Source organism: Grampus griseus (assembly GCF_964374135.1).
Source record: "Grampus griseus genome assembly, chromosome: 11".
Classification (NCBI taxonomy): Eukaryota; Metazoa; Chordata; class Mammalia; order Artiodactyla; family Delphinidae; genus Grampus; species Grampus griseus.
Window position 1 is genome coordinate 83,613,125 of NC_139005.1, and position 144,179 is coordinate 83,757,303.

General features: G+C 40.8%; 1 protein-coding gene across 5 annotated transcripts; it reads right to left on the minus strand.

Moving 5' to 3' along the window:
- Nucleotides 1–32,378: 32,378 nt before the first annotated feature.
- Nucleotides 32,379–102,347, minus strand: IGF1 (insulin like growth factor 1). Of its 5 annotated transcripts, none has more exons than XM_082665647.1 (5): nucleotides 101,623–101,850; nucleotides 96,947–97,103; nucleotides 47,500–47,681; nucleotides 45,962–46,013; nucleotides 32,379–32,583 (listed from the first exon to the last, which is right to left on the minus strand). In XM_082665647.1, exons 1-5 carry the CDS (start codon nucleotides 101,683–101,685, stop codon nucleotides 32,558–32,560), a joined length of 480 nt encoding a protein of 159 aa, XP_082521773.1. In that variant the 5' UTR covers nucleotides 101,686–101,850; the 3' UTR covers nucleotides 32,379–32,557. The 5 variants fall into 5 exon arrangements, with proteins under 5 accessions (XP_082521773.1, XP_082521774.1, XP_082521771.1 ...); XM_082665645.1 differs by lacking the exon at nucleotides 32,379–32,583 and adding an exon at nucleotides 102,174–102,347 and having other exon boundaries at nucleotides 45,530–46,013; nucleotides 101,623–101,704; XM_082665648.1 differs by lacking the exon at nucleotides 45,962–46,013.
- Between the last annotated feature and the right edge of the window lie 41,832 nt (nucleotides 102,348–144,179).

Consider the following 144,179-nt stretch of genomic DNA (forward strand, 5'->3'; position numbering starts at 1 on the left):
CTGAGCTCTGCCCACCAGAGCAACAGCCAGCTCTACCCACCACCAGTCCCTCCCATCAGGAAACTTGCACAAGCCTCTTAGATAGCCTGATCCACCAGAGGGCAGACGGCAGAAGCAAGAAGAACTACAATCCTGCAGCCTGTGGAACAAAAACCACATTCACATAGAGATAGACAAGATGAAAAGGCAGAGGGCTATGCACCAGATGACAGAACAAGATAAAACCCCAGAAAAAACAACTAAGTGAAGTGGAGATAGGAAACCTTCCAGAAAAAGAATTCAGAATAATGACAGTGAAGATGATTCAGGACCTCAGAAAAAGAATGGAGGCAAAGATTGAGAAGATGCAAGAAATGTTTAACAAAGACCTAGAGGAATTAAAGAACAAACACCTAGAAGAATTAAAGAACAAACAAACAGAGATGAAGAACACAATAACTGAAATGAAAAATACACTAGAAGGAATCAATAGCAGAATAACTGAGGCAGAAGAACGGATAAGTGATCTGGAAGACAGAATGGTGGAATTCACTGCCACACAGCAGAATAAAGAAAAAAGAATGAAAAGGAATGAAGACAGTGTAAGAGACCTCTAGGACAACATTAAATGCAGCAAGGTTCGCATTATAGGGGTCCCAGAAGGAGAAGACAGAGAGAAAGGACCTGAAAAAATATTTGAAGAGGTTATAATCGAAAACTTCCCTAACACAGGAAAGGAAATAGCCACCTGAGTCCAGGAAGCAAAAAGAGTCCCAGGCAGGATAAACCCAAGGAGAAACATGCCATGACACATAGTAATCAAACTGACAAAAATTAAAGGCAAAGAAAATTTATTGAAAGCAACAAGGGAAAAACAACAAATAATATGCAAGGGAACTTCCATAAGGTTAACAGCTGATTTCTCAGCAGAAACTCTACAAGCCAGAAGGGAGTAGCATGATATATTTAAAGTGATGGAAGGAAGAACCAAAACCAAGATTACTCTACCCGGCAAGGATCTCATTCAGATTCGATGGAGAAATCAAAAGCTTTACTGACAAGCAAAAGCTAAGAGAATTCAGCATCACCAAACCAGCTCTACAACAAGTACTAAAGGGTCTTCTCTAAGTGGGAAACACAAGAGAAGAAAAGGACCTACAAAAACAAACCCATAACAATTAAGAAAATGGTAATAGGAACACACATATCAATAATTACCTTAAACATGAATGGATTAAATGCTCCAAGCAAAAGACACAGGCTCACTGAATGGATACGAAAACAAGACCCATCTATATGCTGTCTACAAGAGACCCACTTCAGACCTAGGGACACATCCAGACTGAAAGTGAGGGGATGGAAAAAGATATTCCATGCAAATGGAAATCAAAAGGAAGCTGGAGTAACAATACTCATATCAGATAAAACAGACTTTAAAATAAAGAATGTTACAAGAAAAAAAGGAAGGACACTACATAATGATCAAGGAATCAATCCAAGAAGAAGATATAACAATTATAAATATATATGCACCCAACATAGGAGCACCTCAATACATAAGGCAACTGCTAACAGCTATAAAAGAGGAAATCTACAGTAACACAATAATAGTGGGGGACTTTAACACCTCACTTACACCAATGGACAGATCATCCAGACAGAAAATTAATACGGAAACACAAGCTTTAAATGACACAATAGACCAGATAGATTTAATTGATATTTATAGGATATCCCATCCAAAAACAGCAGATTACACTTTCTTCTCATGTGCGCATGGACATTCTCCAGGATAGATCACATCTTGGATCACAAATCAAGCCTCAGGAAATTTAAGAAAACAAATTATATCAAGCATCTTTTCTGACCACAGCACTATGAGATTAGAAATGAATTACAGGGAAAAAACCATAAAAAACACAAACAAATGGAGGCTAAACAATACGTTACTAAATAACCAAGAGATCACTGATGAAATGAAAGAGGAAATCAAAAACTATCTAGAGACAAATTACAATGAAAACACGATGATCCAAAACCTATGGGATGCAGCAAAAGCAGTTCTAAGAGGGAAGTTTATAGCAATACAAGGCTACCTCAAGAAACAAGAAAAATCTCAAATAAACAATCTAACCTTACACCTAAAGGAACTAGAGAAAGAAGAACAAACAAAACCCAAAGTTACTAGAAGTAAAGAAATCATAAAGATCAGATCAGAAATAAATGAAATAGAAACAAAAAAATCAATAGCAAAGATTAATAAATTAAAAGCTGGTCTTTGAGAAGATAAACAAAAGTGATAAACCATTAGCCAGACTCATCAAGAAAAAGAGGGAGAGGACTCAAATCAATAAAATTAGAAATGAAAAAGGAGAAGTTACAACAGACACTGCAGAAACACAAAGCATCCTAAGAGACTACTACAAGCAACTCTATGCCAATAAAATGGACAACCTAGAAGAAATGGACAAATTCTTAGAAAGGTATAACCATCCAAGACTGAACCAGGAAGAAATAGAAAATATGAACAGACTAATCACAAGTAATGAAATGGAAACTGTGATTAAAAATCTTCCAACAAACAAAAGTCCAGGACCAGATGGCTTCACAGGTAAATTCTATCAAACATTTAGAGAAGAGCTAACACCCATCCCTCTCAAACTCTTCCAAAAAATTGCAGAGGAAGGAACACTTCCAAACTCATTCTATGAGGCCACCATCACCCTGATACCAAAACCAGACAAAGATACTATAAAAAAAGAAAATTACCAATATCACTGATGAATATAGATGCAAAAATCCTCAACAAAATATTAGCAAACAGAATCCAACAGCACATTAAAGGATCATACACCATGATCAAGTGGGATTTATCCCAGGGATGCAAGGATTCTTCGATATATGCAAATCAATCAAGGTGATATACCATATTAGACTGAAGACAAAATCCCATATGATCATCTCAATAGATGCAGAAAAAGCTTTTGACAAAATTCAACACCTATTTATGATAAAAACTCTCCAGAAAGTGGGCATAGAGGGAACCTACCTCAACATAATAAAGGCCATATATGACAAACCCACAGCAAACATCATTGTCAATGGTGAAAAACTGAAAGCATCTCCTCTAAGATCAGGAACAAGACAAAGATGTCCACTCTCACCACTATAATTCAACATGGTTTTGGAAGTCCTAGCCACAGCAATCAGAGAAGAAAAAGAAATAAGAGGAATACAAACTGGAAAAGAAGAAATAAAACTGTCACTGTTTGCAAATAACATGATACTATACATAGAGAATCCTAAAGATGCCACCAGAAAACTACTAGAACTAATCAATGAATTTGGTAAAGTTGCAGGTTACAAAATTAATGCACAGAAATCTCTTGCATTCCTATACACTAATGATGAAAAATCTGAAAGAGAAATTAAGGAAACACGCCCATTTACCACTGCAACAAAAGGAATAAAAAACCTAGGAATAAGCTTACCTAGAGAGACAAAACACCTGTATGCAGAAAACTATAAGACACTGATGAAAGAAATTAAAGATGATACAAACAGATGGAGAGATATACCATGTTCTTGGATTGGAAGAATCAATATTGTATAAATGACTGTACTACCCAAAGCAATCTACAGATTCAATGCAATCTCTATCAAATTACCAATGGCATTTTTTACAGAACTAGAACAAAAAATCTTAAAATTTGTATGGAGACACAAAAGACCCTGAATAGCCAAAGTAGTCTTGAGGGGAAAAAACGGAGCTGGAGGAATCAAACTCCCTGACTTGAGACTATACTACAAAGCTACAGTAACCAAGACAGTATGGTACTGGCACAAAAACAGAAATATAGATCAATGGAATAGGATAGAAAGGCCAGAGATAAAGCCACGCACCTATAGTCAACTAATCTGTGACAAAGGAGGCAAGGATATACAATGGAGAAAAGACAGTCTCTTCAGTAATGGTGCTGGGAAAACTGGGCAGCTACATGTAAAAGAATGAAATTAGAACACTCCCTAACACCATACACAAAAGTAAACTCAAAATGGATTAGAGACCTAAATGCAAGACCGGACACTATAAAACTCTTACAGGAAAACATAGGAAGAACACTCTTTGACATAAATCACAGCAAGATCTTTTTTGATCCACCTGCTAGAGTAATGAAAATTAAAACAAAAATAAACAAATGGGACCTAATGAAGCTTAAAAGCTTTTGCACAGCAGAGGAAACTACAAACAAGACGAAAAGACAATCCTCAGTATGGGAGAAAATATTTGCAAACGAAACAACGGACAAAAGATTAATCTCCAAAATATATAAACAGCTCATGCAGCTCAATATTAAAAAAACAAACAACCGAATCCAAAAATGTGCAGAAGACCTAAATAGACTTTTCTCCAAAGAAGACATACAGATGGCCAAGTAGCCCATGAAAAGCTGCTCAACATCACTAATTATTAGAGAAATGCAAATCAAAACTACAATGAGGTATCACCTCACACCAGTTAGAATGGGCATCATCAGAAAATCTACAAACAACAAATGCTGGAGAGGGTGTGGAGAAAAGGGAACGCTCTTGCACTGTTGGTGGGGGTGTAAATTGGTACAGCCACTATGGAGAACAGTATGGAGGTTCCCTAAAAAACTAAAAATAGAATTACCATATGACCCAGCAATCCCACTACTGGGCATATACCCATAGAAAAGCATAATTCAAAATATACATGCACCCCAATATTCATTGCAGCACTATTTACAATATCCAGGTCATGGAAGCAACCTAAATGCCCATCGACAGACGAATGGATAAAGAAGATGTGGTACATGTATACAATGGAATATTACTCAGCCATAAAACGGAACGAAATTGGGTTATTTGTAGAGACATGGTTGGATCTAGAGACTCTCACACAGAGTGAAGTAAGTCAGAAAGAGAGAAACAAATATCGTATATTAGCGCATATATGTGGAACCTAGAAAAATGGTACAGATGAACTGGTTTGCAGGTCAGAAATAGAGACACAGATGTAGAGAACAAATATTTGGACACCAAGGGGGGAAAGTGGCAGGGGTGGGAGGGTGGGATCAATTGGGAGATTGGGATTGACATGTATACACTAATATGTATAAAATGGATAACTAATAAGAACCTGCTGTATAAAAAAATAAATAAAATTTTTTTAAAAAAGGAATTCACCAATGTAGAATATTAGCTATAGCCCAGGAGAAAAGGTGAGAAGACTTGGGTTCTAATCTTATTTTTTACCACTAAGTAGCTATGTGAAAACGTCACTCTGGGACAGTTTTCCTTATCTGTGGATGAAGAAGTTGGACTAAAGCAATTTTTCTAACTGTAAAGTTCAACCAATAGTGTGCTAATCACAGACTCAATAAGCAATTGGAAGAGAGTAACAATCTTATATGTGACAAAGAACTCATATCAAGAATGTATAAGGGACTCCTATAAATCATTAAGCAAAAAAGATATACACTCAGTTAAGAACAGGAAATATGCTTTGCGTGTGTGTGTGTGTGTGTTACTGTTGTTACAATGGAGAAGAAATTTGTTGAGTGGGAAATCTTGGGGTGCTATGACTATGTAAAAAATATATTTAGACACTCAAACATTTGGTCATCTACATGTTGCAGAGGGTGATTTTTCAAAAAAAGTATCTTTTTGTATTGTTTTCTATAAGGGAGTCACCATGTTTAATTTTATGAATGCATGAAATGCACATGAAGGCTTCATGAACTGTAAAGCTTTCTGCAAATGAAAGGCATTATTATTATTCCAGATACAATATGAATGCAGCTGACATCAATCCCATTCTTCCCAGTTGCAGGTGTAACGACCAACACGGGTATTTTCCTTTGTTCCTTTGCCATGGCCATGGGAGAATGTCTGAACCCAACACACAAATAACAGCTGCGATTTTAATTGAGAGTTTTGAGTGGATAAGCAAGGTGTACACTGAATGCATAGCAACAGATAGATTTTCACTTGGGCAGCCACATTATTATTTCCTCAGACTTTGAAAAGAGAAAGTTTTAACAGACCTCTTGGAAGTGACCCTTGTTTTCCCCCCCAACCTGTTCACAGTTACTGTCACAGAATGCGTCATCTCTCTCCCACGCACACAGTGGGAAAACAACTTTGCCATCCAGAGCAAAGACAGTGTTTTGCTGTGTCAGGGATACAAGAGTCTGCATATGGTTCATTGTCCTTTTCCCAATTAGGCTCCCTCCCTAAGCACTGGAGTTTCCTGCCCAGAGAGCCTGCCGGGGATCCTTATCATTTCAGCAGAAATAAGTCAGCATGAGAGGCCACGGCAAACCAGAATTTTGCCAGAATGCTTGTGGTCTTTGCCTTGCCCTTTTTTAAGATTTTGTAACTCTGGTCTTGCCTTAGCAGGGTGAGAAACTGTCCCAACAACATAATCAACATAGGCTGCTCAACCAAAGGGAATTTGCTTGTTCATTCACATTTGATGCCTGTATCTTCTTGGACCAGGATATCCCCATGTCTCTGCCACTTGACTCGGGTGACCAACTATTGGTATTCCCTTTCCAGTATTATGCATAAATGTATTTCAGACTTTGTATTTTCCCATTAACATTTCCTCTGCGATAGACTTAGCAGCTCTGTAGTAACACACACACACACACACACACACACACACAAACACCCCTAATCTAAACTAAAAATAGAACTACCATACGACCCAGCAATCCCACTATTGGGCATATACCCTGAGAAAACCATAATTCAAAAAGAGTCATGTACCACAATGTTCATTGCAGCTCTATTAACAATAGGCAGGGCATGGAAGCAACCTAAGTGTCCATCGACAGATGAATGGATGAAGAAGATGTGCACATACATACAATGGAATATTACTCAGCCGTAAAAAGAAACGAAATTGAGTTATTTGTATTGAGGTGGATGGACTCAGAGTCTGTCATACAGAGTGAAGTAAGTCAGAAAGAGAAAAACAAATACCGTATGCTAACACATATATGTGGATTCTAAAAAAAAAACCAAAAAGGTTCTGAAGAACCTAGGGGCAGAACAGGAATAAAGACGCAGATGTAGAGAATGGACTTGAGGACATGGAGAGGGGGAAGGGTAAGCTAGGACAAAGTGAGAGAGTGGCATGGCCATATATACACTACCAAATGTAAAATAGATCGCTAGTGGGAAGCAGCCACATAGCACAGGGAGATCAGCTTGGTGCTTTGTGACCACCTAGAGGGGTGGGATAAGGAGGGTGGGAGAGAGACGCAAGAGGGAGGAGATATGGGGATGTATGTCTATGTATGGCTGATTTACTTTGTTATAAAGCAGAAACTAACACACCACTGTAGAGCAATTATACTCCAATAAAGATGTTAATAAAATAAAATAAAATAAAATGCTATAGTTGTAGAATGAAAAGGGTTTCAGAGTCCCGAAAACCTGGGTTTGAATCCTGGATTTATCACTATACCTGGATGATAAGCCTCAGCTGCCTTGTCTGTGACATGGGGATAAAAATACCTTCCTTGCTCCCAGGATTCTTGTGAAGTCAAAAGAGGCAATGCATGGACACCTTCCCAGAGAGGTCTTGTCCACAATAATTGCCTCATAAACAGTGGGTGAAATGATTGTTACGTAGTTGGTGCAACTGAGACAGTCACCGAGTGCAGAGAAGTGGCCAGCCCAAGTTTTGCAGTAAATTAATGACAGACTCAGGACAAAAGCTAAGACCCAGAGCTCTTTTCCACTCTGGAGCAAAGGGAGCCATGTCCAAGAATTGCTTCTGCAGGTTTGGGGAGGAGACAAAACAAAACAAAAGAACAAAATGAAATGAAATACAACACTTCAATGAGGTGAGCTCTTAAGCTTTGGTGATTTCTTTTTTTTAAAAAATAAATTTATTTATTTATTTTTTGCTCCATTGGATCTTCGTTCTGCGCACAGGCTCTTTCTAGTTGCAGCAAGTGGGAGCCACTCTTCGTTGTGGTGCGCGGGCTTCTCATTGCAGTGGCTTCTCTTGTTGCAGAGCACAGGCTCTAGGCGCGCGGGTTCAGTAGTTGTGGCTCGCGGGCTCTAGAGCGCAGGCTCAGTAGTTGTGGCACACAGGCTTAGTTGCTCCATGGCATGTGGGACCTTCCTGGACCAGGGCTCGAACCCATGCCCCCGGCATGGGCAATCAGATTCTTAACCACTGCGCCACCAGGGAAGTCCCAAGCTTTGGTGATTTCTTAAACTTAGTTGACTGGCTTGAAAGAAAGGTTTTTGGTTTTGTTTTTGAAATAAAATCTCTCTTTATGTTTCAGTATTTCTTCCCTGTTCAGCCAGAGGCATCTGTATTGATTTGAGGAGAGTTAGGATTGTTAGCTCAGGAAAGCAAAAAGGAAGGAACCAATAAAATAGGTTCTTGCAGCCCACAATAGAAGCATAGATTCCAATGCCAGAACTTTTGATTTGAAGAGCCAGGTTTTGAGAGAGGAGAGAGCCCTTGAGAATCCAAAAGGAAGGTTCTTAAGGAAGCAGGCTACAGAATCTATGACATAAAATTAGGTGACAAAGAGAATAGGGAGGGCTTCCCTGGTGGCTAAGTGGTTAAGAATCCGCCTGCCAATGCAGGGGACACGAGTTCGAGCCCTGGTCCGAGAAGATCCCATATGCCGCAGAGCAACTAAGCCTGTGAGCCACAACTACTGAGCCTGTGCTCTAGAGCCCGTGAGCCACAACTACTGAAGCCCGTGTGCCACAACTACTGAAGCCCACGCGCCTAGAGCCGGTGCTCCGCAACAAGAGAAGCCACCGCAATGAGAAGCCCCTGCACCACAACAAAGAGTAGCCCCCGCTCATGGCAACTAGAGAAAGCCTGCATGCAGCAACGAAGACCCAATGCAGCCAAAAATAAATAAATAAAATTAATAAATTAAAATAAAAGAGAATAGGGAAAGAACCAGGTTACTGAGCCCCCTTTCTGGGCTAGCAGGTGGTGGTCATCTCTTTAGAAGAGGGAGAGGTGAAGTGGGAGGCTGAGGGTTGGGATGAGCAGGCCAGGCCTGAGGGGACCGGGTGAAAGGGAGCTGATGAGCATAGAGGGATGGGGTGCCCTGCAGACTATGCACTGCTATTTAGAGGAGGGCCATGTTGGCTGTTTCTTTCAGCCTTTTCTTTTGAGGACCTTCTGTAAACAGCTGCCTGCATGTTATCCATGGATTGTCATCAGAAGTGATACCCCACAATGTCCCAAGATTTTGCTAAACTCCATAGGAGCTACCTATTTGGATATTTCTCTTTTTAATGGCCAAGGACACTAGTAAATGCCATGAAACACAGACACAGTCCCCAGAAGATGGATGGAAAAGTAGAGGGAAAGCCCCTAGCACTCATACCGAACCATTTTTGTTACTTAGGTTTAATTTCAATTTTGAGGAATTAATAGAGCATAGTTATTAGGATTGTAGTCTCTTCAGTCGGGCTGCCTGCTTTATATCCTGGTTCTATCCCTCGATTAGCTGGGAAACTGAAGAAGTTTATGAAACTCTTGGCTTCCTCATCTGCCAGAGGGCATAATCACAGTATCTGCCACATAGGTTTTCAGTGAGTAAATGAATTAACACACATGGAAGACTTGGTTAGAACAATGCCCGATACATAGTAGAGTTCAATAATTGTCACTTATGGTTGCTCTTACTGTCCATGTTTAGCTTAGCGTGTGTGTGTGTTATAGAGCTGAGAAGCTCTGATAGTTTTTTACAATAACCAAGAGAGAACTTACATCTTCACTCTCTCAGCTTTCTGGGGTTGTTCACTTGAGTTTTCTATTCATTCACTTCAATATGCTTTCCAAGAAATATTTATTAAGCCCCTTCTATATGCCCATCAGGCACTATGCAAGGTACTGAGGATAAAATGACATATCAAACAGACATATCCCCGTCCTCCTGTAGTTTGCCACCCCAGCTGTTCTCTTTCAATAACCCCTTTCCCTTCAACTGATCTGGGGGCCAGGGCCAATCTCCTGAGTGCATTTCCTAGTGCTGGCAATCTGGGGTCCTGCAACAGGCCATAAAATGCATGGTATATGGGTTTAATAATGTCAGGGGAAATTTTCAGTTAATCCCTTAGACTGTGGGTACACTCAGGATTCAAAGACCAGACCAAAACGGCACGAAGAGAAACAGAGAACTGGTAATTATCTGGTGAATTTGGGTCATGTGGAAAGCCAAACCAAATTACTTTAGCCAAGGAAAAAGTGATTTTTTTCTCTTTGCATGGATTAGTAGTTTTGGTAAGATTTTGCTGGGGTCTCCCTTCCCCTTTTTGCTTTATTCCATCAGGTAGTTCCTAGAAACCAACATATTGTGGGAAAGCCACAAAGACAAGGATTTTGAGGGAAATGACCACCATCCATTCATGGGGAATTATTTGGGGAGCCTTGGTTTGTTTGTTTTTTTTAAAGAAGATGTTGGGGGGTATGAGTTTATTAATTAATTAATTTATTTTTGCTGTGTTGGGTCTTTGTTTCTGTGCGAGGGCTTTCTCTAGTTGTGGCAAGCGGAGGCCACTCTTCATCACGGTGCACGGGCCTCTCACTATCGCGGCCTCTCTTGTTGCGGAGCACAGGTTCCAGACGCACAGGCTCAGTAGTTGTGGCTCACGGGCCTAGTTGCTCCGCAGCATGTGGGATCCTCCCAGACCAGGGCCCGAACCCATGTCCCCTGCATTAGCAGGCAGATTCTCAACCACTGCACCACCAGGGAAGCCCTAGGGAGCCCTGATTTTATTTCTAGTACACATGTGGAATATAGAAGCAGGGTTCTAGGTCGTACTAAGTTCTAAGTTGGCAGTACTATCATAAATACAATCAACTCTTAGGTGCTCTAATTTTGAACTAAATCTGACAGCTTCTCTTAATTTTTGAAACAAATGTTTTGAGTTAGATGCTCTCTTATGTCTATATTAGTTCCAAATTATATTATATTATGAATTTGTATTTCTAAGGCAAAAACAAATAAAGAGTACATGTTTTAGTGTTTACAATTTAAGTCATTTTTTATCCTTTTAATAGAAGATATCAATGTAATTCCCATCCAGGAAATGGTAATGGAAATTGCCTACTTCAATGTGTAATCTATAAAATCTCGTTAAGTAGTGTAAAGAGAATTTGTCATTTTGTCACCTAACTGACCTTTTACAACGCTGTGGCCCACAGTGAAGTGATACCCTCCCAACTCGGATGAAATGCCCACATATTTTACTGCATTCTTACCAAGAAAAGCCTTCAGCCAAAATTTTAGCTAGTCCAAGTCAATTTTTAAGCAAAGTACATAACCAGAAATTGGCACAAACATTTGTGTATCATCCTTTCCATATTCAAAAGCTGTCTGAGACTCATTTGATTAAGCATAAAAATAACTCTGTGAATGTCATTAGAAAGGCTGATGAACATTCCATGTCTGGTCCCTTGAATTTGTATTCTGGAGACATATTATTAAGTCACCGCTAAATAGTTTCTCTTGTAAGAACCTGATCATGCTCTCTAGAGTCTGAAGGAATCATTTTCATATTGAGTTTAGAAGGTTTAATTTTTCTATTTCCATTCAACAGAAAGGAAACAGCTGGTAAATTAAGGAAGGCCGGTACAGTTTATTTGGCTGTGTAGCCTCTACTGGCTTCTTTGGTTAATAGAGTATCTCTATTCCAACCAGGATCCCCTCCCTGCCAAATCTCCTCATTAAACTGAGTTGTGATTAGAAAAGAATAAATGACATTTTATTTCATATGTGGCTCCTTCCAAGCTTCGATACTCCTCTTTAAGTTTTCCTCTTACACAACTTTTCCTTGGCCTGGCATTTCTTCTCCCTGGCAGCTCTTCAAAACGGAATGTGCAAAGTTCTTGTCCAGTCTTGTAGACTACTACAAAATGCAGCATCGCCTCACCCCCACCTTGGGTTCAATTGTTATCCAGTCATTTATTCCTTCCACAAACATTAATTCTTACACACAATATGGGCTTGTGTACTTTAGACTCAAGCAGTCATCTCTGAGGATAATTTATTTGTTCAGAAATGGAAATTCCATTTCACTTCCTCAGATTTATTTCTGAGTGGTTACGTGGTGGCGGGTGCTTCTTTTCAAAGTCAGGAAACACCAAAATACACCTTGCATACGGGAGAGTGTGTTCCAAATGTGGGCTGAGGTGGACTGAAAAGGTACCTCATAAGGAACTTGTTAAAAATGGAGATTTTAGGGTCATGATTTCCAGAAGTTCTGAACCAGTTTAGGTAGAGCTCTGAGAATTCTCATGTGTAGCTGGCTTTGGCCACACTACTGTGCAGACTAGAGCGATAGCAGTGGTTATGGAACAAGAGGACACATTGAAGAGGGATGGACCTGGAAGGCCAAATGGGAGGGCTTGACAGCTACAGGTGGCAAAAGGAATGAAGGAGAGAGCAGAGTCAAAGATAACACGTTTATATATATTGTTCTCAGTTCATTTATAAAAACAAAAAGAATACTGCTCATTTAAGTGATGGGGAGGCTTCCAGAACCGTTTTTTTTTTTTTAATTAAAATTTTTTTTTTTTTTTTTGGCTGCATTGGGTCTTCGTTGTTGAGCGCAGACTTTCTCTAGTTGCGGCGAGCAGGGGCTACTCTTTGTTGCGTTGCACGGGCTTCTCATTGCGGCAGCTTCTCTTGTTGCAGAGCACGGGCTCTAGGCGTGTGGGTTTCAGTAGTTGTGGTCTGCGGGCTCAGTAGTTGTGACTCACGGGCTCTAGAGCACAGGCTCAGTAGTTGTGGCGCATGGGCTTAGTTGCTCTGTGGCATGTGGAATCTTTCTACACCAGGGCTTGAACCCATGTCCCCTGCATTGGCAGGCAGATTCTGAACCACTGCGCCACCAGGGAAGTCCCCAGAACTGTTTTAATGAACCAACACTAGAAAATATTCCCCAAATAATTCTTTGATCTTAAAAAAATACCAGATAGAATGCACACTTTTTGACTGACTGTAAGGAGTTTACTGGTGGTTGAAAGAAAGTAAAATTTAATGCTGTATTTAACAAAGACCTTGACCTTTTTTTCTAGTACACGCAACCTATAGCCACAGAGACAAGCGGTCATACTGGCATCACTATGTATTTGTAACCCTCAACCTCAAATAGACATTCTCTGCTAATACATTTCTCTACTGTATGTACTTCTACCCACTGGAACAAATAGATATCCCCCAATTACCAACCACAATGAATATATTTTATACCTTTTATTACCCTCTCAAACTTCCACCTACCCTGTCCCTCTCTCCGCATCCCATGCTGCCCTCAATTTTAATGATGACCTTGAATCCTACTTCATGGAGAATGTAAACATCCTCAAATAGGCACACCCTCCTTTCTTTTTTGCTACCAAGTTTACAAACCTACCTGCACTTCTATCTTTCTTTTTCCCTCCATTGTTACAATTGGGCAAGTACCCTTTCTCTAGTCAAAAACCATTTTTTTTTCCTATTGGGGTCTGGATATTCTCATCTTCTCAGGGACTTTGTTCTTCAAGTTTTCCCTTTTCTCTCTTTTTCATTTTCTTTTTTATAAATTTATTTATTTATTTATTTATTTTTGGCTGCATTGGGTCTTTGTTGCTGCAGGCAGGCTTTCTCTAGTTGCAGCGAGCAGGGGCTACTCTTCATTGCGGTGTGCAGGCTTCTCATTGCAGTGGCTTCTCTTGTGGAGCATGAGCTCAGGCATGCCGGCTTCAGTAGTTGTGGCACGTGGGCTCAGTAGTTGTGGCCCGTGGGCTCTAGAGCGCAGGCTCAGTAGTTGTGGCACACAGGCTTAGTTGCTCCGTGGCATGTGGGATCTTCCCGGACCAGGGCTCGAACCCATGTCCCCTGCGTTGGCAGGGGATTCTTAACCACTGAGCCACCGGGGAAGTCCCCTTCTCTTTTTCATTTTTAATCTTTACCTTTTTACTGGGTCATTTCTATTAGCATACATACCTTCTCCAGTATCTTTCATTAAAAATAACTCTTGGGCCCACATTCCCCTGTGTCTTTGACCTTTTCTTGGTCAAAAGTTTTCTATACCTTTTTCTTCATTTCCTCACTTCTCATTCATTCTTTACTTCAGCCTTAGTGTGGTGTTTGCTCTCTCTAATCCGCCAAAACTACTCAAGAAAAACCACTAATATATGCTATGCCGCAAAAGTAATTTTACTAAACATTTTAACACCTTTCAATATAGTAAAACATCTCCTTTTAACACTGTCATTCTGACTCAGTGGCACCACAGTGTTCTTGCCTTTGTGATTGCAACATCTCAGAATCCCCTTCTTTTACCCAAACTCTGAGTAATGGAGTTCTTTCAGGTTTAGACCTGGGCCCTCCACTCTTTTCTTTCCACACTCTCCCCTTACATGGTATCATCCATTTCCTTGCTCTAAATTATCTTCCTTTTTCCCTCTCTCCCTTCTTCCCTCACTTCTTCCTATCTATCATCTATCTATCTATCTACCGATTTATCAATCATCTATCTATAGCTATTGCTATGGTCTAAATGTTTGTGTCTGCCCCAAATTCATATGATGAAATCTTAATGCCCAATGTGATGGTATTAGGAGGTGGGGAATTTAGTAGGTGCTTAGGTCATGAAGCCCTCATTGGTGGGATTAGTGCTCTTATAAAAGGGACTCCACAGAACTCCCTACTCCCTTCTGCCACGTGAGGACACAATGAGAAGTGTGCAACCTGGAAGAGATCCCTCACCTGACCTTGCTGGCACTCTGATCTCAGACTTCCAGCCTCCATAACCATGAAAAACAAATTTCTGTTGTTTGGAAGCCACTCAGTCTATGGTATTTTCTTATAGCAGCTCAAATGAACTCGGATATCTGTCTGTCTATCTATATGTCTATCTATCTATCATCTATCAATCATTTCCATAGAAAATGTATTGTTTTGCTATTGCATACATGATGTTATTACACATATCATTCTAAATCTTGCTTTTTTATTTAACATTATAAATCTGATCATATAGTTCATAGAGATCTACCCCATTATTTTTAACTGTTTCATAGTGTTCATTACCATGAATACATTCACTGTTATGAAACTGTTCCCCCTACTGTGGACACTGATGTTATTTACAGGTTTCTGCTCTAACAGACAATACTGCAATGAATATCCTTGTTCTTTCTTTCATGTACATATGTGTGAGGACTTTTCTAGGGCAGAAGCAAAATTGATGGATCACAGGATACAGGCATTTAAAATTTTAATTATTATTGCCCCCTTGCCCTCCAATGAACCAGGGTATACATCCATAAGCAGGATATGAGAATACCTGTTTTCCCACACTGTAGTCAATACTTGGTATTACCAAATTTAAAATTTTGCCAATATTATGAGTAAAAATTCTGTTTCATGCTTAATTTTTTATTTTTCTGATTATAAATGGAATTGAGCACTTTTTTTCAAATGACTATCAGCCATTCATATGTTAATTTCCACGAGTTCTCTGTTCATATCTTTGCCCATTTTTCTATTGGGTTATTTGTATTTTTATATTGAATTGTAAGAATTATATATAAAGCTATTTAACCTTTCTAAGCTCAGTTTACTCAGTAGCTAATTATGATTACCTAATAGAATTGTTTTGAGGATTAATTGGGATAAGATATTTAAAACCCTTCATGCAGTGCCTGGCACATAGAAATCCCTCAAGAAATGGTTACTGCTGCTATTGATTATATTTTTATTACCCTGACTTAAAATACTTGGCCCATAAGTCAATCATACTAAATTTTCCTTAGGCTCCAACTCAAGTGTTCATTCATTTATTCGTGCATTACATGAATCTTTAGAGAGCCTTTATGTATCATAGACCATGGTAGGTGCTGGGGATGCATCAGTGAGGCTGATAGACAGTAAGGAAACCAATACAAAAGTACATGTATAATATTGATTCAGTGGGAAGTGCTTTGAGGCAGGGTAAGGGGATCAAAAGGCCAGGACAGGGTATGCTATTTTAGGTAGGTTGGCCGGGGATGGCCTTTCTTTTTAGCAGAAACCTGTATGAAGCAAGGGAAATCCATGAGAAGAGCTGGGGGAAGAGCCTTCCAGACAGAAAACAACAAGTGCAGAGGTAATGATGTGGGAATATACTTTTGCCTTTGAGGAACAGTGAGAGTCCAGAGAGACTGGAGCAGAGTGAGTGGACTTGACAGGAGTAGGTCTACAAGTAGCTAGAGACAGGTTCATATCCGACATGGAAGGCCATGGGCAGGACTTTGGATAGTATTCTGAGTGTGATGAAAAACTACAGAAGGGAGGATTGCAAGCAGGGGGGGCCTTGATCTGATTTTCAGTCAAATGAACGACTCTTGGTCTCTATGTTAAGAATAGACTAAAGAAGATGAAAGGGCAGTATATTAGGGCTGCAATAGCAAATTGCCACAAATTAGGTGGTTTAAAACAACAGAAATTTTATTCTTTCACAGTTCTGGAGGCCAGAAGTCCCAAATCAATGTACTGACAGGGCCATGCTCCCTCTGATGGTTCTAGGGAAGAATCTTTCCTTGTTTCTTCTAGCCTTGGTGGCTCCTGGCATTTCTTAGTTTGTGGCACCGTAACCCCAGTCTCTGGCTCCATCTTCACATGGCCTTTTCTAATCCGTGTCTCTGTGTCCAAATTGCCCTCTCCTTTCTCTTAGAAAGACGTCAGTCATTGGATTTAGGGCACACCCTAGATCCAGGGTGATTTCATTGTGGATCCTTAACTAATCACATCTGCAAAGACTATTTCCAAATAGAGTACCAGCATTCATAGCTACTGGGGGTGGGTGGGTTAGGAATCAAACATATCTTTTTAAGGGACACAATTCAATCCACTACAGCAGTAAGGAACCAAATTAGAATTTTTAAGTGAGCAATGACAGGGCTTATGATAAGGATACATGTATGCAGATAGTGGGAAGGCAAACTTGGGATATATTTTTAATAGAGAGTTAATGGGGTTTGATGATGGATTTGATTGGAATGTGGAGAAAGACATCAAGAATGACTCAGGTTTTTTACTTGAGCCCCTGGGTGAATAATGATATCATTTACTGATCTGGATAGAATAGCAAGTCTTGGGGGACAGGATTATGAAGACTTTTCCCATTCACTCTGATAATATAGCATAGAAGTTAAGAGTAAGGCCTCTGGGGTCAGATAGACGTGAGCTGACAACTGGTGTTGTGCCTTTGGGGCATGTTACTTAATATGCCTGGACCTTGGGATTCCTATCTGCAAAATGAGTATATTAATAATATCTTCCTCATAAGGTTGTTGGGATGATTAAATGTGATTATATATGTGAGATACTTAAGAGTCAGTGGCAAACAGGCAGCACCCCCCCTATAAATCTTATCTATTCATTTCATTGTTTTGAAAAGATTCCACAAGGATACCCAATGTTCCTTCAATTGTACCATTCTTTGATTCTGGTATTGTTGTGTTGGATTAGGAAGACTGATGTAGCAGTAGCATACAGATTAGACTGGAGTGGGGAGATATGAAAGCAGAGATCTTACTAAATTGTTCTTTGAGAGATATCAAGGACAGTGGTATGAGAACAGAAGGGAGGGAGGAAATAGAGATCGTGCTACAGAGGAAACTCTACAAGACTTGGCAAATGATGAACACTGAAAAAAAGATAAAGATGTCTGATTTTGTAACTCTGGAAAGTTGGAACAGAATCATTGACAAAGGTAGGAAAGCCAAAATATAGAGTAGCCTTGGGAGGAGAAAAGACATCTTCAGTTTGAATTGAAGTAATAGCAATCCTAGAAGTTGGGCATCAAGTAGAATCATGCCTGGTATACAGTAAGTGCTCAAAACTTCTGGATCAGCACTGTCTGATAGAAATATAATGAGTGCCACAAATGTAAGCCATGTGTAATTTAAAATTTTTCTAGCAGTCGCATTTAAAAAAGAGAAACAGATGAAACTAATTTTAATTATATATTTTACTTAATGCCAAAATATTATCATCCAACATGTGGTCAATATAAAAATACCAATTATGTTATATCCTTTTTCTTCATGCTAAGTCTTTGAAATCCAGTACATATTTTCCACCTACAGCATATCCCAATTTCGACCAGCTGTCCAGTGGCTGCTGTATTGGACAGTGCAATTCTAGGTGGAGGTGATTGTCAGGTGGTGGATTATAATGACTGAACTTCAGAAGAGAGAGATCAGTTTGGCATCATCTTCATGGAGGAGAAAGCCAGATGACAGGATGGAATTTGTAAGAGAGAGAATGCTAGAGGAAGAGCGAACCCAAGGCAGAATGGGGTAATAATTCATTTTATAAGGGTTTGACTTCCCCATTGGACTGCCTGGCCTCAGAAAAGAGATGAATTAATAATAGTGATTCAATTCATGTTTTCTTATGTTGCCCTTTTGTTTTCTCTACTATTTGCAGGTACCTTGTTTATGTATTTGTCTACTGTCCATCTCCTTCTTACTACAATGTAAGTCTGTTTCATTCATTATTATATTCCCAGAATAGTATCGCTCACACATTAGGGCTCAAAAATACCCATGGGATAAAAGCCAAGTCTCTGCCTTCAGAGAATTTACAATATGATTGTAAAGTGTTACATAGAGCAAAAAATAAAGTAGTGATAGATTATTAGAGAATCAGATTCCTAGTATTGCTAATGTGGGGTCCAGGAGTTCAAAAGAGAAAGATTCAAAGGGTTTGAAGTAGCCTAGAAAAACAGAATTGAAATATGGTCTGTGTCTTAAATGGTGGCTAGTCTTTGGACATCTAGAAAAAAAGGGCTTATGCAAAGGTGGGGATGAATATGAACAGTTTAGTTGTAATAGATTCTGGGAAAATGTAAGATATCAAGTTGGAACAGTAGCCACTGAAGTTTTTGAGAAGATGTGCAAAGCAGAATTTTAAGAATGGTATACAAAATGGATCGGAGAGGCGAAAACTGGTAGGCAGTTATCATAATATCCAGAAGGTGATGAGGTTTGGACTGTGGTGATGCTTTTGGGCATAGGCAGGAGGAGAGATATGAGAGATGTCTGAGTAAAGTCCTCAATGAATTTTGTTTTTGGACTAAATATGCATTGGATTGTCAAATGTGTTGCTAAGGACAACTCCAAGGTTCTGAACTTGGTTGACTGAGTGATGGTGCCATAAACTGAAAGTTCCAAATGGTAAATTCCTTTCAGGGGTGGGGGCTGAGAGAGGAAAATGGCTGAAGCCAAAATGATGGAAGATATCCAAGTGGAAATTTCCAGTAAGCCTTCAGATGACTAAGGGATTCAGAGAATGTAGCCTCTTTCCAAATCTTCTGTTCTTTTTGCCTATATAGAAAGTGTTTACTTTATGTGTTTCCCTGTGGCTCTGTTGATTACATTCTTATGTGTGGTTTGAAGCTCCTCTGGCTTCAAACCTGTATTTGTTTTGGGTATGGTTGGAGTAGAGTGCTAATGAGCCCAGGGTCATGGGTTTGGTCCCCAGAAGGGCCAGTTAGTTTCATGGAGAGGAAAATTGTGTTCCGTGGTTCACAGACTTCACCCTTAATCCTGTCTGCTTGTCTCTAAACTATGTAGTGTTGGTCCCAAGGGGGCCTGGCGAGAAAGTGTGAGTGGTTGTGTGCAATCCATTAAAACTACTGGAAGAATGGCTTCAAGTGGGTTTATCTGGGTTTTTTCTTCAAGAAGTTTGTCTTCCTTCCTCCCTCAGTTCATGAGACAGAGATCACATTTTCAGAGATAATATCCTGACCAAATGCACATGGGACTGTCCTGTTGATGGCGACCCACAACTGTTTCCCACATTCATTTACTTCTTAGGTAAAAAGCAGTGTGCTGATCCAGGAGTATGTGGTTCTTTGGTGCAAGAGTCTACGTACAAGTTTTGGAGTATTATCTGTTTGACTTTTAGAATTGGCTTATTAATACTGTACACATAAACCCTGGAGAGCATGAACATGCCCCAAAGACTCTAAGCAAACCTTTCACTGACTGATTTTCCTTATCTCATCCGGCTGCTTTTAGCTTGAGGCATACTCTTTCTGGGAAATACAAGTCTACGTTCATAATTCTTGTGATGGTCATGCAAGGATACAGCATAGAATGTGCTGTGTTTAAAAGAGTGATGGTCTCCATAGAACAGCAGTTGGACAAACCCACAGAAGCCACCTTCTACACAAGCGTAGAATTGCCAGCATTTGCTGGGATAGCGTCTGAAGAGTGTTTCTGTGGATACTGCATTTTCAAAAATCAGTCCTAGAGGTTCTCAAATTGCTCTTCCAGTGACTGATACACCCCTGGGTCCTGCAGGAGCAACCCCAAAGAGAATTTGGAATAATGTAATGCACACATTGAAAGATTAAAAATAAATCCTCACAGCTTAAGAAGGACTTGAAAATAGGTTCACTTTTCTTTCAGGGACATGTTTGCCTCATCAGGGATACTTCTATTATTTGACATTATGGAAAATTTAAAAGGCTGAGGAGTAAGAGGCCAGACCATCAAATATCATTTAATAGCAATTGCTAAGAATAACAGTGATGACTTAGAAGAATATGGTGTGGAACAAATATGACTAAAAGTAAAAGGTGGAATAACTGAAGTTATGTGCTGAGGAAGCCAGTAAAACTGGTTGAAAAATTATTGGTGTTCAGGTTGTGCATAATGACAAACAACTGACTTATTTGCATTGTTTCCATGAATTAATTAGAATAATTATTTCAGTACTATATAGGGAGGGCCTGAAAATATCATATAAACAGTTCGAAATCATTATATGGAAAATTTGTAGCTCTGCTGGCTGGGCTGGGATGAGGTGAAGAAAGAGGAAGGATTATAGTGACATAGCAAGAAAATGCTGGACTTGAACTTTTACGTTTGCTTTTGTGGTATAAGGATTTTTTAGGCTCAAACAGTACTTTTTCCCTGATTTTGCTAAGTCAGAGTCAAATTAAGGGAAGAGGTGGTCACTTGCTCAGAAAAGTTGGGGCCATGAATCAGAGTGTACGTAGAAAAGAGAAAAGAGTGTACGTAGAAAAGAGTGTGACAAAGCCAATGGAGAGAATTTTGCCTTGGATATCTTAGATCCTTAATGAGTACTCTCATTCCTAATAGTAACAATAGAAGTAGTGACAACAAAAGTATCATAAACAAGAGCTGAGAAGCAGACCAGTGCAGGACTGTGCCCGTGTTTTCATCTAGCCATAGAGAAACTAAAAAGATGAAAGGGATAAATTAAGACAATGTGATGAGTTTTTCATAAAGCTTAATTTATTAAATTTAAGAAACTGCCCTTTATTCTGAGATTATATCCATGCCATGTTATTAAAATGAATTCCCTTTTAATGACATGATGTTATGATAGGTTTTTTAAAATGTCCTTATTTTAGCCCAATAAAGATTTTGCCACCCTATCTCAATTTCTTGAAAATTGTACTTTTATTTTTAGAAATTTTACAATTTTGAGAAATCTAGAAATTTAGGAACCATTACATGATAATGTTTAATCCTCAAATACCAATATGAGGTAGATATTATTGTTGTGGTGGTTGTTGTTATTGTCATTAATATCATTTTACAAAAGAGGAAGCTGAGCCTCACAGAAGTTTTTTGTTTTTTTTTTTCTGCGGTACGTGGGCCTCTCACTGTTGTGGCCTCTCCCGTTGCGGAGCACAGGCTCCGGACGCGCAGGCTCAGCGGCCATGGCTCACGGGCCTAGCAGCTCCGTGGCATGTGGAATCTTCCCGGACCGGGGCACGAACCCGCGTCCCCTGCATCAGCAGGCATACTCTCAACCACTGCACCACCAGGAAGCCCCAGAAGTTGTTTTAATTTGTCTAAAGAACACAGCCAGAAGTGTCAGAGCCACAACACACACCAACATCTGCTTGATTTCAGCACTCACGTTTCTTACCACTATGTTATTCCTGTGGGTATTAGTTAAGGTCCAGAGAGGGCAGCAGAAACTATTCTAGGTATTTTAAACAGAGGGGATTTAGTACAGGTGATGGAAAAGATGAGTAGCCAAATAAAAGATGGGAGTCAACCCAGAGATTAACATCATCAGGAAGTCACTACCATCCCTAGAACTCGAGAGACACAGAGAAGAAGTAGTGTTCCCATCTGAGAAGAACCATCTGGATGGATCTAGGTCCACGGAGGGGACAGGGTGCCGCTTCAAGTGGGGGGGCAGGAACAGCAATTACTGCTGAAGATGCTGCTTGAAGCAGAGAGAAAAGGCAGGAATACCCTGGCTTCTACTTTCTTCCTGCCCTCCATTTTTGTTAGTGTCTCCTACAGCCAAGCCTACCTGGAAATCAGAAAAAAAATAGGGGGGGTGGCTGGAAAATGTAGAATGTTGGGAAATGGATATGAGAGCAAACAGATAAACATCCAGTACATTCTAGCATAAATATGTATTTAATTATTTCACTGTATCTTTTACTACTGCAGTGAGGACTAGAGATACCAGAAGAGACTTTTCAATATTAACTAAGAGAATTTACTTGGCTATAGGAGGGGAATGGAAATGTTTCCATTCCCAAAGCCCTTTGAAGAAGAGAGAGACAGAAAAAATAGGGAGAGAATATTGGTCTTGGAGTAACCTATCTTTGAATATTTTAGGTTCTAGGATGGTGGCTGAATTAGAAGATCTGGGCCAAATAAGGTGGAGAGTACAATACTAGGTATCATTTCTGCCTCTATTACTGCTGTCTCCTTCTCTCTCTAGGGGAGCACTTTCTCCATCTCTGTCTGTCTATCTGTCTGTCTCTCTATCACATCTTTTAGACATTTGGGGTTGGGGAAGAGAGTTCCCTGTTTGTGGGGTGGACTGATGGATTCAACCACAGCACTTATATAGAGAAGTTGCCGTGAATAGAGACTATGAGCCCCCCAGATTTCCATTTGGAGAGACTCCCACTGTTCCCTCTGGAGTAGGTTGGAGGCTAAGGTGGAGCCACTGATTTCAATAAACAAAGTATAGTTAGGAAGTTATGGGACAGTTACTTAATCTTTAACTTTCCTGGTAGTAACCATTAAAATGAGAAACCTCCCTTCTAGGCCACATTTCCAACCTTGCTTGAAATCCAAGGTCAAATTTTACTTTTGATGTACTGATGGTATTGTCTCAAATCCAATTTACATCTGTTTCTGATTTTAGTGATTGCTTTATTCTTTTCAAAATCATCTCATCCCATCACAGGGTGAAGGAAAGAACATTTAGAAACCAGATGTTGTATTAACCATAACCATTATCCTTTATTGGATCCCAAAGAGGTTTAATCTCTATCCATAAACAGGTGAGGAAGATACAAGCTTTCGGCCCAGCTTTACACTTTAAATGCCTCACTGGGAAGAGGGCAAAGGCTCTGCCATCCATCTGGCATTATTACTCAGGCAGGATCATAATTGTTGTGTTCATCCCTATCAGACCCAAAGCTCCCCTTTTCATAGCAAACATGTTATAATATACCCTTTAATATCCCAAAGTGAAATTCATAGATAATACACAATTTCAACAAAAATCAAAATGATGCCTGAACTGTAATATAAAGTATAATGAAAACAGTTCATAGTAAAATAACATGCATTACAAGATAGAAATGCTAAGGCCCAACTCTATTGGAAAGCATAGGGAAGTGGTCAGCTAATTTACCCCTATGTGGAGAATTATGAATGTGACAGCTACTGATACAGGTGGCAAGTAGAGAGATTCAAATAGTACAATTAGCATTGCTATAAGTGATGTTTTTTCTAGAACAGTGGACAATGCTTGGTAAAGTTCCAAACGAAATAAAGTACCACCTTTATACTGTGGTATATATACCGACTACAGTGGTAGTCAGTACTACCACTGACTGACAGTGGTAGCATTCCTGGAAAATTCAGCTTATATAAAAATCATGCAAAAATACTTTGAGTTTATAAACAAAATTGGAGTTATATTCTAGGCTTAGGTAATTAGAAGTAGGTTTATCATCTACATGAAGTGTCTGGAGCTCTAACCTCTGCCCAATAAATACCTTATAACACCCCCCCCCCAGTCATTGTGATTGACAACTGCAAATGTCCCTGCATGTTTCCAAAATGCCATCTAGGGTTAGAACTGTACCCATTGGGAATCCCTAGAGTGGGATAACTAAGGGCTTTTTGAGGGACAGGGATATAGGAACATGGACTCTGTGAGTCCACATTTTTGTCCGTGGAAGCCTTGCTTCAACCACATTCCTTGAGACCACAGTGACTTTGACAAACTGTCAGGAGAACAATAGGTGTAGTGTTGCCAGAGCTCTTGGCAAGATTCTTTATGATCAACTTCTAGTTTTACTTATGCAGAAATGGTTTATTTCTGGACTGTATAAGGGCTTAAGACATACCCTTTCTCACTGAGATTGACTTACCATTGGGTATTACATATGTGATACGAAGGACTATCACGAAATGACATTGCGATGTGAACAGTAGAGGAATGGCAGTAGGTAAGGTTAAAAGCCCAGTTAGATATATTGATTATTGAGCAGAAATTCTAATTTATCTTAATAATACCATATTCAAAAATATTTTATCACTCAAAGTTAGCTATATTTCTGCTTCTAGCATGTATAACCAAATTTGAACAAGAAGGTGACTGTCGGTACCTGGAATTGTCCTTGTGTCTGGATTGAGGCATGAATGGTGAAGTAGTGAAAACACAGGTTTGATGTCTTCAAACCCAGATTGAAGCCTACCCTGCCTGGCTGTGACCTTCAGTACGTTAAATAATGTCTTTGAGCCTCCATTTCTTCATCTGTAAAATAGGGTTCATAGCAGTGCCTGACACATAGGGTTTTCATAAGGACTAATGAGATAACATAGGTGAACCATTTGATATAGTGACTGACCCATGGTAAGTTCTCAGCAAATATTAACCATTGTTGGGGTGGTGGTAATTATCACTCACACCGATCTTACAGGAAGGAAAAATAGCATTTTCAAAAAGAGGCTGTAATGTGGCCTAGATGATCTTAAAGGAAGACAGAATTCCTTAGGGACAGAATTGCTCTTCTGTTTAGGGAAAAACAACTTTCGGCCATATACAATGATAAAAGTTGAGCGGGCCTGCCCCCATCCCCACTACGGGCAAAGCTGTGATGGAGGAAGTAGCAGAATTTTCTTGCCAGTTCTTTCTAAGAGAGAGGATGAAGGGTTGGATAGGAAGTAATTCCTGGGAGAGTATGCAGAAGAGAGGAAGGGAATCTTACTAAGATGAAAGTGATGATTGAGATCTTTCTGCCCTCTTACTTCAACGTCCACAAAACCTTTAGTGAAAAGGCTGTCCCCAGGCTAGCCATGCGCATGCGCAGGCGTGCACGCCCTGCTGTTAGAAGCTTTTGGCCCCGGGAGGTCCGATGCAGAGCACAAACAGAACGAGGAGATTAGTCCTCTTGTTGGGCCTAGGGAGAACCATGGATACTTTGAGTGAGTGAAGTTGGGCGTGATGGTGAGCCCCACGTGGGAAAATGATACAGGAAACTTTAGTAATATTATTAGTTCCTTAAAATCAAGTACAAAATCTCATGAGCCTTTTTTACATTTAGGTAGCTTTCCAAATAACTCATGGACGGTTTAAGAAAAGGGAAATAGAATGAGATGCTTTCAAATAACAAGAGGGAAATCACTAATCTTTCCACTTTGTGCTTCCACAAATGCTACTGTGAGTTTGATATTCACAGTATCTATTCAGTAAAGAATTAGAAAGATTTATTGAAACAGAAATTCAGTGTTGAGAGATCACATTCTTATAACATTTCTCGATATTGGGAGTGTATTAAATGCTACTTGTATATTATGTACCCTACGTGATAGAAAACCTTTTCCCAAACGCTTTGTCATGGATTATAACTCACTGTTGGGTTATGGTAAGTGGGGATGGGTTACTTAAACCTGCTTTATTGTTAATGCATCTACTGTACAATTCATACATCTCTTACATAGTTTGTCCAAGTTCTTTGAAACATTTATTTTTAAATATAATCTGTAAATTCTATAAGATATCTCCATTCTGGTGTATGATTAGTTTTATTTTCTGGGTAAGTTTTCATGTTTATTTGTTGCAATGACCTTAATTAATAAAAATGCTACATGACAATAGAATTCTTAAGGAATGACACATTACACCAACATTGTCCAAAAGAACTAATTAATCAAACATGATTAATTTTAATGTAATTACTAAAGAAAGATATATCATTTTATTATGACGCTCTAGCCATACATTTTCAAAATATGCTTATTAAACAGTAAATGTCAGATAATGATTCAGTTAGTTACATTTTTAGAAGTCGTTAGGATTGATATTCCTCTGCCATAAATGAATTGAATAATAATTTCAAATACAATCAGAGTTAATTTAATAAAAAATATGCTTTTGAACTAAGACAGATAAAATCAATGACCAATGATTATTTTCTGGTTTCAAAGTAGCAGGGAAGATTAATTCAGTGTCTGTAAGTTTATTTATCACACTTGGCCTAAATGTGATAAAAACAAATGAAGCAAAACACATGATGTAATCCCAGTTTTCACACTTCATTAGCTCTCTTAGCAAAAAAGAGATCTGACATAGTATTTGGGACCTTTGTATAAACTGAATACAAGCTACATGATGTTTGAAAGTTTTTGATATTTGAATAGACATTTTAATAATACACAGACACAGATAAGAGATGTGAGTAGGTGGCTTGAGGTTTCAGAGTCCCTCCTGCAGTGTGTTTAGCAGCAGGTACAAGATAAATATCCAAACAAAATCAGATTAAGGGATTAACAGTAGTGACCTTGCTATGGGTAGGTGAGTGGGGCCAATGGGTGGTTTGGAAGGGATTTTCGAGTTCTTTTTTCATTTTTCCTACTTTTACATCAGTGCATTTTGGGCAAAAGAAAATGAGTAATGTTTAATTTTTAGATACAGTAGGGCTGGACAATTAAAAAAGGAATATTCTAAGGATTGTGAAGGTCATTTGGAAGGTGACAGGTGATTCAGCAGGGGTTAAATGGGAGAAACTATCTCTATCTTAACTTACATTTCAATTGGGCAGTAACATTTGAACTTCTGTGTTCTCTTTTTAAGTTGTTTTTTCTTGAAAGACCTTATCAATGACAGCTGAAGAATGGGGAGAAACGGTGACCGTGTTTAAGATCAATGTGGCATCATAAATTAAGAAGGAACATGTGAAATGTATGCTTTAAAGAGGCCCCTTTAATTCTAGGGTTTCAGCTTGGTCAGCTCTCTACAAAATTTTGAGGCAGATACTAAATGAACAAGGACTAAGAGGAAAAAAGACAGTTTCAAAAACTCCCTGGGCCTCTGTCTCATCTGTGAGAGGTTTCCTACAAAAAGTATTGTTCCAGATAGGATTTGGTTATTTAAATTTGTATCTTTATCCTGTACCATATGCACTTAAAGCTCAGACAGTCTTCTCATCTCCTTTTTTTTTTTTAAATAGAAATCACACAAAAAAGATATCTATGTATCAGTTTCTAATACCTAACAGGAAAGTCTTTTAGAATATTAACATAGCAATAAGCAAATATGTACTATAGGATTAAACACTAGCATTGAAAACAAACAAACAAACCAAAAACAAAGAATCAACAAAATTTTCCTCTTGTTTTAGCCCCTTCAGATTCTGGACTTTATGAGCATTGCAGGAGAGGGGCATAAAGAATCGCGCTTAGTTTATTTTAAAATTTCAAAATAAATGATGCCATAATGATGCATAAATCAGATTTATCTTTTGAAAACATTGATGGGAAAGCCCAGGTGATTTGAGTGGGAATGCTCTTTCTTATGAAGAGAACCACATAGGATCTGTCTCTAATAAATTAGTACAATCTTTTAAGATTAAAAATAGCAAAAACGTTTTAAATAGTCTGATTATAGCTTCAACAAGTCAAACATACATTTCTATCTAGCCTATAGTTTTAAAGAGTCTATGTGGGTTTAACTTATCATCCCTCATTCCAATATAAAAAAAGAAGAAAAAGAACAAGTCATTTTTGAACATTAAGATATTCATAAAGACTGTATAAAGTAAAAAACAAAACAAAACAAAAACAAAAAAATCTTCACAGATTGTTAGCCATCTCTTTCAACGGTTTCTCATAAATTCTTCTCTTTCCTTATCAGTAGATAACCCCCATCTCAGAAGGAAATACTTGCCAACACTTCCCAATGAGATCAGTGATTGCTTTTTATGAGAGCTACTGCTCTTTGAGATGTTTAGGTGAAGGGAGAATATCTTCTATAAACCAGTAAACTCCAAAGAATTACTCAAGGGGGATGTGGCAGAAGCTATTTTTAGAAGGTGAATCTATGCATTTTTCTTTTTGTTTTTATTTTCTCCACTTGCTGAATATCTGTTTTAGAGCAGAGAGCGCGCGCACACACATGCACACACACGCGCACACATGCGCACACACACAACCAACGAGTAACTTAATCATCTTTTCAGTTCTGCCATTTGCCTATAAGGTCTTTTTTTTTTTTCTTTCCCATTTATACTCCATGCTCTTGAATCAAGGTGTTCATATTGGATAATATATTGCTAATTTTATTGAGTTTGAGAGCCAACAAAATAATGGAGCCTTCTAACTTAAAAAAATTTCCTTCTTCTGCCCTTGCACCCCCAAACTCACAATTTGGTGAACAGTACACTACTTGTGAGTGATATAAAGTTGAAAGGTGGTGGTGACTAGACCTAATGCTATTTTCTTAAGCCATCTATCTAAAGAATTGTTTTTTTCATACTTTAAAAAAATATGTCTATGCTTTCTTTTTTTTTCTTTTTTCTTTTTTTTTTTTAAGTCAAGTACTTTCTTAAAGAAACAATAGCACCACATTGGCATAGCTGGCCAAACAATAAATGGGAAAGCAAAATGTGCTACATCTTCCATTTTAAGCATTCTCCCAAGTGCATAAACTAATAACAGAAACCCTGAAGTCATAGTGCATGAGATGGTTTCATCTACACAAACACTGACATTCCGAGGAGGGGAAGGATTCTCAAGGGAGGCCAGGCTTTTTTTTTTTTTTTTTTTAAGATTTTTCAAGGAAGTGATTTCTTCTCAGTATTCCATTGGACTCTTAGGATGAGTGTGTGTGTGCACGTGTCTGTGTGTGTGTGTGTGTGTGTGTGTGTGTGTGTGTGTGTGTGTGTAGGGTGGGTATTGGGAGAGTTTTTCTTTATCTCTAGAAGAGTGGATTCTGATGGAAAGATGCTTTAACTTTTTCAGTGGAGCTTCCTCATCTTAAAATGTTCGAATAATACAATTATACTATTTGGGGAAGTGGGAATGGAAATTTGACCTAGGTATTCAGTGTTGTCAATTAAACTGGAAATCAACCCATAAATTAAAAGCTCATTCTTACCAGTATTTATAGCTCTTTCATAAACGTCTTGATATTGCCTCATCTCAAAATTCTAAAGCAAAGCTTATAGAGTTTTGAGTTGTAAGATTTTATGTGCTTCCTTCTGTCAGTACCAGGTCGTTCTGCTGTAGCATATAGTGATCAGCTGACTTCTGGAGTTGACAGCAATTTGTCTTCTAGTTTTAAATCATTTGAAAATAAGATAGTGGGTTAGTATAATTAGTTAATTTTTAATTAGCTAATTTATGATACAGTTGGAAAGGACTATGTACTAGAAAAAGTTAAGAAGGGTAATATGACTTCACATATGTAAGCTTTCCTCACTGGGGTATTTTTTGCTGTGAACGGAATTATTAAGTGAATGAAATAAGTCATAGACACTCTTAGAGTTACCGTATTCAACTATGTCTGGAAACTTACAGGTCTGCAGAAGGTTGCATGTAAAGCGTTGTTTATAGTAATTTTAAAAGGTACACACTAGGAATAAGAAATAAAAATCAGAGTGCCATTTTGGGAAAATGGGTCTAGCATCTCATTCCATAGAACCCATATGTCTAGAAGACAGATGAAGGGCAAAATTACCTATGGTTTCTTTTACATCTGTCCACAGTGATCAGAACATAGCTCTGCATGCCAGGGGTGCTAAATTCAAATAACACTGTGGACTAAGGTTAAAATACTAGTTGGCTGACCAGAGGTGTCCATTAAATAGGCTTTCTTTTTGCATATGTTCGGAGATCCAGGAAATCTTGTTTTTTTCTGGCCTCTGAACCTTGAGGTGAACCAGTGGGATGAAGACTAAAGATGTTATTTTTGTTTTGCATGTACACTCTCCAAGAATAAAAGGGATATAGTTTGCATGGAATAATCAAGCCTGGTTGCTTTTCACCAAAAAGTTCTAAGGCAGATAAAAAGATCTGAATGATGGATGATTCATTGTTTTAATAAGAAAATCTTGATATGTAGACAGGAAATATTTTCTAGGTCAGCATGGACCTGTCCTCATCATTGGATTTTCTTGATACCAGTTTTCAGTTGAATGGATAAGACACATCCACAGAGGACTAGAGGCCACTCTTCTAAGCAGACATGAGGGAAAATTTCTAGCTGTGAAGGAAATGTTTGTCTTTCAACTAGCAATTCTAGTCAAGCATACTTTAACCAAAAATATATGTATATATCAGTATCTCCAAGGATAAGAACAAAATTCATTAAAGAAAGTAAATTTGTGACATTTTATTAGTTATTATTTCAATATTTGAAATCTTGGGACTCTTTTTAGATTACTTGAAAAGTGGAAAGAACTGTTTTTCAAAATGAATAGAGTATCATTTATAATATTAAAAGAAGTATTATTAGGTTATTAGTAACTTCCCGGCAGAGTCAGTAAGTGCTAGCAAATGGAATAATCATCCTTTCGCTGATAGAAATCTTTGTTTTTCTCCTTTTTTCTTTTCCTCTCTTTTCACTTTGTATTCATAAATCCAAATGCAGAATTCAAAATCAAATTGCAGATCAAATATTTCTAGGTTATTTTGAAAAGTGTTTTAAAAGAGATTGAGCTGTTAGCTTTTAACAACTAGTTAGTTGGATAGTTAGTTGGATAGCTTCACTGACAAGAACTGGCATGTCAGGAGCATTCAGCTTATCAATTTTCTAGCTATGCTGTGAATGAGTTGTTCATAGAATTCCTTGCATCCCAGCAACTCAAGGGCTCTGATCTTGACGCCCTCATAGCAACTCAGGATAAAAATCTGGAGCTTTATCTTTTTAATCCTCATACCACCCCTGTGAGGTAGGTAGATGACATATTGCCCCCATTTTGCAGATGAGGAAACTGAGGCACAGAGAGGTGAAGTGACTTGCCCAAGGTCACAGAGTGGTGAGTCCGTGACAGAGTCGGCAGATGTTTGTTTCTTCAGCGAGAATAAGAAACCAGGACTGTTAAAATTCCTAGCCTTCTGCTTCTTCTACTCCTCTCTGGACTCGCCAATCAAATTTGCATCAGTGGACTTTGTGTCTTATTTCTTCTGGAAGGCGTAATTGGGGAACTTTTCTTTCCCAAATGGTTAAATTTTGAGTACCCTTCCCCTCTGTGTCACCTTTGGCTCCAGGCTTCCTCTTTTAATTTGCTTTCACCTTTTACCGTTTTGGCCAGACTCTTTCATATAACAAACTACAAAATAGCACCATTGTACTAAAAAAACAGAGTTTTACATACTGTTTGATACATCCTGTATTATTGACATGCTAAATTTACATAGTGCTTTATATGGAAAAAATAAAAAGAGAGAAGTACTGATTAGGTCGCACACTCACTCATCATTTGAAGGAACCATTCAGAGTTTGAGACTTTCTATGCTTAAAACATATGCCTAAAATGATTGGCCTCAAAGTTGCAACTACTTGCAATTTTTTTTAGCAAGATGTGGAAATAATAAAGCTTTGTGTCTAAAATAAATGCATCCAACTTATGTTTGGTACAAATGCCACAGATGGAATCTCGTGGGTTAAAAATTGGTGTTCTATTTGACTGCTTGCTGCTGCTATTGAGGAGGCCAAATTTGGCAAATAAAAAGGTGATGAAGGGGGGAGGGGGATAGACGAACAAGATTACCAGACACTGTAAAACAAACAGCCTGTGTTGCGTAGAAAGAAGTGCAAATAAAAAAATTAATAAACCACTTAGATAAGGCTGCTGAATGAATGTCTCTAGCAGCCAAGATTCAGAGACAAATGTAGTGCAACTGGATCTATATAACACCCATGCATTTGTGGCTCTTGAGAGGCAGGGACTAAGATCTCTATATATATTTTCTCTATAGAACATTATTGATAAAGGATCAACAGCAATCTACCAACTCCAGGACCATTTTGCAAGGTGCAAAGCTTTTAACAATCACTCCTAAAGACATTGTTGGAATGTTTACTTGCGTATTTCATTGGGGGGAATGCCCATCTTTTAAAATGTTATCAAACTTATTTTTTTGGTAGGTCTTCTGGTGTTTAACAGGTAACTCGTGCAGAGCAAAGGATCCTGCCAGTGGCATGTCATTCTTCACTCTTCAGGAAGGTCTTCCTACATTCTGTAGTTCTTGCTTCCTGCACTCCCTCTACTTGTGTTCTTCAAATGTACTTCCTACAAATAAGGGAGAAAAAGTGACATTACTTTGATGAAGTTTTTTGTATCCTACCTATCTATTTCTAACATTGGGTCTCAACCTTTCATATCTATGCCTCACCACTCAATTTAACAGACAGCTTGGGCCAAGTTTTTCTGAGAAAGACATATAGGTAGATGGGCCTGTAGTTTTTAGTTTAGCCAAACCTCACTCAGGCTTCTCTTTATCCTTGATGGCATGGGAACCACAGATTGCTTTATAATTACACAAAAATGTGTTTTTATTCATCAGCTACTATCACAGATTCCTTGACAGGAAGGAGAGCCTTTAAAATTCTGTCTTCTGGACTGGAACATCTTTTCCTAGTGAGGAAAAAAATCACATTTTGGGACCATCCTCTGTTGTTTTATTGCATTTTGTTCTGTTTTAGTTTTTGTAAAAAGGAGCTATTTCTTTTTCATTTTTTCTTTATCTCCTTTGGAGAGAGGCAGAGCTTTAGAAGATTGGGAATTTTTGTAGTTTATTTAGAATCTATAAAGTCACAGACATTCTAAGCTGTGCTCAAATCCAGCTCTTCCATTTTCTAGCTATGTGAACTTGTGCAAGTGACAATCTCTTGTGTCTCAATTTCATCCATAAACTAGGATAATAATAGTTTCTACATTGTAGGATTAAGGATTAAAGAATTAGAACATAAAAGCACTTATAATAGGCCTGGCACATGGTAAGCACTATGTAAGTATTACCAATTGTTATTTACTCTTATTATTATTATTTCATCTTTATTGGAAAGTAACCATTCTTGGATTAAAAATTCTGGATTCCTTGCTTTGGTGCTACCATTCACCTATCAACAAGCAATTCTGTTATCCAAGGAATATTGAGTTTTGCTTAGAAGCCCTATGACAGTAGGGAGTTGTCTCTGTTCACTGTTACAGCCCCATGTCTAGAGCAGTGCCCAGAACATTTCAGGTGCTCCATAAATAGCTATAGAATGAATTGAATGAATGAATGAATATAATGGACCTCTGATAATGTGAAGAATCAAGTCATTATACTTTTTCTGTAATTATTATTTTATCCTTGAATATACTTAAATAGCAACATTAATTTAGACAAATAAGATGTAACATAAAATCTGGGAGGAAATAACATTTGCATGCATAAACATCAGGTGCTGCTTGTCTTGATTTCACTTCTAGTCAGGAGGCCCTTAGAGAAGGATGTAGTAGATAATTATTGGTACAGAGCGAGGTTCAAGGATTCAGTGTCCTTTTTCCTGGGAACATTTTCCATCCAGACCAAAACCAAGAATTCTCACCATGGTGACTGGAATCTCCAAATTCTTCCTTCTGGCTAAGGAAATGATCAATCACCCAATCGTTGTTAGAAATTTAGAGATCAGTGTAAGGGACCTTGGAGATCACTTAGCCCCGAGAACTGGAGAGGGTAAGAAGGTGGGGCAGTATCAACTACCAGTCCCTGGAAGTTGTACCTGTTGACGAAGACCCGTAGGGATTTGATAATTTTTCTTACACATGTTTTTCGGCTCTACCTGGAACATTAGAGTTATCACCAAGACCTTTATAAAAGCAAGTTAGCACTTTGTGAGTTGACGGTCAAAATATCTTGTACCTACTGAATAGAAGGAAGATCATTGTGTAAAGATGTTTATTCAAATATCTAGCTCAGTGGCCACTGAAAAAAACTTTGTGGGGAGAAATTGGGCACTTGTATAGGATAGCTTGAAATGCTGTGGGGAGAAATTGGGCACTTGTATAGCTTGAAATGCTGTCATTTAACATCCTGCCACTTTTCCCCCAAATATCGTACAACTTCTACGCATTTGTTGCTCCGCTGTTAAGCTAACAGTAAAGTATCTGCTGTTAAGCTAACAGTAAAGTTTGTATTCCTTCCTAATCTTACCTTTTAATCTGCTTCCTTAAAGGAGTTCTCCAGAAAATGGAAGAAAGACATATGGGGCTACAGAGTAGAGACACTGTTGTCCCAAACTCCTTGAAACATTCCTGTTCAGTTCTCAGTAGACCCTGCTGATTTTATATGGCTCATCAAAACCCCACAATCGCTATTATTAAGGACACTATCAGTCTATCAAACTAGTAACCAAATTTACCAACAGGTCTAAAAATACCCTAACTTGGGTTTTACCTCTTTTTCTGTTTAAGAGGCATGCCAGCTTAGAAAAAGAAGATTTTTAAGAATCTGGATAAAGCCCCAACTAGGAAAATGCTCCAGAATGAGATGGTAACAAGTAAAAAGAAAGCACATGAGGTATTTAATCTCCAGTCTTCCTCTCAAGCCAAATTAATCTCAGATTTCCAGAAGAAAAAATTCAGGTATCTTCTGTGCTTCCCTCTTCAAATTCATGAGGGCTGTAGCAAAAAGGATTGGGGTTAGCTTGGCCAACCATATAGATCTTATTCTTCTCCCCAACAGAGACATTCTTCTTCCCTCAAAGCAGAAGTGTAAAGTGCAAAGTCTGAGTGGAGGGATCTTCTGGCCTATTTCTTCTGGGTCTGTTTCGGCATCGCAGCAAAGTCATGGGCAGAAACTCACTCACTTGTTAAAGCTGACACTGCTCCAGGCAGCATGGTTCCCATGCACACAGGCGTACGGTGGAGGCCATTCAAAACCAGCTGGGATGTCGTCTGGTTTGCATTGGCTCTCTTCCCGGGCTCTCACATGTGACTTCTTTGTTGCAGACAATGACAGTGACAAAACAAAGGCACTCAGGGATTTAGTCTCAGTTGCATCTGTTGCTTTGCTCATTGTCTTAATTTAATGACGCGGGCCACCTGACAATGGGTGGCAAGTGGAGGCATGTCAGAAGCAGCCGTCGGGGCTGGCGCCCACCTTCAACGCACTTCTTGAAGGGGTTAGGAAACTGTCCCACATTCAGCCAAGCAAAAACGTTTCACTTCAACAGCTTGTCCAAGACAAACAAACCAGCTGAAACTGTTTCTAGTATGTAACTAGACAGATTTTTGAAAGGAAAACAGTAGTGAGTAAATACTGTTTCCTATTGACACCAGGGAAGGTAAGATTATTTACAAAAAAAATGCTGGTCCTTTAGCTCACTGGGGTTGGTTGAGGAAATATACCCTCTGAAGGAAGGGTTAACCAACTCACGAGGAAATAGGTTTGATAGGGGTTAATTTGTGATATACTTTATTACACAGTGTGTACCGTACACAGGTATTTAGGAAGCTGGAAAATGCCCTGAAGGGGTCATTCATATTCCTCCTTATCTCTTAGCACATCCTAGCTCTTGGTTTTTTCCAAAGGAAAGCTATCCACAAACTTTTGGATTAAGATTGCTGAGAGCTAATGACAATGACAATACTAGTAATCTTGATTAAAATTTGCACACACTTTACAGTTTACACAGTAGTCAGTGAACCCTCCCAACAACCTTGTGAGATGATGTTGTTTGCATCTGTCTCATTCACAATCTGAGGTTCCCTAAGATTTAATGACTTGCTTGAGGTCCCATAGGAACAAATCAATAGACCTAGATCTAATAGTAAAATAATTTATTATTTTAATAAAAGGATAACAATTCTATCACTTGAACATTTGTATGTTCTGGACACTGTGTTATAAGGTGCTAATTGTATACATTCTCTTATTTAATTCTCATAGTTCTCTTGGAGATGGGTACTAGTGCCTTGCCCATTTTACCTTTATGGAATATGAAGCTTATAAAAGCTAAACAACTTTCCTAGTTTCTTACAGTGAAGATGTGACCACGGTTGGAATTTGTATCAGTCCCTTCTGATTCTGGAGCTCACCAGTTAGCCACTCTGCCATACTGCCTCTCTAAGAGGTAAGACAATATCTAGTGCCTCAAAATCCAATTCCGATAACTGATAATGTCATGAGCTGCCCATGATCCCAAATGGTGGTAGATGCTGGTTTGGAGGGTAAGGCAAGACTCTAGGGAAGTGGATGCCCTCCCTTATCACATGTGAGCTGACTCCTGTTTTTATGATTAGTGATAGAGGTCTAGTAGCACAGCATTCATTTAACAAAAGCTAACCCTGCAGATGTTATAAGCCCTTATTTTCTCCCTGCCTATCTTTATGAGATTTTGCCCAAGAGACAGAATCTAAAAGAAGGATGATAATAGGCCCTTTACATTTTAGGGAGGGAGCAGTGATGTTTTCAGTAGACTCTGTTTCCATCTCCACCCACTGCAAACAAGTTAGGTATTGTATGACATAAAGTCTAAGAAAAGACTGGCACCGTATAAAAAAGGCTAGGCAAATACCATCCATCATGGAATGTTAGCAGCCTACTGCACAGCATAAAGTTCTAACTGAGCATTGACCTTCTCCTTAACAGGGCAAAATGGAAAAAAGAAAGAGCAGTGTATGATTGAAGAGATGGCCCAGATGTCAGCTCTTTACCTGTTGAAAAGGATGTGCTCTAGCTATTTTTCTGGCTTGGTCTGGAGACACGTGGAATTGTAGAGGATGATTTAGATGTCTCAACATCAACTTTGATGTCTTGTTATTTTGGGGGATTACAAGTTCAAATTCCAGGAGAGTGAGGTCAGTCTTTCATCTCTGGGAGCCAAGCAGAGTGAGTGTCATGCAATCAACTCAGTGCTTTGGGATGTGACTTTTAAAACCAAAGGACAAAGTGCACTTTTCAAGAGATGTATGCTCCTGGTGGAGTAACTGCCTCTTTAACAAAGTGAGAGATGTATAGTCTGGGCACAGTGTTGGTCTGCTCAGCCTCTTATTTACTTATTTTTTCTGGAAAGACCTCATCCTATCTTTTATGCGGTTATAGTGGGAATGCACATTTTTTCCAATATGATTGTCTCCTCTGGCCATAGTGGATGGGCCTGGCATGCCCCTCCCATAGCTCAAGAAGAGTATGGTGGGGAAACCAAGGCAGACCCAATTTCTGGGAAACACAAGATTCTTTTATTGGCCAGCTTTGGCTCCAGGGCTCCTCAGTGGCTTTGCTGAACTTTGCTTAGACTGTTCAGCAGTCTAGGATGCTTCCACCCAACTGTCTCTCTTCCTCTGCTTCATTGGGGTCAGACTTGCATTGCATTCTGATGGCTTGTTCAGGCTTCCCTGATCCTCTCCTATTGCTTTTCACACGGGCATTTCCCCTAATGAAATCCTTGCTCCTTTAACCTAGTCTCATTTATGTTTCTCGGAGGTCCTGGACTTACATACCTAAGCTCCCAGCTCTCAACACAGAATTGTGTGACCTTTGACAATCACTACATTCTTCTCTCCTTCTGTTTCCTGTTTTGTAAAATGAAAGGGTGGGGTAAGAGCACCCACCTCATAATGTTATGATTGCATGTGATCACCCTTACACATTTACCTGGCAGAGTTGTATGCAAGAGAGCCTACTGTTTCAAGGGCCCTTGGTTTAGATCTATTTTGTGAACTTGATGGCAACACCAGTCTGTTCTGGCTTCTGTGCTGTCAGAATACACTCTGGGTCTACCTTTGTTAGAGCATTGATGTGCTGTGGCATAAATTATGTAAGTGTTCACTTCCCCACTAACAAGTAAGCTCCTTGAGGGCAGGTAGCATTGTTCCTGCACCTCTGTCTCCTCCCTGGATGCATGTTGCTTTGAGCAAAGTGGCAAACCAGGAAATGCTTGTTAAATCGATTTAAATCTCCTGCAGGAGTGGTGGGATAGAGTTCAGGTCATAGCAAGCCTTGCATGGCTTCCTACTTCCTGCTGTGCACAGAGCCCACTCCGGTCTCAGAACTTACAACTGGCGGGTTGCAGTACAGTAATATATCAGTGAAGAAATGCAGAAGAGAGAGCACAATGCATGATTAAAACGCTAGAGTCTGTCTTGAGTTTGGATTCTGGTCTGACCACTTGTTAGGGCAAGATCTTGGCAAGACATTTAGCTGCCCTTAGCCCAAGTTTTCTCATCTGTGCAATGCGGGTAATTATAGCATTTACCTCACAGGCTAACACTGAAGATTGAATGAGGTGATTCGTGATAGTGCTTACCACAGAGCATATGCCTAATAAATAACAGCTATTATTATTGCCTTTTAAAAAATAGTTACTGTTGTCAAAGCACGCCCCATGCTTGGGTGCTGCCCTTTCTCTGGCTGGTGAAAGAGTAGTTATTTACTGGGTGCCCAGGGCTCCCTTGAGTGCTGGGATAGCAGATGTATAGCTCTTTTTTCTAGTGACTGGTACATCCCTAGGAATCCCCAGGTTTAGGGAGTGTATTTATCCCATAATTATTCACAGATTATCCTGTCTTACCAACTTTCTTATTTTTCAAGGGACACCACCTGACTCTGTTTCAAGTATTTCTATCTGTGATGTAAGAAATCACTACCAGCAGAAACTAACACACCATTGTAAAGCAATTATACTCCAATAAAGATGTTTAAAAAATAATAATAATAAATGCAATTCCAAGCGTATAACTTACTCAAAAAAAAAAAAGAAAGAAATAGCTACCAAAATGGTTTAAAAGCCTGAAAAAGAAAAAAAAAAAAAGAAGAAACGAAAGGGAGGGACTTCCCTGGTGGCGCAGTGGTTAAGAATCTGCCTGCCAATGCAGGGGACGTGGGTTTGAGCCCTGGTCCGGGAAGATCCCACATGCCACAGAGAAACTAAGCCCGTGTGCCACAACTACTGAGCCTGCACTCTAGAGCCCACGAACCACAACTACTGAGCCCGCGTGCCACAACTACGGAAGCCCACACACCTAGTGCCCATGCTCCGCAACAAGAGAAGCCACCGCAGTGAGACGCCCACGCACTGCAACAAAGAGTAGCTCCTGCTCACCACAACTAGAGAAAGCCCGCCCGCAGCAACAAAGACCCAATGCAGCCAAAAAAAAAAAAAAAAAAAAAAAGGAAAGGGAAAAAAAAAGCTGAAGGGTATTTTCCCTTGCTGGCAATAGTTATTTATGTTGCCTTTAATAGTCTTGAAGGATGTTGTAAAATACTTCAGGGCTGCTTAGACTGTTGATTATATGGGCAGCCTGTTTAGTTAGCTGTTTGTGTTTGTTTTACATTTTTAAATTAAGAAAAAAAACTTTAAGCACAGTATCTTTCCCAGGGGGAGTTGATTTTGGAATTGCTGAAAGGTTCAAATGTTGTGGTATTTAAAAAAGTGGAACACCAGATTCTAGCAATTTCACTGATATGTACTAAAGATTCAGCACATTTTTACCTAAAAACTGGATTTGATTATTCTTTTTCTCTTAAGCCTCCAAAATGGCATTGTTTCATCTGACATACAACATATGCTGGAGTACTTAAACTCATGTATGTGGTAATTTATATTATAATATTCTGGGGAGATGCAAGGCTCAGGGTTGTTACCTTTTAGTGTCATTTCAACGCAATAGTGATGAGTTCAGAGGATTAGTAGGAAAGGGTGTTGCCCTCTTCCACTCATTCTTTGTGTGTGTGACAAATCTGGGCAGAACATTCAAATACTGTGCTCTGAATTCTCCTCACTGAATTGAGAGAAATTTTGCAAGTTTGGAAGGCTCTTCTGAACTTTTAGGATGAACAAAATAACACAATGACAAGTTAAAGTGATTTGCATCTGTTTGAGGTTGATGGGAGCCTTCAGCATATAAGAGTAAACATGCATGGTGCCAGCCAGTGCTTTTCCAAGACAGAAAATGGTGCAAGAATAATTCATGCGTGTATACAGTTTTAAAAAAATCAGAATCATTGCATTGTGCCAAAAGTACTTTTACTTCCATACAAGCGTTTTTTGAAGAAGGAAACAAATATCATTATTGACAGAGACAAACCGGAGCCATCCAATCGTGGCCTTGGTCAACCAATACTGACAAAATAATGCTATATATTTATTGATTCCTTTATACTTTTCATTTTTTCTAGTCCTCCAATGCCTCATGAATGATTCAAGCTTGCCACACTCATACCATGACATAAATATCACATGTTCCCAAGTCTACAATCGTCAACTGATTAGGAATCTTTACCGAACCCTCAACCTGCCATGGTCTTACTTGTAATCATTTAGAATTTTTGTCTTTCCATAATTGTTACCTACAGCTGTGAAAATAGTGCATCATATTTTCATGGATGGCAGAGCTGGTTGGTCTTTGATTACATGACCTCTTGGAGCTGTCCAGACAGAAAGCTCCACGTGAATGTTTATATATTTTACACAGAATTTTGTAAGAATTTTGGCATGTGAATCCCAGCGTGCACGCACGCACACACACACACACACACACACACACACACGCACAGAGAAAAAGCAAAAAAGGGAAAATAATCTCCTTCCCTTCAAAAGTATTTGCTGTAGTTAACTACAGATTGTAAATTACCACAAGGGTATTTAGAATTAAAATTAGTTGGATGGACTTTTAGCATTCTTATTCCTATCAAACCTCTACTTTTTCAAAAGAGTTAGTTTTCTGACCAATGGGTCTTAAAACTGTAACCACATTAGTGAATAAAATATAGATGGAAATTTTGGAAAATGTTTTCTAGCTCTTGTTACTTATCTAGCAATGGCCCATTGAGCTATGATTGAGTTCCTAGTGCGGTGAGAAGTTTCTTCTCTCTAGAAGTACCAGACATGGACTCATAGACCCGTTGTCCCACATCTCTCATAATTTCCATGCTGTTCTCAATTTCCATTTCTCTCTACTTGAGTTTAAATGTGAGTATATATTTCTAAACCATCTCTTTTGGTTGCTAGATAAAAATGAGGTAGCACTAAGGCTGTTAAAGGAGTCCCATTAAAGAAGGAGTCCCAAATAGATGGGTATCAGGGAAAGGTACTCAGATTTCAGTTAGGCCTCTGAGGATGGAGAAGCTGATTTTGACCTTGCAGGTCTGGAAATTTAGTGGCCACTGAAGAACCTTTGCTAACCTTGCCTGTTCCTTCTTTAAAAGTGAACTTATCTTGCCTAGGTCAATACATATTGTCACTGATTTTCCAAGGATTCAGTAGCTGGGCTTTTAATCACTGAGGAATTCTATAGTGGATATTTCAAACCTCATAAACGGCATTCTGCTTCCTCTAAAATGATTTACCTTTTCCTTGCTACTTTAACTTCCACTTTAACTTCCACTTTAACTTTAACTCCAGACTATCAACTTTGCCCTTGGATTAAAAGTCAGTTCGTTGTTTTCTAGTAAATATTGCCAAAAGCCCTATTCCCTTCACATAGGCAAGCAAAGACAATAGACCTCATCCTCCCCCATGGATGCAAGTGGACTTGAGAAATTGCAAAGTTTACTTAAGAAAACATTGTTTCCTGTTGGTGATCGTGGGAGGGAGACAGGAGTTGGAGGAGAGAGTAGGGGAGGGGCTCTTCGGGAGCTCATTTCTTTTCCACCCTTATATCCTAAGAGCACGCACATTACAAGCTATATGAGGTTTTGTTTGTTTTCAAGAGATGTTTGAAAGAAGATCAAATGTTTGTGAGAGGCACCGGATCGGCAGCCCTAGAAACTGAAATGTCCCGGAAGCTGTGTGAGCCCGGAAATATCCCACATTTTTATTTATTTTGGCAATTTTACTTTAAACTAGTAAGAGCTGGAGTTCATGCTACAATTAAATTTTCCTCAGGCACCATGAAATGAAAACACATATTACATTTGATTTTAGCTGGTTGAGAAAAATAGTGGTTTTCTGAAAGTTCATTCTATGACCTCAAAATAAAAGTTAATGGTTCTTCACGTGGGACAGCCGAGCTTCCACCGAAGCTGGAATAATTCACAGAACTGGGGTTCTCTGGGTTGGAAGGATTCTTAGGTCATCGAGTTCTCTTTTCCTATCATATGCTCGAAACACACTACCATGTCACTAGAAAGTGTTGGTAAGCTTGAGCTTGAAGTTTTTGTTAATAGGAGCCTCGCTCCTACTTGAGGAGACCTATTTCTTTTTCAGATGGCTCTAATTTTAAGAACTAAGTAACATAATATCAACTAAAAATTTAATAGTGCTTACTATGTGCCAGGCACCATTTTAAACACTATAATATATATTTGTATGCACACACACACACAATCTCAATAAATCCTCACAACTCTATGAGGTAGATTCAATGATTACTCCCATTTGGCAGATGAGGAAACTGAGGCACAGGTAAATTACATGATTCTCCCAAGGCCATCCAGCTATTAAGTGAAATAGCCAGAATTTGAACCCAGGCAGTCTGGTTCTAGATTCTGTACTCTTAACCACTATGTTTTATTGTCTCTCCAATCTTTATAATTCTCCTTCCTGCCTTGTACAGAGGTTTGCACATCATAGGTACTAAATAAAAATATTTTCAATAATTTAAGGATCATGATTCCTTACATATTCCTGATAGTTTTACACACAATCATCAATTTGCCCTAAAAGAAACATTTGAAACAGTGGGCTTTTAAATGGTGATTAATACTCTGCTCACTTCAAGAAAGCATTGAGGGGACGAATAGGAACGTAACATTCACTATAAAGTACTCAACCAGTTGCCACCTTTAGCAGTAGGTTCTTGAATGATTTCAATTTTGGCTAGAGTAGGAAATTCCAAATATGCAAGACTTGTGCAAGCACAATTCCTCTGCCTTCCCTTTTTTACGCTGCACTTGCCTCACTGTCTTATGCAAGGACAAAAAGAATTATTTCATCTCAGCAGTGCTACTTACTTTTATGGTCTATGTCTCTAATACTATTCCCCTCCCTATATCACTCACATGTCCATCCATCCTTTCATCCATCATTATATGCCATGTATCACTAGGTGCTTAGTACTGATTCTAGAAGGGGTAAGATGGAAAGACAACAATAGATTCTTCCTGTTTACTTAATTCATATTATTGAGAAATCACATGTAGGCATTCAATATGACTGCTTTAGAGTTGATAAAACCCATTGTAAAAAGAAGTGGGTTTTAACTAATAGTCTGGTAGTTAAGCATTCTTTAACTAGAAAGTTCTATTCCTTTTTTTTCTTTTAAAGTCTTTGCCTTACATTTTCTTGAATAAAGTTCATCATTGGGTATAACTATAGTTTATCCAAAGCCCTGTGTTATAACTGACATTGATTCAGTCATCAAGGAAAAAGGGAAGGGATAATCTTCTAAGAAATCTTTCCATAGGACATGAACTGTTAATTCTTCTACCAAACTGTGGTCCCTTGAAAAGCCATCGCTGTTTGTGGGGTTACTCTCAGGTGGTAGAAACAGTAGGTATTGGCTTATGCCTGAGGCTGGTTCCAAAGCATGTATGTATCAGAAGGAGAACTGGGCATCTCCTGAATAAGGTGGCTGGCCAGATGGGCTCAGGCAGCAGCCTGGCTTTTGTCTGTTCTAATAAGCCAGGACCTACTTTGCAACCATAACAGCAGTGTCTTGGCTCCCATGTGGCGCTTTGACATGCTTGTGATCAGACCTTTTCCTCCTTCCTGGCTTGAGCCTTGGGCATCTCCATATATTATATATCCTGGGTTTTCAGTGACCCATGGAGGAAGGATGATCCTGAAGTAGAAAGCATGGCTGGGGCATGAAGGACAGGTAGAATGAATGTTCCTTTATACCATGACATCTTCAAAGTAGGCTACTTCGATGAAATGCTTCACTTCTTGGTTGTCATCCTCTTACTCCAAGTGTCATCGTTTGCTTGGCTGAGCACTTCTCTCTTGTACCCTCTCTCACCTCTTATAATTCACAATTTGCATGATCTTGAGGCTTTTTGCTTTATTATCTATGAAGACCCTAGCCCTACTGTTTAAATCAAGGAAGCTGAAGGAGAAAATCTCTAAGACTCAAATTCTGTGATTCTACTTGACTTTTCTTTACCCTCAGGAAAATCTACTGCTCTTACTCTCTTTCATCCCCTTCCTTCTGATGGAAAATATTAAATTAGTAGCAGACTTCATGTGGCCATTTCCACCCTATCTTTTCCGTTTGGAATTCTTTCTTAGTCCCTGTTGATTGTATGCTGTTCTCTGTTGGCCAGAGGAGGGTGGCTTAGAACCCAAGCCTGTCTTTACCCATTTCTGGATCTCAGTATCCTTATCTTCAAAATGAAGGGATTGAAGCAAATGATTTTTGCAGCTCTAACATAACATGGCCCTAGTATTTCCATGGAGCAGAAACTCATAGGACTTCAAGTCTAAAAATCTAGATTTGTGTGTGTGTGTGTGTGTGTGTGTGTGCATGCATGAGAGAGAGGGTGGGGGGAGGGAGAGAATTTTATAGGTGATGGAATCACAAGGCAGTAGTCAAACATCAGAAGTCTTTGGTTTGGGGCTGAATTGTGTCCCCCACCAAATTCATATGTTGAAGTCCTAACCCCCAGTACCTCAGAATGTGATTGTATTTGGAGATAGGGTCTTTACACAGATATTTAAGTGAAAATAAGGTCATTATGATGGGTCCTACTCCAATATAACTGGTGTCCTTATGAGAAGAGGAAATCTGGGTACAGAGATTTGTATAGAGGGAAGATGATGTGCAAACACAGAGAAAAGAAGGCCAATTCCAAACCAAGGAAAGAGACTTGAAACAGATCCTTCCCTCCCAGGTCCCTGGAGGAACTGACCCTGACAACACCTTGATCTTGGACTTCCAGCCTCCAGAAATGTGTGAAAATGTCTGTGGCACTTTATTATGGCAGCCCTATCACACTAATACATCTTTTATGTCTGATTCCAAAGTGCACACAGAAAAGTTCAGTGACCTCCTCTCATAGGTAAGCTCTCAGGCCTCATGGGCCTTTAGGCAAATACTGGGTGCCCTTTGGCCCGAGCTTGACTAAGAAATGCAGCCTCCAATGACACTGTAGGAAAGGAAATCTGGGAACTTTTATGACACAATTCACTCTTGCTGAGAATTTGGGGCTAATATTTAACTCTGGATATATATTGACATGGAAATTCTTGTAAAATTCACACAAAATTTTAAAATGCATATAAAAGCCTTGATTTTTATTTTAATTATTTTACTTGTTTTTTTGGTGGGGAGGGGAATTGTTTTATTTGCCTCTTTCATAATTTTTGTTTTTTCATTCTTGCCACTGTCTTTCTTTGCACTTTCTTGGGCATGACATTTTCCTTTTCCATTTCTCCACGTTTATTAGTTTCTCCACATTTCTCCGTTTCTCCTCCTTCTGTCACATGAGCTCTCTAGCTCCAGTGGGCCTACTTTTCTTCATTTCCTCTATAGCATCTCCCACTTGCTTCTCGCTGTCTGCTTTTCTCTCATCCTCCTTGCCTCTGTCTTAGTCCTTCTCTCCTCCGTTTTCCTTTCTTGCCTGTGTTCAGTTTCTAGCTCCAGTCTCCCTCCTCTGCTCTTTCTTCTTTCCTTTCATCTGCTTGCTGACTTGCTTCCGTCCCCTCCTTCTGTTCCCCTCCTGGATGTTTCTTTGGCCCACCTTTCCTTCTCCTCTGAGACTTCTTTTTCTTGTTGGTGGATGGGGGCTGATACTGTAAACATCACAAAAATAATTGCATTGAGAACAGGTGGTCCCCTTGGTGTCCCGGGAGACAGAGCCTTTGAGTCAGCCCAGAATGCCTGGGCTCCATAGATGCAGAAGACATCATTGGTGCTGGAGAGGTGTCTGGACCTCAGTCACTAGACCTGATATTCCAGAACTTTGAGACTCATCTCTGACACCACCCACCCCCTCCCCAACTAGAAACTGAGAGGCACTGTGTCACCTGGAAAGAGAAAGAATTAACCTGCCTTCATCCCCTCAAGCACACCTTCCAGCCACATTCACCTAAACGTTATTTCTGTGGCACTTGTTCCTGACTCATCCTCTGGCTACTGTGTTCTCTGTGAACCAGGTTGTGCCTAGTCCCTTTGCATCACTCAAGGTGGCTCCCTGGGGTCGCATCTCTGCTAAGCCCCCTGTTCCAGCCTCAGCTGCAAATTAGGACCAGGAAGCAGCAAAGGTGTTATTATGTACTTCCAGGTCTCTCATCTTGTGCCTTCTGTCTGATACCAAAGTTTTGACTCCAAAGATTAAAACCTCAAGTTGTTTTCTTTTTTTGTCAACAGAGTCCCCAAGGAGACCTGAGAGCTTTTTACTTTCCTTATTCATCCTTCCTCATTTTCTTCACCTTCTCTTTAGTTCTCATTCTTTCTACTTAAATCACTAAAATGTAGTCACGTATATTCATTTGTTCACTTGTTCATTCACTCATTCAACAAAAATGTATTAAGTTATCAATGTGCATCAGATGATTTATGTACTTTTGATGGCATAGATAGTACCTCTAAGGCTTGTTTAAAGTCTAGCTCTTAGTAAGAGACACCTGCAGATTTTGATCATTAGAAACTTTTTGGTGTTCTTAGAGCCAAACAGAAGTTTCTATTTGTTTTTATGTTCTTTCTATTTTGTTTTTATTTTCTTTTATGTTTGCCACTGGATGTGAATTTCTATTAGTTCCCATTTTAGAGTGTTTTTTTTTTTCTTTGCACCTTTGCAAAATACCAGGACTTGAAAGGTCACATACTTTATTCATGCAGTTATGACAGAAGTTAACACTTGTCCAACAGTTACTTTGTGCAGGCATGTGAAAAGCATTGCATGCACATTAACGACCTGATGAGGTAGATAGTACCGTTATCCCAACATTACTGATGAAACTAGGGCTTGAGAGGTTACATTATTTCGCCAAGGGCTCTCCACTGGTGATTGGCGAACCTAGGATGTCAGTTTTGTCTGATACCAAAGCCCAAGTTTAATCACTCTTCTCCACTGTCTTCTGATGATCAGATGGTCCAGAGCAGTGGAAGGGAGAGTTTACAATGTGGAATAATGTAAGGGATGGACCTCTCAGTTGAGAATGGAGCTTTTTTGACCTGTGAGCCAGGAGACTACGGGACCTAGTTACTGTTTGGCTCACCCACATGGATAGGATACAGATCTTGCAGGGGTGGCCATCCCCCCCCAGGTTGGCTTACCTTCTGAGCCTTGGGCATGTCGGTGTGGCGCTGGGCACGGACAGAGCGGGCTGACTTGGCAGGCTTGAGAGGCGCGCAGTACATCTCCAGCCTCCTCAGATCACAGCTCCGGAAGCAGCATTCATCCACGATTCCTGTCTGAGGCGCCCTCCGACTGCTCGAGCCATACCCCGTGGGCTTGTCTGTTCCAATCAAACGCAGAGAGGCCTGGCTTTAGAGTGGGATAATATGCTATCTCCACAGTTCCACCCAGCCCCTGAAGACTCTCCTCTCCCCACACCTCATCAACCCACACTTTTGTGAGTCAACCTCTTCTTGAAGCTCCTCCAACAATTCCTGACCCCCTAGATCTTTCTGGACTCTAGTATGTCTCCTGGAGTTGGTGCCACACTCGTTGACAATACCTCACTCATCGTGCATTTATTTGTGTTAATTCTCCTCAAGTTCTTAGCCACCTGTAGTCAAGGATCTTGTCTATACCCAATCCTCACCTTTCCTTATATGTTGACTTAATTGGGAGGCTGCTAGGAATATTAATTAAAAGAGCATGTTTTATGTTTTCTTAATCTTGTTAGCAAATCTGCATGGTTTTTGTTTGCAGGATGGCTCAGATGTTTGCTCTTTGGCTTAACTGCTTCTGTTATAACATCAGACTGAGAATTAAAGGGGTTTTAAGTCTGGAAAGTTCTCCTCACTTAACTGATGCAGAAACCGAGACTTGGAAACCGAAACTCAGAGTTGGGAATGACTCACTCAGGGTCATTCATGCAGTGGTGGAGCCAGGATTCAAACTCGGGTCTACTCCTGGCAAAGCCCAAGTGCCTCATAGAGCCTGGGAGACCTGTTGTGTGACTCTGGACAAGTCATTTAAGTCATTCCTGGGCCTCAGTTTACCCATTTGTAAAGTGGGGTTAATAAGATTTTCCTTGTACTGATTGCTTGAGGATTATATGACATACTGTATGAAAAGTACTTAGCATATCACCTGACACCTAGCAGGTCCTAAATAAATGTTGGTTTGTTTCCTCAGAACATCGCTTTCCAGGATCATATAGGGTCTGTGAAGAGACAGGCTCTCTATTGACTGCATCCAGAAGCTTTGGAACTTGGAACTGATGACAATACCAATGTGATAGGGCCCTTCTCCTATCACCCTAGAGAGGCCAGAACCATCATTTCTGTTTTCTTATAGAATAACCACTAGACTGAGACAGAATGAACTAAATGTCTATTTTTCATTCTGATTGCCCAGAGGGAACACCAGGAATCAAATTTCTTTTGATATTTGCAAATCAATTAGGCCTCTTTACTTGGCAAGTAGGTTTTAGTTTGATTCTATTTTGTTTTGTTTTGATTTGGACACACTTTTCTTGGCTCTAGAAGTAAAAAGGAGGCAAAACAAGTTTACATGGAACTTAAAACGTACTTGAATTCTTTGTAAACTTTTTGTCATAGTAGAACTTTCGTTACACCAAATCTTGCTTATATACCCATATATAAAACAGACAAAAGTGAAACTGCTGTGGCTTGGGCAAGGGCAGGGGACTGGATCTTGGCTTTCTCTGTCTCCCTTACCTCCCTTGGGAGGTGGAGGGCCTGAGTCTTCTCCACTGATGTCCAAGCTTCATGGAAGAAAATTTGTGAACTATTGAGCCAGAAGGATCCAATTAATCAATGTGACATATGTTCAATTTAAATTCCTGACACAGAAGACAGCATTATATGTTAAATAAAAAGTCTTACGTTCACATAATAATGATACTGTACTTTAGGATGGAGTTTTGAAAGTCAAAATCTCCATGTATATTTTGAACTCTCTAGTTGGGGGAGATCAGACCCATGGTCATGGCCTGCTACCAAACTAGTTTGGCTGCCTTGCGGCTCGAGGGGCCAGCTGTTCATGGCATCCTCTAAGAATCCAAATGTTTTCCTGATGCTTGGCACAGGAACCTGGGGATGCTTCCTCCCTGTAAGGCAGGTTTATTGTCCTTCTTCGGGCAGCTAGGGGTAGAAACTTAGCAAGGGTTCAATTGTGGTCTCTTTGGGTGGGGTGTGCTGCTTTCGTTCAGGGCGAACCCTGTGGGTTCCTCATGGTTGAGGGATTTGGAAGGGACCGGGCAGCTGGTCTCAGTTGGAGCCTCAACGGTGCTTTCACTTGCCATTGGAGGATCAACCAGTGCAGAAGACTCTCTGCTTCTGCTCGCCAGCTGGGCCCTGGCAAGCCAGGACTTATCTGGTCCCTTGGGCAATGTAAACAATATTTTTTGTTTTTTTTTTTGTTTTTATAATCTTTTCCTGGAACTATAAATTAGAATAAAGACACAAATAGGCTTACATGGCTCTTTGTAATCCACAAAGGACTTCTGCATACTTTTTGCTAAGTGGCTATTTCAAGAGGCTGAAGGGGTCAGCCAGTGGAGAGTGGCTGATACACTTTGGTTTTCTCTTGGGATGGGGAGAGAGGGGAAGGTGACTCAGCCTACTTTGAGGTAAGTGTCCCTGTCATCCACCGCAGGTAATGATTGCTCTTTGCCAAAACGATGCATTTCTTGATGGGACATGATTGCGATTCATTTGTTGAATTTGGAATAGTAATTTGATGTTTGGAGGTAATGTGGCAGGAGTAGTTCCAGAAACCTTCACACTCGGCTAACTTAGAAACAACTAATTTCATCCTTATGGGTTGAAGATGGAGAGGGATAGGCTCTGTGATTCCGGGACCTATTTAGCACCTCTGTTTCAAGCATCTCTAAAGTTATCTTCCTTCTGAGACTCCATAGGTTCTGGAGCTTCTTGCTTGCCACTGGAGAAGGACACTAACCTTCATCTCAGAACAGCATCAAACATTGTATGTATACATATTCCCTTCTTGGTGACTGTCAACAGCCATGAAACTCACCACAGGACTATTTCCTCTTGAGAGATAGAAAGTAATCATCAGCACAGCAAACAATAATAGCACACACCAGGCATCTGCTTTGTCACCTCTTAGATGAGCTCAGAGTTTGCCATGGTTCAGTCTATAAAATAGCTGTGCTTTTTTTAGTCCATAGATCAATGACTTTAGGAACAGAGAAATTTAGGACTCTTCCATAATGCTCTAAAAAGAAAGTTTACCTTATGTCTATATCTGTTTTTTTTAATGTTGTCAAAATATTACAGACTTGGATTTTGTCAAAAATGTAACTACCGGTTATTTCTAACCACCACAATCCTAGAAAGATGTTTTTCTTTGTCTATTCATGATGTCTACAATGGACTAATTGTACTTCATTGAAAATATATGAACATAACAAGTATTTACCTTGCCTTTTAAAGTTTAATTGACCCTTTGAAGTGTATTATAGACTTGACTTCTGGTTCTACATAAAGATATTTAACAACAAAAAAATCATTTCTCAATAATTGAGAGGCCAGAGTTGAAGGTCAAAGTTTTTCCCTTTATCTTCAAATGCCTCATATTTCTTATTTTTCAAGAACCAAAATAAAGATATTTCTTGCTATGGGCTAAAACTAGGAGCATGATGCAATGTGGTTTACCAGGAAAACAGTAAAATAATTTGCTACAGTATCAATTTTGAGAAAAATAGGAATTTTTAATGACCTCAGAATTGCAGCTATTGTCATTATGAGTAATTTTTAAATGAGATGGAGTGAACTGTTCCATCCTTGCCTTTAAAAACTCCTCATTAAGCACTAGGTAATTATGCTCCAGTGGGCAGAATCGGAGTTGGTAGGTGAAAAAGAAACAAATGTTGGACTAATATAAGCAAAAATTTCTAACAATTTGAACTTAAGAGTGTTAAAGATGGGACTGACTTCTTTTAAATGTAATGAACTTCCCATTGCTGGAAGCAGTTAAGTAAAGGCTATATGAACACCTGTCAGAGATCCTAAGAGCATATTCCTGTATTGAACACAGTGTCTGACTGCTATGGTCCTTTCTATTCCAAATAATCTGCAATAAGTAAAGAAATGAAGAAGAAAACTCACCTAGGCCAACCAAATATTCACTATGGTTGGAAACCACTTTTACACTGTCTTCAAGAAAGAAAACCAAATATTTTCTAACTTAGAAGGTTAAAATTTGTTTTCTGTTTATCACTTGAGTTCCCCAAGAAGCTCAAAACATTTTTCTGTACTCAATTCTATGACAAAAGACAGGTGACTGGGATAGTCCTTTCTACAACTAGGTATAGTCCCAGAGTTCTGTCATACCAATTATGAAGTGTCCATATACTCACTCAACTGTTAGGGTGAACTGTTAGGCATGGGTATAATTTCACAGAATTTTCCTTGCTGACAAAGTCTTGACATTGGAAATTTATATATTTGTGTATTTATTTTTCAGTAGGTTTGCTCCAGAGCATGCAAACCAAAGATTGCTTAGCAGACAAGTTGGCTACCACCTAACCTAGGCCTTGAGTCCTCTATGAGCAGACATAAAGTGTCATCACGGTATCTTGAAAGTTGTACGGCTGTATCTTGAAAGTTGGCCAACAGACAGAATTCCAGTGATTAAACAGCTGGCTTCTATAATAATAGCACTTCCCTTTAAATAATGCATGGTCAGTGGAGTAATTCAATAATCTTCAGGGCAAACTTGCTAGTTATAAGGGTTTGGGGCAGACTTTTGGCATCATTAAAACCATGCCAATTAGCTGAGTCTCACATTTTGTCATGGATGCAAGCAACTTGCTTCCCTCCATCTCTGAAGGAAAAGGCATAATAATGAGATTTAACTGGAGTCATCACTTCTAGAGCAAAGAGCTCTGGTCATTCATCATTGGTAAATATGTACTACCTTTATTGGTGCCACATAAGCTTGTGTTTCTTTATAGATTTCTGGGGATACAGTGGGGACATTGTACTCAACTTTAATCTCCTTTGAAACTTCCCCTCTTGCTTATTGAGAAAGCTTCCCTTTAATTATTTTAACTCTATTGTTGGAAACAGGAGACATTGATTTGAAGAATCAGTATTTAAATAATAAAAAATGCAAAACATTTTCCAAATAGGGAAATATCCAGTTCTGAAGATATACACTTGTTACTCTTTGTGTTCCAAGGGCTAAAAGTTCTCTAGAAATTGCTAACGGGGGAGGTTCTAAAGTTGATCGTGTTTTGAAAGCAGGGAAAAAGAAGTAAGACAGTTCTAGTTGTATTTCCAGGGCTATTTCTAGAAAATACACAATTATGTGTCTGGTAGAAAACGCAAATGGATTATTAACTAATAAAAAACGAAGTTGCATTTAACTTTGATTAACTTAAGATTGATCACACAATCAAATACCATAGTTAATATCTGTAGAAGCCAGTTAGGTTTCCTACACCAGCTATCTGTCCATAACTTCCAGACCTGTTGACAATTTAGAATAACTCAGAATGGTTAGTTTCTTAGGCAGCAGTGCTCCATGGACCACCTTATCTAATAAAAATGCATTCAGTTGACATAATTTTGCATGGGATACTAGTAGGAAAGTTGAGTAGAATGTGAGTAATCTTAAATTTGTGTCCATTTTAGTGAGAATCACTTCTCACTTTCCCTATTTATGGCTTTATGTGGAAAACTGGACTCCTATCATGAATTCCTAATATAAGGAAAATTGTGATAGGACCATTACCTAGACCCCAAATGTAATACATTGAATGGTTGATATTTCCTGAATTCATAGGATTTGCATTAACTTAAAGCCTTTTGATGAATCGATATTTTACCTTTAAAAATTTCTATGGAAATCAACTTGCATTAAAACAAATACTGAGATATATGTGTTCATGTGCTTAGTAAAGATATGGAAAGATGCCTTCACTACTGTAAGACCATCCACATCACTATGCATTTAGAATAACGAGAGTATGTACACACACATACTCGAACACATATCGGGGAATGAAGTGCTTGACTGTCAGTATCAAAACTATTGTCAAAACATTTTAAAAATAGGATTGTTTGTGAAGAACTTTTTCGAAAATATATACCTATTGCCTGCCTTATATGTTGCTAGTGGACTCTGCACATTTCTGCTTTTCTGCAGAAGATCTTTCCAAGTAGGACTGGCCTTTGGCATTTATAGAAGTGAACACAGAAAATGTCCTCTCTTCTATGAACGGCATGTCATAAACTTTTCTTGAAAACCTATCAAATTCAGTCATCAGTTTCACTTCAGCCTGTGTTAATTTTTAATTTCCAGTGTCTGCTGGTCCCACTACTTCTCAGTTGAACAAGGTCATCTTTTCTAGGAATCGCGGCTCTGTTTGACCTGCCGCCACCCCCATCACTCGGCAACTCTTTCTCAGCTTCTAAATCCCCATCACCCAAAGACCAAAGTCTTCCTGTTACCCAATCAAGTCAATGTTTGTGTATCTCTGGGCCTAAAAGGAATGAAGCAGTGCTCTGTGGGGCTGCCCCTTTCTTCAAATATGCCTTTTTTTTTTTGGAAGCCCCGACTCAAGGGCAGGTGTGAAACTAGCGCTATTCGGTCTGCCTCTGTCCCAAAGGCCAGGGAGCTAAAGCGCAAGGCTTATGAGCAAGAAAACTAGAGATTCAGAGGAGAAACATTACCGTTTTAGGGCTCTTTGGAGAAATGGGCCGACAGAGTGGGAAGCAACATGATGTATTACTTTAGCCTGATACAATGCCCTGGAGGGCGAGCGTCTTGCCAGGTCAGCACAATTTACTAGTTTAGGTTTGATTCCAGGCCTTGGAGGAGACAGATGTAGCCAACAAAATTATACTTTGGCAAGAGAAATGCTTTGCTGGACAGAAATGTTGTCCTGAGGGAATGGCTTGGTTTATCAACGTCTAAGGTAAAAGATAATCAAATGCCAGGAGGTCATTTTTATGTTTGAATTATTTCAGTTGAGCCTGCTATATAAGTTAGCTACCATTTTCCAGTTATATAGTTTCGATTAGTTAGAACATACTGCAGGGTTTGAGTATGATCTGCCTGTGACATCTGTCATACCAGTGAAGGAGGCAATGTGTGGAGTGGCTAAAAGCACACGTTTTGGAGTCAGACAGGTCTGGATTCTGCCACTTATTCACTATTCACCTTGGGCAAGGCACCAACTCTTCTAAGACTCAGATCCTGTTATGTGAAATGGACATAAGAGCATCTCCCAAGACTGTTGTGAAGGTTAAGTGAGAATGCATATAAAGTGTTTTGCACAATGTCTGGTATGCAATAAACTCTAAATAAACGTTAGCTCTTATAATTGTTATGGAGTTAGCTGGCCAGCAAGGCTAGCTGGGCAGGTCTCCTCCTTTTCTTCTCTTCCTCTTAAAAATGCATCCTTTCCAAAGTTTGGTTGAAAAGATGGCCTTTCTAGATAAAGGAGGACTGTTCTCTATGAAAATAATGAATATGTGTTCCTTTGAAAGAATATCCAAACTTTATGTTGTATAGACTGTCCTAAATATTTTTAATCTGGAATAGGAACTCTATGAGAACAGATCCTCCAATTAAGTCACACAAGTGATATGGGCTTATCTTGAACTCTTGTTACCTTTGATTTCTCCCAAATAATCCACTGGCTAAAATAATTGGCTTTTCAGCATTAGTATCTATTCACTTATTTCAAAACAATGCTGCAAGGCATGGGAGGGATGTGGGCAAAATACATGGTCAGGGTGGTTCCCCAATCACTTTCTACCAGCATACGTATTTCTCTCCTCTTTCTTTTCTCTTCTTCCTCTATATCTGCTTGTCTCCTGTTATTGACAGCCATTGACATTCTTTTTGTTCACTGATGCACTTTAGGGCACAAGCTCATATTATGCAGAGTTCATGGTAGGCTAAGAATTAGAGTTTAGTTCCTTCTCTGGAATGACTGAAATCGAAGGCTCCCTTTCCTGCCAACCATGCTTTGGAAATAAACAGCCACCAAGTATACAATGTCACCAGGCCCACTAATCACTACTCCATCTTGGACCCACGCCTGAATGAGATGAAGACAGACAAAACAAGAGAGAATAAGAAGGGATGTTGAGGAATCGCACATATGGACCTGAGTTATCTCATTTTTTTGAGAAAGGCTGTGACGGAAATTGTAAGATGAGTCCGGCTCCAATGTGGAGATTGTAGCCATGCCACCAGCATTATCTCCTATACTTACACTGTTACTGTCAGTTTACTCTTTCAGATGTGGGAAGAGAGGCCTTGTAGGCAAAACATAAGGCATTCATGAATAGGGGGTAACGCCCCTCTTTCTGGTGCCACAGAAAGATGAATCAGCCAAAGGGGTATTAAAACACATTCTCTTTATTTTTAGTTTCACTCTAAAGTCTATCATTTCTCTTTTCTTTGCAACTTGGCACCTGCCCTGTGTTCTCAGGGGCCCTGCTCCCCGTCAGTCTCCTCACTCAGGCCTCTGTGTTTTGCTCAGGGTGCATCTGGAGATTTTCCCAGGGGTGGGTGTGACACGGTCAGGATCCAGGTGAAGGGGTGACAGCTGCCAGGGCCGTCTGGCGTGTCTGAAGGGAGAGTGTCGGGAGGTGTAGGCCCCATAAGGAGAGGCATCCGGGCCTGCATCAGGGAGTGAGGCGTTGGAGGGCAGCCTCCACAGCAGCAGAGACAGCCCTTGGCATTAGTGCAGAGAAGCAACAGCCAGAGTCAGCGACAGGTTGAACACAGGAGAGGAGGGAGGGAGGGAGAAGGGGGTTAGAGCGCTACATGGTATAAATAACTGCAGAGTGTGCACGTCAGTGCCAGTTGGGTTGTGTGTGAGGTACCTTTCATGCTGGTGTGTCAACAGCGTTGTTCCTGAATTGAAAGGTCCTGGGGAGTGTTTCTATAGCACCTAGCACAGTGCCATATGCAGAGAGGAAGTAAAAAAGAAGGCAATATGGTATACTGAAAACAACATTGGATTCCAGCCCAGATCCTTTGTGCAAACTCACAAGTCACCCAAACTCTCTGAGATTCAGTTTTCTCACATAGACAAAGTACTGGATAACATCAAGCACTCCTTCTAACAAAGCGACTCTAAGCATTATCTAAATGGCTAGGGGACCCACTTTCTAATCAACAATGCATATAGGGCACATCAGTGTTTTTCCCCAATAATAGGGAAAAATACAGTGAAGAGAAGTTTGATGAGAGAGCCAGGTCTTTCCTCTTTGTCAGATTTAATTTTATATGAAAACAAGATTGATATATCAGATTGAATTTAAGAAAAGCAGGGATCAGCATTGGGTTTGATGGAGGAAAATAGAGAAAATGACCAGTATGGAGGTGGGTTTGAGTACAGGCAGGGGACAAGACCATTTGTGAGGACTGCAGAAGCCAGATCAAGGCAGGATACAGGTGTGAATTAGGAGGATAAGAAAGATAAGAGAGTCATTTGCTGGAGCTGTTGAAATACTAGAAAGAATCCAACTTCATTTTGCAAACAGATCCTAAAGGCTTTGAGGAATGAGGAAGTGGCCTCATTTGTGTGGGCACCCGGAAGTGAGAATGAGGATGAGAAGGGTCTTTCTAGAAACTCCTGGGCATGGTCTTTTTTTTTTTTTTTTTTTTAACCTTTTTATTGGATGCCCCATACATCTCTGAAGCTCTGTTCATTTCTTCTCCATCCTTCTTTGTGTTATTTGGATTACATAATCACTATCAATTTATCTTTAAGTTTGCCGATTCCCTCTTCTTCCAGTTCAAATTTACTATTGAGCCCCTCTGGTGACTTTTTTTTTTTAACATCTTTATTGGAGTATAATTACTTTACAATGATGTGTTAGTTTCTGCTTTAAAACAAAGTGAATCGGCTATACATATACATATATCCCCATATCTCCTCCTTCTTGCATCTCCCTCCCACCTTCCCTATCCCACCCCTCTAGGTGGTCACAAAGCACCGAGCTGGTCTCCCTGTGCTATGCAGCTGCTTCCCACTAGCTATCTGTTTTACATTTGGTAGTATATATAAGTCCATGCCACTCTCTCACTTCATCCCAGCTTACCCTTCCCCCTCCCCATGTCCTCAAGTCCATTCTCTACGTCTGCGTCTTTATTCCTGTCCTGCCCCTAGATTCATCAGAACCTTTTTTTTTTCTTAGATTCCATATATATGTGTTAGCATACGGTATTTGTTTTTCTATTTCCGACTTACTTCACTCTGTATGACAGACTCTAGGTCCATCCACCTCGCTAAAAATAACTCAGTTTCGTTTCTTTTTATGGCTGAGTAATATTCCATTGTATATATGTGCCACATCTTTATCCATTCATCTTTCGATGGACACTTAGGTTGCTTCCATGTCCTAGCTATTGTAAATAGAGCTGCAATGAACACTGTGGTACATGACTCTTTTTGAATTATGGTTTTCTCAGGGTGTATGCCCAGTAGTGGGATTGCTGGGTCATGTGGTAGTTCTATTTTTAGTTTTGTAAGGAACCTCCATACTGTTCTCCATAGTGGCTGTATCAATTTACATTCCCACCAACAGTGTATGAGGGTTCCCTTTTCTCCACACCCTCTCCAGCATTTATTGTTTGTAAATTTTTTGATGATGGCCATTCTGGGGGCATGGTCTTTTAACATTACTCTTTGCAAAGCCACATCTTCAAAAGATAAGTGACCAGTCCCAGGAGGGTTGTTAACATTGTTGACCAGAATGCTGAATTTCCTAGTATTCAATGTGGGCAACATTTTATTTCACTAGCTTCCTAAGTGTCGGTCAATGGTATCTGAATCCTCTGTGTGATAGTCAGCTTCTTCCTGGGGGACTGGTACATAGTTTCCCCAGAAAATTCCATCTACAATTACATGTTACCCATCTCTGATAATGTGAATGGGCTTCCAGACAGGTCATCATCTCTACCATTGGGAACCAACATCTGCCCAGAGGACAAAATTAGAAGACCATTATATACATGTTTTTTTCGAATGCTACACCTTTTTTTGGTAAGATAAACTAATGTTAAGGTTATGAAAATTTTTAAATCTGTACAAGGAGTTCTCAAGCAAGTGGTAGTATGGTTCCTCAAAATATTAAGCCGACTGAGGCTAAATGGTTCATTTAGACAGAGATTATATTGTCTCAGGAACTTTCAGCTAAAATCTGGACTTGTCTAACCATCCTTTATCTCTTTTTTCTCTATAGAATTTTGCTACATAATTTTCTCCCTTTCCCCTTAATATTTAATTGCTTAAACATGACCAAGAGACTTTAGGGCTTTCCTCAAATTATTAAATTTTAGAATTTCATAAAGCTTTGGACCTGAGAGCAAATTCAAGGTCAGCTAAGAAGTCTCTTAGTAATCTGGAAAAATCACCGAGCCTGTTAGTTTTAGCCACCCCCAAATATTATTTTTCTGAATTGAGCAAGTGAAGTATGAATAAGGAGAGAGAGGTGTGGCTGGGTTGCAGCTCGTCTCCAAGCTAAATCCTGTTCTCATCTTTATTTCATCTGGGACTGATATCATGTCTACATCTCCAAACCTCATTAAATGCTTTTAGCAAATATTATTATCAATCAAGAAAAATCTCTGATTCCTTTATTTATTTTACTAAAGGAAAATATTTTCAGCTTGTGATGTTGGCTGGAGAAATCAAACTCTTCTTTATTTTTATTTTTTGTCACATACTCAAACACACTGTGAATGACCACATTGCTCTGCTCTGGGACCCCACTCTGAGGCAATGGTTTCTTGGCCTTTTAGCCAATCACTCACTTCTGTGAATTTTCTTTCTGAGAACTGGAGACAGTTGCCCCAGAAGTCGTTTTCCAATTTATCACGAAACCTGTCCGTGGTTGCAGAATTAGTTGACCTCATTAGAAGCAAGCAACGTGAGGCCTGATGTGTCCTATAGCTGCGGAGGCTCCTTCGTGCAGGGACACTGGGCCAGGATAACTGCTTGTGGGATATTTTATTTCCCTCAACACTTACCTTCTGTTTGCTCTCTTTGGCTCAGATCTGGGTTTGGGAAGCCTGCATGACGGCACTGCTGATGTTAATACTTAGGCATAATTAGCTCTGTCCTAACTCTAGTAGGAAGTCAGGGCCCAGGTTCAGGGGCTAAATGCTCTCTTCTGATGCAGTTGTTGAACAGGGAAGCCTCCATTCTCTCTTTCCAGCCTTCCAGCAAGTACCTGCTTCCTTGTAACCCCACACCTAGCCTGTCACACCTGCGAGAAAGGAGAATATAAAATCCATTGATCTCTTAATGGGTATGGTCTCCATAATCCCCACTATGTCAATTAGATGCATATTTATATGAAAACTGCATGTATAAACCTTTAGGTTGATGAGAGGAAATGACTGTCAAGGTCTTGCAGCAGCTTCTGTATAATAGGGATAGGAGGAGAAGTGAAGCTTTTTAACCCGTAGTAAGGGTTCTGATAAGAGAATGTGGAGAGAGCTACAAACATTCTCATTTCTGAGCTGTCAGTTCAAGTCACTGACAATGACTTTTACAAAGAAGAGTGACAGGGAGAAGGGGGCTGTTGGTTTAGAAATATTTTAATCTACGTCTAACGACTTGCTAATTTATTTATTTTTCTCCTCAAGCAACTTCTTGTCCTCTTCCTCCTCCTTTGCTTCCGGTTCAGGACGGTACTCTGGTAAAGGTACTCGCGACATCGTAGTCTTTCCGTATCTTCTCATCGAACCAGTGCTCCCACGGTCCACCGAGATCTGCCCTCAGCAGGCATTTCCTGCAGTCAGACTATGACCCGTCATAAATTCCTTGCATTCTTCAGAACATCTGGGCCTTCTTTGGCCACATCTTTTTTCCTGGTACTCAACAGGCCACAAATCACCCTGGACTTCCCCTTCCAGGCTGTTGATGTCTTAACACTCTCCTTTCAAACCAGATTCTTCTCTCATCCTTGGCTGTGGCTCTTGGCTTTCCAACCTTCTCATCTCCCCCGTCCGGGTTAGTCATCTGTGGCATCACCAACTGGGGCTCTTTCTCCGAGCCTTCTATCTGGCCTGAAATGATGCATTTCTTCAAGTGTCAGAGTTACTATGCAGACTGTACTACCTGGTTTGATGCTTAGTTAAGCTCCCTTACGTTGATTTAAACACAGTAGTGCAGACGACACCTTCATGCCTCAAGAATGTTTGAGAAGACTCAAACCTAGAGGATATTGATTAGCTAGTGAGAAAGAAGGAACTATAATAAGACCTAAAGGTGTAATCAAATGAGGTTTGAAGCTTTTCCATTAAACGCAAGTTTCTCTGGAGATTGAAAAGGGACATTTCATTCTCCAGTTCATTTTATGTTTAAACTAATTTCTTTGACATTTAGAACAAATACGTGCCTTTGCAGTAATATATTACCAATAGCTTCCCTTTGTTGAGTGCTTTCTATTAAGCTAGTATGGTAAATGTTACTTTTCATGTCATCTCATTTACAGCAACTGCATGGAGTAGGCATTATTACTATACCCATTTTACATATGAGGAAACTGAAGTTTAGCAAGGTTAAGTAACTTGACCCAAATCATATAGCTAGTAGGTTGCCAAGAGAGTTCACTTCAACTGGGGACACCTTGAAAGTGGGAGAATTCTCAGGTGAGGAAAAATTCTGAAGTTGATACCACTACTGGGATTCTTAAAGTCACATAATGCTAAAATCCATGAAGGCTATGGGGGAGGTTATCTAAGTCAGCCAAACAACCCCAGGTTTTGAGCACGTGCAGTAGACACAGTTGTAGCCTAGGTATTCCAGAGACTGCCAGAAGGAATGTCATGCATGGCTTTTGCCCTCGAGAGAAAAGTCTGGTCAGTCCTGCAGCTTAAGGCATGGCTGGTGTTGGATGTTCACATCTCACCCAGTACACTGTGATTCTTTCCACTTTCAAAAGAGGCAGTCAGCTCTGTAGTGCAGCCAGACCATCTCGTTTCCAATCCCTTTGAGTTGCACAAAATTATGACAACTTCAGCAGAAATTGAAAAATGAAATTTTACCCATAATCTCGCTATCCCAACACATTATAATATCATCATTTTTCTATATTTTTTTCTAGTTCTCACCCAGATGCATCATCATTTTGACACAGGTACAGTCACAGCCTGAATTTCAGGTAGTATTTTTGTGTTTTTTCACTTAACATTATATTGGGAGCATTTTCCATATTGCTCCATAATCTTTATAATTATAATTTTAAAGCTGAAGAATATTTTATTGAGTAGATTTGCCACCATTTATTTTTTAAACCATTTTCCTGTTATTAGACGCTTAGTCTAGTTCCAGCTTTATCATTATTTTAACTAATGCACCAATAAGTGTCTTTGTGCACGTAACTTTCTACTTCTAGATCATTTGTAAGAATAAGTTCCCAGGAATGGAATTACTGAGTCAAATAATATTATCAGAGAATCCTATTTTGGTGAAAGTCTACAATTTTTCATAAGGACCAAAGCAGAGAATTATATCTAGATTTTCTCCCAGGATTAGAAAAGCGAGAGCCAAGGTAGAGCACAAACAGGAATCTTACCTGCGTCCCATGAATTAGAGAAAAGAACCAATTTCTGTTTTCAATTACTAGTGCAGTTTCCTCTGAAGGAAACATGAGATGTAACCAAGAATTGGGCTTGGTGTCCAAAAGTTTACTAAGTAGAAGAAAAACCAGGAAAAATGAAATTGATGACAAGAGACCCTAGTTCTCAATTTTCAAAATCACGAAGTACCTACAAGTTTTCTTCTCCAGGGTGGGGAGAGGGGATCCCCAGGAGCATAGCTGCCAACAGCATCACACCTCCTGTAGGGAGATGGGGAGTTTGTGTTCTAAATAGCAAAGGCTCTGCTTTTGTGCTCCTTCTGGACTCAGGACCTCCCTGGAATACCTGACTCTTGCCCAGCCTGGGGTCTCTCAGCCTTCTTTCAGGGAGTAATATCCCTGACAACCTACCTCCCCATCTAACCCCAAATTTGGCCACATCTGCCCCTCTTTGACCACGTTATTCCTTCCCTGCTTATAATCATTCAATCACAAATGTTCATTGAGCACCTACTATATTCTAGATACTGCTCTCAGTACTGAGGACGAGGTGTGAACAAAACAGACAAAAATGGGATAACAGGTCACCATGCCCTCCATGCCCCTGGTTCCTATGACAACCTTATAGGAAACCGTAGTGTGGCGATGCTGAAATCAACGTTTCAATGACTATTGCCCAGAGCGATTGGAGTCTGAGTCCAGCAAGGGAGTTTCTTCCTTCAGGCTCCTGTGAGAATCCTTGTCTGAGGATTTCATTCCCACTAACCTCTCTGAAGGTGCAAAATGATTATTTTGTGCATCACAAACTAACACTTAATCTATATATTAGGCTTTTGTTTTCTGTTTTATGAGGACCAATCCATCTCCCCAACTTGATTTGAAGCATTTTAAGGGTGGAAATGGTGTCTCATATTTCTGTGTCTAGAAGCACAGCACTGGGCACTTATCAGGCAGTTTATAAATGATCACTGATTAGTGGATTGATGTCAAGTGCACCAACAGTACATAGAGAGGCACAGTATGAAGAAAGTTTTACATTGGAAAGAAGAAACCCCAAATCAGGGTCCATGTCTGTGTCTCTGTTTCCTTTCTTGTTAAAGCTGAACGATGCTAGCAGTGGTTACCTAACAGTTCCCTCTGTGGGGTTGTGGTGAGTTAAGGCACATAGAGAGATTGGGACAGTGAGTGACATAGAACAAGCATTCATGAAATGTCACCTCATATCACCGTCCTCAGCATCACCATTAATGAATTAATTGTGAGGCTGTACAGCGAACTAGTGAAAACAAAGGCTCCAGAGCCAATTTGCCTGAGTTCAGACGCTGGCTCCATTTCTAATTTTGTGCCTGTGGGTAAGTTGCTTAACCTCTCGGGTCTCATCCAAAAGTGGGGGTGTGAATAGTATCCACCTCACAGGGTACTTGTGACAACAGCACGAGTGAATACTTAGTTCCAAGATTTCAGCAAAGAGTCAGTGAATGGCCACTATGTACTTGGACTCGGGGTTCAGAATACAGATGAGGACAGAAGACATGCAGTCCCTTCCCCAGCCAGGAGACTGCAGTTCACAATGCATGTTGGTGTTATTGATCCATAGAGCTAACTCCAGAGCTCACTGCAGACAGCACCTGGCCATTTCCACATCACTTTCACACACATTCTGTCCTTCAGCCATTTCGACAACCCTGCGAGACAGATGGAATTACCCTCATTTTATAGACGAGAAAACTGAGAGCTTAAGTGACTCACAAATCTGGAAGTTCCTTTGATTTCAAATGGTAAAACTTCTCCACCCACATACCTGCCTCCTAACCCCCATGGAAAGACAACCTTCAGGTTCACAAACCTGTGGGAGCTCCTGAGGCAGCCGGGGCCCAAGGTGACTCACACATCATGCAGTGGGTGGTTACACAATGATAAGCATCAGTGCTTCTCAAACCTGAGCCTGTATCAGTGCCACCCAGAGGGCTGGTTAAAACATCATTGGGTCCCGCCCTCAGTTTCTGTATTAGTAAGTCTGAGATGGTGCCTGATAATTTGCAATTCCAAGTTCTCAGATGATGCCCATGTCTCTGGCCTCTGTGTGATATAGACATCCAACATTTGGATATAATATATGGCTAAGTGGTGGAGTACTGGCCAGGAGGAAAGGGCCAGTGAGGACAGGCATCCTGGGAAGGACCCCTTACACTTGAAAAACTCCAGAAAGACTTCCTATCTCTTTTGATAATTGCCTAATAAAGGTAACTGTATGTCAGTCTAGTAGCAGAACCAGTTTTATTGCAAAAAGGAAAAAAAAATCATAACCCTCCAAAGTAAGAAACTACACTGAAACGAAAAACACATGTTGACCTTTTTTCCTTCCCTGCCTTTTTTATTTGCACAGTCTGTGTCGTTCTGACTTGCAGCTAGCACCTGAATACAAGAAGCCAGGTCACAGGGAGGGAAATTAGAGCCTTAATAAATTCCCCGGCCAAATGGAAAACTAGAAACACAGGGATGTCCTCTGATATTGAAAGCTTCCTTTTCTAAGTACCAGGTTCAATTTATTTTTAGGCTTTCAAAATTGTCAGGTGGGTATTCAAGCCAATCTGCTCAGTTGTAAAACTTAGTTCTAGAAGACCGACTTCCCAAGGACCCAAATCTATCTTTTCTATGCCCTCACCCTTTATAACCTCCCAGGCTAATGCAGAGAAGCCAAACAGGTGGGGTGGGTTTTGGGCAAACCCTCAGGACCACATCATCAAAACACCTTTTCACAGAGCATTCAAAACTCATGGCAAAGGAGAGTGAAAGGGAATTATGCCACTGAGGATCGCTTATAGAACCAGGTGGTTATATAAACTAGAGGACATTCAATTTTGCAAACAGGCAAATCATAATTTGTTATTTGTCAGTCAGGCTACACATAAGCATCAAAGTTTCTTGAGCAAGTGTCGGGATCAATCCTGCTGAGGAAACAGGGTTAATTAATCCAACTGCTCCCATGCAGAAGTGGCAGGAAGAGGGCAAACGCTGTTCTATTTCTTTGCCGAGCCCTTCTCATGAGAATGTCTGTGAGGCTCCCATAGCTTTAAATCAAATGGTGCCCCGCAGGCAGGAAATCCATATTGGGAGCAGGGGGAGGAAAGCAGGGGCCACTGCTGGCTTGGCAATTATAACCGTCCTCCAGGTCCCCGTTTCCATTTCCCTTTAAAGAAGAAGTTGGATTTTTAATGATTCCCTTTCTAGTCACTTCCTTCCCGTTGCCTCACTAGGTCATTTCAGTGCACGCCTTCTTCACAGATCTATTTCTGGAAAACATCAGAGGGAAAATGACCTCATTCACTAATTGGGAAGCCAATTGGGTATCCCCAGGGTTGGCTGGTACTTCTGTGTTGAGGGGTCTCCCCACCCTCCCTGGCTGTTACTTATTAGCATCCTTTGTGTACTGAGCACTTCACCGAGGCTGAAGGAGCTTGAGAAGATGTAAAACACTTGGTCTGGTCCCAAGAAACCCATAAGTTAATAAAAAACACGGACCAAGAGATCAACATAACCTGAGGGCAGAAACTTAGTAGAACTTTAGCACTGAACAGGTCCTTAGAAATCCTGTAGCCCATAGATGAGTTTTGATAAGAAGCCTGTGAATCCTCTGTGTGGTGTGTAATTATGTGTGTTTGTGGATCAGACACTCAAAAGATTCCCAAAATGTTCCACGATCTGAGGAAAGCAGAGAAGTCCAGGCCCAGGCTTGCAGAGAAGCCAGTTTTGTTCCTATCTTACATTTCACAAACATCCAGCTGGCCTGTACATCATATCCCAAATGCCACATCCAATGTCAAAAGACACCAAAGGATCCAAGATACCTCCTCAGCCCAGTGTTCACCAAAGAGTGTTTCTCAAGAGGTTCCATGCAAAAAACTTAGGAAACAGCTGTACATGTTATCCCATTTTAGAGAGTCTAAAATTTCACCGGCCTATTCAAGTTTGTAAGAAGTTCTGTAGTGAAGAAATCTATCTGATGGTACTGAAGTCCAGTCTCCCCAGATTTAATGGGCCACTGGACTCCTGTTACCCAGGAATGTCTATTAACTTCCTAAGGAACTAAGGCAACCGTATCCTGAAATTCCTTCCGTTTATCACTTCTTTTGATTAAAGTACATGAAAGAGTCCTTTGGAAATGTCCATAATTTACTAAGGAACAGTGCATTGTCAGCCGTCAACATCCCAGTAAAAGTGAAGTCTAGGTCTGGGAGAATAGACTATAAAGAAGGTTGGTTTGCTAAAGGCGATTGGTTCAGAATAGAATAGACCCCTGCTAAGCTGTAAGGTCTTCAGAGACCCCTCGTTGGGGAGCTTTCTCCACATCTAAGATAGCCACTGCCCTGATATCTATCATTCCATTGTTTCTTTGAAAACATTTATCAAGATAGACTCGGTTCCGCTTATTTATTGGCTGACTTGTACCTTGTCTCCCTCCTCCCCACCCCATTGGAACGTGAGATCCATGAGATCCTGTTCACTGCTCTAGCCCCAACACCAACCGCAGGTCTGCAAAGAGTAAGAGCTTAATGAATACCTTTTGTGGTCTACATCGTATGGACGTGCTACTTAATGGATAGAGAAATTGTGATTTGTTCACTGTTGTATCCCCAGTGCCTGTCATTAGTGCTCAGAAAGATGCTTGTTGAATAAATGAATGGAGAGGGGTGGTCTGCATTGTTTTTCATGCTCAAACCATGCTTGTGGGTATTGGGAGAAATGAGTGGTATTCAGACTCTTATAGGATTGATATAAATTGAGATTCCTTTCTCAGGGACTGAGGTAATAGACTGGAATGTTTTTCAGATTGCACTAAGGCAGGAAAAGATCTTCAAGCATTAGGAGGTAGGATTAGAATTGAAAGTGACCTTTAACAGTTTAGAAGGGGGTGGTCATTAAAAACAGGAAGATGTTTAAAATGGACAGAAATGGGCTCCAACTGGCAGAGACAAGTATTATAGCAAGATAGCTGTGGGCCCTAAGTGAGTGAGAAAGGGCTACAACAAAATTGTAATATGATGCGGCCGTATGTCGAGAATTATGAAATGAAAGCCTGGAGAGTAATCTTTCCACAAAACTTGGCATTGCTGAGGTTTTAATTAGACTGGGAACTCAGATTTCATCCTCCTATTTTAAGACTCATTTGGAGAAGCTGGAATGGATCCAGATAGGACTAAAAAAATGATGAACTGGGTGGAAAATAGAGTGAAGATTTAGCCCAGAAAAGAAAAGACGAAGAGGCGACTTAATCTTCGCCGCCAGGTATAATAAGTGTTATCATTACACAGAGTATTCATTCTCATCTCCACTGAGGACTACACGAGGGTAAACAGACTTGTGCTACATTGAAAGTGTTTCCACTTAAGCATCAGGAAGAATTTCTTGATTGTAAGGGGGAAACATGCTGACCCAGGGCACTGTGGGAAGCTGCCCTGGAGATCTTTAAATGTAGGATGACAACCATGTGCCTTGGAAGGCTTAGATAGAGGCAGGGGACTGGACCTAAGGACCTCTTGGCTTTCCTTCCATCTTTGATGCTGTGTTCAGAATCCCGGCTGCTAAGCACCCCATTCTCCACTAATCCTCCGTTCCCGTCACAAGACAGACCCCACACTGTCAAAATCCGAAAGGCTTCCCCTGGGAGGAGCTCGATTGTTCTCTCCTGAATAGGAAGGAAGCTGATAGTGTTGCTTCAGCTGCTTCCCTTCTCCAGCCCCCACAGAGAGAGGCCAGCTCTTGTCCTGATGGACCTCCCCAAATACTGGGATGGGCCTGCTCTCCATCTTGTGTGGGATTGGAAGATGTGCATCCACTTGGAGACAGTCGATACCTCCAAGAATCAAGGAACCTCAGAGCTGCAAGGCATTTCAGAGCTAATCCAGATCAATCCCTTGCTGCTTAAATGAGGAAACTGAGACCCTGAGAGATTCAATGACTGTCTTCAGGGCGTGCAGCCAGTTCTTTCTGCTTGGGACTAAAATCTACGCCTTCTGGCTCCTCATTCCGCAGTGTCTCCTCGCTACCTGTGTCTGTACTTTAGTTGGAAGGAACGTCTCAAATGCAGATAGAATGTCTAAGACCATAGCTTCAGGAGCTAAACTGTAGGTGAAAAGATGTGCAAGGAAGAGCAGAAATTCCTCTGGCAGGTTCTGGGTACCTGGGAGCATCATGCAACTTAAGTATGTACAGGTCACCTGTACTCTCTAGTAGGTCAGTTTCCCCTGTGTCAGTGAGGCATTTGGACCAGGAACATTTTAAGGCTTATTACAACCGCAGTGTGTTATGATTCTGTGATTTTAAATTTTTGTTACAAAAATAATAGTGAATAGAAACTCAGTTGCTGGGCTAAAGGAATGAGATTATTTGGGGTGTAATTGGTTGCTGTGCAGTTTATTTGAGACTCCAAAATGGCAATTTTCTTTCCTTTCTTTTTGTTTTAAAATATAACTTAAAGTTTTAATGTCGGAGCTTGGGAGGGTGTTGTACTTCAGCGGTCATCTGTACGAAGAGACTTCCAAACCTATTGCTCTGGACTGCCCTCTCCCAGAGCTTTGGACCACCACCATTCATGAGCCATGGGGGTTATCTTCTGAATCCTCCATTATTATTCAGTATCTCTAAAACCACAGTCAGTTAACTAAAGTCATTAGTTAATTAACCAATGCTATTAACTAAAGTCAACTAAAGTCAAATACTCTTCTGGTCTTGCCCATGTCTGCGCCATCATCTTCTTGCTTATCTAGACTCGAAATCTTACAATCGTCTTTGACTCCTTTCTCCTCCTCTTTCCCTTTATCCAGGCAGGCAGCGTTTTGTATCAAGTCTTCCTTTATCATAGCTGCCAGGTCTCCCTATTCCTGCCCGTTCCTGCTGCTCCTGCAAAATTCCAGGCACTCATGACTATTCTGCTTCCAGCATTTTCCTACCCTTATTTATCTCTCAGGTGAGCTAGAGCCAAGGAGGCAGGTGACAGAGGAGAGCAGTTTCAGGAGTCAAGAGTGACAAGTGGGTGTGGGAAATAGTTGGAAAACAGACTACGGAGTGAACTAACTTGGGAGAAGCATGGCACCCCAAATCTTCAGAGCTTTTGGAAAGTACATGGATTTCCCATGGAATGTGGAAAGGGGGTCACAAGACATTTTATATAGATATTGGATAAAACTGTGACGCAAGTGGATTGGAAGACTTGGGGACATCTGGTTTACATATACACTTTATCATTTAATTCTTAAGACAATTCAATGAGATGGACACTATTATCCCTGTCTTACCATTACAAATATTGAGCATTAGAAAGCTTAATTAATTTGTCTCAAGATCGCTCACCTATTAAGTGGGCAAGCCAGGATTCAGACTCAGGTCTGCCCAAGCACTAAATCATTCTACCACAGTAATTCTCAACTTGAGTAGAAACTCCCTGCCTAGACAGAAGCCAATGGGAAGAGCTGAGTGCATCTTAGAGCATCTTCAAAGAGGAAGTGAGTATGAAACAATAGAAAATAAAGCCCAGTATACCTCTTAATCGATTTACTTGATAGGGCATGGTAGACAGTGCCAAAAGAGATCTAGTTTTCTTTACCCTTTTCCAGAGTGACTTCTCACACTACTTTGCTTGGCCTGATAAATAAAGCGATGTGAAAATGAATGATCTTTGCATTCTGAAAAATTTACTCGCCCCTCCATTATTTTGGGCTTCCTTTTTTTTTTTTTTTTTTTTTTTGCGGTACGCAGGCCTCTCACTGTTGTGGCCTCTCCCGTTGCGGAGCACAGGCTCCGGACGCGCAGGCTCAGTGGCCATGGCTCACGGGCCCAGCCGCTCCGAGGCATGTGGGATCCTCCTGGACCGGGGCACGAACCCGTGTCCCCTGCATCGGCAGGTGGACTCTCAACCACTGCACCACCAGGGAAGCCCTGGGCTTCCTTTTCAAGTTCTGCTGATTCTAATTGTCATCTCTTAAGCTGCTGAGAAGTTTGTTAATTGCTTTTGTCTTTGTTTGACATCATCCAACAAAGACAGAAAGGAAAGGGCAACTGAGGATAAAGACATTCTTTTGGGCAGCCATTCATTTGCTCTAATGCAACTGGTTAGTGGAATAGCATATGAAATTGCTCAAGAAACATGGCTACTGGGAATTTTGTTAATGTTTTTATGCCCAAGTTTGTCTACAATCAGGAGCAGAGCCAGCCTCATATGTAGGCAGAATGATAAAAATAATAATAAATGTTAGCTGAGCATCTACTATGTGCCAGGCACTATGTTAGGCACTGCTGGTCATCTCACATCATCTTATAGGAACCAAAGAGGGAGGCACTATACCTGTTTTTGATAGCATCACACAGCTCATCAAGTAATGCTGCCAGGATTGGCATCTGGATGTGGCTGACACTAGATCAACCTTTGATTTTATAGTGCATAGGTGAGCACCTAAGTGATATGACTTACATTCTGGGATGGTCCTTCTGGCAGGGATTCCTACTCATTGTTCAATATCCATTTTCCCTCTTTCCGTAATAACAGAAACACTGATTTTCAGCTGACCATATTTCTCAGCCTCCCTTACAACTACGTGTGACCCTTTGCTGAAATTCTAGACAATGGAATACAAGTGCAAGCGTAACATGACAGCTTCTAGGATCCTTCCTTAAAAGACAACCCGCATACTTCCTTTACTTTTTAAAAATCTTCTTGCTGACTGGAATGTTGTTCCTCGATGCTCCAGCAGCTATCTTGGGCCATACAGATGAGGGCCAAAATATAAGGATGATGAGGTAGAAAGCTAGAAGAAGCCTGGATCCCTGAGGACTCTGTGGAACAGAACTGATGTTCAGCAGCCCTGATCTATGTATCTTGGGATGTCTACATGAGAGAGAAATAAACTTCTATGTTGTTTAAGCCAATATAAACCTAGAACTCTGTTACTTGCAGACTCTCTTAATGACAACCACTTCTTGAATGAACAAAGTTCACTGAAGTTCAGTGAATGGTTACTGGGGCCTTGAATGTCCCCATTATAGCTTTGTTCCATTGGATTAGGGTATACTTATACGGAGCTTCTGGGAAGGAAGTAACATAACACCCAGGGTGCATGAATGGAGCAGGACGAGGCATAAAGCAGGGAAGCTTAAGGGGCCTATTATTTTGTGCAAGGCCTTGGTAGGTGCTACTGTGGGAGTTGAGGGGCTGCGATGGAAGGGGCAGAGCAGAGTTAGCGCCTTCCTCGCTCTTGACAATATGGAAGAGGCCCAATTTGTGTTTTGTCTACTTAACAGTTTAGTTCAGGGGCTGTTCTCTTCTAGGAAATTCACCCAGAGCCATGATTACACAGAGCAAAAGTTCAGGTTACATCAATATTGGATAAGCAGTGATGATGACACCATTGTATCAGCAATACTAGACTGAAACAGGAGAGTTATGTTCAGACAGTAAAACATTCTCCCAATACGGCCTCAACCTCACAGGGAAAAAGGGAGAGCACCCTCTGCAAGCAGTTGTTCATTGATGGATACACTCATAAATTCATGCAACGAACATATTTACTGGCTACTGTGTGGCAGGCATACTTTCTATAGATCAAATATAAGGAAATTTAAATCTGTGGTGACAAAATGATTTCTAATCTGAGTAGTCTTCTGCAGAGCAAAGCTGAAATTCAGTTTAAAAACAAATCACGTTAAAAAGCAAACAAAACTATTGATTACCTGCCATATTTAAGGCACTGTCCTAAGTGTTGTGGAGTATGTGAAAATGGTTGGGTAAGGCAAAGCTCTGGCCTTCAAGGAGTTTATGACCCAGCAGGGAGATGAGATAACCCATAAATAACCATAATATAAAGCAGAGTGAGGTCAAGTGCCTTAGCAGGTACAGATACAATGAAAGTTCAGGGAAGGAACCCTGCTGAGTTACCAAGGGGTGACCTCCACTCATGAAAGAGATGACTATCTCATGGGCTCGTATAATACCCCATTGCTATGGTCTTCTGCTTGCAGAATAGGGGAGGCAGTGGAGTTGTTCTACCACTGATGTCCTTATCGTTTGGGGGGATTTCAGCAGAGGCCTTCTGTCAGAACATTGAAGAAGGGATTGCCTTCTCAGCAGAGAGATTTTAGGAGTTTGAAGGTCTTTTCCAACCCTGTAAGTCCATGGTTCTTCTGCCTCCATTCTTAACAGAAACTCTCCCCTCTGGACTACCTAGGGTTTCTAAGACTTGTCATATTATATGTACTTGGCAGAGCAAAGCACAAACATGGGTAGGCACAGAGACCTCCAAGGGAACCTACCTCATGGATTCTCCTTTTCATCTCTTCCAGCTGAGTAGCTAGAGAGGTGTCCAAAAGAAAATGTTCAACCACGTTGAATGTGAGGTCATGAGATGAAGACTTAAAAAGCATTTTGGTAAAATGATGGACTCTTCAGAACTGAGAAAATCCATCCAGAGTATAACTGTTTTACAGGCATGGATTTTCACATAGTAGATTCTTTAAAGAGGAAGCACTATTTTCCAGGAAGCACTATTCTCCTATCACTCTTTCTTTCCCTCACTAAATTTCATGCTTTCCTTGCCCAGTTCTCTCATTTGCTGCTCAAAGCTAAAGATCTCCTTGTTTTTACACAACTCTCATAGAAATTGCTCCATTACAAAGAGTAAGAGAGGAGCACAAAGAGCTAAGTGAACCATTTTGGCTGTGACAGGAACCTTATTTGCCTTTTGGCCCTGCTTTCTGACTTTCTTTGTGAAGTTTCCCTTGCTCTGATGGCCCCAGCAGCTTTCTGCCATGAACGGAAACACAGCCACCAGGCAATGCTCCATTTGGAGACAAATGGACTCCTGATAGCTCTAGGACTAAATTAGACCTGATAAAATACTGAGGTTTTTGGACTTCTCAATTTATTTTCACCCTTCATTTGAAGACCAAGGGTATGCACCATCTAATTTGGAGACTATGGCTATTACTCTGTGTTGGCAAATACAGATAAAGGACACATTTGCTTTCTTTTAAACTCATTTGGTGCCCTTAAATTCTCTTGCTATTTTAAATTTCATTTTCTCAAGATCTACATGCTGTTTGTCAATACTACATTCTTCTATCTGTGGATCTAATTTTGATTCATTCTTTCCAATGCGAATAAGACTCCAATAATAAATTGGGTAGATTTTCAGGAGAAGGGTCTTGGGTCATTTCTCCTAAACCCCTGTTAATTGCAGGATTTGGGATCTAGGGATACAAAATCACAGCGGTTTAGCCATAAGAGAGGCTTCAGATGATCTCGTTATAGAAAGTTAATCTGCTAACGTCAGAGGAAAGCAAGGAAAAGGATTTTGGAAAATCAGAGATGTTACTGGCAAGAAAATAAGCTAATGTCAAAATATATATTCTAATGCCATATCAAGTCACAGTTTCATATCTGGAGTTTGATCAATGGTTCCCCACACATAGTCTAGCTTGTATATTCCCAGAACACTTCCAGGTAGACCAGTTGGCTCCTAGATAGTGTATTGAGTTCATCAACGAAGTTGTGACTTCCTTATGGATTTGATCTTCAAGGATCTGAGGAACCATTGCTTTCCCTTCTACAGAGCACTTGTGTATTTCTCAAGCAAGTAATTGGAGAACTGCCTTTTTTTTTTTTTTTTTTTTTTTTTTACCATTTTCTATTTTGTTTGTTTACAGAGTGAGTAATAAATTTCTAGGAAGCACCAGCTTCCTAGGCCCATAGATATTTTATGGTGTCTTTTTTTTTAACACCTCAGGAATTGTGGGCCTTCCCAGGACAAGAGACTCCAGTGTACCTGGAATTTCTCAATATGTGTAGGAAAACAGAGAGTACCAATGAGTCTGACTCCAGATGGAGACCAACAAGTCACACAATTCAAGTTGCCTCCCTTGGTTGGCTGGGTTAAGAGGAAAGATTAAGAGCTCACACTGAACCTAATAGTGAGACTTCCTCACCAGAAGGAATCTAAAACCAGTGACTATAACAGTGGCTATGCAACAATGCATGCTGTAGAGAGAAATAAGAAGAAGAAAAGGGGGAAGGAAGATGGGAGATTGCTTAGAAAGATATTCCCACAGTTGGGAAGGAAAGAAAACTTGGAGAATGTACTGTATAGTCTCTTCCCAGACAAGTCCAGGGCACAAGGGTCTCACCAAGCCTCGTTCTCTCTTAGCACTAGCTGTCTGTAGCTTTCTGGCAAAACGTAAGCACGTAAGGCAGAAGCCCTGTCACTTTGGTTCAACACTGTATTCCCAGAACCTGCTACAGAGCCTGGTGTGTAATAGGTACTCAGGAAATATATACGCACAGACTGATCACATTTTATTTTAGCACTCGAATTTGCAGAAATATAACGCTCAATCTGTGTAACGGTCTTGCCAATTAGAAAATTGTAGACCATTCCACATGCTTGTTTGACATCCTTCCAGAAGGCAGAGTGCTGTGCTTACTGTTGTTATTGACTATCTGAGTTTCAAGGTAACTAAAGACAAACATTAAAAATATACTTTAAAAAAAAAAAGAGGTAAGAATTCTCTTCCTATTGGCTAATCTTGCCTATGGGAGAAAGAAATCTTGCAGGCCAGAAAAGAGTTGGGTGAAGGAGGAAGAGCTTGGGCTGGAATCTGCCAGAGCAATTTGGCCCTCAGAGATATCTAAGCAGCAAAGCAATTTAAGGACATGGGCCCTAGAAAGAAAACAGCACCTGCCTTGCTGAACAGTCTAGTCTGGGAATTGCTGGGTTAGCAACACGTTGCACCCTGTGAAAACTTGACTTCAATGTGAAAAGAAAAAGAGGTTTTAATTAAATTGGGTGTTTTTGAGTCCCCTGCAGGGAGTTGGGATTGGGAGGTCGAGAAGCTCAGAACTTTATTAGGATAGAAGGAGCCTTCTCAGAAATCCTGGAACCCCCAGCCCTTGGTGAGAGACTTCATCCACATGTGGCTGCGTTTTTGCCTTTAGAAGCCCTGTTACCATTAGCCTTTTCTTTTGCAGCCAAGCAGGACTGAACCTGGAATGGTGTTCTTGGCCTGTGGCCTGAGATTGTCCATGTTGTGCTTTTCCAAATGGTTTTTTAATGGGTTGTAGGTTTTCAGGAGTGGGAGAGTTCCCTCTGTGTTCTAAGATTTCTTTGGGTTTTTTTTGTTGTTGTTGTTGTTTTGTTTTCGTTTGTTTTGAATTTGGAAAGATGGTCTTAAAGAGGTGTGGTGGGATGATTAGGGGACATTCTGTGCCTCAACCAGTGGACTCTGGTATTCAGTTCAATTCAGGCAATGTGAATTGAGCACTTGATACATGCAAAGCACTGTCCCAGGTTCTGAGGATATAAAAGGGAATACGATGTCAATTCTGGCCTGAAGAAGTTTGCAAATGAACACATACTGAACTCTAACATAGGTAAGTTTGGAAAAGTTACTGTAGGTAAAATAGAGGAGCCAGGAATAGGGAAAGATAAATTCTTGCTGACGCAGCTAGAAGAGGTCTCACTAAGGAAGGAACATATGAACTTGTCCTCAGAGGTTAGACAGTACTTCCACAGCTAGGGAAGAGGGAATGAGAAAAAAAAAAGCAAAGAATAAAGGCATGCTGTGGGCAGGAGGCTGTCAGGACAGCCAGGGACCATGGGCACTGGAAATGGCTGCCTGGGTGAGAACCTTGGTTTTGTCCTACTCAAAAGCTATGTGCCCGTAGGCACGTTATGTACTTCTCTGTGCCTCAGTGGCCTCACTTGTAAAGTGAGGATAATGACAGAACTCACTTCACAGGTTTGTTGTGAGGATTAAAATAGTTAAAACATATCGGCGCTCAGAACAGGACCGTGCATGTAATTAGAGCTCAGAAAGTGCTAGCTCTTATCACTCTTCAATATAAATGTTGCTCTAACCTATCTTTTTGGGCTTATCTTGCATGACTCTCCACTAGCCTGTGACACCCAACAACTGGCTGGATGGTGTCTGCTCCTGCAAACATACTCTACATTCTGCTCTCTATGTACTTTTCCACTGAGTTGGTTTCTCTTCCTAGAATTTCTCCATCTATCAAAATCCCATCTATTCAAGGTCTATGTTAAACACTAGATATGACTTCCAGACAAATGAGAGTAGCCTCATTACACTTTACAGGCATTGTGGCCAATTTTTGGAAGCTCCCTTTCTGAAACTTGCCATTAACCAAGGCTACTACTGACCCTCTGGAGTGATTCATGGGGTCTAGGGAATGTCAGGGTTTTCCCTCCCTTCTCCCTAGAGGAAATGCACGCACCAGGGGGAAGGACGGTTCATTCTTCTACTATTCCTAGGTTTCCCTGAAAGGTGACAGCCTCACAGAAGGAACAAGATAAAGCTGGCCACCTGCATGTGCAAGGGTTCCACTTAAGCCAATCTGAAGGCCATTGCCACCTTTGTGAATAAGCCAGGACTCAGAGCTCTTCATGAGGCACCCAAGAACATTCTGGGCCAGCCTATTTTAGAATAGAAAAGAGTCTCACCTCCTCAACTTTGAAAATTGTTCCATAGGTTGAATCCAAGAAATAATCCAACTGGTGAAAAGAGTCCCCATCAAGGGGTCAACGGAGTCAGAGGTCAACATTAGCTATAGAATTGGGCTGTTGGACAGAACCCCAAATATTTGATTGGGAATGCAAGGATACATGGGAAGAAGCCCCTTCTGTTTTCTGTTTACCTATCAGTCTGGGAACAAATTGATGTTCAGGCTCATGTTTCCACATCCCACTGTGTCAGAGTCCAGTACGATGCAGTGCTCAGCAGAGAGGTTCAGGACTGAGAGCTTCTCTCCTATTTAGTTCTCTCGAGCCTGAAGAATCTTGGCTGAGGGGGTGGGGGAAGGAAACGAGAGGAAGGGAGAACATGGCCCCAGCCACCCACCGTGCCATTCCTGACTTTTGATTAAAGAAGAAATGATTGGCTCTGACATTCTTGATTCGCAGATCCAAATGTATTTTGACTTTTTAGAAGAACCGAGGGCTCAGGTTTCACGGGAATGATCTTACTCAGAACTTCTGACTTAAAACCTAAAGCCGCTTGGCTTCTCAGTAGTGAATGCACAGCAAGCGCCGTGAGCAAAGTCACATTGCGATGGCTGGGAGTTGCACAACAGCATGATGTCAGCCTTCTGATGGGAGCTGGGCTGTTGAGCAACGCCACTTGGAAGAGGGCGGTCACACGCAGAAACCTGTCCAACGGTTCTAAGAATTGTATATCTTTAAAAATATTCAATATATTTCTTTACGTGTTGGGAACCAAACTTTCAAAATCCCTGATTAGTGTTTTTCCAGAAATCTCCGCCTGAATCTTGGGTCAGGCAGTGAATTTCCAGTTGACAAGCTACGTTCATTTTAAAATATCCCACAATGAAACCAGAATTGGGCATTTAACGTAGGGGAGGAATTTCTCAGACCGGTCCCTACTGATTGCATCTGCCCTTTCCTCGCAATTACCTCTACCTACAGCCTCTTCCTTAATGCTGAGTCTGGGGTGGCTGGAATCAAGACCTTGCATGAAGCAAGGTGGGTGGACTCAGGTGAGATTTTCCATCACCTCATCCTAGCAGGCGTGAGACGCGCATTCTATTGCATTCCATCGCGCCTGGTACAGAACTGAGGCACCCTGCTGCTCCATCCACAAACCCTCGTCCCAGGATGAACCTAGCAGACAGCTTGGATGGGAAGCTGCCATTTCTCTCCCTGGCCCTGGGAAGAGATGAGTCATGAACACGAGTAGAGGACAAGGAGTTGGCTAACCAGGCCTACAGAGCTGGGATCCCCCGGATAATGTTCCCTCCAGAATGAAAGGGAAAAGGCTGCATATCTTACCACGTGCTCAGTAACCGCAGCCTGTGGGATGTGGTCCTTCATTTACTGACCTTTTACTTTATCCCTTTGGTCATTACGTTCACTGCTAATATGTTAATTGCTAAGGATCTACATGTACATAGTAATTTGGTAAAGAATCACCTTCATGAAAAGGAGAACTTTTGTAATAGGTCATGGTGACCATCTTGGGAGCATCTGAGGGGAAAGTTTTCCCCTTTTTGAATTCCTAACACCGATATTCAATTTTTCCATTTTAAAAAGGTGTGTGTGTGTGTGTGTGTGTTCTAATCTGGAGGGTAAGGAGAGATCTTGAGGAGCTGGTAAGTATGAGCAAATGTACTTCAAAGACTAACAACTAAATGCTAAACTCAAATGAGAAGAGAATCTTCATTTAGGGAAAATCAGAGAAAATACCACAGGGAGGAAGAGATATCAGATTTAACTGTTAGCATGTCATAATATTTTGTCAGGAGTTTTTCCCTCGTTTCTGTTCAACTACTGGCTTTCAGGTAGCATTAATCTTCTAATCAAAAGGGAACAAATCTATTTATAATTGACATAAATGATAGTCCTATTTATAGTTCTCTTTCGTGTTCCATGTTTCTCTGTGGGAGATTTTCCCTGAAACAAAAGCCTACTTTTTGAAGCAACTGTGTTCCAGGGACAGCCTTGATCATTTCTGTTGCCCAAGAGATGTATTTAATTAACCTCTTATCCTTACTCACGGGACGGTGGATTATGGGAAGCACTGACCAATAATACAGCTACTTCTGCCTTCGCCCTTGTAATTCCAGTCCACAGAAAGCATACACGACCCAGAAAGGAATGGCTGTGGAGGAAGATCTCAAGGAAGACGCAGGAATTGAGTACCATCTTGGCTAACCCCCTTGCAAGTTCAGAATGTACCCCGCCCTAGCACTCCCTCAATTCAAACAATGCCTCATTCAAATTATCTCTAGAAGTCTGTAGCTGGCCTTGATTCCCTGAGAATTTTGTGATGACTCCCTGGGTATTATCTCACCTGATACTTACAAAAAATCCTTTTGGGAAGCAGGGCAGGGCTGATTGTACACATTTTACAAGCGAGAGAACTGCCCAAAGGTACCCAGCTTATAATCAACAAAGCCAAGTCTCCTCAGGGTGTTAGGTCTCCTCACCTCATATTCAGAGCTCCTTCAGATACCTAACAACTCTTTGGTAACAAAATAAATATTTTTCAAATATACCCAGGCACTCATAGTTGGATTTCCATTTAATTCAGAAAAATCTCTGTTTTGAGGATTTCTTGTGCTGAAAGAAAAGAAAACAATGATGCCCATGTTCTTTGCGTCAGATCCTGTCTGGACTGGGAGATACAGAGGATCAGATGGGAGGGGAACCATGTAACTCCAGGTAGGATTTACATTGAACTTGAACTGGAATTGTCATTGGATTGTCAATGAACTTCAGTTGGAAAGATTGGCCTGGCAACTTCACAAAAGGAAGGATTCTTTCATGAGCTTTCCATCAACTCAAAGTCAAAGTACCTTGTTTATACAGTATTTCTGGCCTCTCTCTGGCAACAGAACCCATCCATACCTCTACCTAGTCAAGGACCCAGGCAGACAGAAGGTACATGAAGGTGACAAATTCCACCTTACTTCTAAACATCAGTGGAAAACCTCACAAGATAATAGATAGGGAGAGGAAAATGAAAATCCCTGGTCTTCATTTGTAGACATGTATTGAGATCTGCCATGTCCCAGAGGAATAGAAAAAAAGAATGCCATATTTATATATTATTATCTATTTGATTGCTGTCAGATTGCTTTGATGACAATTCCTACACATGGGTAAGGGTTGCATTCTTAACCAGGTTGAAGGCAACCTTAAGACAGGTTTGATGTCACACTTTGAGAATGTGGTAGGTGCCCATTAATATTAGCTGTCTCCACTGGCTTTCTTATTTCAGTTTTCTCTTGATTTCTAGCACTATTTCTAGCTCTTGATTTCTAGCACTATCCCGGATGCACAGTTGTCCATAAGACATTGCTGAATTAAAGTACATTTAAGAAGAGTGGCTTTCTCCTTTTTAGTCCATAGTTTACAACTGGTTATTTCGATCAAAATCTAATAAGTTGGATCCATTTCTGAAGTCACTGAGTCTTGGTTCCATAACCTTGTAACTTGTTGACAGCTCTTCCGCCAGGGCAAGCAGGAATGAGAGCTCCTTTCTGGGCATGCGGTAACTTTAGAAATAGACATTTCTGAAAGCAGTGTGCAGAGCTCCTTCTGTTTCATTTTTTTCTGGGGTACTTGTGCTCTACCTGGTGCTGGCTCAATTCAATATTTCAGCTGGGCCCCCCAGGAATGGATTGACTCCTGTAATTCTGACTAAAGGGTTTGCTGATGCTTCTTGTGAGATGTGCGATAATGATTTAATCTGAAGATCACAGCCAGCTTCCAACCAAAAGGATCATGTTCTGTTTACCTAAATTCCCTCAGTAGTTTCCTTTAGATCCAGCATTTCTCACTCCCTACTTGAAAATGCCTGAAAGTCCACGGGAGCCTTCTGACTCAGCCATGTCTGCATTTCAGATGAGTTACTGCCTTCTTATGGGTACACACAACTAATCTAGGCCTGAAGGCCAAAGGAAAATGGATAACTTAATTAATTTCATACAAACAGACTGTACCGTCTGTGTGCAAGGGAGTGTGTGGGACCTTACAGCCCTCACCTCTAAGGAGCTTCTAGTCAGCCAGATGGTATAAAGCAAGAACGCTGAATAAAAAAACACAATATAGGTTAGATGGTAAGTGTGGTTAGAGGAATATTATTGCTACTCAGAGGAGAGACAGTTAACATCTGGTAGAAGATTTTACAGAGGAGGTGACATTTGAGAGAAGAACAGAAGGAAAGGCCCTGGAAAATAAAGCATGTAGTAGTAAGACATCTAGGTCAGATATTAGAATATGTAGGGGGCATATGAAAACTCGGATGCCTATCGGAGCCAAGCAAGTCATATAAAGGAGTAAAGTGGGCCAGAGTAAGGTAATAGGGAGTGGTGAGGATTTCGGGAAAGCATGTGCCAATCTAGTGAGCACTGCTGTAGGGAAACATTAGTTAGACATTAGAAACAAAACATTACAAACAAAAATACAATTGGAAAGTTAGATAGAGGCCTTGTATAAAATGCTTTACTGTCAAATTGGGGAGTTTGGATTCAATTTACTTAGCCACGGATGGTCACTGGAAATTGTTTAGAAGAGGGATAAAGTGATTAGGACTGTGCTTTAGGAAGATTAATCTCATGGGTGGGATGGCTGGTGTCAAGCAATATTGGACACAGAGCCATCATTGAGGAAGCTGTTGCAATAGTTTTGGTGAGTGATGAGGACCTAAATAATGATGGGAATGGAAGGAGGGACACATGTGTAATCTTCCAGCGAATTGGTAACAGCTGTTCTGGATCTTGGTGCAAAACAAACTACAATGCTACAACTCGCTTTGTCTGAAGAGTTGGGTTTGATGGTCTCCACTGTCCTAAACACTCAGAGTGATTGCATAACTTGTCCATTGCTCTGGCTGGGAACCTGGCCTTTCCTGCTTTACAAGGTCACTGACCAAAAACTTCACTTGCTCTTGAAGAAATATCTCTTTGATAATCTCTAAATTATTGAATTCAGTTCAGTTTTTCAGATTTGGGCTTTTCCTTTACCAGGAGGACTTGGTTGCCTTTTAAATTCTACCTGAACTGTACTCTTGCTATGTTTGAGGAGAGCCGTGGAGTTCCTTAAAGATAAGATTTGTGTCTTTCTCGTGTGCATTGGCAGTGGCTGGCCTAGTGCCTGGGTGATAGTACAAAGGCAATAAATGAGTGTTGAACTGAATAAGACAGGAGGGTGTATGATTAATATCCAAAGAGATCTTGCATATCTGGGACATGAGTGGCATAGATCAATGTATGCTGAGGCCATATGGGTACATAAATGAATAAAGAAAGCCTGTAAGTCACTGTGGTGAGCTGGAGGGGCACATAAAAGGCTTTAGCCAATAGCTGCTATTCAGGAATGCCAGCCAGCAATGTTAGATCACCCAATTTTTCAAGAGAAGCTGTTAATCTTTGTCTTGATTTAAAAACCTCTTGATTTTTAAAACTTCAAAATTAAAAAAACTCTTTGAGTGGGTCAAACAAAACATGCTTGCTGGCTAGCTTCAGGTGGGGTGGGGGTAGGGCCTGGCACCACTTTGTGACATCTGCTCTAGAGTATTAACTCCATGAGGGTAGGGGCTGTGCTTTACTCATTCCTTTCATCATTAGTGCCCTGCTCACCAGAAGGCACTCAATGCATGGTGTGGACTGGAATAAAATGGAGGAGAATTATTCCTGTCTGAGTCAAGCTTGGGGTTGTCTGATTGATATTTAATGGGTCCTTAATTGCTATTATGAAACCTCTTTAAAGGCGTGGCTACATCCTCCCTTGGGTATTGCTTAGCACAGAGCACATGACTAGCCGATGATGTTACAATTAAATTGGTTAGTGCTATAATTTTACTTCCGTATATTTTACTAAAGCACTGACCAAAAGTAATGAAAGAAAAATGCTAATAAAGAAAAGAAACATACATTAAGCTCCACATCCAGTTAGATTTCTTAAAGGGTTTTAGAGATTTCCATGAAACAACAATAAATGTTAGTTCTGGAAAGGTCTTAGAAATTATCTTGTCAACATTCTGTCAATGGGTAGAGTGCCAAAGAGTCAGGGGTATTGTATTAAAATGCAGTGGATTAAGTCTAAACAAATTCAATATATATTTGTGAGCTAAGTCCAATACTACCTTATCTTTGAGTTGAATACAATTAAGAGGTGGCAAGTACTTAAAGTTTAAGAAAAATGTATGTGAAAAAAATATGAAAACTCTATCTATGGCTTATTCCCCTCCCCCGCCCCTGGAAAATTGTGAAAACAGACCCCAATAATCCCATTTTGGAAGTGGAACATCTTAGTTCATCTTAATGTCATTGTTCCAATGGAAACAGGTTTGGAGACCCATGAGACTAATCACCCAGTTTACCAAGTTATTTAGTGGAAGAGCTCTGAGTAAATCTGAGATTCCCTAACTCCCCAGTTCAAATCCCCCCTTTTTTTCTAGTGTCATTCAAAGAAGAGAAGTTACAAACTGGCCTTCTCTCACTTCTACCTACCCTGCTATAGGATAATGTCTTTCTGAGGAAGCCATGTCTTTCAAATGACCAGACCTTCTTTAATGGGTTCAGCCTGGGGAAATCACCCAGTTCTAGAATGGGCTCTAGTGAAGGCTATCAACTGGGGAACCAGATGTCTCTGAAAAGCAGATTTAAAGTTTACCCTTTACGTTCCAGTAGGTGACAGAAACCCACTTTTTCTTAGTTTAAAACCATTTCTCTTAAATCCCAATAGGAGTCCTAATGGAACTAATCAACTCAGAGTTATAAGAAATAATACTAGAACCTGGCTGAGGATAACAAAGGAAGCAATTTGATATGAGTAAAATGCGCATTTCTCCACTCAATGCAATTAGAAATAATTTTTTTAAGGACTCTTGCTTGGCTGTTCTTGAAAAATGTAACTATTGAAAAAGAAACTGGCAAGATCTTAAGGCCTGGATCTCAGTTCCTGGCCCCAGTGATGGGTTTGGAAACTGCAGCCACAGCAATTAGGAGTTCCAATTTCCAGTTCACAGAAGGTCAGGCCATGGGGTTATGCTTGGAGCAGTTCTATACTTCCTCTGAGGAAAAACTCCACCAACTTGAGAGAATCAGGATTTGATACTGTCGAATCAGCATATATATTGTTAATGACCACAAGCAGGTTTGGCCCCAACACCATTTTTCAAATCTTTAGTGAAAGTTCAGCTCTGACTGTTTTGCGTTCTCTCTGTTAACAGATGAGAGACACCGATCAGCAGGTACCTGCTATCTCCTGCGATTCCCTAGACCAGGGCTCCTCAAACCCTCATGTGCATGCAAATCTCCTGGGTATCTGTTAAAATGCAGGTTTTGTTTTAATTAGTTGAGAGTAAGGCCCCTGATTCTGCATTTCTAACAAGCTCTCAGCTGGCTTTGAGTAGCAGGGCTCTAGATCCATCTACACTAACCTGGATTTTTACTATGTGACATTGATGGGTGTCCCTTGTAACGTTTGTTAATCAAATCCAATTTTCCCATTATTAATAAGAGATTATTTCTTGCCACAAAACACTTTCCTGGCCTTCAGTAAAATCTGGCTTCTTCTAAGAGATAGACTTCTCTGTTCTTTTTTTTTTTTTTTTTTTTTTTTGCGGTACGCGGGCCTCTCACTGTTGTGGCCTCTCCCGTTGTGGAGTTGTGGAGCACAGGCTCCGGACGCGCAGGCTCAGTGGCCATGGCTCACGGGCCCAGCCGCTCCGCGGCTTGTGGGATCTTCCCGGACCAGGGCACGAACCTGCATCCCCTGCATCGGCAGGTGGACTCTCAACCACTGCGCCACCAGGGAAGCCCCTCTCTGTTCTTTATTATTGCTAATTTTTTTTATGGGGGAGCATTGAAATCATTTTTATTGATTGAAACCAATTACCCACTGAATGACCTTGAAGCTAAATGATCAGTGTCTACTTCAGAACCAGCCAGAAGTAAGTCCTTCAGTGTCTATAACTTACATATGATGGTGGTTTTGTGCAATGTTACTGAATCCTTGTCTGATTTCTCTGGTAAGGGAGCTCTCCATAATTGCATGCAAAGCACTTAGTAATCTACAGAAATGCCAGCCAGATTTGTGGCATTAATACCTTTTACAAGTCTTATGATTCTTATGTCTCAGGGCCCACAGGCTGTCTATCTTAAAGTAAACCTGAAACAGTGCCTACCGTAGGTGTATGTCATTGATCTTCTCAGAATCTATCCCTGAATATCTGTTCCATAGTGAGAGGCAAGGATCAGAGAAGAGGGAATCTTTGGAGAGCCAAAACATCTCCTCTATACCAAATTGAGTGGAATTATAAGGTGAATGCAATTAGCTGGCAGTGGCGTCTATGCCGAAAACATAATCATCCCTTTAATAAGGAACATTTGCTGTGCTTGACAAACTCAGAGTGAAATGGTTGGATCCATAGGAAGGAACATGCTGAAAATGGTTTCAATATGATCCTGCTTTTTCACTCAATAGCCATTGATTGAGGGTGTCCAGCCAAAAACAATGAGAAAATGAGCCAACAATAGTCTTACCCTTTGACCAAATTTGATATAGTTGCAGCTGAAATTTGTTACATGTTTCAGGAATAACAAAGCATCCATATGGAACAAATATTTGGCAGTATGGCAGCTGATGAAACCAGGAAAAATTAGACAAATTATCAATCGCTCGCTCCCAAATTACCCCAAAAAGAAATTAGATCCATTTTCAGTAGCTTTGCTTTCAAATTTCTTCATTCTATGAGTCACCACTACCTTCTGCCAAACTAAATATGTCTATGAACGGCTGGAAACTTTAATGGAAAGAAACATAAAACTCAAAATACGTAGGAAAATTTAAGCTTCTTCATGGAAGGCCTTCATGGAAGACTAGTCAGTCAGGAATGTTTAGAGACAGAAATAATGCATCGACAATATCTTTTGTTTTGGGTAGCTTCTTGAGTTAACAAGCAATACAAAACGCATCAAGCGATCAACCAGCTGACATGACTTTAAATTAAAATGGCCTCTAAAAGGAATTAGTCCTTTCCTTCTTTGTTTTAAATCTCCAAACCATCAAACTACTAGAGTCTATGAAGATCTACAGTCCTGCCGTCAGGTTGGTCAGATTTGGGATAAAGAGACTTGATGAAATTATCGAATGGGTGATAAAAATTGGAATGGAAAAAAAGTTCTTATGAACAGTTAAGGGCTTAAATTTTCAAAGACTGTTCCGATGCATGACACCAGAAGAATATGACATAGCTGTTCACTTTGAGTTTATGGACTGTGGTTGCTATGCTACCTTCCTATGAGTTTATCAAGGTTAAGTTTAAAATGTCCTGCTATGCAAAGAGCCCTAGACAGAGGGTGAGGTGACTGAATTACGGTCCTGGCTTTCCCACCAGCATGCTTTGTGACCTCATGCACATCATGTTTTTCTCTGGACTACGCTTCCCTCATCTGGGAAGGGAGAACACTGGACCATATTGCTCTATATGGTTCTTTCTAGCTCTCCAATTCTTCAATTTTACTTTGGCAAATAGAAACTACCTGTGTTCTCTGAGGGCTGGTGCTCTGGTTGTTATACCTACCTTGGGGCTTATTTACCAGGGATGTACCATTTGTTATGTACCTTCCCTTGCCTACCACTTTTCCTTTTAGTGTGAGTGCCTCAGATGAAATAAGAGAGGAATTGAGTGGAGGTTCTGTTCTCAAAACCATTTTCATAGGTGGAATCTATTGTGTGGGCTCGTGTAATAGCTCTTGAAGACTCCCTGTTGACTAGAATTAGCTTATTGTTGATCTAGGATAAGTTTTCACTGGGGCCACAGTGAAGGAGTCCCAAGGGATGACACCTCAAATAGACATTTTTCTTCTATACCTTCAATCTCAGATCCACAACGGTGGCAGTAGCAAATGGATAGTCATGGGATATCCTGGGGACCAGTAGAAGGAGATAGCTTTTGGAATGCCTTTTTTAACATCAAGTCAAGAAGTTTTATTAAGTGCCCAACACTGGATGCTGTGGAGGACAGAAAACAACTTTTAAAACTTAGTCTCTGTTTTTCTGAAAGAGCTCAAAAGAGAGAGGATGAAAATTCATGGTGGCAGTAACTGGTATTTGATTGTGGTTTCTATGTCAAATGTATCTCTGGGAGCCGTTGGATGTGAAGCCTGTGGGATAGAAGAACCACATGGTCATGGGTGCATATGGTGATGAAACTCACAATTTTGATTTCATTAAGGCCATGCTCAAACAAAAAAATTCAATTCCCCTAAGTCAGGCTGTGATTAAGGAAGCAGTTTAGATGGGCAACCTGAGAGTACAAAGAGACTTTTCTGATTAGTGAGTACATTCCCTCTGCTGAACACTGCTTTTTTGAGGGTAAGCAAAAATCACCAATAGCTGACTTGGGAGAATGGAAATCTTTTGCTTATGTGTGATAACCTCAGTGACTATCTCACCACTGTGTGGAAACTAACTCTTTAAGCAAGCTCATTGTGGTAAAGTGATAGGTCCCATCTATTTTCTGCTTCCTCCAATGAGGACATAAACAGTAATACTGAGTAAGCATTCTGAAGATCCATTAATAGACTCTTGGGTGGTCTAAATGCAAAGTGATAGGTGAATAGAAGATACCAGCATTCTTTTATTTTTAGTTAATAAGGTTCAGAAGATACACTGCCAAAGTAGCTTTTCTAGATTAAAATTATTGCAGAAGCATTGAACTAATGGTTCAATGTCACTAAAAGGTGAAGTCAAACCACTGAACTAACTTGTGGATGGTGATTAGAGGGGCAAGGCAGGGTGAGTATTCAATTCAGTCCACTAATAGCCACATTTGGTTGCCCTTTCAGTTTCCAAGCCCCTCTATAGTTGAGCCTTAACAAACCCTTGAGGTATAATACTTGTATTCCTACTTTACGGATGAGGAATGTAAGACCCAAGGAAATTAAGTGGCTTCTCCAAGGTCATAGAGCTGTTGAGGGAGCTGGGCGAGGCCCAAATGTGGAACCTCCGATTTCCAAGCTAATAACTTCATTGATCTTCTCTTTCTACTTTCTGGTGGGACTGTTTATAGACAATAAAATGACTGTGATGATACTCAGATAGGAAAGACACAAGAAGGGAAAAGAAAAACTGTGGCCCTTTCCTCTGAACCAGGCTTTTTCACTCTGAATTGAGAGCTTATTTATTATATGACCAAGAAGGGAACAGCCGCAAATACTGAGGTCAGAGAGAACCAGCTTTTTTTGTTTTTGTTTTTCATTTGTTCCAGGTGGTCACAATCAAACTTCTAAGCACACAGCTTTGCTCTACATCATGTCTGCCTTCCCTTACTGCTGTTACTAAAATAAATGAGTAATGAGTTCCACAGCTATCAGATGAAAGAGAGGGCCCACAGACACCTTTTTTGATGGCCTAGAGGAAGAGCTTTTTCTTTTCATAGAGAAGGCTTCAAAACCCTAGTAACTCTTCTCATTGCTTTACTCTGGGCAATGGACCATAGACCCCATTAACCAGTGACTGATAATTAGTTTGTGTGTCACCTTCACTCATGGCTTTCCCATCTCTCTAGCTGCTTTTCTTCTGGAGTCCAGTAGTTCTCAATGAAGCGTGATTTTGCACCCCACTCCCCAGGGGAATTTGGCAATGTCTGGAGATGTTTTTGATTGTCACACTGAGAGGAGGGGACTACTGGCCTCTAGAAGGTAGAAGCCAAATATTTTATAATACACAGGACAGTCCTTCTCCCCCACCAAAAAATTATCTGGCCTAAAATGTCAATAGTGCTGAGGTTGAGAAGTCCCAATGCCAATGGCACTGCTGGGGGACATGAGGGATGAATAGAAGAATAAAGTAGAATTTTAAAACATGCCACTTGGTCTCACCAAAGGACTGGTGCTGGGGGCAGGGAGGAAGGAGGAATGAGGAGGCTGAAATGTACAGTGTCCCCAAATCAGCGGAACCCAGAATTCTCACCCTTGGTGTTCCTTTCCCCAGTTTCACAGATAATCAGGAGCTGATTGCATGTGCGTTGGCTCAGTACAGACTTCCTTCATCACTCGCCTCTGACGAAAGACCCATTTCATCAAGGTAAATGGCACAGAGGTAGGACCATCTTCCCAGAAATACTCACAGAATTGACTCCATGACTAACAGATTCTCAAAGTTTAAAAGCGCCTTCCAACAGCCTCTCTACTACCTCAAAAAGACCACAGGTGAAAGAGGAAAATCTGAGGAGATTCACAGAGTATTTGCTTGGACATCTGCAAAAAAATCAGGTGTAAATTTCTTTTGGCTTAGGGCTGTCAGAGAAATCTCCAGTAAAAAAGCTGATCCAACGACTCGTCAGGCTGTTTCAGATTTTCCAGGAGCACAGCTTTGCTAAGTCATTCCAAAGCAGTTCTACCCAAGTTGACATTGGAGAGAATGACCAAAGAGTCAGAATAACATAACATACAATAATAGTCTAAATCATGACCTGAAGTGGACTTGCAATGCCCAAAGCATATGGAAAGGCCTAGCGCATTGTATGGGAAGCGGGCAGGGAATCCCCTTAGTTTGTACAAATTTCTACAGCAGGGGAACAACGGTGTCAGCTTCAGTCTCAGGTGACTTTATCGGAATGAGAGCACCACCAAGATCTACGTTCATTTGGATGAGCATGACTGGAGGCCTCTCCTGATCATTTCAATTTACCAGGTAACTTAGACATAGGCACGGTCCACTGAAGCTCAAGGTGGAGCACCACATGGAATCAGGAAACAGAATCAAGAGTATCTCCTACTTCTGCCACTAATTAGAAGCATGGCCTTGGACAGGTCCCTTCTCTCTCAGTTTCGCTCTTGATGTTTGACTAGGTTATTTTTCCAGGGCTTCCAAGCTTACAACAATCTTCAATTTTACTTCCTTTCAACAATTAAGTAGTTTTATTAGAGAGATGTATACTTAATCAAGAATCAGCTTCTTGGGTGTCTTCCCAGGGGCTTCAGCTTGCCCATTTTTGTTGTTGTTGTTGTTATTGTTGCTGTTTGGGGGGGGGCATGGAAACCCTTATCCCCACAGAATGCCTGATCATTTAATGCAAAAGGTTTTCATTTAAAAGACCGTGTGGTCTCTGCTGGTTGCACAACTTCTCTTTGTGTCCATGCTGTTGCTGATCAAATATTGCAAAGCCATTAATTACCTTAGGACAAATGCAGAGGGCCACGTGCAAAAGTTCTGGCCAATTGCATAGAGCAACATGCCAGATGTAAAGTAAGCGAACGGTTTTTCTTGGTATTTAAGGTTCAGTGAAAAAGTAAGAGGGGCAGCTATGCCAAGAATGAAGAGCCAGAGTTTGCCAAGTGCTTCTTTAAGTGGCTTTAGCCAATGTGAGACTAAACAATGCATTAAATAGGCATACGACTTGCTGCAGTTAAGGAATCGCATGTCAAATAACAGCTCTTTGCTATGTTTTAAACATGATCTCGCATATAGATAAAGACAAGTGAAATGCTCTGCTGTCATCTCCTTAGTCTAACAGCTAATAAGGCCTGGGGATTTGAACTTTCCAGGCAACCAAAAGTAATTCTTTGTGATGTAAGAGCTTTTGCTGATGTTTCATGGAGAGGTGTAGGATGGAGCTCTGCCAGGGCAACAGCTCAGTGCAGAAACAATTTTTTTGCTACTCTGGTTGTCAAAGACTCTGGCTGCATAAAAGAGGAAAGGCTTTGTAGCCCATTATTGAGAACAATGAGAAATCTCCTTGGGAGAGATCTCGTGCCTGTTGGCAGTGTGTCTAATTCTTTGGTATGGGCTGTGAAATCAGAAGAAAGTCTGCTAGAGGGATGAGGTCGGCTCTTTACAGAGGTCCTGAGGAATGCTGGCATGGTGCGTGATGTCTGGACTAGGTATACGGAGGCCCAGAGGGTTTGGAGAACACCAACACTATCTTTTGGATCCAAAATGGAGATATGCCCCTGCCAACCACTGAAGATCTGAGAACTTCTGATACCATTGGTCTTCAAGCAACTGGTTGAGGGGCACCTGCACAGATGGGAGCCTCCCATCCAAACCCCTGGCTGCTCCCACAGCTCCTTTCATGGCCAAGTTGGGGAAGACTCTTCCTGCCTGGCTCACTCTCAGGCCTCTGGTGCCTTGTGACCACCTCTCCTTTACCACCTCTCTTATAGCACCCAGAGAACGATCCTTGGTCCAATAAACAGCCTTTCTTCAGTAGGTCTTTGAGAAAAACCAGCAGAACTCATAGATGCTAGAATTAAAGCACTTGAGGTTTACTGGCAGAGAAAGAAGAAAACTTGAAGTTGGCCAGAGGAGAGGGCCCCACAGACCACAGGCATAACCTCCTCCTCACAGGTGAGCTGCAGTGTTCTGTCTGAGGGCAGCCCAGTCTGTGAAGGGTCTTGAACAGCAGCAGCCTCTACTCAAAGAAGCTTTTCTTGTGCACCATGAGGAAATTCTATTAGTATTTTCTAAGTTTTTCTAGAAGGTAAAATGTAGCGTCATTACATGGATGTCTCCCTCAAGCCTCCTTTCAAAGAAGTGTTCAGAATTCACCCTGAACTGAGGGGTTCTTGCTCTTGATCTCTTAGAGAAGCCTGGGATTTGGGGAAGCATCTCCCTGTGCTATAACACTTTGGACCTTTAAACAATGTGAATGGCCAGATGAACATGCTTCTTGGAGACAAGAGACCTTGACTTTGGTTCTGGATCCATCCAGTGAGGTAAGTCACAAAATCTCAGTGTCTCACATTTCTCATTTGTCCGATTAAGCAATAATTCTTGCCGTCTAAGACTGGAGTAAAAACAAAGGGAGAGAGCTGATACAGCTGGATTTTGAAAAAGTGAATATACTAGTCAAACATAAGGCATCCTTTGTGTTACTGAAACTACTATGTAACTGCTACTACTAGCAACAGGTTTTATCAGCTGCCCCTGTAGAGAGAAATGAGTGTATAATGAATTGGGCTGCCCAGATACCTCTACCTTTGCAATAGACTCTGCAAATGATCCCAGAAGAGAGTAAATAAATATAATTGCTAATGTGTTTATGATGGTTACTATGTGCCAGGCAGAATTCTAATTTAATATGTTCTAATATATTAACCAGTTTTATGAGGTAGGCCCCGTTTTATAGATGAGCAAATTGAGGAAAAAAGAGGTTAAGTTACTTGCTCAGTGCCACCCACCAAGTAAGTTTCAGAGCTGGGATTCAAACCCTGGATTCTTTGCAACAGAGACCATGCTTGGTCTTGAATCCTTCCCTCTCCTGCTTCTTGTAATTATCCATCAGGGAGAACATGGTCTCAAAGAGCATTACAATGTCAGGAAAATGCAAATTATTTTCTGAATTTGCACAGAAATCATCACTTTCGTAGCAGTCCCTTGGTTGCCCAGACTGGTCCCCTTGGGCATTTTTAAATAGTAGCAAAGCACTTAGGGTCAATAAAAAAACTCATTGTTTTTCTTTAAGAATATCTGTGGCCTATTAGCTTAGTGGTGCTAATGAGGCCAGGGCCAAGGTCAAATCCCACATGTTCCAGTTAGTTTCAAAGCGAAAAGCTTGACCAGCTGTCATACAAGTGCATGGCTGGCTGTCTAAGGGGTGCCAAGCCAAGGAATGCACATGGTGCAGCTCAAATCCAGCCCCACTGACAGCAATGCTAATGGTGGGTGAGTGTGTCTTTGGGTGTCCCCAGTGGTGCACTCTCCTTTAATGGAAAGGCAGTCTCAATAGGCTTGGAAAAGGCTTCTCCTCAAGATTTAGAAGCCTATAGATTCTAACCTGCCCCCTCTAATTTAATAAAGGGCAGCTAAAAAATGACCTACTTACCATCCTCACGTCCAGGAGAGTGAGAAAATGTAAAGATGAAAACTGTCAGCTCGTCTTTCCTAGTAAGGAAAAATGGCAATCTGTTTTCATGAGGTGTGTGCTCCTTTGGCCAGATGACTTGCGTGTATTTGGTCATGTCTGAGCTTCTATTTCATCCCCGAGGGGTTGGAACCCAGCTTACAACAAAATAAAACAAAGAAGCTGGCTCCTCTTTCTTTAAGTAGGTGGGATCTCCTATCTTTGGGGAGGAAAAGAAACTATGTGGAGAAGATAAAGGAGTCTAAATGTTCTTCGGTCACTGTTTAAATCCAAGGTTCTCCTTTCTTGAATAGCACCAAATCCTTGTTAATTACAACCTAGACTATGAGTCTGTTAAAGTTAGAAGAGGTCATTTACTTTAAACAAAATCCCCTTGTTTTATAGACAAGGACATTTTGGCTCAGGAAGTTTAAATGCCTGCCAAAGTCATACAGCTAATGAATGACAGGTCTGGGAGTAGTTTTCTGAGCACTATATTTCAAATGAAAGAAGCTTGAGTTAATAATAATAACTTCGATCTAGGAAGGTTGTTGCAATCAATAACAATGAAATTCATTGCAAAGTTTTACTTAAACTCTTCATAAAACAGTATGTTCTAACACATGAAGAATGCCATTCATTTACTCAGACCTGTTCTTAATAACTATGCATTAGAGGTATGTTTTACAAAAGCTATAAATCTGGAATAGCCAAAAGGGCATCCAACTTTCCTTTCTAATTGATTTACTTCTCCTTTTTCCCAGACCGCCGAGGTAAAGCATATACAGTTTATTTAAGGGACTGTTTATAGACTCTTAAAACTAAAAAGGACCCCAGAAACTCGCTTTCTTTTGGTTGCTCTTAATTGAAACCATCCAAGGTGGTTGGTTGTCCGTCATTTTTTAAAGTATCTTCAAGGAGAGAAATTCCACAAGCCTCTAAAGCGCATGTTAAAATGGTTAATCACCGTGACTGTCAAAAATTATATCTATGGCAAGCTTAGCTTCTCCTATTTCACTTGAAGCTCTTTTCCTCTTGCTTTGTTCCATGCACAGCGAGGTTATAACAAGCTGCTCTCTATGAGGGTTCCATCAATCTGGTAAGATAATAGCTAGCTCTTTCCCAGTGTGCCAGCTCCATTATGCCACCATTTTCTCCCAAGACTATGAAAGTATGAAACTGGTTGATATGCTCTCTTGCTATGATACATAGGGAAGAATCAGTAGTTAGCTCTTCTTTGCAAATTTCATTGCATAAAATGTCTGGGGAAGCTGCATTATTATAGAGGAACTATTTCACTTATGCTGGGAAGATGTTCACAAAACAAATAATCCGGAAGGTGGCTTCCGCTGTGCTCTAGTGGAACTTGAGCTTGTAGAGAAATAGGAACTCATTTACAACACTGGGTCAATCTATGCAAATTAAGCATTACAAAAAAAATATTATTCAGAACAGTTCTGTCTCTAATAGGGTTAAAAACTCTCCTTGTTAAATGTTCCAGCCCAATAAAAAAGATAGATATGGAGGCAATTTTCTTTTAGATGTTTGTGTTTCAAACTAAGATCAGAAACCCCCTTCCACTATGAAAAAAATCCATACATTCAAAATGGATTTGAAGTGTCTTAAAACGAAACACACAGCCGCAATAAAACTTTGAAAACAAGGGTAAAAAATATAATAAGAGTCGATTGGCAGAGGACAGAGGTAGGGAAGACTGCTTTCCTCTAAAAAGTATTTCAAAGGCTGTAAATGCTTAGAGCTGACTTCTCCACACACAGTAAATCTCAGGGGACAAAAAGGAAACTCAATAAAATTTGTTGACAACAGTTAATGCCTGTAAGAATAATTGGCTCAGACACAAAACAGACCATCAGCGTAGCTTGGGGAGGACCAAAATGCCGCCTCTAAGTCATTGTTAGTATACACTGTATTCAGCTGAGAAAAGATAAAGTTTTATCAGATAGGTGGGTAAATATGAGGTGAGAATTGTCCAAAGTGCCTGACGAACCTCATTCTTGATGATTCTGAAGACTAAGGTCCCAAACAAGTCATGCCATCCCATTCAGCTGGATTCCGTTCAGTTCAGTCCTGCCAGTCCAGCAATCAAATTAGAGCTGCAGCTATATCAGCCAGGCATTGAGCTCGATACTGGGATTCAATGGTAAATAAATATGGCCTTTGGTATCAAGGAGCCCATTGAGAGGGCAGATCCGGGTTAGGTGATTTCAAAAACTGGGAAAAAGTATTCAGGAAAAGCAGAAAGGACTATAATCTATTCTTCCATGATGAGTTTTCTCTATGACGCTTGCTAATATTGATACTTATTTTTTTTAATCTCCCAACTAGACTGTGAGTTCCTTGAAGGCAAAGTTAATCTCTCATTCATTTCTAGGTATCTCATTCATGCTTGTACTGTGTCTTACACATAGCAGATGCTCCAGCAATGTTTTGAATTAAAGAATTTAAAGGGGTTAACTTCTCTTGGGCAAAAAGGCTAGTCTGATTGACTAGAAAGTTAATAAGAATACTTTGGTGCATGAGGGTTTATGTCAGACAAATAATTTACATTAAGTCATGGAGTTCTATAAGGCAGAACTTATGAAACCTAGACTCTCAATAATAATAAAACACAATTTATAAAACCACTTTCTATCCAAAGTCATACTCTAAACATTAAGAGTTGCCGTGTAGAACCTTCCCCTTTCAAGTTACTAAAATGGAATTAAAACACATTTGCTAAACTTTGATCCTTGGAGTAACAGAACGCCTTTCAGTGCGTTGAAATCAGTTTCCATCACAGTTGTCCAATACTCTTAACTATCTGTGTGAACATATATAAGTATCATATGGTTACTTGGGACCAAGTTATTTCTTTCCATTCTCATTTTCAATCATTTAATGCAAGCATCACAGTCATAAAAGATCCAGTTTCCATGCACTGTGCATGGAAATCCTGGAGCATGTCACACTGAACATCACAATTCAACCTGGCACATAACACAAGACACTTGGGGGCTTGGCAATCACTTAGTGAACTGGGTAAAAGGAAATGGCACAAATGGATTATCAAGACAAAAAAATCCTCTTGGGCATAATAAGTGAGAAACACTTATCCATCTTTTAAAATGGGGATCAGTAGTAGAAAAGTAAAGAATAATGACAGCCCATCGTTGGGTGACGTTGATGTGACACATTTGCCTTCCTCAAGATATTCTGAAGGTAAAACAAGCCTGCTATTTGAAAAGCACTCACCCAATGAAGGCTTTCATCTGCATAGCAACAGAGAATGGGATAGAATCGCTTTATTGCCAGAAAAATAAATGAATTCACTCAAAGCATTGGCTGGAAACAGAGAGTGGGAATTTGCCCATTCAAAGAGTAGAAAGCACTTCTCACTTTCTGTCACTAGTTGTTGAAAAGCTATTTGTCACCAAATCTACAATGAGTACAGACCATCAACACGCCTATCAGCCTCTTCCTTCCCATGCTCCGTACTCATCCTGGACTGCTACACACAGACCCCTCCTTCCAGTCTCTCTCACACACACACACACACACACACACACACACACACACACCCCTTCCTGGGAAGAAGATGAGAGAGACTTGAAGTTTGTGAGTCATCACAGGAGCTATTCAAAGCCTGGTGGGTAACTGAGGTAAGCTGTCTACACTTAAGCGATATGAACCTCTAAGAATGATTCATGGTCCTGAGGACCTGAGAGTCAGTTTCCTGAAACTCTCTAAACTTCCAAAGAATTACACAGAAGGAGCGTCTGGCTTCCCATCAGTGTCCTGTAGTATACAATGAGACAGATGCCTCTGAGGTAGGTTCTTTAAATAATCTGTTCCCTCAGGTAGCACAGACTCTTGTTGGTGTTTATTATTTATTTGCAAGCGTGGACTTGGCTGTCTACTTTTTATTGACTGTTTAATCACCTGAGACCTACTTATGGGATAAGTGACCTTGCACTTGTCAGAAACCCTTTTCCAGATGGAGACATCACTGGAGAGCCCCAGAGAAGAGCGATGTCAAAGGAAGGCAATAACAGAGACTCAAGGTCAGTTTGAATGGAGGGCGAATTAATTCAACATTTCAGTTTGCAGTGAGTGAGAGCCTGTGTATTTGCAAACGTGCCTTTCAGCAAGGTTCACCTTCTGTGTGTTCCTGGTGATTTCATATGGCATGGAGACATCTGGGAAGGGCCCCTCCATTCTTTGCCCAAGTCCACCTTCCTAGTTTCCTCCAAATAACCTAGCGCTTAAAACAGCCCTACACGTTCACATATGTGGCTACATGCACTCACAGATCTCAAAAACTGAAACCTTAATCCTCCAGGGCCATTTTGTCACACCTTTCCACTGGAAGGAATGGAAGAGTGAGGGTAGAGCAGCATAGTTGCAGGAAAGCTCAGTGGGAAGTCGTTAAAAGACAAACTGCTAAGGAGGAAAATTCCATCTGAAATCTGCAAAACGTGCCACAGCCCCACTGAAACACTAGGCTCGCTTTAAGGTGAGGAATCTCGGAGGCTGAGGATGGCTGCCAGCCGTGGGCAGTCATTCAGTTCTTCACATACTCCCTGCGGTTGTAAATCCACAGAGCAGTGAGAAGGAGGCTACTTACTGAAATAAAAGCCCCTGTCTCCGCACACGAACTGAAGGGCGTCCACCAGCTCAGCCCCACAGAGGGTCTCGGGTCCAGCCGTGGCAGAGCTGGTGAAGGTAAGCAAGAACACGGCCACGTAGAAGAGATGCGAGGAGGACGTGATGTGCATCTTCACCTGCCGAAGAAGCAGAAGGAGGGTCATGCTTCCTCCTGGGTCCTTGCCAGGAGACGGGGGTGAGGCAGGGGCGCCTTTACCCTCAGCTCTCCATTCCTGTCATTCATCAAAACTACCCGCTCCGAAGGGCAACAAGGTGTGTGAGTGACCGCAGGGCAGCGAGGGCTGAGCGGGTCTTGGCATCAAGCAACCTGAGTTTAATCCTCTTGCTACTGTGGAACCTTGGGGAAGTCCTTCCTGAACCCCTTCTCTATGAGTTCCTATTACAATTCAGTGAGATAAAATATCTAGAAACATTTACTATGTGAACGTGAAAGATGCTATTATTGCAGTGGGATCCCACACCGCTCAGAGATCCTGGTAAACCTTTGGAATCATCAAAGGTTAAATTGTGCTCAGTCCAGATCTGGGGCCAAATATGTTTTATTCATTTAAGTTCTCTCAAGATTGGCCATCCACAGATAGCATGTGCATTCATTATCGACCAGAATATTAAATTAACCAGAACATCATTCCCCAGCTACTGATTAAAGAGAATTTACTGCAGCTGAAAAAGAACTTGTGAAAATACTATATATCATCACAGTTTTTTTTTTTTTTTTTCACTTGAGAGAGAGACAGAGACAGAGAGAAACACAGGCAGAGAAAGAGAGACTGAGATTTCTTACCTGGGGAAGATCAGCAGTTAATAACTACAAGTAGAAGTATAAAATCAGGAACGGGAAAAATGTGAGGAAATTTAGGAAGGAAATTGGCTTATGCTAAGTAGACCCCACGCCTTCTTTATTCTAAAGCCCCTCGTGTAAGCTTAATATCAGATCAACACACATGTGGACTGTGCCCTCCATGAACAGGGCACTGGGCTCAAAACCTGCAAAAGCCTTTTTTTTTTTTAAGTCACAGGAATTCATCTCTTGGAGGGACTTATGTGTCACTGTAACCATCTTATAGCAGGAACCCCTGGTTGGCTTGACTTAGCAAATGATAGACATCCAAATGGCAGCCCCGCCAGAAGCAGGATTCCTGTGGCTCAGGTCTCCATCCTCACTCTCAGCAGTAGAAACAATGCGAAGGTGAGCATTAAGTTTTTCCATATTGCTACTTGTGGCACCAAGATATGGTTTCTTCTAGGAAGCCTCCCAAGGTGAGTAGCTTCACCCCCTCAGAGGCATTCGCTCTCAGCAGCATCAGCGGAGTCAGTGACAGGATGTTAAGCGAGGGACCCTATCAAAAGGTCATGTAGTTAAGCTGGAAGCTATCATTATGAAAAGAGGCTTTTCTGAACCTCCCAGTCATGGCAGGTCCATTTAACTCCATCACTTTTGGAGAAACAGACTCAGTCATTTATTTTCCAACCACCTTCCTTGCCCTCCATGGACTCTTAACTTAATGGCTGTCTACATCAGTGGCAAAGTTTGCTCCATCATTGTAATTAAGATTTCCATTTTTGTGGCCAGACTTTCAGCTCAGCAATTGAGAAAAAAAAACCCTAAACCCCTGACTCTTGTTAACACAATGTAAATATTTAGTTAATGCTTGTAAAACTGTGGAAGATGAAAAGCCTCCTCTATTTGCAAATCCTCATAAATAATGGACATAAAATAGAAGAGGAGGTGAAAGCTTGATGGAACATTTCTTCCATTTTCTCCATAGGACCTGTTCATGGAAACCCTCCACCCCCATGTAGCCAAAGCCACGGAGACGGCTAGAAACAAGTCATCCTATCCTTATCTTTCTTATGTATAAAATAATAATTGGTGGGAGTTTTCCCTTTCAATATTTCCAGTGGAAATCTCAGCCAGTCTAACCCCACTGGACTTCCTTGCCCTTTTCAAAAGAGAAAATTCATAACTGATCTTACTGAACATACCCCACACTCTGGCAATGGGTCAGTTCTAGAATGTCTGTTATTTTGCCAATCCTATTTCTCCATCCCTCCTTCTCTGTTGATTTAATAGTGATGCTTAAGGCCAAGCACCTGCAGCTGTAGATGCCTTCAAGTTCTTCAGTTCTCGTGAAATCCAGGGGAAAAGGTACTCAGCTTATAGCCTTAGTGAATTGAGAACTTCATTAGAGGTCAAAATTATATTTTAGTAGTTATTTATTTCATATGACACATTTAAACCCAGCAATACATAAAAATCTCTAGCATTTAAGAATTTAAGATTTATTTTTTACAGATTTTTCCTTTCTTTTTCTTTCTTTCTTTCTTTTTCTTTTTCTTTTTTTTTTTTGCTGAGTTATGTTCTAAGATAAATACCAGCACTTACAGTTCTAGGACAAGATAGAACCTCTAGTGCATTCGCCTTTAGTTCAGGGAACAGTCCAGTACAGCCACAGAGAACCAGAGAATTTATCACATTATGTTCCCCGGAAAGAAAACAATAAGGAACTGGCTTAGGAGTTAAAAGTTCGAAACAAGTGGCCCCATGTGTTCATCATTTCCTGGGCCTTTTATTTTTCCAAACACAAAAGAAATGAAGAGAGAGAAAGGAAAGATCTGAGAGAGAGAAAGGAAGGAAGAAGGAGAAAGAGAAGAGAAAAGAGAAAAAACTTGCAGAGCACTCTTTCCCAAAAATCATTCACAAATCCAAAATTTAAAAGACCTTTCTTTTTATCTTAAATAAATGGAATATCAATTGATTCCAGATGTTTGGGCTACGATAAAAATGCCCCGCAAAATTTGAGGGCAATAGTCATAAGAAAATACTCACTGTAGGTGTAACCATTTTTGTTTGTTCCAGATCTTTTACAGCAGGTCAGGGTGGGTATTATGAGACTGATGTGAATAAACTGAGGACTTAAAAGCATGTGCTGCTATGTGGGTGGGGTTTGTGAAAGCATCTAGTTACATTTGGACACCCAGGCAGGTATGCTATGAGCCTGGGTAAACTGCCTTTTGTCCATTCCGACAATGAACAAATTGCACGGCTGGGATTCAAGTCAATCTTTTCCTCCAAATCAAGCCACCAATTTCCACTGTGTGCCTATAGTAGCCGCCCTGGACAGTGACCCAAGCTTCAGTCCTCTCCTGTGCCCTCTTCCTTCTGATTCAAACACTTGGAAATATCTTGAGACTCAGAGTACAATCAGCTTGCTCGTTCTGCCTGGCAGACACCTTTACTCATTGAATTACGTTTGAAAGACCACGTAGCTCCCTCAAACCACTTCCTGCTCCAAGTACAGGAAAAAGCAACAACTTACGGCTAGCTCTACTTCTGAACAGTTCAGCATACACAACATGGAAAGTTCATTTGGAGTTTTCCAAACTTGTAGTTAATGCAGAGATAACACTCCACAGCCTCTTTTAAGATCATCTAAGCAGGGAGACAAAGCCCCCAGCTATCAGACCACATAGCATATGTGTATACTGACTTCATTTCTTTTAAAAGCAAGGTAGCCGGCATGCATCTTGGCATCTCAAGTGCAGCAGAATCAGGTGCCTGACAAGGATGTATCCTTAACTCCTAAGCCACTTACTTGACTAAGAAAAGTCCTAGTGGTGGAGTATTTGAAAGCAGCAAATGATTACCGGACTAAGTGGTAGGGACGTTTTATGAATTGAGCCCTCAGGCAATTGCATCGGGGAGCCAGTGACAGCGGCTTAAAAGTGCTTGCAAATTGGAAAAACACAAGTCTTGAGAGATATAATTTTGCTGAGAATGGAAACTTGAACTAGGGCCAGTGATTGGAAACGAGAAGTCAGTGCATTGACAACGCCAGCCAAATTTACCTAAAGAGACTTTACAACACCGAGTATAAAATCAGAGTTTTACAACACAAAACCCCAAGTCCAAACTTCGCCCCTGAGAATCCTCTTCAAAAGAAAAAACTTGGAATAGCAGTTGCTAGAAAGTTTCCGCTTTCCATATACAGTATGCATTTGTTTAAATTATACGAATGTGCAAGGTCAGCAAGAGTTCTTAAGGAGTTCTTTTTCAGAAGAGCAAAGTAAACTTCACTCTAACTTTGACTCTCTGGGCATTAAGTGCAGAGAGTTCCGGGACCTTCGCTCCAAAGATCACATTTAAAGCTTTAATATCATTTAAAATGTAACTCTTTATATGTGGCATGCCTTGTAATAAAAGTCCTGACAAGTTACACACACACAGATACATACACACACAGTCCTACATACACACGAACATGGTCTTAAAAATAAAACATCTGCACCTGCAAAAAAAAATCCAAAAGTTCATATCCATGCTCTATAGCCCTTAACCATAGACAGGATTTAAAGGAATCTTCTATAATGACACCACTCAAGCCCTGCAGAAGTGGAGGATTTAGCATAAGTACCTTGCAATAGTTTTTACTCATACAGATATCTGTGCAAAGGCATTTATCTCCCGGAGCTATTTTTTCAGATCCCACAGAATTGCATATTCAGCAATTTATAAATAACTCCCAGTGCCGAAACAATGAAAATTCTAAAGTGAAGAACATCTCTAAGCAGAAGCAAACAGTACACAGTTTAAAGAAAATTCCCCAATGACTTCAAAGAGTAAGAAATATTTACCTTCAAGAAATCACAAAAGCAGCACTTAAATAATTGGGTTGGAAGACTGCTGATTTTTCCCATTGCTTCTGAAGTGCAAAGTCTGGAAATGAATTGGTTAGCAGGAATAATGAGGCAGAAAGAAATCCAGGGAGATGGGAGATGTTGAGAGCAATGTCACATTTCAATTTTGAGGACTTTATTCCATTGCGCAGGCTCTATCTGCTCTGAATTTAGCAGTGACAGTGAGATTTAGCAAACAGAAGAGGGATTTAGAGAAAATCCTCACATTTATCTACAAAACACAGACACTGTAGACAGGAAACAGCTGGGGGAACGCTTGCCTTCTCTCTCTCTCCCTCTTCTGGCAAAGTTATCGAGTAAGGACTTTTTTGGGCATGGTGACAAATAACATCATACCTTTGCATTTTAAAACTAGAGCACAGAAGCATTTTTTCCCTTAAAAGAATGCGTGTTAGTGACAGGGTGAGCAGACATTAAAATACCAGTGCTGTCCTCTGATTAACTTTCTACTGGGCAGGAAGACACACACATCTGCTAATACACCTTACCAGTATGAAAGGAATACACTTGGAGGATGGGCAAGCAATTTTATATTCCAGAGCCAACGCAAAATTAAAAAAAAAAAAAAAAAAAGAAATGAAAAAAAGACCATCTCAAACATACCCTACAATTTTAACCCTCAAATGACTGGGGTAAACTAGATTGGAAGACAGCGCTGGGATGACCCCTCGTCCTAGTTGCCAAGTGAGGGGAATGATCTCATTTCCTAGAACCTGGAAAGGGGCGGGCAGCTTTGCAGTTGGCTCCCTTTAGGACACTGTCTAATGCTTTCTGCCCACGACAGGGCAAAGATTTTGCTGAGCTGTAAAGCCAACTGAAATAATAAAACAAAATCTTTTTCTTCCTTCCTCTACTCTGCTGCTTATCACCCCCAGCCTCACCCCAGGGGAAGGGCACCTGAGGGGAAAATGATTTTCCTGTCGTTCATATTTTTCTGCATAACTTGAACCTGAGTGTGTGTGTGTGTGTGTGTGTGTGTGTGTGCGCGCGTGTGTGTGCGTGCGCGCGTGCGCACGTGAGTGCATTTTATTTCTCCAGTTTTTGTGTATTCTAAATAACACCAGCTGGCTAGCAATACCCTCTCAAGGGTTATGATGTCATTCAAATCTCTCAACTGGATGAGTGGCCGGCAACATGGTCCAAGCCAGCTGTTTTGCTATTTATAATGTATACTTGCCTTTGCCATTGAGAATCAAGTTCTGATCTTTTGTCGATATAGTTTGCACCAATTTCTCTTCAGTTTTGCGAAGTAGGAGATAAGAAAGTAGATTATGAAATAAGGTTGCAAAAGCCCAGGTCAGACATCCCACTTTCCCTAGAGGTCTGTCGGGGCATGGTTCCCCAGGGACGGTGGAAATAGTCTGGACCTTGCCTCTCTCTCTTGTGATTCTCAGGAGACCCAGTGATATTGACGCATCGACTCAAAACAGAGGTCTGCTGGAAACCCTTGTCTGGGTCTTTATGTTGTCCTGTGGCCAGGAAGTTGTTTGCAGAGGTGAGTGCCCTCGAAGGAAAACCCAATTGGTTTTGAAAGGGGGTTGAGTTTGCTCAAGGCTTCTCTGTGATTCATAACTTGTGGCAGTGTTTACCTTCGAGAAAGACAAGTTAGACGTTCGGAGTGATGCCATTTTAATGGTGCAGTATATTCAGCATCAGTTAGTGAGTGCCTACTGTGTGCCCAGCTACATGCGTCACGGTCAAGGCCCCACAGGGGCTTTCAGCTAAGTGGCAGAGACAGAGAGGAAAACTGCTGTCATATGGAGGGTATGTGCTCTTTTAAAAATACGAAAAGTGCACACTTTCTCTGGAAAGACAGGGAAGTGAAACCCTGTTGAGAATCCAGGATGGGGGAGGAGGGGTGTGTCATGAGAGGCTCTGGGGTGCAAAGTTGGGAAGTTTCAGTGGATGCGATTTGACCTGAAGAGTCTACAAATATGCATCATCAAGAGGTGGCCGGGGAGGCATCTGTAGGTGTGTGGGCAATTCCTGTACTTCTAAAATAATCCAAGACTTCCTTTAATTATCTCCCCTTCACACATTTAACTTAGGACCTGATTTACCGAAGATCTGGTTTTTTTCCCCCACAGCTTTGGCAGATCACATCCTTCGTGGAAAAAAAAAAAAAGTCCAACTTCCTCTCATGGACTTTGATAACGTAGATTGTCTCACATGTAGAAAGACCTGCCATTTCCACGTGTGCAGAGTCAGGTACCCGCTGAGTCTTGGTGCTGGGTGCCTGGGTCCACCGCTGGGCACCTTCACAGGTAAAGGCCGTGACTTTCCCATTGCAGTTTTCCCTTGTTTTAATCGTTCCAAGATGTCCTAGGAGCTCACTGCCCTCTCCAAGGCTGTACCCCAGTTTGATGGGCTCTTTTGGCATGCCGTGTGAACAGATCACCTTATCCTCAACCATTTCATGTAAAAGGCTGCTTCGGGAGACAGAATGCACCGTTCCGTCCGACAGTGGGCTCCTGCACTATCGACACACTGATTCACAGTCTCTTGGTTTTATAACCCCAATTACCCTTAAAGGATAATTGGGTTTTAATTTATGTCCCAGTTTTTATGTCACAATCAAAGAAAACTGAAATTTCAGTGAGTCGTAATTATCATCAGCTGTGCTGTGGAAACATTCCGATGTGAGCTCTCAGTTTCCAACAGGGAAAGCAATTTCCTGAAGTGATTACTGTATACTTCAATATGGAGAATGGTCTAGATTTCTGGGTAGGGTGAGCCAGCAACAGAGCAATAATTCCTAGGGAAATGGCCGTTTTCTTGGCTAATTCCAGGAGTCAACATGAAAGCCAAAGGGCAATAAATGTGCCACACGATGACTTTTTAATGACTGAATCCTGCACCTGTTTAGGAGAAAAAGAGTTGGATGCACCTATTACTAGAGGGTCCAAGGTGGTAGTAAATCTAATCCCTAGGAAAAGTTCAGGTCAAGAAGCCCCATTGGAGAGAAACATACAGGGTCATTCTAAAATGACTGAATGATTATGTAGTCTCCTGCCTGGAACAACCTGACAGGTAGATATGGGAGTTGTGTGCCACCAAAGTAGCAAGGATGTGCTCATCATGAGAACAACCACTCCTGGAAATGCAGAGATTCACAGTTTCACCTTTTGCATGTGTAATGCCTGAGGGATATAAATAACTCTCCCCTAAAGCCTTCTTCTTGAGTAGCGTATTTGCATAAAGCTGCAGTCTCAGAAGACTTCTGACACCTTTCTTAAAAAAAAAAAAAAGTCGTTCATCTCCTTAAAGAGCAGGCTGATTGAGATTCACAGAAAGGGGTGGGCAAGACCCTGTCCCCCACTTTTTTCTTTTTTTTTTTGCAGTACGCGGGCCTCTCACTGTTGTGGCCTCTCCCGTTGCGGAGCACAGGCTCCGGACGCGCAGGCTCAGCGGCCATGGCTCACGGGCGCAGCCGCTCCGCGGCATGTGGGATCTTCCCGGACCGGGGCACGAAGCCGTGTCCCCTGCATCGGCAGGCGGACTCTCAACCACTGCGCCACCAGGTAAGCCCCCCCCCCCACTCTTTTTGCTCGAGCCACATTCCCAGTCCTCCCCATGTCAACTGCAGAGTTGCTCATTCAAAAGCTCATCTCATATCCATGTGCAGTGGGGCAGACTTACAATTTATTTCATTTATGTCAGTGCTGACTCCTACGAAAAGCTTAGGATGGATATCTGGGGGTAAGAGGACTTTGGAACCAAATAACGGGTGAGGTTTAAGACTTTGGGGCCACCCACCAGGCAAAGAACTTGGGGTAAACTACTGGGCCTGTCTCCTGGCTCACGGTTTGTGAGGAGGGTTGGTCTGGGAGTGTATTCTCCAATGTCTGAGATCAAGGGCTGGTCAATTCAGAATGTAAAACTCAGAGGAAAAGGCTGGGCCTCAAAAATACAACAGGCTGCTTAACAAGGGGACCAATGTCAGCTCCAAAAGATCTGCTCAGAAGCAGCTCTGTTAGTCCTCAGAAAGAACTTTAGCTCAAAGGAGCTGCTTTAAATCCTTAGAGGCGCTTTTTCCCCACAGCTAGGGAAAACAGTAATAGGGAGAAGAAATCCTCCCACTAAAGAAATCAATGCTTTCTTTTCAACATCAAACTCGGATCTTATTTCTTCTAAAATGTCAAAAGGGCAAATGCTGAGAACAGTCAGAAGCAAAACTTTTGTGGTTTGGGTAGCAAAAGAATTCTTCGTAATGGCAGATGAGGAGTCACTGCATGGGGCGAGGATGGCGTGGTGGAGTGAGAGAGCCTAAGGGCTCACCACAATTGCCCCAAGTTGAAAAGAAAGTGAGGAAAGAGACACCAATTCCGAATGTCAGGGGCAAGTACCCAAAGAACGCTTTCTTTCGGAATCGAAAAATGTGCGCGCCCTCTAGTGGCCGTCGGGGAAACTGCCACCGCAATCTTCACCGTTGATGTGTGGAATTTGGGAGGTGTGGGGAGTTTTGCAAAGCTCGGGATTCAAATATACTTTAAATTGCACTTATCTTTTGAAACAAATAAGCTAGGTATTTAATTCACTCTAGTTTTAAAAAAGGGAAGAGTACTAAGGGGAGAAAGGAAGATGATAAACTTTACGAGAGCAGGGATGGCGTCTCCACGGCTCTACTCCCAGGGCTTACCTTGATATGGGCTCCAAACATTTTGTTGGTTGAATCAAAGTCTGGAAGATAAATGACGATAAAGGTAAACTATTTCACATAAAAAAGATAATAAACTCTCTGAGAGTGAAATGACCAACTTCTTCATTTTATAAATAAGAAAAATGAGGGGTGAGGGAGTGGTGGATAGAAAAGTGACTTGTTTTAATGTAACAAATTGAGGTGCTTGCAAACCAAGCTCAAATTCAGTCCCCCTGTCCATTCTACACTGTTTCTTCCACATCAGTGTTCAAAATTTGGGCTTTAACACTGATGGTCAAAGACATGGCATTAAAGAATCATGTAGGAGTGGAAGGGATTCCATTTTTAATTCTCTTTAAAGCCAGTAAAGGCTAACCAGGCAGAGGGAACAGCATGGACAAAATTCTATGGGAATGAAGAGGTTCCCAGTGTTGTGATGTAGGAGATAATGCTGCAGCCATGCTCTCAGACTCCTGCACTGTGGAGGCCCTTTAGTCTCTCCTTTCCCCATCAGTAGCCTTCACAGAGCTGTAAGACCGGAGAACAGTCTAATTCCCTCACGATTCTCTTGTAAACAAAGATTTGTATGTAACTGAATCTGTGATTAATTCTGGGAATGGCATAGTGCCTCAAGGTAAATGTGCAACAGCAGACCTGGGTTACATTATAACCTAGGCCAATCTGAGTAGTGCTGGGTAAGAAGAACGGAGGTGGAGATGGATCACGCAATGATCTTGCCAGAGATTCCATTTTGAAAGATTTAATTGTAGTGTTTATACTTCGTTAAGTAAATTTTAATGGAAAAATGAAATGATTACGCTTGATAAAGATTTTCCACAATAAGGATTGAAGCAAAAAGATCTTATTTCTGGTGAGCCCTGAACTTTCTGGAAAAACTGGTTCATCAGAACATCCCATGCTTCCTGTGGGTCAACTGAGGCAGTTTTATTGTGCTCTTTGAGAGCAGGGCACATAGCCTCCAGCCTCGATTCTTTACTTGAAGGTGGCTGCTAAGAAACATTTCAGATTGCTTCCTGTGAGGGTTCCCTGCATAAACAGAAGTTTGAGTAATCAACTGAGGAGGAGAAACAGAATCTAGGGGAACCCTTGGTAATGATCCGTTTGGGAAGCATATATCCTTGGAGACTGTACCTCATCCTATGCCCAACATAGTCCCTTGAGGGTGGAATGAAGGTATGCCGTGGAAACACACACTCTGCTCCTTTTTACAACACCTTGGTAAAGGCCTCAGCTTCTTTCAGAGCTCAGAATAACTATTTAAACTCAGTTGTATTAGTCAGAGTTCTCCAGAACAATGGAACAAACAGGATCTATTGCCTATCTGTCTCCTCTCTCTCTTTTTTTTAAATTTAATTTCTATTTAAAAATTAAATAAATTTTTAAAATTTATATCGGAGCATAGTTGATTTACACTGTTGTGTTAGTTTCAGGTGTACAGCAAAGGGATTCAGTTATACATATACATATATCCATTCTTTTTCAGATTCTTTTCCCATATAGGTTACTGCAGAATACTGAGTAGAGTTCCCTGTGCTATGCAGTAGGTCCTTGTTGATGATCTGTTTTATATATAGTAGTGGGTATATGTTAATCCCTCTCTTGATCAATATGCTTTAAGGAGTTGGCTCATGTAATTGTGGAGGTTTAGCAAGTCCAAAATCTGAGGAGTAGGCCGGTAGGCTGGAGACTCAGGAAAGAACTGCAATTTGAGTCCAAAGACGCTATGCTGGCAGAATTCCCTCTTCTTCCAGGGAGACCAGTCTTTTCCTGTTAAGTGACTCGACTGACTGGATGAGGCCCACCTTCTTTATGGAGGGAGATATCTGCTTTACTCAAAGTCTACTGATTTAAATGTTAATCTCACCTAAAAAATACCTTCTCAGAAACATCTAGAAAGTTTGACCACATATCTGGGTACTGTGGCGTAGCCAGGTTGACACATATAACCACACTAGTGGTTCTCAAAAGGTGCACTCACTGGTCCTCCCTCACGAAAGGAAACTCAAGTTAATGGATTACATTTCCCAATTCTGTTTTCCTCTCATACGTTAAACTTTGGCTCCTGAACTTATGTTCCTTGGTCGTTGCCAAAAGGAAGCCACAGCACACTTGCCTTGACAATATCATTAATATTTTATGAAAATTCTGTTCATTGGTGACAAGAAGGTAAACAGTGCTTCATTTTTTTTCCTTCCACTAAGGAGAACAAGTGTGCATATGACACACACACACAGCCACACTCATACCACTCAAATGTATGCACACAATCAGACATGTAAACATCTGTGCTTAATTTCTCCAGATAAAAAGTGTGTTCATTCCCTTATTTTAAAAATTGCAGTTTTGATCAATGGGAAGAAGTTTCAGGCATAAGGTAGTGTTTGGGGTAGGGTGATGTCCTGCCCTTTGGCAAAATGGAGAGAGAGATGTCCCATATGCTTCTGTCCCCAGAGACTGACTCTATGCCTGGATTAATGGGGGTCCTGTGACCCTCTGGGTAGCAGGATGACAAGTGATTTTAACTTTCTTCTCAATACTTTTCTGCACTTTCTAGATATTATTATTATTTACTTTCAGCAGGTATTACTTTTATAGTTAACAGTTGTTGAAAACATCATTGAATAGTGTTCTCTGTACTCAGTATTGACTGAAAATGTAGCTTATACCTATATGTCACTTTATTCTTCACAGCTTGAGGCTGTATGCTTCCTGTCTCAGTCTAGGCTTGTTCACGTGACATTTCTATGCACGCACTCATCACACCTCACCCTCATTATCCCCTCCTTCCTTTATCATGCCTTTGAAGTTCAGTCTCTTCCTCTCAATTTGCTCAGTGTTGTTCTAGATTGGATTGATGAATTCCTGGGTTATTGGATGGGCTTCTAACCAGTTTTCCCTCATGGCAATCTAGCCAACTCTGGTTGCTGGAATCCTCTTCTTCAAACGCCATGTTCATGTTACACCTCCCGAGAGTTCCTTGGTCACATCTAAGTCCTCTCCTGTCACTCAAAACCCTCCCTTCCTCAGCAGTCTTCTCTCTTGCTAATGCCCGTCATGGCTTCTTCATAGCCTATTACTGTTCACCTGTCCATCCCTGGCCCCCGCCTAGTGATTGGTTTTTAATAGGTTCTCAATAAATATTTGTTAATTAATAATGATAATAACCACGAACATTATTGAGTATATATTATATTCAATTCTTTATTTCATATTATTTTAATTATCTCACTTAATTCTCACATACCTTAATGAAATAGATACTTTACTTCCACTTTTGTTTCAAAGTGCCTGGTGCTGTTTTAGGAACATACCAGATTCTCAAAAATATTTGTTAGATGAATGAAGAGAAAATCGAGCCAGGAAAAGTTAAATGACGTCCGATGGCTAGTAAATGACAGAGCCAGGATTCAAGTTCAGGTTGGTCTAACACACGCCACTACGTGGTTTACGCATCTTTGGTAGATGGATGATCTCTTACTACCCCTACATTCCCCCCAGTACAATGTTGGACTTTTACTGGTACTCAGTAAAGGAATAATTAATTCTAAACATGAGTTTAGAATAATTGTAATAGCCTTTTCCAAAATAGCCAGTCTGAAAAGTTCAGAGATGAACACTTAGGCTGGAGTCTGGTTACAGCCATGTTTGGAGCATTTTAGGGGAAACTAACAATGAGAGATTATGTTTACTGGTCCTCATTCCCACCACTTCTAGCCTTAGCTACTGCCTCAGAATACACAGAGAGGAAACCAAGTCCCTGCAGATTTTTCTCTATATCATGTTGCTTCTAATAAAACAAAACAAGCAACCAAAGCGGCAGAGACAATTACTCTCCAGAAACAAGATGTACAAGCCAGGAGCTCAGGCAAGGCCTGCCTCATACTGAAAGCTACTTATACTCTTCTAATTACAGTAAGAACAGAGGATAGACTTTCTAGGGTGTAGTCTTCCTGGAGCTTTCCCTGTGGGCAACTGAAGTAAAGCAACTCACACTGGCAAACATTTGTCAACTGAATCCATTATGGAGAACGGTATGGAGGTTCCTTAAAAAACTAAAAATAGCACCACCATATGATCCTGCAATTCCACTCCTGGGCATGTATCCAGAGAAAACCATAATTCAAAAAGCTACATGCACCCCAATGTTCATTGCAGCACTATTTACAATAGCCGAGACATGGAAGCAACCTAAGTGTCCACTGACAGATAAATGGATAAAGAAGATGTGGCACATATATATGATGGAATACTACTCAGCCATAAAAAAGAATGAAATAATGTCATTTGCAGCAACATGGATGGACCTAGAGATTGTCATACTGAGTGAAGCAAGTCAGACAGAGAAAGACCAATATCATATGATATCGCTTATATGTGGAATCGAAAAAAATGGTACAAATTAACTTATTTACAAAACAGAAATAGAGTCATAGGTGTAGAAAACAAACTTATGGTTACCGGGGGGAAGGGAAGGGTAAATTGGGAGATTGGGACTGACATATACACACTACTATATATAAAATAGTTAACTAATAATGACCTACTGTATAGCACAGGGAACTCTTCTCAGTACTCTGTAATGACCTATATGGGAAAAGGATTTTAAAAAGAGTGGATATATGTATATGTATAGCTGATTCACTTTGCTGTACAGCAGAAACTAACACAACATTTTAAGTCAACTATATTCCAATAAAAAATTTTAAAAATAAATAAATAAACTGTTCTGTTGAGACATAAAGGCCTTAACATTTCCCACTCAATGACAGTTTATGCTGTACTTCTTAGCGTCCTAGAGGCTAGTGCAAACTCAGTCTTTAGTGTCTATACTTCCTTAGATTAGGGAAGAATCTACAGATTGTTGTGGAATAGATGACATAGCAAATCCCTCTCAACCTGCCTTAGAATTGGTGCAACTTGGGGGTTCTCAGAAAGCTATTGCTTTTCCTGTCTGGCAAGTCCCAAATGGAGCTTATGATGGATTAGGGACAGTTCCTAAAGTCTTACTGACTTTCCTGCAATTCAAGATAGGATGGTTTGACCAGATTGTATTCTCACTGACTTGTATTTTAGCCTTTTGCTCCCAGTTATTCTTTGTGTGTATGTGTGTGTGTGTGTGTGTGTGTGTGTGTGTGTGTGTGTACCCCCTTCTTTCCCTGGTTATTGAATCTTAGCTGAACTATTTCCTTTTAATCAACTGCTCTCTGGCTTTACATCCCTGATTCTTCACAAGGAAAACAGTGATTTAAAATTTGGATCTTGCTGGGGCTAGAGCACTGTCAATCCAACTGGCAGGCTCCTCCCTAGCTTGAGTTCCCATCAAGGTAGCAATCCCACATCCTGGACTGGCTAGCTTCTCTGCTTTGGAGAGCAAGAGACACCCAGTAGCATTTGCGAAGTTTGGAGACAGTTTGGGACTGCTAAGTAAGGACATCTGTTTTTCCCAAGGGGCTATCTAGGTCAAGTCTTCCAATATCTGGACTCTTCTGACCCAGTAACTTTTGTGGATTTTGCAGATAAAGCAAAGGTTTTCAAACTACAGACAATTAGCCAGGTGTTGCCCCTATGGACAGCCTCAATGGGACAGGGGACTCTTGTGATCCAAACCCAGCCAACTCGCAGGACCCAGACACAAAACAGACAAAACGTAAACCCCGAAACCCTGGGGAATGAAAGGAATCTTTGCAGTGGGAGAGAAGAACCGAGAACAGACAATAAGTGCAGTCAGGAATAACCAGACAATAGCAATCATCAGCAGTTAGCATCAGTGGTGATAAATCTGCATTTTTACGGTTTATAAATAACAATTCCACAGGATCTTCATTGAGCCCTTTTGAAAAATTTCACAGCAACCATGTCCTGAGCATGCCAAGCCCAGGGCTGTGTTATCCTACACAAGAGGGACTTTCTTTGTGGAGGGAAACCATTTCCGAAACACATGACGAAAAGACGCAACTCATCAGTTGGGGCAGTCCAAGTACCCACACTAAAGCTGGGGTCACCCCGAACTACAAAAAACATCATTCTCTTGGAACTACTAAACTCTGCTGACTGGAAAGTAAGTTTACACAGCTCAGTGTCAAGCAATTTGGTTAAGTCCAGAAAATGGGCAGGAAATGCCAGGGCTGGGCTGACACGGGTGCCCTGAGCTACAGCATCACTTTGAATGGGACTATTATTTACTTTCTTAAGTAAATATCATGTGGCAAAATCATGCCTTATACAAACCAGCTGAAGTGTGTGATGTAACCATGTTAACACGTTTTTATAGTCCTGGAAGAATGCGATGGGATTGGGTCTATCAGTAATCATGTAAAGAAGCCGAGTATACATTCCAGATGTTCATTATGTCCCAATCATTCGCTGGGAGCAGAGTGGAGGCTTTCTCCTTGCCCAGGAAGCCTGATTTTAGTAATTGAGACAGAGACACACTTGAAATCTGAAACACTTGCAATTATAATGCTAAATCCTACAGTTCCAGTTAGGTAAGTGTATATGTGCAAAACAAAACAAACATGTGAAAACGAGTGGAAAGAAAGAAAGAGAAAAAGAAAAAGAGCAAGCCGAGGCAATACTGTAGGACTTTTCCATCTGAGGTCTTTCTTTCCTTGTTGAAGCCTCACAGCGCTATGCTCATTTCTACTGTCAAACAACCTTTGCCGGAAAGGTCTAGGGGCACAGAACGTAAATGCAGCTGTATATCAGCTCGAATGGATCACTGAGTAACTGACCTTTGTAAAATCAGACCATTCAATGTCCTGCACAATCAGAAAAAGATGCTTTTATTCGTCGAGTTGCTTACATTTCAGTATCTCCTCCAAAAGGAATTAGTTCCAAGCAACCTCTACTGACCCTCTTAAAAACTGTTTAGACCTTTAGACTGTAGCTTTCTGCTTCACAGTGTTCTTTATCCTGGACGGTAGTGTACTGAATCACACCAACTTTTTGGTTGAAGTTATTGTGGAACCAGTACAATTCCCAAGCCCTTTATAATTCAGCTTGAACTGATCTTTTCAAACAAATGTACCTCGTCACATAACTTAATTGGCCCCTCTGGCCAAATTGGGACTACTTACCACACTGTCGACATGCTTTGCCCCGTTTGACCCTTTAGTTCCTGATGAAGTATCTTCGCCCCCCACCTCAACCCCAGCTCTTTGGGTTGAAAATTTCAGCACGTTTTCCACCTGCCCTTCCTCAGCCCTCCTGCTCTCTCTTCACCCCTCCATTCCTGCACCAGCTAGAAATGATGTGTCATCCTCGTCAACTCGCATATCACTTTGTTCATGCCTTCTCCTCTTGTAGGCACTGATGTACATATGTAGATTTTTATTCATATATTTATTCCTTCATTCATAAAATAGCTGCTGAGCATAATAGGCAACATGCTAAGAACTAGAAATACAACCTACTTTCTTCTACCTGTGTTCTTCTACCCAGTACCTGCATTAATTAATTGTGGCCTTGACCCACTTTGAAAAAAGGCCTCCTAGAAACACAAAGGGTAAGAGTGTTGTGGCGACTAACTGTGGGCTTTAACCAAATAACATGAGCCCTAAGTAACTTTTTTTAATGTAGGTTGACTTGAGAGATGGTAGTACATTTAATGTTGAAATAAGACTAGAAATATAAGAATCTAGAGGTCAGTCTTTAAAAAAAAAATGAGCATGTAAAAATTACCTGATATAGCCATCATGGTTTAAAGAAACAATAATAAAAACTAAAATCTCAAGTTGCTTCAAACCTCTTAGCTGGCAGAACAAGCTTAGCGTTATAAGCCGAATCAAATCTTCTCCACATTAAAATTGTAGTTTCCATAAATTGAAAGCACAGAGGTAGGAAACAAATATCCACATGTTCTTGAAAAATGAGGAAGCACATGGATTAAGAATAAATCTCAGTTAACTCATCTAAATGCTACAGATAAAGATTTTACTATAGTTGCCTTGGGCTGGATAAGCTTTCACCATGCCTGCCTGGCAACATTATGATCAACACAAGCAAGTCTTCCAAAGTGACCTCTGTGGTCTTAAGTCTACACAGAGCAGACGACTCTCCAGTGTGGATATTTGTATCTCAGTCGGTGCCCTCCTAGCCTATGACCTGCCCCCCGCCCCGCCCGCCCTCCCCCCACCCCTCCCCCACCCCAAGCCCAAATCTCCAAGTTAAAAAGGTCAAGGAGCTCCAAATCAACAGTCCTGAAGCACATTCACTTTCTGTGCTGGCATCAGGCTTGTAAGCTCTGCTATACCACGGCAGTTTCTGATTCTAGACAGGTAGCAGATCCGGTTCTAACTGAATGCAGTGAGTATTCACGGAACCTCTGCTATGTGTCCAGCTCCCTTGGGAGTCGCTATAAGGACACAGAGAAATGCAAGACATGATCTATGACCTTGAGAAATTTGCTGTCTTGCTTTAGAGACTAAACACACACACACAAAGTCAAATATGATATAGTCATGAAGTGTTAAATTAAGCACATGATCAATTTCCAAATTATATGATTATTGTTACATGTGTATTGCTATGGTGGGCAGAGAGCGGAGAATGGGCCCTTGACCTTGCCTGACAATCATACTCCATTTCCCTTGTCTGTTCACTCACCTCCTTTTGTAGATAACTCTTTCAGATCTTCTCTTCTTGCCCCAATTCTCTACCACCTTTACCACCATCCTCACTCTTAGTTGAAGACCTTACTTCTTGTTTCATCAGAGATAGAAACAACCGTAAGAGACTTTCTGCAAGCTCTCCCCATAATACTCACCTACTCACTCATTTTTTTGTCACATACTGTTTTCTTTCCTATTAGTAGACATAAAGGTCCATGCTCCTAGTTGAGGCCAACCGCCACTTGTGTCCCCTCTCTCCTATCAAGGACCTCACTCCAGAAATTCTTCCCCCCCTCCTGTATTCTCAGCTCTCTCTCTCCTGCATCGTTCTCATCAGCACATAAATATTCTGGCCCTTCTCCCATTTTGATTCTACTTCCCCATGTAGCTGCCACCTCGTTTCTCTCCCTCCTTTTACCACAAGCATTATTTTGTTGAACTTTTCCCCACTTAACTTATTTTTTTTTTTAATTATTGTTATGGGGTGGTGGGACGAAGGGGGAGATTGGGATTGACATATATACACTAATATGTATAAAATAGATTAGTAATAAGAACCTGCTGTATAAATAAATAAAAGTATTGTTATGGAGAGCAGGGAAAATCACAGTTTATTAGTACTGAGGATTCCTAAGGGTCTGGTTCCAACTGGATACAAATAAAATGTTTTCTTTCGGAAAAAAAGAAGGCACCACTTAAAATTAGGTACAGTAAAAAGAGACTTGGGATAAAAGCAAGCACTTGTGTACTGTGAGACGTCACAGCCAATAGTCTAGCAGGTGGATTAATGCCCCTGAGCCTCAATTCTTCATGCAGCTCTGATTTCTTGGAGTGGATGCACATTGAGAACACAAATCATTTGTGAATTAGGTACTGCTACCCACAAAACTGAATTATCACTATGATAATTTTAGCCTATTGGCAGGGAATAAGTTATCTTGTAGAACTACACCAAAATTGTTAGATGTAGGTGGAGAGCTACTTGAGAAAAATCATGGAAAGTCAGAAACAGCAATAGACAAAGGTCAACTGGTAAATTGCCAAGACAGTTTCTAAAACAGTTGATCTGTAGACATCTAGATGAACGTGAACTATCTGATAAATACATATCTATCCCCAGCATCAAAGATAAAGGCAATCAGGGTCACCTTTTCCTCTTACTACTGGGTACTGGAATTTTGGATGGCAAATACAGAAAACCATGACCATCTTCCCTCTTCACGATCAAACCTTGTTACTTGACATCACAGAAGAAGCTACAGAAATGCAAATCCAACATTTAAAACAATCACTGTGCATATTTTTGCTGGGGGGGATAGGGGAGTGCCAACAAAAATAATATCTGCTACTAGTGCTTAATGGACCATGTTTCAAGACAAGAATCAGAAGTACAGTATTGATAGACTCATGGAACTTTAGAATTGGAGGGGACCCTAGAGGCCATCTCAGGTCCAACTGTCTATTCATTTGATATCTCATTGAAATGGAGAATGGGAGATCTGATGAGGGATAGTATACAGAATAATGGGTACAGTGATCCCAACTGGGCAAGAGAACAAGAAGGAAAAAATGTGTATTTTTGCTACATATGTTCTCTAATGTGGCACTTTGTAGAAAAGGCACGTGGTAAACAGAATGGCTTCTTGGACACATAGATGGGCACCTGCTTGGGAAAAGCATTTCTTCTAGATTTGTGTGCCTCAGAAAAGAGGGACGACACTAAAAGAAAGGAAGTTTAGAAACAGATTTTTGGATGGATAGGCCAAGCTTCAAGATGGTCCAGATGGGGAAATAGAAGCATCATGTGAGAAAGAGTAAATAACTGTCCCCCAAAGTAAGTGTCACAGAAATTGAGACAAGACCTGGGTTTAAATCCCAGGAGTATCACCAAATAGTTCTATGACCTTGGGCAAGTTACTCATTCTCCCTGAATGTCCCTATCTACAATCCTAGGATGTGACAGACTGGGATGGAAATCCCAACAGCATCACTGACTGTGTGTGACCTTGGACAAATTATTCATTCTCTAGGAAACTACTTACCTATAAAATTGAGATATTAATACCTACCTCACAGATTGAGCACACAAAAAGTGCTAATAGAGTAGACGTTATTAGTACAAGGATGTTTGTATATATTTAGTATAAACGTCTGGCCTATAAAGTTCTTCAATTTGGAACCTGTCGTGTGTTATCTGCATACAGAGCTGTCTGATGGCCTCTCCTTAGTAGAAAATTTGGGTCAAAATTAACGTGACCTCTTTCAAACTGATTTTAGGTAGTCCTAAATTTATTTAAGCCTTGAGAAATAATTCAACTCACATGAATGATTGCAAAGCCCTTAGGAAGTTTCACCTACTATGAAATTTATCACCCCTGTCATCAGTCCATAGTGGAAACCAAATTTAAAGGTTCAACCCAGAAGAATTTCTGATTTTAACATTCTATTCAAACTACAAGTGGTCACATTGATCTTCCTGTCATATTTACCTGCTGTGATTTCGAGAGACATGACATCAAATATTAGTATTTATCTGATTTTAGTGATTAATGATGGGAAAGGTGCAGCTATAATCTTTGTTCTGCCATATGAACTCTCTAGACGATTAGCTGAGGTGAAGTGGGGAGCGTACATAGAGGTGGGTCAGAGGAGGCAAAGTGTAGGGGCTCAAAATCCCTGTCCTCCATCTGCTAGACTGGACAACATCTTCCCTTAAAGACACAAACAGCCCCTGGAAAAGTTCCGGTTTACCCAGAGCTTAATAGGAATTGCTTTGGGGTTCCATATAAGACTAATGGAGGTTCTCATACTTTTTATCAAGGACATGTTGCTTTCCAACACTTCCTAAGTCATCCCTGAAAACTGCTTCAGAGACAAGTCTTAGAAAGGAGGCTACAGTCAGAGCTGGTTACTAACTTTCTTCTTTTAAAAAAAAAAATTTATCTATTTATTTTTGGCTGCCTTGGGTCTTCCTTGCTGCGCACGGGCTTTTCTTTAGTTGCGGTGAGCGGAGGCTACTCTTTGTTGCGTTGCACGTGCTTCTCACTGCAGTGGCTTCTCGTTGCAGAGCATGGGCTCTAGGCGCGTGGGCTTCAGTAGTTGCGGCACGCGGGCTCAGTAGTTGTGGCTCGAGGGCTCTAGATCGCAGGCTCAGTAGCTGTGGTGCACGGGCTTAGTTGCTCCGAGGCATGTGGGATCTTCCTGGACCAGGGCTCGAACCCGTGTCCCCTGCATTGGCAGGCGGATTCTTAATCAGTGCGCCACCAGGTAAGTCCCTAACTTTCTTCTAAAAGACCACATGGACTAACTTCTTTATGCTTTTGATCCCTCTTTACAGGTCACATGTCACCATGGGGACTCTCTATACTGCTCTGCCCATCCCTCAATGTGACTTACTCTCTGTACCCCTTCTGCAAACTTTTCTGCTGTGTCCTCTGGAACTCATGACATGTCATCAGCAAAATCTCCCATTTCTTCATCTTCTTTGCTTCCCCTTTTTGCTCTAACAGAAACTCATCTGCCTCTCCAGGACAGTGATTTTTCCCAGCCTTCTCTTGTGACTTTTTTCCTTTTTCTTCTTGCATTTCACACACAACTGGGTCTGGAGTTGATGGATGGGTGTCCCTGTGACTACTTTATTATTTTTGCTCTCTCTTCCCTAAGCTACTGCACTTCCAGCTCCTTTGAAGTACAAGCTGTCAGAATATGCCGCCTTCTTTCCCACCTCCTTGCTGTTACCCATTGTCTTCCTGATCATTCCCTTTCATTTGCTGAAGATTTATTGTCTATATTATTGACTTTCTTTCCACCATTGTTCTTGCACCATTCTTGAGGTCAGCGTCCATACGGACAGGCTATTTGACAACGTGACCTCTGAACTCCTTGACTTCCTTACATCCGGTCATCTGTTCCTCCACTCCAGCTATCACTCCCCATGTTCATACCTTAGTCATTGTTAACTGAATGTCTTCTAGCCTGGATAGCTCTGTCCATAGAACAGTAGACTTTCAATCTGAGGATCCAGGGTTCAAGTCCTGGTTTGGCAGTCATTTGTGGTTTTTGCCCCTTACTTAGGTTATTAAATATTATCACACGAAAAGCCCAGTGCCTAAGTGTGCTTAAACCTTAAACCAAGTTCAGTTCATTTTCCACTGATTTCAGAATATGCTAGATAAACATCTTCTCAGGGAAGGAAAAAAAGAATTATCTCCAAAATCTTCATTCCACATACCCCACTCCCTGCAAACCATCTTCTATCTTTCCAGCTCACTTATTTTCGTACTTTTACTCTAACCATTCTTTGCCCCATTGGGATCTACAGTCCTTTGATTCTACCATATTTTCCTATCTATTGTCTCCTCATGCCTTTGCTTCCCTTTTTACTCAACTTAGTTTCCATGACTCACCACTATAATCCATCCTCTTGTGTTCCTATACCTCATCCATCTATCCTCCCATCATACTTGTCAGACAAAGCCCCAACTCTGAACCTCTGTCAACTCCATGCCTGCACCTGGACAGCTGAATGTGGCTGAAGAAAACACAAAATCAGGTGAGAGGGCTCACTTAGATTTTTGACCACAAACATAAAGTCAACCTCCAGAACTGCTTGGAAATCCATGACACTTCCAGAAATAATGTGGAGAATATTGGGGGATGGGACAAGACTACAAGCAAGAAGACTGGGTAGAATTTGGATGAGAGATTCAGAAAAGAGATGATTGACTTGTGGGCTAAGGAAGTGGTCACAGACATGTAGGTCAGAGGATGCTCTCCAGAAACATTTAGGAGGCAGTATTGGCATGATTTGGGGAGTGAAACTGAGCTTGGGCAATTGGATAACCAGCTTTGCTTATATCATGAACCGCTGGGTAGAAGCTAGAAACAATGGACAAATGAAGTCATTTTAAATTTAAGAATTTTACTCAGATGCTTCATTGGGGTATTGGAGGGGACTTCTTAAGAAGGTCACTCATATCTTTCTACCTTAACTGTCTTTCCACAAGCTTCCTACCTCAGACTTCTCAAAAATGGTCTTTGTAGCTTCTCTCTACTCCTATTTTTGTGGCTTCTAGCCTACTACCCTTTACTGTTTATTATCTCCAATACAAGGGGGTGGAGAGAAGATATTGAACTCTATTAGTTTAAAAATTATTTATTTAAAAAGAAAAATCAATTAAAATAAAACTGAGTAGGAGGTTAAAAATAGGGAATAGGCTAATTTCAGTTTGGAACATTTCAATTTCCTTATTGAGTGACAGGGTCAATAGGTAATTGGATATAACGGTTAAAGATGTAGACCTAGGTATTGTATCTATTGTTTTTGTCTGCCTAGAATATGTTAATCCTTCTGTTAACAACATTCTGATATTCTCTGAGAAGTTACCCGTGTCCTGCCCCAGCAGCCTCATCACTCTTCATGTCTTTTATCTTCCTATGCTTATCTTTGTTTATTGGTTTGTTTTATTTGCTTACTGCCTATATCTGCCTCTGGAATATAAACTCCATGATTCTAGGCACTTTGACTCTGTTGTTCACTGTTTCATTCCCAGAACCAAGAACAGCACTTGGCAAGTAATAGGTGTTCAATGTATGTTAAACAAATCAGTGTCAATTTGGTTAAGGTTGGCCTGACTTCTCTCTTTAGGGCTGGTGATGTGCCTAAAGCTTAAGAAAACCATCATATTCTACTTTATTGGGGACAACGATTGGTTTAGAATGGGCACATAAACCACCATGGCCCTAGAACTGTGAGCATGTACTTTTGGAACTTCAAGGGGCTTCACAGAAGAAGCTGGACTGGAAACAAAACCAGCTCAGAGGTTTTGTTTCCAGTCTCAATGCAGTGCTGAGAGACAAAAAGAATGAGACCAAATCCTGATGACATTATTTAAGATCCTGGATCAAGACAAGCATGTAACATTGAGCCAATAAATTCTATCTTTTGTTTAATTTTGTTCACCTTCACCTAAGTTGAATTGCATTTTCTGCCATTTATAACCAAAAGTCCTGATGAATACAGGTTGTAACTGAAGTGTTGTAAATAGATGACATCACATGGACAGAAGAGATAGTGTGAGAATAGAGCACTGAGAATACCATATTTATGGATGACCAGGAGAAGGAGACTAAAAAGAAACAGCTTAAAATGCAAAAGCAGAACCAGCAATATCAAGTTCACAGAAACCAAATAAAGAAAGAATTTTGGAAAGGAAGAGGAGAGGTTAGCAGTATTGAGCTCAAACCTCAGCATGTACACGAGAGTCACCTGGAGGGCTTGCTAAAGCACGGATGGCTGAACCCCAACCCAGAGTTTCAATTCAGTAAGTTTGGGTGGGGCCCAAGAGTTTAAGTCTTTAACAAGTTCCCAGGTAATTTTTTTTTTTTTGGCTGGTCTAGGGACCAGCTTTGAGAAACACTGCTATAGAGGTTTTGAATAAGGCAAGATTTGAAGAGGGGAAAGGAGAACAGTGTCTGTGTCTGTGTTATGGCGGGCACAAGAAGATGCAGAGAATTAGAAATGATTGGGAGAAGTGGAGGCAGTGAGGTAGATAATATTTTCAAGGCATTAAATTATCAAAGAAATGAGAGAAGGAGCCAGCTAGAGGGAGTGACAGGGGAAGCCTTTTTATTTAAAGATGGGAGAGATTTGGTCATGTTTATTTGCTGAAGACAAAAGGTTGTAATGAAGCCTGGAGAAGCTGAAGATACAGGTGGTAAGCCCTAGAGTAATGAGTTGGAGGGGACCAGAGAAAAGAGTTGAGGTCCTCGGGTGGAGAGGCCAGTAACTGAGAAAAGAGGATGGAAGCAGATGTGGAGAGGTTTGTGGAGGCAGGAGCCCATGTTTGGATTGCCTGCTTTTCCACTTAAATTAGAAAAGAGGTTAATGTGCTTAGAGCAAGGGGAAAAGTAGAAGAACAGGGGGTTTAAAGAGAAAGGAGAAAGTTTGAAAGAGCTGCTGAGAAGAATGTGAAAAAGTTGACCATGGATAAGTGCAAGTTTTATTCAGAGCATCAAGGGCCCAGCTGTGGTTGGAGTCCATGATTATAGAATAGAGGGAATTCCCAGCAAAGCTTGGCAGCCCTGGTTTAGGAGCAGACAAGGCAGACTGTGGCATTCATCCAGGATAGGGGTGACTTTCCTTGTTCTTTTATAAACAATAATACCTCCATTAATTTGTGCTCTGGGAATAAAGCACTTTACTATGAAAACAGGCAGTCTGAAAAACAAAAACATGTCCATAAATCATGAAAGCAGAACATTTGTAGCCTTATGACAAAATTGCTCTGTACATAGCTTCTTTTTGTCCTGGACCAGACCCTTGTCTAGATCAACACATGAAATCTCTGAAAAATATCTTCTGTCCTAGGTCCCCTTGACCTTATTCAAGGGACTGACATCTCCTGTTCTCTTCAACCCCATCCCCTAGCAAGCCTGGAAAGGATTTGATCATCACTCTTCCTGTTGCCCGGTACAGTTTGTTGGAAGCTCTCATTTCATGTGTTGCTTTGTCAAGATTATGCATTTTAAATGCTTTTGCTCCAATTGTGGAAGAATATTGGACCTACATTTTAAAAAAAAGATGTTTAGGTGTCAATTTAAAGGAGAAGGTGTGCAGGTGATGGAGATGGTATGTCTGCTCTCCAGGGCTCTATCTTGTATCTAGGGGCGGGCCTGACATAGAAAATGCTCAACAAGTATCTACTGAATGAATGAACAGATGAGTAAATGAATGAATAAACAATAAAACTGGTGGTGAGTTGGGGTGGAGATGGAATTGAGGTGGGGACAGAGAACAGAATTGTTGGTGGAAGTGCAAATTATCCCAACTTTTGTGGAGGGTACCTTTCAACTGAGTTTCCTTAGAAGTCACCCCGAGGCAAAGATTTGAGGCAAGTAGTTTGAGATGTGCGTCCATGTAGTATATATAGTTACATGTGCATAGAGCATCACTGGGAGGATACAGAAGAAATTGGAACCAGTGATTCCTCTGGCATGGAAACTGGGAATGAGAGAAAAGGCAGACAAGGTGAAAGGGAAACATACAATTGCTTTCTGCCATAATCTGTTGTACTGTCTAATTTTTAAATATGTTCATGTAGAATGTATTTTAAGAAATTAAAATTTAAGTGAATTGTAGTTGTGTTTGTATGTGAGTGTAGATATAGTTAATAAAACAAAATAGAAACTTCTTCTCCTACCTCCATTCCCACCTTCTAATCCCAAGGGTATTGAATCTAAAAGGATTCCAGCAGTTTGCTGGGGCTCTTAGATGCCCTAGTGTTGGGATGATTCCATTCCAAGACAATCAGGAAAGTGACCTACTCCAGGGTTCTTTTTCTGTTGCGTTTTCCACAGGTCTCTGCTTTCCTGTGAACCAAAGAAATGGTGGCTGATGAATGTTTTTTAAGAAAAACACAAACAACAAATAAGTTCTGGCACAAACTAGACTAGATGTTCTTGATAATACATTGCCAGCAGAAATGTTGTCATTCTTGGGGAAAGTCTTTCAAGTGGTCATGACACTCTTGGGCAGGGAAGCCACTCTGTAGGGGCACCCAGAATGTCTCAACATTTGGCTGGGTAGTGGCATGTCACAGAAATGTCTAATTAACATAGATCTTCATTTTGAGGAACTGGTGCTTTTTCTGGAGTGCTGGGGGATAGAGGAACTAATTTGCCCTTATGAAACTGGTGAACTGCTGATGCTTCTTCTGCTTTCTCAGCTTCTCGGGGAGAAGAGGATTAATCATCTAATTGCTCAATGTAATCAGTACAGACTGCCCAGATTAGATGGTTTAATCTTTGGCAGGCAGTTGGGGGAGAGGTACAGAATTCCCATTTCTCTTAGTTGGTGCCATTGAATAATAATAGAAAAGATCATAATTTCTCATCAGGATCATTGCAACAGCAAATCCTAAATGTTCTCCATGTCTCCAGTCTTGCTACTTTTAATACCATCTACCAAGATGTGGCCATAGTGATCTTTCTAGAATGTGGATATAACCTTGATGATGCATTTCTTGAAAGCCTTCCATGTTTCCTATAAGGTAAAATGCATTCCACTAACCAGGGTACTTAGTCTCTCGTGGTCCAGGTCTTGCCAGCTTTTCTAGCTATATCACCTACCATTTCTCATCTGTTTGTATTTTTGGCAGTGCCTGTGGATATTTATATGCTGCTCTTGTTCTGTATTTTCAAGCTCAAAGACACCTTTCCCAGCCCTTTGGGTTCCCATGGCCCTGTTAGAATTCTTCTCTACTATAGTAATTATTACACTGTATTGTAATTTCGTATTTCCTTATCTATATCCTTTATTATATGGTAAACGTTTCTAGATAAAGACAGTCCCTTAAATTTATTCTTCCATGCAGTAGGCATTCAGTAAAAGTTGTTTTCATAGACTAATTTCTTCTACCCTATTCCCTTCAAGTGCCTATACTTAAATGCTTCGAGCTTACCACCTCTGTAGACATCTCATTCTACTCTTACTATTTTAATGATAGTTAAGAATAGTGTTGCAGGTTGGGTTCCCCAAGAAGATTCTGAAATGGAGATTTGTGTGTAAGAAGTTTTGGGGGAGGTCTCTTGGGATCAGCATCTGTGGAGGAAGTGAAAGAAGCGGATGGGGAAAAGAGAGAAGTTGGGCTGTGGTGCAGCAGCAACAGGGCCTTAGATGACCCTGTAGAGAGTTCTGAAGCTGGGGTGGGTTTTTGGAGTTGACCCAAGTTGGGGTGAGGAGGCTGAGGTTTTATATCCTTGTACCAACCAGATGTTGGATGCAGGCTGCCCCTGGATGGAGTCATGACCTTGGGGAAGATGGCTATTTTCAGCCAAGGCCAATTACTGTAGAAGCCTGAGAGCTGAGAGCTGTTGGTGGGAAACACTCCCAGCATTAGAGTGAATATGCCTATTAGTCCTGAAGGGGGATCTGGGCAGTGCAGCACTCTGTACCAACTGCAAATCCATATTTGTGTTCAAATGTGAGCTCCACCATTTGCTAAGTGTTCCAGTTATCTGTTGCTATGTGACAAACAACCCCAAATTTAATGGCTTCAAAAGCAACAGTCATTTTTTTATAGCACAAATCTGCAATGTGAGTAAGGTTCAGTGGGGACAGCTCATTTCTGCTCTATATGGCGTTGGCTGGGATGGCTCATCTAAGGTTGGAAGATCCACTTCCAAGATGGCTCACTTACATGACCGGCAATTTCAGCAATGACCTCTCCGCCAGTGAGCTTGGACTTCCTTACAGCATGGTGCCTGGATTCCAAGGATAAGCATTTCAAGATAACTAGGCAGAATCTGTATCACCTTTATGACCTAGCCTCAGAAGTCACAGGTCATCACATTTTGATAGAGGATGTCAGTGCTACATTGTAAAAAAAAAAAACCATGTGAGATTGGAGCTATTCTTTCTTATGGCTATTTTTAGAAAATACAGTCTTGCATAATCTACGCTTTGGGCACAATGATTCATATTCATCCTTTATGCAAAATATACTCTTACTCCTTTCCCAGAATCCTAGTTTTATCCCATTATGGCATTTGGGTATAGCCATTTGAGTACCATTCTGAAGATCTATGACCAAAGCAAGTTATTTGCTCGCCTCATACCCAATATATAATTTGAGACAGGCATTGAATAACCTCATAGACATTTCTATTCAAAGAGAGAGAAAAACAAGAAACACAAAACTGTTTGGGGCCACAATAATTCTGGAATCCGGCCAGACACATATTCTTAGTTCCTTGATTATGGTTCACACTCCCTGGAATGGTTCTCCACAGCACTTGGTTCTACCATCTGACTCTTGGTTCTATCTTCCAAATTATCCTTTATCTTCCATAAACTGTAGCCCATGTTTGTAGTTGAGTAATTTTCTTAGTCCATATCCCAGTCCAAAGGTCTCTTTTAAGTTTGTATAGTTGCTGTCCCCTTTAGCCCAAATCAGCAGTGCTTCCGCCAGAAAAAATTATCGTAAATATATTGTGGGTTTTCCATGAATCGTATTGATGTTTACCCATTAGACAAAAGTTATACCTACAAACCTATGTTAGACAGGCTCTTAATCTTTGGCCCCCTGTAAGTCTTCTGAAGTACATTGCCCTTAAGATTCTTGGAAGCCCTATCATTTAATGGGAGGATCTGTGAGATGCAGCTCATATCCTTGGTAGTTCTTTTATCTGAAAGTGTCTCTGAGGTACCACCTTAAATATTTCTGAAGACAAAGAGATTTATAGTCACACCCTTTATTCAGCTATCTTTGCCTTGAAACCATTTATAGATTTAAAAATCTTAGAAAGGCCAGGAGTGAGAAATGGTTTTATTTTTCAAACTCTGCCAACTCTGGCTCACTTGTACGCAACAGTTTATTCTTTGGCTTGTCTCTCTCCTCTCACATTTTATCATAGGTAGTCAGAAGAAGCAAGGGGACTCTTCCAATAGTCTTTTTGGAAATCTCCTTAGCTGAATCATCAGATTCACTAGGTACATTTCCTACGGGCCATGCTAACCCAGGTGACTGACTTGTCAGATTTTCTGCCACTACTTAACATGGAAACTCTTTCCTCCAGCTTCAGTACAACATTTTATTCACTTTTCTTTCTGATGCCTCCTGAGACTCTTTAGGCTTTCACTAACACTCCCTTCAAGACCCTCTAGGTTTCTGCCCACTGTCCAATCCTAAAGTCAGTGCCATGTACACATATGGCACTGACTTTATATATACGTATATATGTATGTACTTATATATGCGTGTGTGTATGTATATATGTGTGTACATATATACATACACATGCACACATTTTTTTTCCATTCTCCGTACCAAACTTTCTTGATCTATTGATCCATAACATACCATCACAAACTTATGTCTTAAAGTAAAACCGATCATTTATTTGATTCATGAATCTTCAGCCTGGTCAGTGCTCAGCAGGAACGTTTCATCTCTACTCTTCCCAGTTGGGGTGGCTCATCTAGTATTGATGATTCACTTCCAGGATGGCTTATTCACACAGCTTGCAATTCAGTGCTGACTGCCAGTTTCTCTCCACGTGGGCCTCTCCACAGGGTGACTTGGGCTTCCTCACAACATAGTGTCTAGGTTACAAAGACAAGTGTCCCAAGAGAAGCAGGTGGAAGCTGTATCATTTTATTACTTTTTTTTCTCAAAAATCACATAGCGTCACTGTGCCATAGTCCAACTTTTGCCCAGAGTTAAAGTTAGGAGATGTGGGCCCCACCTCTTGATGAGAAGAGTGTCAAAGTCTCATTGTACAAAGGGCGAGTATAATGGGAGACACTGTTGTGGCCAGTTTGAAAAATCTAACCTACCTAAGGCATATTCTGTAACTGCTCTGAGCCTTAGTATTTTCTAAAAGTGTAGTGCCTGGAGAAGACACAATACTACAGTTCTGACTAGCACAGAGTGCAAGGCGCTTACCTGCTCCTTTTATCTCTTACATCAGGATGCTGCAAACTACAGCCCAAGGTTGATCTGGCCCACCGTCTGTTTTTGTTGATAAAGTTTTATTGGACCACAGCCACACTCATCCATTTAGGTAGTAACTATGGCTGCTTTCACATTATAAACGGAGAGTCTAATGCAACAGAGACCATATGGCCTGTAAAGACTAAAATATTCGCTCTTTGTTCCATTAGAGAAGAAGTTTGCCAGTGCCTGCTTCGCATCGTACTCAATCATAGAGAGCTGGAACTGAGAGGCACCTTAGAGGTGATCTCGGGTGCACTCCATTCTATGGGTGCGGATGCCAAAGCTCACAGAGGATTAAGTGACTAATTAGAAGGAATGACCATCTTTTACTATTCACTGTATACCACGTTCCGTGCTTCTAAACATTTTACATTCTCTCCTCTCATCTGACGGGAAGGGTCTATTTTCGTTCCCAATTTATGCCCAAGGCAGTGAGAACTCAGGTTAAGGAATCTGTATGATTACATAGGGGCAGAGCTGGAATCCCAGCGCAGGTCTTCCTGGCTTTAGACCTGTGCTCTTAACCATAACAGCAACATTTTCCAAAGTGCAGGCTGCATTCCACTTGCCTCAGAACCACCCAGTCGGGGACTCGTTGCACCACACATATCCTATACTCAAGGTTCTTGACCCTGGCTATACATAGAATTACCTGAGGAAGTAGTTAAATATATAGGTACCTGCTAAAAATAAAACACTTGTCTTAGTCTGGTCAGGAAAAGAGAAAACTTGGGGGAGAACTTGGCAGCTTCCATGGGGCTAGGGACAGCTTCTAGCCCAAAACTATGATGTTGAGCCTTTACCTTCACCTTTCTTCTGTCTTCAATATTAGCGCATTTGCAGAGGGTCCAAAAAATGGAAAAGAAGTGCTCATTTAAACGTCAGTACTTTGAAGTATTACAACAAACATATCTCCATTTTTACATATGGAAGTTGGGTTTTATTTACAAGAGATGTGATTTCTACATATATCACAGAGGTTTGGTGAGTTGCACAATTGGCAGGGCAGGAATTTAATCCTTGGTCTTCAGGCAAGAGAGAAGCTTTCTAATGAAGGTTCTCACATTCATAAATAATTTAAAGCGCTGTTACAGCCTAGCAAGTGGCTTTTGAAAAATTATAGATTCTTTGGGTGTGGGAAGAGATGTTTTCTTTCCCATTTTGCTCATTTACCCTGTTACAAAACTTGACAATGTTTTACAAAATTCGACAGTCTCTTGGATTTGTAAAAATGTATTTTGTAACCTGAAGTCAGATGAGGTCTCCAACTCCCATAATTGCACATGTTGCCCTAAGGTGATTAACTACCCTGGTTTGCCCAAGACGGAGGGGTTCCTGGAACAATGGACCATCACTGCTAAAACTGAGAAAGTCTCAAGCAAACTAGGATGAGTTGGGACAAGTCAGCCTACTTGTTGCCCCAACTTGGATACAGAACTCAGCTGTGTCACGGACCTCACAGAAAACCATCTACTCACCATTTCATGACCAACATTTCTCGTCTCTTTCCTCTTTCCCCATCCTTCCCTTTCTAAGGAACAAATACAATTCTCTCTTCTTGTGCAGAGGGGTTCTGCCTCCCTTCCTGAAGCCTTGGCACCAACCATTTCATGGCCCCAAGGCCTCAGTTTCTAGTCCAAGTAAGCTTTTCATAACATTCCTTGAAACAAACACTGTGTGAGTGGAATGCTGGCGAGCACAGTTTTCATCTTGTCTTGTTACTGTCTTACATACCCCACCTTATTCCGAATGGATACTTTTGTGGAGAGTCTTTCTAATCTGTGATAATCTTCCCCCATTCATCATATGAACCCCAATCTGCTTGCTACACAGGGCCATATATAAGGACATGACTAGCTCTGCAGCCTAAACAAGTCACTGGGCTCCTCTGAGCTTGGATGCCTCATCTAGGAAATGAAGTAAAACAAATTGATTTCTAAGATTGCTTTCTGCCCTGATATTCCATTGTACTCTTCACTGAGTTGAATGCAACTGGTCAAGGCAAGTTTTTCCATGTAGCCTGGAAAACTCACTGCAACATCCTTTATGCATGTACTAATACAGAACATGGAAACCGCAACAAGGCTGGTTCTTAAATTTTTCATAACCACGATATAACAATGGCCATTTGTGTCTCCATCATTCTCAGAAGTCCCTGCCCTCTGCTCTGTACCCCTGTGGTAAAGTGCTATTTAAAGAGTTTTTTTTTTTTTTGAATTAACTGCTTAGAAACAAAAAGATGCATCCCTCCCACAACCCTCTAATTTTGAAAGTATTGTAAGTACTTTACATAGATTGCAGGAAATTTGGAAAATATAGAAAAGCACAGAGAATGACAAAAATCACCAATAATCCTTCCATATAGACGTAACCACTGTTAAACTTCTGGTGTATTTGGTAAAAGATGATAAACCCTGTACTGAGTTGTTTTATAATCAGCTTTATTCACTTAGCAATGGATTACACTTTCTCACTTTATCATGAGATTTCTGATGTCCCAATTGCATTCTTAGTCATCCTTGATTTAATTAAACCTATGATTGGATATTGAGGGTCCCCCCTCAAGTTTTTATAAACAAACATCTAATGAGTTACTTTCTCACCAGATATTCTTAATGATGACTTTCTAATATACAAGTTATATACATTTCTGGGTTTTTAATGGGACTGTCAAATTGTCTTCCAAAAGGTTTTCTCAATTTACACTTCCCCAGGCAGGATATGAGAGGGACCCCTTGCAACTTTGCCAGCAATTAGTCACGATCAGTGATAACACTGGCCAAGGGCTTTGGGCAGTGGCAAAGTCCAGTGTGACAGCAGAACTCTGACATTGTTCTTTGATACTGGTGTGTTTACACAGCATCCGAAAATAGAACAAGAAAGCAAACAGAGACATTGATTATTTGGGGTCAGAGTCATCCACCGAGTATTGAAGCATCTAAACATACATCAGGAATTCTTAACCTGGTGTCTATGAACCTTACCCCAGAATTTTATCCCACTTAATATGTGTCTGCTCCAACCTGAACAAACCAATTTAAACCAGAGGCCATAGCTGCTCCGAGGAAACACTTGTTCTAGTCAAGTGTGACAATAAATAAAGCATTTATGAGAAAAGCAGGACTGAAGGGAAGTTGCTCATAGTGAGTGCACCTGCCCTGTGGATCAAATTATTTCATCCTGAAAGTATGGTGTGTGGTTTTTTTTTTTTTTTTTTTTTTTTTTTTTTTTTGCGGTACGCGGGCCTCTCACTGTTGTGGCCTCTCCTGTTGCGGAGCACAGGCTCCGGATGCACAGGCTCAGCGGCCATGGCTCACAGGCCCAGCCACTCCGAAGCATGTGGGATCTTCCCGGACTGGGGCACAAACCCGTTTCCCCTGCATCGGCAGGCGGACTCTCAACCACTGCGCCACCAGGGAAGCCCTGGTGTGGGTATATTTTTTAGACCCATTTTATCAATGAGAAAGCTAAGTGTACAGTAGGACTAGAATGCATTTGTGCTGAGGGAGCGAGCAAATGACCATTATTTCCTTGTTATCCTTGGTTTCAAGTGTCCTAAGCAATAGCAAAGGGACAGGGAAGGCTTTCTCTTCCGTAGAGTTTGGTCCCAGACTTCACCCTTTCATTATGGCCCATATTTTCTTCACTCCAGATTAGTTCAGGACAGCTGACAATAGCTTTGTGTGCCATGTCTGGATGGGAGAAGCAAGCCAGGAGGTGTGGGCTGAGTGACATAAACCTTCTATGTTTGGTAGGTAGCAAACTGGCGATTTCATGTGGTTCAACTTAACAGTTCATATCTAAAATGCTGACATTTCTTTCCATTTGAAGTGTTTATGTGAGCAACAGACCCACCTTCCCTTCTTTTTCAAGGTCTTGGGGATACCCTTCCCTGCTTCCACTGGAGGAGGGGCAGACCCATTTTGCTTTTGCTCTTGTTGTAGCAACCTTTAACACAACCCGTCATCTGGGTGTTGGCTGCTTTGGACAAGGTTCATGGGGAGAGGGATGGGAAAGGCTTTGATGGGAGACATGGCAATAGATCCAGAAGCAATCCTGCTCCGAGCTCAGCAGCAGCAGCACGGCCGCAGCATAGGGCCTGGGTTGAGGACCAGGACCCTAACTCCTAAGGTGGCAGGAGAGCGGGTAGGAATAAGGCAGACCGAGAAGCAGGGAGAACAAGGCAGAGTCTATGTATGACCTGAGAAATAATATGAATATTTAGGTCCAAGAATAAACCATAACCTTGGGGGTTAGACCTCAGGCCCAAGGCGGAGGCAGGCCTAACATTACAGGAATTTGATGTGAGGTCTAAGCAAATCAGGGCTCTTTCAACCTTTCCTAGAGTCTGGGGCCAAGTTGAGCTGTAGCGTGTCAGAAGGCTTAGCTGGGACTTGGGGTGATGACCAGGGTAGCGGAGCAGGCAGGCAGATCGAGGATTCAGGCATTCTGCATTCAAAAGCTTTTAACGGTTTACCTTAATTCATTCACCCAAGAAATAGTTATTGAGCTCACTTTCTGTTCCAAGCACTGTGCTAGTTGTTGAATAAGATAAGTAAATTATTTGTCTTCATGGAGCTTCTACTCTAATGGAGAACAGGGATAATAAATGAGCGGAACACGTAAACAAAAGAGATAATTATAGATGGTGACAGTGATATGAAGCAAATACCCAGGTTGCTGGAATGGAGTGTAACCAGAGGAGGCCCATTTTTAAATAGGGTTGTCCCAGGGCAGTTGATCAGAGAGCTGAAGGGTGAAGATAGGCCACCCTTATGAAGAGCTGCGAAGGAGCAGGCCAGGCAGAAGAAGGAGCAGGTGCAAGGGCCTTGGGCGGGACTGGGCTGCAGGTTCTGGGGTCAGTGGGATGAAAGGAGGCCAGTGTGGAAGGAGGGAAGCTAAGAGATGAGGCTGGAGAGATGGCCATGAGGTGGGATGGGCAGGAACTTGAGGGTTCCTGCTAGGAGTTTGGGCTGTATTTTAAGCACAATGGAAGAACATTGGAGGGTTTTTCGTGGTGGAATGGCATGATCAGAATTTCACTTGAAAAATTTCACCCTGGCTGCTGTCTGGAAATTACAGAGGGGCAACAGAGCATCCAGGTAAGAGATTTCAAAGCTTTTTGGGGAAATCAAAGCCATTCCTCAGCTCCTTGTGAGATATCCCAGAAGAGGCACTTGGCAAAATATCACTGCTCTTTACAAATATCTAAGATCCATATTGGGATGGAATCCTGCACAGAATCTAAACAGAACTATTTGGGCATTCTTTTATGAAGAGGTATATATGGAAAGGAGATAGAGAAACATATGTTTGGAAAAGTGCCCAAAAAGTACATGCATCTTTCGATTACACTAATTAAGCATTCATTTCATTCACTCATTCTTTCTTTCATATAACAAATATTTATCAGCTGCCTGTTTTGTGCCAGGAACTGTGCTCTGTCCAGGGAGTTCAGTGGAGAATAAATAGAGAAGATCCCTGCCCTCCTGAGGCTTGTGGTCTGCTCTAGGCAACTTTCATAGCTACCCAGTTCTTGAAAAACTGAGTCATGTGGAAACATGGGGAGGAGGGATGAAATTTTACATGCAAAGAGACTTGGGTTGTCCCAGGAGTGGGAGCTTGATAAATAATGGTTGACAAACAAATGATGTTGAACAAATCATTAAATTCCTTGGTCCTGTTTCTTCCTTCAAACAAATGAGAAAAGCTGGATAGGGGTCATAAACTCAGAGTGGCTTCATTCAGTGTTGAAATCCTATCACGCAGCAGTTGGATGGAAGGATTGGGTGACATCAGCTGAGCGACCTTAACATCACCAAGAGAAGAACAGTCAGACATTACTGGCCTCACGAATGGCACAATGGGATGTGTGTTACACTCCCCATGAAGCCATCTTGCTAAAAAACTGGACACTGGTCTGGTTAAGCTTCTCCTTCTACTTACCTGCTTTCATAATGGAATGGAGGAGCATGTTAAATACTCCCCAGGGAACAAGTATACAACCAGCCAAATTGAATGTGGGCAGTTCTACAGGACAAATGACCTGGTTTCTTTAGCTGACAAATGAATGGCACAAAAAAGTGCTAGGTCTTTTAGCTGCCCAGTAAAAACACAACGTTTCCCAGTCTCCCTTGCTAAGTTCAGGACGATGAAATGTAAAAGGCAAAAAAAGTGCTAGGTTTTGGGTGAGAGGGCACTGTTAGATTAAAGGAAACTTACCATATTAATATCATATTAATTTTGTTAAGGATGAAAATAGTATCGGATTTTGCTACAGGAGAAAGTACTCAGTCATTCCATGCTGCAATATGGATGAACTTTGAAGACATTCTGCTAAGTGAAAGAAGTCAGACACATAAAAGGACAAATATTGTATGACTCTGCTTACTCTAGGTACCTAGTATAGTCAAATTCCTGGAGACAGAAAGTAGAATGGAGGTTGCCACAAGCTGGGGAAAGAGCAGTTGAGGAGTTATTGTTTAACGGGTGACAGAGTTTCAACTGAGGACGGTGAAAAGAGTTCTAGAATGGATGGTGGTGATGGTTGCAAAACAATGTGAATGTACTTAAAGCCACTGAACTATACACTTAAGAATGGTTAAAACAGTCAGTGTTAAGTTATTTTTATTTTACCACAACAAAATAAGTCCTCAGGTGTTAAGGACAAATGCTGGAGTAGTTACAGGTGAACAATATGATGACTGGGATTTGCTTTGAAGCAATCTAGTAAAACAAAACAAAGAGAAACCCTGGAAGACAGAGAGGAAACAGGACTGAGAAAATGCATGTAATTGTTGAAGTTGAGTGATGGGTAATATGGGGGTTCATTATACTGTTCCTTTCCTTTTATGAACATTAAATACTTAATACAAAGTTTAAAATATATCTATCATGTTTTGGTATGTTGAGTTTAGTTTTCTGAGATGCTCTGAGTATTATACATGTTTTAGAGAATGCAAAAAAACCCACAAAAAACCCAAATTCCCTGCAGCCGCCTGGTATCCTGAGCTGTCACGGTGTGCAATTGAGCATGAAACAGGCCCAAGCTTGAGGAGGCAGTGATGGAGGCTGCTTTCTGGTGAGCAATCCCCTCATGTTGTGCAGGATACTCCTGCTGCCCTGGTCAGACTGCTGGGAAGAATAAACACAATTGGATATAACAGTGTTGCTTACTGCAGCCTCAACCTTAGTGTCATTAGGGAGCTTTTAAAAATACTGGTGCCAATTGAGCTAGACTCTCCAAGGGTGGGCCCCAGGGAGCAGTATTTTTAAAAAGGCTCCCTAGGTGATTCTAGCTAGCAGTCAAGGTGAAGAACCACTGGTCTGTGAACCACCTGGTACCTAACTGGTGCTCCCAAAATGCTGATGGAAAATGAATCTGAAACTAGTTACCTAGTATGCTGTGTTTCCGTCATTTGAAATAGCCTTTTATGGAAAAGAATTTACATGCAACCTTTTCTCCCTCCCACCCAGGAGATCCAACTTCCAGAGGCTATAAACTTATTTCTTGAGCGTCTGCTAGAGTAGGTACACTTATACCCAAGAGAGTATTGTGGTGGCTGTTCGCAGGAGCCCGGAAAGATAAGAAGAGTTTCAAAAATGTTTTTGGGGCATCACAAAAACCCCATTGTAACACAATGCTCCTTGGAATAACATTAAAGAAAAGTGAATTCTGCCCATTTATCAAAGGGAAAATGAAAGCCCTTTGGACACAAATTTTATTTTGAAGCTGAAGCCTTTAATCAAATTGACATTAAAGATAGGGTCCTTCTATGAACCAAGGAATGATAAGCAGTCATTTGTGATCTCAGTACATGGCTGCTGGTATTTAACTCTGTGTTTCACCTCCGATGGGTTGAGAATGGACAGATTTTCACTAGAGAGTTATGGAGAGACAAATGGAGTCCTTCCACTGATTCGGTTAACTGCATGTGGAGTATAAACAACTCCTTTCTTCCCTCACCTCTGTGCCTTGGAATTTGGAGAGAATATTCACAGGGCAATCAGTTCAAACAGATGCCAAAAAATCTTGGCTGTAAACTTTCATTGCAGGTAATTCTTCCATGAAGTGATGGAATAAGTGATCCTAAGCCTTAAGTGTGTGTATGTGTTGGGGGTGGGGTCATTTTTTTCTTTTGTCAAAGCCCACCAGAGTAAGTAGTAGAGGAGAAGGGTTGCTAGATTCAGCAAATAAAAATGCACAATGCCCACTTAAATTTGAATTTGGATAAATATTTGAAAATATTGCTTGAAATATACTTACGCTTAAAATTTTTTTAAATTTGAAATGCAAATTAAACTAGGCATCCTGTATTTTATCCTATACCTTTTCAGAGACGAAAAGAGAGGTCTTCTGAGATATGGAGTCTAAATATCTTATTCAGGGATGCCCAGGAATTATAGGAGGTGCAGGTAGTCAGGGAATGCCCAAGAATATGGGCCAGGAAGGTGATATTGTCAGTCAGTATAAGGAAGTCAGTGTATCAGTTAGCAATTGCTGCATAACAAATCACTCCAAAATTATGTGGCTTAAAATAATCATTATAATTGCTAATGCTTTTGAAGGTTGGCTCTGATTTATGCTTCTAGGCTGGACTTGGGTGAGCAGCTCCGTCTCTAAATGAAGGTCTGTGGTTAGGTTGGGTTAGCTCAGCTTCGGGCTGTTGCGGATGGGAGACTGTCACAAGTCTCTCACCCTTCTCTGGGGACCAGTGGGATGACTTCTGATGATAACAAAGCCATGAGAGTGTAAAAGGCCTAAGCTTGGAACTAGCACACTGTTATATCTGCCCACATGCCATTGGCCAATGAAAGTCATAGGGCCAAACTGAAGATCAAAAGATAGGGAAGTACATTACACCCATGAAGAAACCATGGCAAGGCTGTGAATGCAGGAGGAGTGAAGAATTGGGGCTAACAATTCTGTCTACTACATGCAGGCACAAAGAAACTGAGGTTTAGAAGAAAGAGGTGAAGTCCCCGGCAGCTTCAGAGCCCAAAAGGACTCAGACATAAGAGGGGGAGGCAGAGGTCAGTTATTGGGGATCTGGGCTACAAAAGTCAGAGGGACCCAGACTCAAGGCCTATTTGATTCTTAATTTGAGCCCTTGAATCCAACATTTCTATGTTTGCCCAAAAAAGTTCTCATGAACTGAGATGGGGATTTAATGGTCTCAGCTGTGAAAGTTAGAGGACAGGAGTATGGTTTGAAGTTCTATTAAATTTTATCTATGACTCACATTTATTCCTCGCCATCATGCCCACCATTAATTACTTCTTTGGTTGAAGAGGCAAGACGTTAAGGCCACTATAAAATGATAATTTTAATTTGCTTCTATCAGTACTAATTTTTAGTCAGTACTTTTTCCATTCAAGTAAGAGAAATCCAACTTAAACCAGCTCAAGATGAAAAGGGTAATTACTAATGTAACTAAAAAGGCTGGGGAGACTAGCTTCAGACAGGGTTGGATCCAGGTGCTCAAACGATATCAATAGGAACCTGTGTTTCTCCATTCCTAGGCTCTGTGCTGGCATCATTCTGAGGCAAGCTGCTGCTTCATGATGCCACAATGGTTGTTGAAAGCTCCAAATTTACTCTATCAACTTGGCAACTCAGGCAGAAAAAGCATACCTCTTTTCCTTTAGTTCAATAAAAATCCTAGAATTGAATTTCAGGCTTAACGTGGGTCCAGTGCTCACCTCTGAACCAATCACTGTGACCAGGGTACTGATTTGCCAGACATGGGTGTTCAAACCTGTATCATGAGGTTTGGTTAGCACCACCTAAGTCAAGAGAGTGGGAAAACTGAAGTGTGATGAAAGATGGGAAATATATTGGACAGGCAACAATGCAACAGATGTCTCTATCCAATGGCTCCCCATTTTCCTTAGAGTAGAAGATCCTATAGCATCTTTCCTCCCCAATCTCATTACTTCATCACCTACAACTGGCCCCCATTTCATTCCACTTCAGCTATACTGGCCACCTTATGAGCATTCGAGGGTCACCTGTCTTAAGGATTCTCTGCCACCTGTTTGGTCTCTCACTGAGACCTACCCTAAACACTTTATTTTATTTTTATTTTTTAATTTTTATACTTTTTAACATCTTTATTGGAGTATAATTGCTTTACAATGGTGTGTTAGTTTCTGCTATATAACAAAGTGAATCAGCTATACATATACATATATCCCAATATCTCCTCCTTCTTGCATCCCCCTCCCACCCTCCATAACCCACTCCTCTAGGTGGTCACAAAGCACTGAGCTGATCTCCCTGTGCTACACAGCTGCTTCTCACTAGCTATCTATTTTACATTTGGTAGTGTATATAAGTCCATGCCACTCTCTCACTTCATCCCAACGTACCCTTCCCCCTCCCCGTGTCCTCAAGTCCATTCTCTACGTCTGCATTTTTATTCCTGTGCTGTCCCTAGGTTCTTCAGAAACATTATTTTAGATTCCATATATATGTTTTAGCATACGGTATTTGTTTTTCTCTTTCTGACTTACTTCACTCTGTATGACAGACTCTAGGTCCATCCACCTCACTACAAATAACTCAATTTCGTTTCTTTTATGGCTGAGTAGTATTCTGTTGTATATATGTGCCACATCTTCTTTATCCATTCTTCTGTCGATAGACACTTAGGTTGCTTCCATGTCCTGGCTATTGTAAATAGAGCTAAAATGAATGTTGTGGTATATGACACTTTTTGAATTATGGTTTTCTCAGGGTATATGCCCAGTAGTGAGATTGCTGGGTTGTATGGTAGTTCTATTTTTAGTTTTTTAAGGAACCTCCATACTATTCTCCACAGTGGCTCTATCAATTTACACCAACAGTGTATGAGGGTTCCCTTTTCTCCACACCCTCTCCAGCATTTATTGTTTGTGGATATTTTGATGATGGCCATTCTGACTGGTGTGAGGTGATACCTCACTGTAGTTTTGATTTGCATTTCTCTAATAATTAGTGATGTTGAGCAGCTTTTCATGGGCTTCTTGGCCATCTGTATGTCTTCTTTGGAGAAAAGTCTATTTAGGTCTTCTCCCCATTTTTGGATTGGGTTGTTTGTTTTTTTGATATTGAGCTGCATGAGCTGCTTGTAAATTTTGGAGGTAAACCCTTTGTCAGTTGCTTCATTTGCAAATATTTTCTCCCATTCTGAGGGCTGTCTTTTTGTCTTGTTTATGGTTTCCTTTGCTGTGCAAAAGCTTTGAAGTTTCATTAGGTCCCATTTGTTTATTTTTGTTTTTATTTCCATTTCTCTAGGAGGTGGGTCAAAAAGGATCTTGCTGTGATTTATGTCATAGAGTGTTCTGCCTATGTTTTCCTCTAAGAGTTTGATAGTGTCTGGCCTTACATTTAGGTCTCTAATCCATTTTGAGTTTATTTTTGTGTATGGTGTTAGGGAATGTTCTAATTTCATTCTTTTACATGTACCTGTCCAGTTTTCCCAGCACCACTTATTGAAGAGGCTGTCTTTTCTCCATTGTATATTCCTGCCTCCTTTATCAAAAATAAGGTGACCAGATGTGCATGGGTTTACCTGTGGGCTTTCTATCCTGTTCCATTGATCTGTATTTCTGTTTTTGTGCCAGTACCAGACTGTCTTGATTACTGTAGCTTTGCAGTATAGTCTGAGGTCTGGGAGCCTGATTCCTCCAGCTCCATTTTTCTTTCTCAAGATTGCTTTGGCTATTGGGGGTCTTTTGTGTTTCCATGCAAGTTGTGAAATTTTTTGTTCTAGTTCTGTGAAAAACGCCATTGGTAGTTTGATATGGATTGCATTGAATCTGTAGATTGCTTGGGTAGTATAGTCATTTTCACAATGTTGATTCTTCCAATACAAGAACATGGTATATCTCTCCATCTGTTGGTATCATCTTTCATTTCTTTCATCAGTATCTTATAGTTTTCTGCATACAGCTCTTTTGTCTCCATAGGTAGGTTTATTCCTAGATATTTCATTCTTTTTGCTGCAGTGGTAAATAGGAATGTTTCCTTAATTTATCTTTCAGATCGTTCATCATTAGTGGATAGGAATGCAAGAGATTTCTGTGCATTAATTTTGTATCCTGCTACTTTACCAAATTCATTGATTAGCTCTAGTAGTTTTCTTGTAGCATCTTTAGGATTCTCTATGTATAGTATCATGTCATCTGAAAACAGTGACAGCTTTACTTCTTCTTTTCCAATTTGTATTCCTTTTATTGCTTTTTCTTCTCTGATTATTGTGGCTAAAACTTCCAAAACTGTGTTGAATAATAGTGGTGAAAGTGGACAACCTTGTCTTGTTCCTGATCTTAGAGGAAATGGCTTCAGTATCTCACTATTGAGAAAAATGTTGGCTGTGGGTTTGTCATACATGGCCTTTATTATGTTGAGGTAAGTTCCCTCTATGCCTACGTTCTGCAGGGTTTTTATCATAAATGGGTGTTGAGTTTTGTTGAAAACTTTTTCTCCAGCTATTGAGATGATCATATGGTTTTTCTCCTTCAATTTGTTAATATGGTGTATCACATTGACTGATATGCATATATTGAAGAATCCTTGCATTCCTGGGATAAACCCCACTTGCTCAGGGTGTGTGATCCGTTTAATGTGCTGTTGGATTCTGTTTGCTAGTATAGTGTTGAGGATTTTTGCATCTATGTTCATCAGTGATATTGGCCTGTATTTTTATTTCTTTGTGACATTTTTGTCTGGTTTTCGTATCAGGGTGATGGTGGCCTTGTAGAATAAGTTTGGGAGCATTCCTCCCTCTGCTATATTTTAGAAGAGTTTGAGAAAGATAGGTGTTAGCTCTTCTCTAAATGTTTGATAGAATTTGCCTGTGAAGCCATCTGGTTCTGGGCTTTTGATTGTTGGAAGATTTTTTTTTTTTTTTGTGGTACACGGGCCTCTCACCGCCGCGGCCCCTCCCGTTGCAGAGCACAGGCTCCGGACGCGCAGGCCCAGCGGCCATGGCCCACGGGCCCAGCCGCTCCGAGGCATGTGGAATCCTCCCGGACCAGGGCACGAACCCTTGTCCCCTACATCGGCAGGCGGACTCTCAACCACTGCACCACCAGGGAAGACCTGTTGGAAGATTTTTAATCACAGTCTCAGTTTCATTACTTGTGACTGGTCTGTTTATATTTTCTATTTCTTCCTGGTTCAGTCTCAGAAGGTTGTGCTTTTCTAAGAATTTGTCCGTTTCTTCCAGGTTGCCCATTCTATTGGCATATAGTTGCTTGTAGTAATCTCTCGTGATCCTTTGTATTTCTGCAGTGTCAGTTTTTACTTCTCCTTTTTCATTTCTAATTCTGTTGATTTGAGTCTTCTTTTTTTCTTGATGAGTCTGGCTAATGGTTTATCAATTTAGTTTATCTTCTCAAAGAACCACCTTTTAGTTTTATTGATCTTTGCTATTGTTTCCTTCATTTCTTTTTCATTTATTTCTGATCTGATCTTTATGATTTCTTTCCTTCTGCTAACTTTGGGATTTTTTTGTTCTCCTTTCTCTAATTGCTTTAGGTGTAAGGTTAGGTTGTTTATTTGAGATGTTTCTTGTTTCTTGAGGTAGCATTGTATTGCTATAAACTTCCCTCTTACAACTGCTTTTGCTGCATCCCATAGGTTTGGTATCATCATGTTTTCATTGTCATTTGTTTCTAGATATTTTTTATTTCCCTTAGATTTCTTCAGTGATCTCTTGGTTATTAAGTAGTGTATTGTTCAGCCTTCATGTGTTTGTATTTTTTACAGACTTTTTCCTGTAATTGATACCTAGTCTCAAAGCATTGTGTCGGAAAAATACTTGATATGATTTTAATTTTCTTAAATTTACCAAGGCTTGATTTGTGACCCAAGATATGATCTATCCTGGAGAATGTTCCATGAGCACTTGAGAAGAAAGTGTAATATGCTCTTTTTGGATAGAATGTCCTTTAAATATCAATTAAGTCCATCTTGCTTAATGTGTCATTTAAAGCTTGTGTTTCCTTATTTGTTTTCATTTTGGATGATCTGTCCATTGGTGAAAGTGGGGTGTTAAAGTCCCCCACTATGATTGTGTTACTGTCGATTTCCCCTTTTATGGCTGTTAGCATTTGCCTTATGTATTGAGGTGCTCCTATGTTGGGTGCATAAGTATTTACAATTGTTATATCTTCTTCTTGGGTTGATCCCTTGATCATTATGTAGTGTCCTTCTTTGTCTCTTGTAATAGTCTTTATTTTAAAGTCTATTTTGTCTGATATGAGAATTGCTACTGCAGCTTTCTTTTGATTTCCATTTGCATGGAATATCTTTTTCCATCCATTCACCTTCAGTCTGTATGTGTCCCTAGGTCTAAAGTGGGTCTCTTGCAGACAGCACATATACCAGTCTTGTTCCAGTCTTGTTTTTGTACCCATTCAGCCAGTCTATGTATTTTGGTTGGAGCATTTAATCCATTTACATTTAAGGTAATTATCAATATGCATGTTCCTATTACCAGTTTCTTAATTGTTTTGGGTTTGTTATTGTAGGTCTTTTCCTTCTCTTGTGTTTCTTGCCTACAGAAGTTCCTTTAGCATTTGTGGTAAAGCTGGTTTGTTGGTGCTGAATTCTCTTAGCTTTTGCTTGTCTGTAAAGGTTTTAATTTCTCTGTCAAATCTGAATGAGATCCTTGCTGGGTAGAATAATCTTGGTTGTAGGTTTTTCCCTTTCATGACTTTAAATATGTCCTGTTACTCCCTTCTGGCTAGCAGAGTTTCTGCTGAAAGATCAGCTGTTAACCTTATGGGGATTCCCTTGTGTGTTATTTGTTGCTTTTCCCTTGCTGCTTTTAATATTTTTTCTTTGTATTTAATTTTTGATAGTTTGAATAATGTGTGTCTTGGCATGTTTCTCCTTGGATTTATCCTGTATGGGACTCTGCGCTTCCTGGACTTGATTATTTCCTTTCCCATATTAGGGAAGTTTTCAACTATAATCTCTTCAAATATTTTCTCAGTCCTTTTCTTTTTCTCTTCTTCTCTTGGGACCCCTATATCTCGAATGTTGGAGCATTTAATGTTGTCCAAGAGATCTCTGAGACTGTCCTCAATTCTTTTCATTCTTTTTTCTTTATTCTGCTCTGCAGTAGTTATTTCCATTATTTTATCTTCTAGGTCACATATCCGTTCTTCTGCTTCAGTTATTCTGCTGTTGATTCCTTCTGGAGTATTTGTAATTTCATTTATTGTGTTGCATATCATTGTTTGTTTGCTCTTTAGTTCTTCTAGGTCCTTATTAAGCGTTTCTTGTATTTTCTTCATTCTATATCCAAGATTTTGTATCATCTTTAGTATCATTACTCTGAATTCTTTTTCAGGTACACTGCCTATTTTCTCTTCATTTGTTTGGTCTGGTGGGGTTTTACCTTGCTTCTTCATCTGCTGTGTATTTCTCTGTCTTCTCATTTTGCTTAACTTACTGTGTTTGGGGTCTCCATTTCTCAGGCTGCAGGTTCGTAGTTCCCATTGTTTTTGGTGTCTGGCCCCAGTGGGTAAGGTTGGTTCAGTGGATTGTGTAAGCTTTCTGGTGGAGGGGACTGGTGCCTGTGTTCTGGTGGGTGAGGCTGGATCTTGTCTTTCTGGTGGGCAGGACTGTGTCCGGTGGTGTGTTTTGGTGTGTCTGTGACCTTATTTTGATTTTAGGCAGCCTCTCTGCTAATGGGTGGTGTTGTGTTCCTGTCTTGCTAGTTGTTTAGCATGGGGTGTCCAGCACTGTAGCTTGCTGGTTGTTGAGTGGAGCTGGATCTTAGCATTGAGATGGAGGTCTCTGGGAAAGCTTTACCGTTTGATATTACGTGGCGCCGTGAGGTCTCTGGTGGACCAATGTCCTGAACTCAGCTCTCCTACCTCAGAGGCACAGACCTGACACCCTGCCAGAGCACCAAGACCCTGTCAGCCACATGGCTGTGTTGCAGCCTCAGCTCAGAGGTAAGCCTGCCAGCCTGGTCCTAGGTTAGTGATCTAAACACTTTATTTATTAGCAATCTGACATCATGTCTGATTTCCTTTACTCTGATTTACTCTTTTTTTATTTTTTACAAAGAACTTCTCATACTATGTAATTTAACTTATTTATCATGTTTATTGTTTACTCTCTGTCTCCACCTTCAATCTTGCCCCCTCTTCCCTCCCCAGTAGAATGTCAGCTGCATAAGGGCAAAGGTCTTTGTATCATTCACTAAAGTATCTCAGATGCCAACAATAGTGTCAAGCACATAGTACGTGCTCAACAAATATGTGTGGAATGAAAGAATGAATGAATGAATCTAATACAGTTCCTGAGAGGTGCTAAATATCAGGTTAATTTGATAGGAGAAGAGGGATTTGCCAGTGGTGCAAGTCCACACAATCCAACTCTCCAACTCCCCAGTTATGTACCCATGACAGAGACATCAGTGTTTTCTCTTGAATCTGTACAAGACCAACCAGTCAGGCACTGTCAATCAATGGAAGGTGTCCAGAGATTAGAAACACACAAGATAGAACTTGGACTATCAGCCCAGGTGTGATATAAATGCAGAGTACCAGACGCCTTGCCTGGTGGTACTGGGGGTGGCTGGGGGTTGAGTATCACTAAGGAAGTAGATGGCACCAAGGTGGAGGTGATGGACACTGAAAGAGACATAGAGTTTCTGTGTCTAAAACAAGATTAGATCTTAATATTTTATACCTTGTCTTTGAAGTAGCTGCCTTAGTTAC

What these genes read in the sequence shown, in the direction of transcription:
- IGF1 (XM_082665645.1), bottom strand. Translation starts at nt 101,685, where the DNA reads ATGGGAAAAATCAGCAGTCTTCCAACCCAATTATTTAAGTGCTGCTTT. An exon ending in GCTTTTGTGATTTCTTGAAG is followed by an intron (nt 97,104 to 101,622) that starts GTAAATATTTCT and finishes CTTCTTCGGCAG; the next exon opens with GTGAAGATGCACATCACGTC. An exon ending in AGACAGGGGCTTTTATTTCA is followed by an intron (nt 47,682 to 96,946) that starts GTAAGTAGCCTC and finishes TGATTGGAACAG; the next exon opens with ACAAGCCCACGGGGTATGGC.